General features: G+C 44.1%; 1 protein-coding gene across 1 annotated transcript; it reads left to right on the forward strand.

Moving 5' to 3' along the window:
• Positions 1-45621: 45621 nt before the first annotated feature.
• SPATA12 (spermatogenesis associated 12) lies at positions 45622-119954 on the forward strand. The gene is given in 6 exon segments (XM_063113406.1): positions 45622-45644; positions 47123-47286; positions 56649-56726; positions 119366-119511; positions 119513-119722; positions 119724-119954. Coding segments are annotated over 6 exon segments (852 nt in total).
• Positions 119955-131320: the final 11366 nt, after the last annotated feature.

Here is a 131320-nt window from a genome sequence, read left to right on the forward strand (position 1 = left end):
ATAACCAAACTGGTGACAACTTCTTTAAAGAGACTAGCACCAAAATGGAGACCTAGCTAAGATACCTCTAAACACTTTGGTCATCACTGGAACCAGAACCTCTGTGTTTCCTGTGTTGTTATTCTGCATACCTGAGGGCACTTTCTGTTGAGAAGTTCCAAGCAGTTTCCTCACCAAGATATTGTAAAGAACATATTCATCGGGGTTGTTAAAATTTTATGTGTGTAAGACAAAACGGTTAGATTTCAGTAAAACTTCTTCTTCATTGAAAGTTGGCAAGAAATGGTCGCTCTTTCCATTTGAATTTTATTCTGGTTCCTTAATCTCTTTCCTTAAATGTATAAGTAATCCTACAAACTGAATTGAAAAATAGGTAGTAAAACAACCTCATTAGAAATGAAATGGTAGCGGTGACCAAATTAAAGTGGTATATTGCACATTGATTTAACCGAGATTCCAACATCGGAAAAGTATTATTTTACAGATCTTAGATTTCTCAGGCTATTGTCAAATTAGGGTAAGACTAAGAAAAAAAAATATTATGTTATGGTTGAGAGAGGAGGCATGGCGGTATCTTTTGATGTTACTAGGTTGGCAGAGAGGCATGATGCACAGCATGTCAGGGAGAAATAAAAAGAATTTCAAAGCATTTAGAGTCTGGGAGTTTACTTGAGTCATACACTTTTATTGAACATCTTCATATCTACTCAACTGTGCTGGAAATGTGGTTAATCCAAGCAAAACTTGAACAACTACTCTGCCCACCTCACCATGAACTGTGGACAAAGGCGGGGGCCAAGGGGTTGATGTCCAGACACCATTCCGGGCCAGGGCCAATTGGACGCAAGGTGGTTTAACTCAGGAGACTTCAACCCTTTCAAAATGTTGACGCTCTGGTAGAGCCCTGCTTAATATCCCAGCTCAACAAGATTATGAAATGACGAGAAGAATGTGGAAGCAGACCTGGCTGCCCAAGGTCAAGAATGAATAAATAGAAAAGTCTTCATCTATAGTTTCAACACAAGAACTAAAAATAAATGCTTGAACATGGACTTCTCAACAGATTGCTAATCACGGCTAATCTTGAGTGCTTATCTTGCTGATTTTGTTACAAGCAAACGATTAAGCACTGTATTTTTTTTCTCTAAACAAATCTGAACTTTTATAACCAAATTCCTTGCATTATTTTGGCAACTGATACATAGACAGCTATTTTAAAAAGTGAACGCAAAAAAGGAAAGCCTTTTTCTGATGTGAGCTGAGAAGCAGCCACCGGCCTGGTCTCTGGGGGTTGGTCTCCTTTACTAACACAAGCAGGGGCAGCCTGAAGAATTTCCGCACAGAGCAGACAGAGACCACTTGCAAATAAGCTCATTCGATTGATTTCTTAGAAACATGAACACCCTGCATACAGCTTTTTTAAGGAACTGTCAAGTTCCCTTTATTACACTGTCAGTTATAAGTAAAATTCCTGAGGGTTGCTGACCTCTGCCCAATTCTTAGGAAGAAAAAAGGTTTAAAAACTGACTAGCTGATATTTATCAGCCAAAACAGCTTCCTTACTTGGAAATGAGACTTACTATTTGGCATTATACTGTCAAATTTGGTTAGGAGTGGAAAATCTGAATATGGGGGCGGGGGTGTTATTTCTGACACAAATGAATACTCAGGAGGATTTAAAGAATAATTTGCTTATATCAAAAACAACTCCTATTACACTGAATTTCTAGTTAAAAATATGTAACAAAAGCAAAAATCATTTTTACTGAAAAGTTTCTCACCATTATTTTGACTCTAGATACCTCCTTTGCATAATTTCCGGGAACAACTAACTGGCTGGAATAATGAACAGTAAATTAATATACGGGCTCTGTAATTTTTACCTCTGCCATTTACCAGTTGAATGACCTGGTAAGTCACTTAATTCCCTTGACCCTTAGTTTCCTCACCTGTAAAACAGGAATAATGATTCCTTTATCCCTCACAAGGTTGTAGGGAGGACTAAAAGATACTAACTGACATATGTATTGAAAAGCAGAACAAAGGATGACAGGGATATTGGGGGTCTTTCTATCTTTGTACAGATTCAATTTTTCCCACAATAAAATGTAAAAAAAACCCAAAAAGACAAAGCACCGCAATACTTATTTGCTTTTTTTTTTCAAACACAAGAGGAAGTTTTTTGGTGTAATTATGGACATTGGTTCAAATTTTCCTCTTAACAAGTTGAAAAGGTGGTACCAAATCTGAAATAGATAGTTGGATTTTTAACCTGATTTGAATGAGAGCTGTCAAATGGACATCTAATAAGAAAAAGGCCATGGAAATTTGTAATTTCCCATTTCCCCTCTTCCTTCCAATAGGGGGAAAAATGAGAGAGTGGTTAAAACTTCAATCATATTTATTTTTTAAATGTTATAATGTTAACTTTCCTGAAATCATGGTGTCTACCTAAAAAGTTCAAGACTTCTTTGAAAATATCCCAAGAAAATACAAGAGATAGAAAAGCATGTGTGCTCCCATGACGCAGAGCATGCACTCTGCCTATTCAACAGTGAAAGTGGTTTTTGTTTTGTTTTGTCTTGTGTGTCGATGTGTACTTGAAGAATAAACATTACTACTTTCCCCCCTTAAGTCAGAAGCAAAAAGGAATCACCAAAATACTGGAAAACAGCAAACCAAATGGGATACTTGGAAAGGGCTTCCTGCTCTTCCTGCCCAAGGTTAGTGGTCCTGGTTGGGAGCGCAACACCTCCTCCCAGTCAGGACTCTGTCATAGAGGCTGCCACTTTAAGTCGGGCTTCCTGGTAAGGCTGAGTGATTTCCGAATGGAGCTTCCTGGAGACCGTATAAGACAAACAAACTTTGCGGCAAAAGCATGGACAATAAGCCCCACATGGCTGTAACAAGAAGCAATTATAAGCTCTGACAATGGCTAGGGCATTTCCAACAGGAATGCAATCTGCCATAAACATGGGAGAAACATGCTACCCAACACACCTGCACAAACTGAACTGATTTTTAAAAAATAGTTCCTATCCTCTCATCACACTGAAAAATAGTTGCTTCCAAATTCGGCACCATTTTTTAAAAATCATTGTCTAAGAGGAAAGCAGTCAGGCCTTTGAGATGAATGCTTCCAAGGCCAAGTGACTCCATGAGTCACTTACTCTGTGTGTCACCCTTTGAATACCCTGCAGCTGAACTCCCTTCCTAGATTTGGGGAAGCCCCCAGCTCAGGAAGTAGAGCCCACATTCTATAAAAGGAGATGAGAGTCCTACACACTTGCTTCCCACTTTGCTTGCAGCCAGTGCGCAAGACCATGAGCTGGGCTCAGCCCACCAGACACTCCCATCCCAGACTTGTCATCAGGAGCTAGGATGCAAAGTGGCAGGGACACTGCAGACCCCATTCTGCTAGCGTAGTGGCAGCTTGCAGAGGCAGCAATGATGGCAGATTGGGTAGCCACATTCTGTAACCAGCAATGGTGGTGCAAACCATGGTGTTTATGCCTGCCTAGCAGTGGCAGCGTTGGTGTCTTTATAACTGTTTGGTGGTATAATTTGGAGTTTTTCCTGGTTCCCTGATCCTTCCAAAATTCTCTGAGCTACCCTAGATCCTTTAATAAATTCACTTTTTGCTTAACTCGTCAGAACTGGGTTTTATTGCTAGGGGTTAGTTCATGTACATACAGAAGACAAGATGGACTAGAGCAGTCCAGAAGCAAAATGTACAGAATGATTCTGAGCATAAGGACTGAATGGCTTCTTCCACACTTAGAATTCAACCCCAACACTGTTTCTTGGTCTAAGGCCCATCATCATCAATGGCCCCATCTCCATCCTCCACATTATCTCATTCTACTCTGCTCCCTCCTCCCAAGCTGCAGTCACACTCTGTGTTCCTCACCAGGTTCTTTCTTGCCCCAGGGCCTTTGCACTTTCTGTTTCCTCTCTCTAGGAGACTCTCCTAGAACTCTTCACATAGCAGTAGCACCTTTCTCATCGTTCAGTCTCAGCTTACAGGAGGCCTTCCCTGACCAGGACCATGCCCCACATCCCACCATCTTATTTTCTATCATGACCCAATGTTGATTTCTTTTTCAGCACTTATCACATCCCATAATTAATTTATTTCAGTACTAATAACAATCACAACCACCACTGATTGCTATTGTTAGACGCTTAGATGCTAGGCTAAGCTCACATAAGCCTGTGACCACCCTATGAGATAGGTGCTTTTATGATCCCTAGTTTATAGATGAGGAAACAAGCCCAGAAGGTTAAAGAAGTTGTCCAGTGTGTCAGGCTTGTCAGTGATGGACTAAGGACTTGAACCTAGGCCTGCAGTATGGACTCCTTACCACCGCGCTCATTCAGGTAGGGACTGAATGAACACTGACCACAGTGCAGGCATTAGGGCCACAGGACAGGCCCAGTTCTCATCTGGAACCTATAGCCTTGTGTTCCAGATCTCTCACCTATATTCTGTCTACCAACCACAGACCATCCTCAACAAAGAAATGCAGCCTGACATGTGTAAAGATGGGGCCAACTTCTTTCCTTCAACAGCAATGTGCCCAGCCCTGTGCTCAAAGTGTCAGGTATACAAAAATACCTTGGAGGGGTTTATAGGCCAGATGGGACTGAGACCTGCAAACAATGCTCACTGTTCAACCTGCTGAGAGCCCCACAGCCTTGGAGCACTGGGAACACAGAGAAAGAAACCAGGGACAATTGTCAGGGTCTCAGATTGGTAGGGATGTGCAGGAGTTACCAGGCTGCGGGGAGGAGAGTCAGAGCAAAGGAAAGATGTGGGGAATAGCACCACTCATTCGGGAAGCAGGGAGACGGTCAAAGGGCCTGTGGAAGGGATGGAGCTGGAAGGCTGGGAGACAACATGTTGGAGCCATGGTAGAATTCCAACTCTATCCTATAGGAAATGTGGAACCAGAGCAAGTTTTACAGCAAGAACAGCTGCATGGCCAGATATAAATTCTTTTTGTCAAAACAGTGGCCATGGCTATAAAATACTGGTGAGAGGCTTTGGTAGTTTATTTCCTACATATTTTAAAGTACACATACATAAATCTATCAGCTAAAGTCAACAACAACGAAGTTCCATTTCTGGACTTCCCAACTCCCTCTCCTTGCAGAATAAGAGGTGAGGTAAGTTTGCCCTTCCAACAGAAGGAGTTAAGCACAGACATTCCCTGCTGTAATGTGAAATTACGCAGAGCTCTCACATTGGATTATTTATGGAGAAAACAAGGAATTCTCCTGCTACTTGACTTTATACCTCCAATCACCTCTGCCCAGATTCCCCCAGTGTAATAACAAGAACCTCACTTCTGGGTTGTGTCATCATCAAAATGAAAGGCTGATTTTTATTTTTGAGAGAATGTATGTGGTTGAGGCATAAAGGGCCTCCTGTGTTGAATGAGCATCTGGGGGCTGCAGGAGGAGTCCCTAGAATCATCCTCTGAGGCTGAGAACCATCCACAGCAACAGGCCCTAGAAAATATGCTGAGTGTGCAGCCAAGGAGGTGTGGGAACACTGAGGCCAGCCAGGTGGCAAGGGCAGAGCATCCAAATGCAGACTGGAAATAAACAAAGGCAGTTTAGTACAGGGGCTAGGGATACAAATTCTGACCCAGACAATCTGGATTCAAATCCCAGTGCTGTCACTTACTGTGTGACCTCTGGCAATTTACTTAGCTTCTCTGTGCCTCCGTTCCCTCATCTGTCAAATGGGGATAATAAGAGTACCCACCACGAAAGGTTGTTGTGAGGATCAAATAAGTCAATATATATAAAGCACTGAGAACAGTGCCTGGCACATAGTTAAGTACCAATAGCAGTTTGCTAATGGCTGTAGTAGATTAACAGTTGATTTTGCAGCAAAATCATGGACAATAAGCCCCCATGTGGCACAACAAAAAGCAATTATACATGCTGACAATGGTTAGGACATTTCCGATAGGAATGCAAATTTGTGCAAACAGCTGTTGCTGATATTACTGTATTAAAAGAATACATTATTATACAATACAATATATTGTAATAATTATAATAAAATAGTATAATATAATTATTATATAAATGTATGTAACATTAAATACCATATTAATAGTGATGTTGTTATAATCTGCTTTAACCCAATTTAAGAAAGAATTTGTCAAGAAAAAATGAGGAGACTGCACAAAGGAGCCCCAAGAACAGGCCTTTGGGGAGTGCTGGTGCAGTGATTTCCAACCACCTGTAGGTACAATGTCGGGCCTTCCTAACATGGACTGTAGAGCCAATTTGTTGGGCCAGAGTCCGGGCTCCACCGCATATGAGCTGCAGACTTGGGAAAGTCACTCAACCAGTAAAACCTTGATTTCCTCATCTCTGCAAAGAGGATGACAATAGTACCCCCCTTCATAGTTTGTGCCAAGCACTAATGCTCAATTTTACATGCATTTTCACATAAATCGTCCCAACAACCCCGTGAGCCACGTACAATTATGATGTCCATTTTACAAATGAGAAAGCCTAAAGCTCCAAGATTAAATAATTGCCAAGGGTACACAGCGAGATCAACACAAAGGAAATCTGACCCTGAGCCAGCACTCAATTCTGCAGACACCTGGAGAAGGATGTGCAGCAGCCCCTCTGCAGGATGAGAGAGTGCTAATGTGAACACAGGAATTGCCCTTTCAGAAGGATGTATGTTTTCCCATTGCAGACCCCTGCACTATAGCACCTTTAGGCAGTGAAAGAAAACTCCCCTTTCTTGAGTACCTGCTATATGCCAGGCACCACTTTGAGTGTCTCACCACATCACCACCATCTCATCACCATGGCAACCCTCTGAGGCAAGGACTGGAGGATATTGAGGCTCAGAGAGGTTGTGTTCCTGGCCCACAGTCACAGAGCTCATCAGTGGCAGAATAGGACACATCTAAGTCTGTCAAAGTCCCACTCAAGCTTGAAGACGGGCTCTGAAAACACCTTTTAATGTCCCTCAAGTACCCCTCTCCCCTTCATTACCTCCCACTTTGACAGCACAAAGCTGCTTATTCTGCACTAGGATAATGACCATGGGGGCTGAGCAGGGCCATGGTGCAAACTATAATTACTGCAGACAATAATTTGCATTCCAAATAGGAAATGTGCTCAGGGCTCCACTTGAGCTCTGTAATCAGCTTAGCCTCTGCCCAAATCACATCTGAAATGAAGACGTATTAGATGAACTGAGACACAGTGGGGTTTGGAAAATGTGCCTCTGGCCCCAGAAAACTGCCACCTGAGGAAAAACCATGCCAAGAAATAGCCAGGGTTGAGTGCAATTTGAAACCTAGCGAGGTTGGATTCCTCTGCTGCAGAACAAAGAAAACAGCAGCCAGGACAGTGGATGGGCAGGGCCACACCAGTAAATAATCAAAGGCAGGAAATCCATTACATAACTGGTGGGCCTCATTGAGGAGGTGGGATGGCCACCCTTCTCTCCTTTATCACAAGTTTTGCTGTCTTGCCTACTAGTCCCATGTCAGGGTGTGGTGGCCTTGCTGCCCAGGACAACACAGGACAGCCACAAGGTCAGTAAAAGGCCTACTATGTGCACTATGAGAAAAGGTGTGACCTCTGCACTAGAAAGAGTTCCAGGAAGACCTATCCATGGACAAAGAATGCTATGATTTGGGTACTCTGGGATGGGAAAGGAGGATATAGCCAGGGGAGTGGGGGTAGGGGAGTACAGAATTTTTAATACTGCCTATGAGCTCTTTTACTATGTCTGAATCACTGAGGGAGATCACTAACAATTTCGGTCACAAGTGGCTAGAATTATGGCTACCAGTTAACTGAGATTCATCATAGCCCTACTTTCTTTTCCTAGAGCACAAACCACATGTCAATTTCCACCACCCCAAATCCTGAAAGAAGAGCTTCACTTGAAACCTCTATTGAGTCAACAGTATCTGAAAGCTCAAGCTAGACTGCTGTAAATATTAGAATGCTTCTCAAACTTCAATGTGATCACAAATCACCTGGAGATCTTGAAAAAATGCAGATACAGATTCAGGTCTGGGGTGGGGCCTGAGATTCTGCATTTTTACCAAGCTGCCAAAGGCTGTTGCTGCTAATACCCTTGGAACACACTTTGAGAGCCTTACTAGCAGAAATGCAATGGCTTAAGTAGAACAACAACAAAAAATCATATTTCCTATGTTTCTACAGTCAGGATAACAAGTGGTGACTTCATTCTAAGAGCAAAGAAGTAAACTCAAGTACTATGTATCTTTAAAGTTTCCAGACTCATGTCAAAACCTCAGCACTTCCAAGTTATCACATTAGTAGTTAAGAGGGTGACTGTTCTTAAAGGAAAACTTTGTTTAAATGCTATTAATTGAGGAAAATCCAGCAGATTTTCCCTTGGCTGAAGTTTCTGGAATAGCCATGGATCCTCTGAGGTACAAAGAACCTAAAGCCTCAAAGGACAGCATAGCTGTGCATCATGCCTTTGCCCGCATTCTCACTCGTGAAGGCTCCTCTCCCTATTGCAGGGTGGTCAGGCCACTGTAGATGCTGCCATATCCCTGAGGCTGAGACACCTGCTGGCCCAGCCCACCAGCTCTGGCTGGGGTCCTCTTTGGGACTTGAGCACTGCCTCCTCGGTCATAGGTTGCACCTTCCCAACCTGACAGGCACCTTAATAAAGTCATTCAATTAATCCGAAGTATTTTGGCTTTTTTTAACGGCTGGAGTTGGCTGCCCTATCCCATTATGAAAACAGTACACAATGAATTGCTGATAGCATCTCATCGTCATTGCCAATATAAACCCTGCCGGGCCAGCAAAAAGGAGCCCAGGACTGTAAACAACAATAGTTGCATGCGTTTGTTTAAATGAACACAACTAACAACAGGTAAAAACGTTTTTTAACTCCTCCTATTGTTAATCCAGAGACTTTGAGATTGGGTTCTTCTAGGAAAAAAACAAACAGTGTCACGTGTAAGGAACAGAAGGCAGCTGAGGGGGAGACACCCAGAAAGCTAACTTTGTGTTTCTTTGGATAACACATATGTAGGCATAGATTTGGGGATAGATTTTTGACTAGAACTACTAAAAACAAATTAATCAAGATACTTGAACTGTTTTTTCCTGCGTTATAGTAAGAATTTTCATCCCAATTTTTGTCCACTGCACTTTTTTGACATTTGCCCTTTGAGTTTGGAGGTGGAAATATTTCTTAATATATTAAAGAAGTTTGGTACCACTAAATAACATAAAATTACATATAAGAGATTTAAGCAACTTAAGTTTTTAAACCAAAACTCTAAAATAGGAAAATGCAAAAGATAGAAAAAAATGCAAGTGGATAAGTAAAGGGAAATGGGCATTTATTGAAGTAAAGAGGTGATGCTCAAGTGCTGAGCTCAGTGGAGGGAATCTGGTGAAGCACATCAGAATGACTAATGAAAGGAGATGGAGAAGTCACTTCTTGAGCAACAGATGTTGGAGAAAAGAAATTGCGAATCAAGGGCAAGTATTTTAGTGGCACATATGCTGGGTCTCTTAGTCTCTCTGGATAATGAGATGAGTATATTTTAAAAAGAAGAAAAAAGACACAACATCAAGACTGGAAGAATAGGCAGCAGGAGATTTTACTATGGTTCAAGAACAGCATATCCGGTCCATTTGTATCAATTCCATAGACTTGAAAAGACTATTCCAGTCTAAACCTTAAGTCTTTTTTCTCTTTGAGAAGCTCTAGAAATTGGGAAATGAACTTATTAATTCATGGCCAACGTTCTTCTCAAGAAAAACATGTTAGATTTTGATTACACAGTTCCGTGATGAGAAACGTACGATGAGGCAGAAGGTATTTTTGAAAAGCCAAGTATCTTTTTGACCCCAAAATTCCTGAAACCCGTTTGCAGTCTGTAGTCCTCTGAGTTTCAATAATGAATTAAACCCAAGAGGAGCAATACACAGGCTGCCTTATCAGGTATTTTTCTCTAATGTTCCCACAGTGATATTCTATAGTATTGTCCCAAGTTATCATCCACAACCCGTAAAAATAACATGCCCCAGCACAGTAAGACACAACTGAGTTACCTCCTAATTCTTTGGAATATTAATCTTTTGGTCCAAGATGATTATTTTAGACCCATACGTTCTCTTTTGTCTGAGTACATAGTATCCATTCTTATTAAGGTACTTTCCTCCCCTCTCAAATATCCAAGTAAAATTTATGCATTTTTGTTGTTGTTGTTGTTGTTAGAAAAGGAAGACAAAATTCCTCCAAATTCACCTTTACCAAGTGCTTGCATTTGAAACTCCTCTGCAAACAGATGCCATATTTTTAAATTCCATCTTAAGTAACCATGGGATTTAGGCCAATTCATTGTGTTTCTAACTTAGCTTTGTTCCTGCTGCCTGTTGGGGATGATTTTTATTCTTAAACCTTAAAACCTAAGAATCCACTTTAAAACTGCAGCTCAAATATTTATCTTCTCACTTCAGTTTTTCTTCCCCTCAAACATAAAAATTATATATGCATCCTGTAGAAACTTAAAGTCATAACAAAACAAAGAAAAAAATGTCATTTAGAACCTAACTTACTGAGAGGAAACCATTATTAATATTTTGGCGTATTTTCTTTCAATCCTTTCAAATGCATTTTTTCCATAGCCAGGATCATCACTGTATATACAATTTTGTTTCCTGCTTTTTAAAACATAACAATAAACATTTTCCCTGAATTAACGCTCCTCCTCAACATCTCCTTATGGCTTATAATAGTCACTCCTATGGACAAACCACAATTTACACCAACTGTCTCACATTATCGGACATTTAGACTTTTTCAATTTTTTCTATCATTATAACTGCTGCTGCATTAAATATTTCTTTATTTTAATTTTTTTCATTGTACATCTTTATAGGGTACAGTTTGTTGTTTCAATATAGGCATATGTTGCTAAACATTTTTGTGCATAAATCATAATCCACATCTCTGGTGACTTCCATGGAAAAGACTCCTAGAAGTGGAATTATTGGGCCAATAGCCATAAATATGTTTATGGTTCCTGACACAAATAGCCAAACTGCTTTACAGAAAGATGACCAAGTAACACTGCCACTGGAGGCCTGTAAGAGCCTCCTTCCAACTGTACCCTCACCAGCACTTCCAGTTGTAACTTTTTAAAATGCTGATTAATTCTGTAGGCAAAAAATGACACTTTAAAAAATTCCCAATCCTTAGACTGACCTGCTGAGGTCAATGATTTCAGATGTTACCTTAACATCAAAATAAACTTCTTTTATCCTTCAAAACAAGATGTTAATTTTTCCCACATCAAAACCACAAACATGAGAAGAATGTAGTCATTTGTTGGATGTTTTCATTGGGCAACGAAGGTGCCGTGGTTAAGAAGCCAAGAACAGTCAGTTCGGTACCACTCTGCGACAGTGCAGAGAGATGAGAGAGAGAAAATTCAGAACTGAATCCACTGCAAAACTTCACATGACACATAAGATTTGAATGACCATAAGTTAACACCCATCAGAAGAAATGCATAGAATGTTCAAGAATATATCCAGATTATATTTTAAATTCATTAATGGCTTTTTACACAAGAAATTTTCTTTCCTCCCTCTAAATTGGTATATATTGTAATATGAATCAGGTATGTCTTTTTTATTTAATGGTACATACATGCAAAGAGCAAATTGTCTAGACTCAGTCTCCCACAACACAGAGTCTGAATTTATCACTCTACAAAAGGGGAAAATATTAGAAAAAAAGGATAGTTTTTTCTAGTGTACTAGAAATGTTTTGGGATATCTTCCCCACATTCCCTTCCCAGGAAATTTGCCCCCCTTTCCTAATGTTGTCCACAGATCCTGCTGAGAGGGTATGAGGTAATAGTAGTAGTAGTGGGGAGAGGGGAAGTATTTACTGGGCACTTACTATGTCACAGACCCAGTGCTAAATACTTGATATGAATGGATTAATTTCATTCTCAGAAGAGTCCTATGAGCTAGATACATTTTCAGGTGGGGAATCTGAATTCCAGTTAAGATGATTATGTGCCCAAGCTGGTGAATGGGAGATCTCTTGATCTTGGCCAGAAATAACTAGGCCAAGTATAGGGAAGTGCAAGAAAGACGAGTTGACACAATCAGAATTTTCCTAGGGATTCTGGGATGGACTAACTGAGACTATCCTGTAAGCAATGATGGGAGGGAGATTCTGAAAGATCATGCCAAATTGGTTCAAAGTTGGCATTACGACAAGCCCAAATGCCACACACAAGGAGAAGACACTGGGAGCAGAGAGCCTGTAAGTCAGTAGAAAGTGAAAGGCAGAGAGAGAAAGGAAATAAAATCAACCCCCAGAGAGAAGTCCTAGTTTCCTGCAACTGTATATTCTCTTATTAAACAGTCATTTTCTTGAGGCAATGGAGCAAGTGCCCATTCTTTGCTAAGAGCTTTATCTAAAATATCCACCAAGGAGTCTTTAGTGGAGTCATTCCCCATTTAGAGATTGGGCTCCCATCAGCATCTACCCTACCTAGCAAGTCAGCATTGTTAATAATAAACAACCCAATGCTGTATGCATTTTAATATGATGCAAGTAGCTGGCATCCCTTAGGACATTTTTCTGCCCCGAAGTATTTAACCTGAAACAAACCAAATCCTAGACCTAAATGACCTGTTTATGAGAAATATAAAAGACAGAGGAACAAGTTAAATGACATCATAGGGAAGCAGTCAGATAAATACAAATGTGAGACACATTCCATAGGGAACTTTTTTCTTTTCAAAAAAGGGAGAGGTGCAGGGAGTATTCCAGAATAAAAAGACTTAAACATAATAACAAAATGAAATCATGGTTCTCAATTGGATAAAAATAGACAAACAAAAAATCCAGCCAGATGCAATGCATGATCCTTAAATGATTTGGGGAAAAAGAACAGACATAAAAGACCAGGGGAGACATATGAACATGGGCTAAATATCAGAAAATGTTGGAGAATTATTGGTAACTTTCTTAGATTTTATAATGATGCTATAGTAACGTAGGAAAATGTCCTTAATCTTAGGACATATATACTGAAGTATTTAGAAGTGAATGGTGATGATATCTGCAATTGTGTTACTTTTAAACCAATTAAATAAAATAGAGCCAAACTGTATAAACAGCCAGAGACAAATATATGGGTAAAGCACATGTTAGCAAGTGTCGATTCTAGATGGTGGGTGTTCTTTGACCTTATCTTTCACTTTCCCATATGTTTGAAATTTTTCATAACAAAAAGTTGAAAAAATAGCACACATAGTAAAAATAATAATCATAGAAACCCCTTAGGAAAACAGCAGGTGAAGCCTGGCATCCCTTCTCTCACTAAACCACACTCAATAATTCCTCCTCCAGGGCTGGCTAGTTGTTCAGTTGGTTGGAGCGCAGCCTTGTAATACCAAGGTCATGGGTTCAGATCCCCAAACTGGCCAGCCACCAAAAATAAAATAAAATAAAAATAATTCCTCCTCCACTGCTAGAACAAATATTGTATACATGTCTTCAGTTTAGCTCCAGATGAAGCTGTTGCTTATTTTTAGGGGACACACTGCACAAAAAGCCCATGTCAAGGTCTAGAATCACAGGGGAAACAGCAGATTTACCTATCCCATCTAACACTCGTGCTAAGTCACAGGTTTTCTCCTCATCTCCTTTTTACTTATTTTTAATTACATAACAATTGTACATATTTATGGGATACAATGTGACATTTGGGTACATGTGTACAATGTGTAATGATCAAATCAGTGTAATTAACATATCCCTCACCTCAAACATTTGTCATTTCTTTGTGTTGGAAACACTCAAAATCATCTCTTCTAGCTATTTAAAATACAATAAATTGTTGTTAACCATAGTCACTTTACAGTGCCGTAGAACACTAGAACTTCTTCTACCAACCTGCTGTAATTGTTACCATCCTGAACAAACCTGAAATCATCCCATCTCCTTTTTAATAAGCCAGTTTAGTTGAACCTGCATAGATTAAGTGCATGTCTGATACGATTTCCTCAAATCAAAGCTATGCTTTTAAACAAATCCTCATCTGTCCATAAAAAAGTAATCAGCCTCATTCCGTCTTTTTTCTAAATGGGATGTTAGATCAAATCAGCCTAGAGGATACAAAAACACAATGGGCATTAGCAGTATTCTTTCTTCTGTTTCATCCTCCCTGAAGTCAGGCACCAACGGTCCATGTTGCTGCTGCAGCATCTAATTCAGCTGATTTTATTACCAGAACCCCATGGAAGTCAGCAGTAATAGTCATGCATAAAAAGGCTGGTCCAGGAGGTGGGTTATTTAAGATTTCCAGGGTTAGATGGCAGAAGAAGAGAGCCTAGGTGGAGGATGACAAGTGTGGGAGACCCGAAAATCAAGGACAGAAGAATTTTCATCATCATGCTTATATAGGGCAGCCCATTTAAAAATGGGCTCTACGCAATCAAGTTGTAATGAGCATTTGCTTTTAGAGAATATTCATTTCAATTACTGAAGAGGAATAAGTTTGTAAGGCTTATTCACCCTCGATAAAGAAAATATTTTAAGCTACATTAAGTATAAATAAGTGGTTAGTAAGTCAAACGTGTGTGCTAAACACAGACAGGAAAGAATGGAAGGAGCAAAAGATACCTAATGTTCATGAGGCACCTAGTTATTAAATGTCATTCATTAAATGTGCATGAGACTTATGAGGTATTAAATATACAGAGGCACTAAATATATATGAGCATTTAATATACATGAGGCCTTCATTCGACTACCCATTGAAGAAACCCATTCTAGCTTCATGTGTCTTCTGCCCAAGAAACACAGATGCAATAGAATTAGCCAGCTGTTGTTCAGCTAACTGGCAAACTGCAGCTGTTGACCAGATGTACTTCAATGAAGTAAGTGTGTGTCATCAGCCCAAGGCTCCTTCCTTCTGTGGGCCTCTTGCTCGACCTTCAGCTCTGGTCCGTGTAACCACTTCATGAGTGGGGAAGGCTGATATGTTAGAGAAAGAGACAGGACAGAGGGACATTGTGAAGCCCAGTGTTCAGGTGTATGGTCCTTCCATCCTGCCTGCATCCTCTCTGAACTGTGTTAACTTATCCCTTATCCCCTTTGCTTCTTGCTGTGTATGTCAGTTGATTTAATGGACAGTGTGATTCCAGCATTTAAAAGGGTGGAGGAGCTATTGAGAGTCACAGTGAGCCAAACCCAGTCTAGTCCATTACATGGGCCACCTTGACTGTGAAGAGGAAGAACTTGATGAGAGAGAAGAAAAGTCAGTGACAGGACCTTTACCAACCCCCATGCAAGAGGCACCAATTCCTACTCCCAGCTTCTGACACAGGCAGAAAACAGAGAAAATAAACCTAACATGGAGGAGAGAAGGAAAACTGAGATGGAAGTTTGAACTTCAGAAAAGGAATTTTTCAAATAGGTGTATCCTCTCAGTTCTCAGCATCACCACCACCTCCCATGCTTTCAAATACCATAAGGGTCTTTTGGAGGTAGCAAGACCACTGCCATGATATTGTTTGTGTACTACAGGCTAAATTTGATTAAAGTGAAAAATAAAAAGTTCTACAAAAAGTCTTTAAGTGTGACACAAAGCAACACTGAGATTGATTCTTGGGCCACCTTCTATTTATAACCCCTGACTAAACTCCAATACTTCCCAGTAGTCTAGAAATGGCCTTAAGCCGTTTCTGAATACAATTTTCCAGGCTCTGCTATTATTTTGATTCATCCAGAGGACTATTATATTTTACATCTATTCTTGCTGAACAGGCTATTCTTGCTCTCAGATCACATTGTCAGGGTTAAAAAAAAAATCAATAACTAAATGGACTTCTAACCAAAGATGAAAGAAGAGGAGTTGGGAGTTTTGTCCACATGAAGTCAGACCCTGGGGATCAGCATGATTACCCTTTATTACAGGAGAGATGAGGAAGACTTTCGTAGATAAAAATTGTATCTGTCTGTGTCTCCCTCCTTTGCCCACAAACTGCCCCTTCTCCCCCATGTTACTATGGTTACCACAGGAGCTAACATGATGGCACAGCATGACCCCACCCCACCCCTGGCCACTGCTGATTGGTCCAGGAGTATTCACCTGACCCAAGCTGGACAAATCAGAATCCCTCTATAGTAATTTTGGCTCTGAAGAGAGACTGTCATTTCCACTGTAAGGAGAGATGGAAGAAGTCATTCCACAGAGCACATGTGGCAACAGCAGAGAGGAATTGGGAATTCTCATGGGCTTCTAGTGCCTGGTTTCAGGGGCTTCTGAGGTGCCTCTGCTTTCCATGAAATACTTCTCATACCTCTGTATGTTTAAAATCTTTCTTTGCTTAAGCTAATTTGAGTTGAGTTCCTGTCACTTAAAACTAAGATTTCCTAATTAACCCAGAAAACCAAAGTAAGAGCATCTTTTACCCCGAATAACTCTGGAACTAAAAAGGAACTAATTGGAGAGATAACTACATAAAATAAATAAAGACATCTAGGGCCGGCCCGTGGCTCACTCGGGAGAGTGCCGTGCTGATAACACCAAGGCCACAGGTTCACATCCCGTACAGGCATGGCTGGTTAGCTCACTGGGGGAGCGTGGTGCTGACAACACCAAGTCAAGGGTTAAGATCCCCTTACCAGTCATCTTTTAAAAAATAATAAATAAATAAATAAATAAAGACATCTATAAATTCTGCCCTCAAAAGTGCAGAATCTGCACAACTAGCATACAGGCCCACTTTAACCCTGACAGACCTTGTGTATGACCAGAAAAAGAAATTGCTTTGAATCTAAAAATGAGCTTCAATGTACTTAGCATACTTTTGGTGTCAGCAGGCTGACGATGACATGAGCTTTTCCTCACAGATGTTATAGGCCACCTTTCTACCTCCTGAAGGGAAATGAAACAAGCAGTACTAAGCGGAAACCTGGGCACAGTCAGTTTTTCCTTTTTGAGGGGGCATCTCACATGAAAAAGGAATGTTAAATACACATCTTTAGAAAACAGCCATTTCAGGGATAAGGGGATCCTAGTAATAAGAAGCTAATATTTTCTGCACACTTACCTATATGAGAGGCATTAGTCAGGTCACTCTATACACATCATTACTAAGTCCCCATGTTTTGTGAAGATGACATTACACACATCTATGTCTCCATTTTGCACATAAGAGACCTGATGCTCTGAAATGAGTCTGGTCTGAAGTCCCCAATCTGGCATCCTGACCCAAAAGCACATGCCTTTTCACCACTTGAGCTTTTGTTATAACTGCCAAGGATTGTCCACCAGACTCAAGAGTCTGCAAAGTCCAGGAGCAGTGGACAGTAAAACTCCTAACCCCGAGAGAACACAGAAGTAGCCTCTAGACCAACCATCGGGGACAGGGAGGGTGGCAAGACAGGATGGGGGCAAATGTCTTGCAGCACATTTATTTTGTTATTGGTTTAAATCTATAAATATATGTCTTACATTATATGCTTCTGCATCATTTGCACTTATTACAATCACGATGTTGAGAGCACAAGCTCTGAAGGCAGACTGCCTGGATTCCAAAGCCGGATCCACTACTTAATTGCTGTGGGACCCTGGGAATGATTCTGACCTCAGTTTCCCCATCTGGAAACTGGGGATAATAGTTTCTACAAAATAGAATTGATGGAGGATATGATAACTTGGAAAGTACTAGGAACAGTAGCTAGCACATCAGGAGAGCTAAATGAATAAAATACACTATTATTGCTATTTTTTAAAATTACTTTTATCATTTAAAAATATTTTTAAATTATTAGTCAGAATGAACAATCTGACTTTGTTTTACTGGTCAAATGTATTTTCTCTCCTGTGCTGCCTTTTCTGGTCCATTAACTCTTTTCCTATTGGGTTTTCAAACGTGTTATTGCTTTGCAAGAGTCCTTTGTATATGAGGGAGGTTAGTATGAGATGAATATTGCAAAATATATTCCTGACTGGCAAATAATTTCATACTTTAGAGAAGTTACAAAAAGGTGCTGGTCAAGAACATAGGCTTTGGAATAATGTGAGGTCAGGTTTGAATTCCAGCTCCACCACTTATCCAGTGTGTGACCCTGGGCAAGCTATTCTCGTCTCTAAACCTCTGTGGGGAAGGCAGAATTCTAAGATGGTCCCCAAATCCCCACCCCCTAGTATACACTCCTGGTTTTATACACTCCCCTTTAGTGTAGGCAGAACCCGTACATGTCATGGGATATCACCCTCGTGATTAGGTTACAAAGCATTGACTTTTAGATAATCAAAAGGGAGGTTATCTGGGATAGCCTAATCTAATCCGATGAGTCCTTAAAAAAGGCTCTTCCTGAAGTCAGAGATCTGAAGCATGAGAGGATATGATGTGAGGGAGATTCTCCACTGCTGGCTTCAAAGATGGAGCGGACCACATAGCAAGGACCTGAGAGGGGCGTGAGAGAGATAAGACCCAGCTGATAGCAAGGAAATGGGGACCTCCTGACATCCACAAGGAACTGAATTCTTCCAACAGCCTAAACGAGGTTGGAAGAAGACGCTGAGCTTCACATGAGACTCTAGTCCCATCTGACACCTTGATTCAGTCTTGTGGGACCCCGAGCAGAGAACCCAGCTGCGCAATGCCCTAACTTCTGTTCTACGGAACTGAGCTCATGAATGGGTGCTGTTTAAAATGCTACATTTGTGGTAAATTGTTACTCAGCAATAGAAAACTAACATATTCTATTTCCAGCTATAAAATGAGGATGAGTCACAAACCACACCCACCTCTTGGGATTGGTCTGGGAAGAAATATGTGCATAAAGCATTCAACACAGTGCCTGGTCTAACATTAAGTGAATGCTAGAGGTTAGTTACCTGGGATTAATAGGGTTATTACTATTTTTTTCATAATTACCATTACAAAATGATAACAAATCTTTTTTTTTTTTTTTTTTTTGGTAAATATAGTAGGGAAGATCAAATCTTTTAAAACAAAATAGAAGGTAATTAAAATTCTAGGTGATAAAAATTTGAAGATTAAATATTCCCTTGTTTCTAGTACTTTAAAAAAGATCTTCATGTCTAACCTCCTTTGAGGATAAGGTATGTGTCATTGGCCTTGTTTTAAAGTCCAATGGCCTGGGGGAAGGAAGTCCTGGGTTCAAATGCACTCACTATGGCTGTACTCTAGGCAAGTTAGCAGATGAGGGGTTCAGTTTCCTCATCTTCAAAGTGGGAATAAATACTATGAACCATGCAAGACTGCCACAGCCTGGCCTAGCAGCAATGTTCAACAAATAGAAGGAAATGTGCAAACTGAGGCTGGGAGAAAAGAGAAAAGCTTGCTGGCTTCTTTTGCAGCATAGAGATGGTAACCACAATAAATACTGACCTGGCCTGGTGTGTTTAGAGTATTAGAGACTGTCAGTCTACTGAGTTGTGAATTTCAGAGCATCTCAGTCTGACCTTCAAGAATCATTTGGCTACATTAAGAGTTTACCAACTTCCTTCTAAACATGGGGCATGGGATGTGTGGAAAAGGCACGGAACCTACTGTCAGAAGACAAGGTTCTAGTCCTGATCTCCACTTTGAGTGACCCTCAGAAGTGGTCACCATTACTTTCTGTCTGACCAGGAACCAGACTTCCTTTTGGTACTAGCACCAAACTCTTCCTTTGAGCAACTGCCTCTTCCCTATCTCAAATGGCTAGAGTGGAGGTACTAATGGCAAAACCCTGTCCAGCTGGCTCGCTGGCCACAGAGGAACGGACATGACCAAGGTCTTCCCATTCACAGTACATCATCCTCTTGATCACAGTGACCCAAGCCAGGACAATCAAAATCCTACACTACACTGGGATTTCATAGGTGGACCCTGGAAGCAAGAAATTCTCCCTTTCCTCTGGAAATGTGTAGCTGTTTATGGTCATCCCATCCTTCCAAAAAAGACCAAGTACAAAAGGAGAAGATGAGACAAACCCAGAGAGTTGCAAAGCTGAGAAATGGGAGTATCCCTGGATACAGCTGTGCCTGAAGCCTACCACCTCAGTTACATGAGCAGTCAATTCCCTTTACCACTTGAGCTAGACTTGAGTTTCTATCACTTGTAGCCAAGAGTCCTGACACTAGGCCTCATTTTCCTCACCTAAAAATTAAAAGGTTGGGGCTACAATGTCCAAAATTCCTTATAAGCCCCAGAGTTTAGGAATTTCTTCCCAAATGGCCCAGGCAAATGAAAAGACAAGCACTAGAGAAGGAGACAAGACAAGAAAGGCTCTGAAATTTGGTTGATATTTAATTGAAATCTCAGTCTTGGCAACTAAAACAATGCCTTGCCCACAGTAAGTCCTTGCTAAGCATTTCCTAGTGATGGAGTTTGGATGTGTTGTCCCCTCCAAAACTCATGTGGAAATTTGATCTCCAGTGTGGCAGTGTTGGAAACTGATTGAGTCATGGGGGCGGATCTCTCATGAATGGATTAATGCTCTCCCTGGGGCGGGGGGGAGGCAGGGAGTAATGAGTGAGTTCTCGCTCTATTAGTTCCCGTGAGAGCTCGTTTCTTAAAAAGACCCTGGCATCTTGCTTCCTCTCGCCATGTGATCTGCTTGTACCTGCCAGCTGTCTGCCACTTTTCGCCATGAGTAGAAGCAGCCTGAGGCCCGTGCCAGATGTGGCTGTTCCAGAATCGTAAGCCAAATAAACCTCTTTTCCTTATAAATTACCCAGTCTCAGGTATTTCTATTATAGCAACACAAACGTACTAAAGCACCTAGTAAATTTGTGGGCAATGGCAGGAGCTGTACTCTTGAGACTCTTACAGTTCTAGGGTGAGTTTCCTCCTCGAATCAGTCTCAACCTCTCTCTCTCTCTCTCTCTCTCTCTCTCTCTCTCTCTCTCTCTCTCTCTCTCTCGGCTAACAGGAGGAGCAATAGCAAGCATTTTCACAAGGAGGGGTAGAAATTCTGAGCTCGGTACTGCACCAACTGGATGGGACCATGTGTGCAGGGAGACAAAGGAGATGACTTGGATCAAGACACACCCCAGGGTCCCACCTCCCTCAGCCTTCTCATCCCTCCCATTTTGTTCTGGTTTTCTCTTAATGTTCCCACCATAACCACCCCAACCCAAACAATCTTCTCAGCTTCTCTCAAGTGTATCTGCAGCACCCATGTGAGGAGAGAAATGGGCACAGCAGCACCCCTTGCCCTGGAGGGGGGAAAATCCCAGAGAGTTGGTAACACCCAGGACCGGTGTGTCCTTAGACATGCACAGAGACCAAGAGCCGAATGCATCCTGCAGTTCATAACTACAACCCACCTGGGAAGGGGCTGAACCATTTGCTATGCAGAAAGGATGTGTAACCCGAGCGTCACCGGCCATTTCTGAGCCTCTCTACAGTCAAGCACTCGAGCCAAAAAAAAGGCAAACCACAAAAGCAACTCCTAATGCCTCGAGAAGTAAAGCAGGTCTGCAGTCTCCAGTGAAGACGAGGAGAGGGCTACAGTATAATTCACAGCAAGACTTTCTTTCATAGTATTTTGAAATCTTCCTCTCTTTTCCCAAAATGTCTACTCCATAGCCTCCCAAATCTCGCCCACATGTGTCTCCCTCTTGACTTCTCATCTAGAGCAATGTGGTTCCTTCTCCTCTCGTCTTTTCCAAACCATTCCTCACCATCACCTCCCCCAGCCCTGTCGCTCCAGATCCACACCTACCCAGGGCCTGGTGAACAAATACAGGATCCTTTTTCTTTACAAGCAAAAGAGGAATGAAATTGCAGGTGCTTATAATATAATGGTTTTCTCTGCCACATTTAGAAATGTGGAAAATTTGCTAGCACAGAGATTCTAAAACCTTCCTTTCTAAATAAAGAAGAAAACCAAGTGTTCACAAAAAGTATCTCCTGCCCTAGAACGGCAGGCACAGCTCAGTGTACAGACTTGGGAGTCACATGACATTACAGAAAATGTAGCAGCTAGATAATGCTGCCACCGTCTCCATCCTGGCATTCTAGTTCTTCAATTTCAATTACCATAATGACGATTATGAAGCATGTCTTGGCTGGGAGTGAGGGCATTTCCACTTGGTTGGGTTCCTTTCCATCCTTACCATGTCACTTGGATTATACTCCAAAGTAGAGAGGGATCAATTTGGCCACAGAGCAATCTGGCAATTGGCCAGGCCCCAGTCTCCCTCTGGTATATCTTGATGTCAGTTTGTCTAACTTTACCAATAAGCCCCAGGGCCTCCAAGAAATCAAAGCAAGGACAAGAGACCCACATAAACACCACATCTGACCTGACCACCTAGTGGACTCTGCTCACTTGAATAATTTGAACTATTTGGGAAAATCTTGTGACCTGGCTGACAGGAGCCTGACATTAACACTGCATTAGATTCTGACACCTACTTGGTTGCAACTAGCCAGGGGTAGGTTTTTTTTGTTTGGTTGGTTGGTTTTTTCCTCCAATAAATTACTAATTTTAAATGTTACCATTGTCTTAGAGAGATTTGGCAAGGATGAGGCAATCGGAGGATCAGTATACCATGTACGTTTCCAACAGGTTCTGTTGAGCTGCTAGTCCCATAAACCAGAGTTGTGTTAAAAAATTCACAAAACATTTTTCAAGGGGAAACAGTTGAAGATATCTCACAGCCATAGGTCAGGTAATCAACTGTCCCAGTTTGCCTGGGACCAGGGAATACCCTGAGATATGGGACTTTCAGTGCTAACACCAGGACAGACCCTGGGCAAATTGGCATGGTTGGTCACCCTACATGTACCCACAACCCTTGGCTATTGACCACTGTGGAATCAAAAGGGGAGCAACACGGAGGGGAGGATGGAGAGGAAGAGAACTGAAAACAAAGTCCTTCAAAAAGCCTAACTTATTCATATCAGATACAATTTCTCTGGAGTTCAAAATTGATTATAAATGTCAACTATTCCAAAGTGTGTACAAACTACTTGGTCAACAAAAAGTTTCATGATCAATGACTTGGGAAATGCTACAAATTCCATCGACTCTCATTATGGAGTCTCCATGCCCACGGACATATCAAAGGCTCTTGGGAGTCCTGCAGCAGTAAGCATATTTAATTTGGTGCACTCAAAATATCCCAAATTTATCTGACCACACAAGACATTTTTCATTTACTAATATAATTGTCCAACTGACTACACTTTGAGAAATGGGGATCTTATCCATGAAACCATAGATGACTTAGGAGGTATATGACTTGTATTCAGTAAGACATGCACATCTATTTCAGAGCTCAACACACTCCTCTTTATACTCAATGAAAAGCATATTATAACCTGAGCTAAAATACTGCTATCATCTATATTTGTTTTTAATAAGACACCTGGGGAGGATGACTGGGATTAATACCGGATTTTAAAGTATGAATAGAACCAGTAAGAACAGTACTGAAAAGGTTAAAGACTTGAACTTGAAACCCAATCTAAAGACAACATGAGAATTTTGTGTCAGGTGGATGTGAGAGATTCATTCATTCATTCATTCAACAAGCAGGTACCATATCCCAGGTACTGTGCTAGGCCCAGTAATACAGTAGTAAACAAGAGAGATGACAAGGCCTCTATACACCTCATGCTTGTGGCTTCCAATCTTAAATTTCAGTAAGTGCTAATTAAGCACAATGATACATAAGAGGGGCCTCAAGCTCAAATTTAGGGGAATGGTCATGATGGCTTCCCAGAGAAAGTGATGTCAAGGCTTAGGCCAGTGGATGCAGTGGGTGGGCCAGGAGCAGTGTGTGTAGGAGTGCAGTGCTGGGCGAGAGAGACAGTGCTCTGGGCAGAAGGAAGAACATGTGCAAAGGCCTGGAGGTAAAACAGAGCTCAGAGCATTCTTAAAGATGCAAGGGGTTTTTTTGCCAAGGTCAGCTCTAGAACTCATGTTAGCACCCAGTAGGACCTCCGTACACTGTGTCTATCATCATTATCATCACTATTATGTCAAGAAAGACAATCTTGTTTCAGGAGGAGGTTCGATCTGACCCTTCCTACACCTCTAAGAGTCTATTGCTTTGTGCTTGGGAGAATTTTATGATTCCCTACAAAATCTATTTAAAGCTAGAAACAAAGCTCCACATGAAGGCACGGATCTACATATTAACAGACTGTGCATTTCTGATTTATTTTTTCCTTCATTATACACTAGTTCCCTCCAGTTTCCAAACAGCCCCAATGCCTGCCTCATCGACCTGGACACCTCTTGGCTTCTTCATGAGATGGTTCCTGTAGCCCAAGACCTTCAGGGCAGGCTAATGTCAGCAGAAGCTTATTGGGCTGCTTGGATTTTTTACTTAAGCCATATCCACCAATGCAAATGTGACTTCCTCAAGTAGTAAAGCCCAGATGCTTTCTTGGTGGAAACTGATTAGTAAAGCCAATCCTGACAGCTCGCTGGAAGACAGACCATGAATCCAGAATAGGACATTTAAGAGCAGGCATTGCCCAGTGTAAACACTTACCCCTCGGAAATTCCAGGCTTTGGGAGAGGGAAACATGGGAAAGTTGTTTTGCCGCTGCCGCTTAGGCCTAGAAGAGGAGAAAACACAATGTGTTCATTACTCAGTGGTTGCACGTTTAGAGGAAATCACTGGATTCAAATGAGGGTTTATCAAAAAGAGAGATGCCTGGAGAAATGGCTCAGGCAAACAAGGTGGCTGGAGTTTTCTACAGCTCTGCCATCTCCAGCAGCCAAATTCATCCAAACTCCTCCCAATCCCCCAGGAGGAAAGCCCCAGAGTCCCACGAAATAATGAATACTTCACCCATAAAAAATAAAATAAAACCTAAAATGCAACCTGGATGCAATCAAAAAGTCAGACCAAACTCACAATCTTAGTCTTTGTTTCTCAGACACAAACAATTCCCAAAAAGATGCGTTCAGGTGAAGTTTACAGCTTCGGCTCAGCCTGGAACTCTCCCTATTGCACACAGACACCAGGGAGTCCCAACATCTCCACCAAGGCTACACCTGAGCTTCAGGTTTTTAAAAGGATGATCAACAAGACATTTAGCCACTGTCTAACAAGTCAAAACTGGTTTCCTCACCTATTAACTTCTCAACGTGAATTGATCTCCTTAGAAGTGATGGAGGCAGCTTCCAGTCAGGTCAGCACAAAGAGGCTCCAGGCACACCAGAAGCACCTTGTTTCTGTCTTATAAATTGAGTCAAATTTTGTAGCTGCCAACATACCTGTAGGGTCATTTTTCAATGTTTTTATGGAGTGATAAATTCTCCCCTCAAAAATGTGTTGTCCCCCAATATGGATATTCAGATTTCATGTTTGCTGAAAATCATCCCTAAAGAAGGGTCCACCTTGGACTTTTCCTGAGGTTTTAGTCATTGATATACCAAAAAGCTGTTGTTGGTTATATGACGGTCACCTTAACCTTCACCTCTCTGCTGTAATCAACAATAATGCAAGGCAGAAAGCATGTAGTGACCAGTGTACAGGATTTGCGGTATGTCAGACCTGAGTAAAAATCTTGGTTGGCTCTACCATACAAAAGAGAGAAACAGAATGCAAAGTAATTATAATAACAGCAGCATCTAACACGTATTGAGTACTTAAAACAGCATATGCTGATGTTTTGTATAGTTAATCTCTCATTGACTCACCCTGTGAGGGTTTATTATTGTACCCATTTAATAAGTGAGAAAACTGAGACCAGGAGATATTAAGTGATTTGATTGTGATCACACAGGTGAAATCAGGATTATGATCTCAGTTGTCTGAACTCAAATCTCATGATGTTTTCCTAGCTATGTGGCCCTGAACATGAGGCTGAATTTCTTAAGCTTTGCTTTTCCTATGTGCAAAACAGGGGAAATAATACCTAGTATGTTGAGTCAAGATGAGATGAGGACCCTAACTCCAGTTCTGTCTTTGCTAAAAATTCTCACCAGATGTCAGTATGGTGCCCCCCCCCCCCCATTTTCTCCCAAAGCCTGGCTCCAAGAACAGCATTCTACCACAGGTGCAGGATTGACACGAAGAGCTGGGGCAACCCGCCAAGATGTACGGGAACTCCCGTCTGACGTGCTCCCTCCTTCTGCCTCACCCTCCTCCTCCTCACACACACGTACAGCAGTGAAGACTCAGGCTAACAACATCTCAAGACAAACAGAGAACACACGGGTGGTTGTTTACATTTAGTACTCTTCTCTATTAAGTAACATGTTGGTCTAAGCTCTAAAAAGAAATTTCTGCCTTAAAAAAATATGGATTTCAACAATACTTCTCCCTTTATTCCACTCCCTCCCCTCCTGGGTTAAAACTGGGCTTTGCTTTTCAAATTATTAGATGAGCTTCACTGCTTCCAAAGCAACAACATATACCAGAACATTTTGAGTAAATGTGCCCTTGTTTTATATGTTGCAATCACAGAAGATCACACATAATGCGAATTATCACCGTAATTAACAGTGATTCAGTTAAGTTACAGATGTGCTGGGACTAAGCACTCTACTTTCATATAATCTAAGTCTCACAATAACTTTATAAGATAGGTTATCATATTATGTTATATTATAATGTTAATACATGACATACAGACAATATTATAATGGTGTTATGTACTATAATATATATGATATATCATAATGGCATGACATACTTTTAAGTAAATAATATATTATTACTTTATATCATAATATAATTCTATATATTATATAATATTATGATATAATGGAAATATTATCATTACCCCATTTTACAGACGAGATAAACTGAGGCTCAGAGAGGATAACCACATTCCAGAAGTCGCACAGTTGGTAGGTGGCCAAGCTGGGATTCAAACACAGATATGTCTTACTCCAGATCTAGAGGGTATGGCCCCTCTGGAATAGAATGAAGCCCCAGCAAACAGAACAGAGCACGCTTTTCAAAGAATGCAGCCTGGGGGGTTCCTTGTGTGTGGGCACAAGTTTAGCAGGGCCTCACACTGTCAGGCCTCATAGCCAAAGAAAAGGCATCAGAGAAAATCTGTCAATCTGGAACAGTCTTGGGCAACTTGGGTGCACCCTTCTCAGCTGGGGAAATTGCCAGGAGACCTACTGAGAAAAGGGCTGTCACTAGTTTTTAGCTCCCACTCCTTTGCATCCCCCTACCACCCAGGCTTCCAGACCATTTACGTTAGCTGGAGTCCCTTTTAACAACTCTAATCTGACGTAAGAGTCTCCTGATAGTTTCCTCCTCCTTCCCAAACACCACCACCCAGGGAGCCTCAATGGACAGCTTCAGGGAATGAAAACCACCCTGATGAGAAGGCTCCTTTATGAAGCTGGTAAGGGACGCTGGCAGCATAAAGTACACCATCTTGGAAGCCATCAAGGCCAGATTCTCAACAAGTGAGGAGCCAATCAACCCTGGGTATGTTTCTTCTGTTTCAGAAGCAAATTCTTTGCACAGTCAGCCAAAGTCCAAGTGAGAAAATGGCACTTAGTTCTACAGGTTTCCCAGACACAAACATATCCAGTAGGCTCTGAATATCCAGTAGGGCTTGCAGGAGTTATATGTAGTCTGTGTCCAGCCTGCAGGCCCCTGACATGAGCCAGCCTGTGCAGAGTGTACACACATGGTGACAAAGCACAACCCTCTGTCCAGGCAGCATTTTCCATATCTCGCATGAGGATGATGCTGACCAATAGTCACCACCTCCACAGAGGGACTGATGAGAAAGCCAGGGAGGGGTGAGCAAGGGAGAAACTGCAAAGACAGGAGGGGAGCTGCCATCTGGAAGGAGGTGACAGCCCTACAAAAGCCTAGAGAGAAAAATGATAAGCTCACCACTCTTGGGAGAGCCTATAGCAGAAACGGGGAAATACCCACAGTAGGAGTGAACAGTCAGGTCCAAGGTGTATTTAGGGAATGATCTCAAATTCAAGTGTGTCAAACAGAATAAGGTCAGTAGGAACAGGGTAGGCCTCAAAGTTAGCACCGACTGTATTTCCCACCACATGAAATCAAATGTGACTCTTTCTCATCTTCTTGAGTAGAGGACTAGTAACCATTCCAGAATAGCTCCTCAGAGTGTTGGTTTCAGAAGCAAACATTTAGACTGCTTCTTCTGCCCAGCGCATAGGGCTAAGAGCATGGTGTTCAGAGTAGAACCAACTTGGGGTCCTATAGTGGCTCCCTCCCTTGCTTACTGGGGGACTTCAAGTAAATTATCTATTCTTTATACCCTCTGAATCTCCACTTTCTCACCTGTAAAGTGGGGATAATAATCTCTTCACAAAATTGAAGGATTAAATTAAGGCATGTATTAGTCTGTTTCTGTTGCTTGTAACAAAATACTTGATTGAAACTGGGTGATTTATGAAGAAAACGAAATTTATTGCTTACAGTTTCTGAGGCTGGGAAGTCCAAAGTCCATCTGGTGGTGGCAACAGTGACCCAGGGTTCTCACGTTGCAAGATGGTGGAAGCAGAGAGCAGAGAGAGACGGACTCCTCATGCTCCCCTTTTAAAGCTCTCAGAACCACACCCCTGACCACCATCATTAATCCATTCACTACTGCACGGTCCTACATTCCAATCACCTCTTCCAGGCTCCACCTTTCAATTACCATAATAGGATTTCCTACCCTCTTAACAGTCACAGTGGGGGCCAAGTTTCTAATACATAAAACTTGGGGGGCACAATTCAAGCTTCAATGAGTTTTGTCGGGACATAATCCAATCCACTACAATGTACTATATAAAATGTTTAGCAGAGAGTCTGGCACTTACTAGACACTCCAGTTATCTATTATTATCGGGAGAAGACTCCTTCTTTAACTCCATAAAGGTGAATATTACCATTACCATTGGTCAGGCTCATGTTGGAGGGCCAATAAAATGTACATCCAATTCTTACAGATGGGATACAATGTAAGTAAAATGAAACAAAGGCTTCAATGTGCCATGAACGTTTGTGTTAGGTAACAACAACATGGCCACAAACCTGAACATGATGTAACATGTAAGAGACTCCTCCTTCCGACTCTAATTTCCTGTATCCCCTTTTCCCTTCCTAAAGGCTACCACGTTTGCCAGCATGTTGTATATGCTTTAAATATTTCAGTGTCTGAATTTTCAACCCAGAGCATCTTGCTAACAAAACTCTCCTTTTATTTCTTTTCTTTTGTTTTACTCCTCTCTATTCATGAGGACAATTGCAGCATCACTGGGAAAATCATAAGGCTGCATTTAATAACAGAAATTTGTGCTGAACGTGGTACCACCTGTGCCAGGTATTTTTATTCTGGTTGGACCACTTAAGAAGCTGACAACTGCTTTCAGTTACATTTTTTTTAGTGTATTTATTTATTTGTTTGTTTGTTTGTTTGTTTGTTTATTTTTGACGGCTGGCTGGTAAAGGGATCTGAACCCTTGACTTTGGTGTTACCAACACTGCACTCTGACTGGGCTAACCGGCCAGCCTCTATTTTTAGCACATAATCGAAGACAGATTGGCAGGTGGTTAGCCAGGGAAGACCCAGTTCTTTGTGCAGAAGCTCACTGTGAAGAGGTAGTTTACAGAATAGAAGCTCAATACCTCAGCTTCTCTTGCTCTTCAACAAAAGCACAAGGGCACCAGACAGTGCAGCCCATCAAGCCACACTCAGCTTCATCCTACTTATGCCATGGCTGCAACTCCAACTCTTTATATCCTGATAAAATACGGGGGAAAAGAATTGCAGAGCCTCAGAAATGGTCAGCTGGTACAATCACTAGGTCACTAACTGAATCCTCTTTGCAGCAGTCTTACTGAGAATGGACCCTGAAGGACAGCCCTCACCTTTGGAGAATGGGTCTGTACTCTCTTCACAGGGGTACACACCCATTAATTTATCCACCAATATATATTGAACACACATACTATGTATCAGGCATGGTGCCAGACATTAGAGATACATGGGTGAACAAGAGAGATCCAGTCACTGCTTTCATACCTTCACAGTAGGACAAATCAGACCCCCTTTCCCCTCCAAAACATTCCTACACGATAAGCTTTTTTTTAAGGGTAGTGAGGAATGCCAAAGGGGCTCAACCGAAGTTTGGGGAGCCAGACTGGCCTTCCAGAGGAAATGAAGCCTCCCTGAAATGTGAAGAAGGACTCAACCAGGTGATGAGAAAAGGGAAAAGTAGGCCAGGCTAAAGGAAAAGCACATTAAGAAGGCAGAAGGTAGAAAGATGAACAAAATAGACAAACCTGGTCAGGTTAAAAAACAGGTGGGGAGGACACTAATAAACATTGCAATGGATAGGGTCACATAACTACAGATAGAACAACAATTAAAATTAAAAACTGAAATTAGAATTCTATCAACAATTTTATGCCATTACATTTGAAAACTTAAAGTTAATAAATACATGGGAAAATGTAACTTATTAAAACTGTCTCAAGGAGAAATAGAAAGCTTGAATAGTCCTATAACTAATAAAGAAATGAAATAAAATGCCGGGCCCAGACAGTTTTACCAATAATTCTATCAGACTTTCCAAAAAACCAAAAACCAAAAACCAGATTATTCCAATCCTATACAAACTGTTGCAGAGTAGAGTCAAGAGTGAAGAAGTAGAGTATGGCACATACGAAGAACAGAAAGAAGTTTGACAACTTAAATGTTTGTCAATAAGGAAATAGCTTAAATGAAGCTATATTCATTTTTAACAATGGAAGATCATGTATTAATGAAAATCTCAAAAAAAAAAAAAAAGGAGCAGAAGAAAATATGAAAATCCAGGTTGCAGGAGATACAAGGATACCTCAAAATGTTCATTGAAGGATTCACATTATCTTTTAATTCCATTTTTCTGTGAACTTTTTGAAATACCCTTGTATGTATGATATGATATGATACTATTTAAGAATACATGAAATAATGCTCTACTGTTGACAGCCACATACATATGGAGCAAAAATGTAAGACTACAGATGAAAAGGTTACATCAACCACAGAAGAGCAGTTACCATTGGGGACGGAGGGTACCGGGGGGCACAAAGAAGGCTTCACCTATGCCTGCAATGTTTCATTTGTTCACACACACAAAATCTGAAGCAAACAGGGCTACATGTTGATGTTTAAATCTATAAGGTAGGTACAATGATGGGAGTTATACAGACATACAGAATCAGCTATGTGTAAGCAAGGTGAGGGCCCTGGACAGTGTCAGGGCCCAACTGTTGACAGTGATTGATTATGCAGCTGGGGTGGGGGTAGGCAGCATAAATGTGGACATTATCTTTTATATCAGATTTTTTTTAGTTTTAACTATGCAAATATATTGTACATGTAATGAAAATTATAATAACACTTATAAAAAGGCATAGCAGGTGGGGAAGGAGGCAGAGAGGCATGAGATAAGGCTGAATAGTTGGGCAGGGCAGGACAGGGCAGCAGAGTCAGGGATGTGGTCCTAGGTGACAGGGATCTTCTGAAGAGCTCTAAAGCAGGGAATGACATGATGAGATTTGCCTTTGAGAAAAATCTCTCTGGCTAGAGAGAGGGAAGAGAGAGCACAGGGTCCAGAGACCAGTTGGGAAGCTATTGCAGGTATCCAGAACCCATGTAGCCTGTCTCATGGGGCTCTTTCAAGACTCTGAAGGCAGGGAAGTCGTAAGTGTCCATTTGGACTTCTGTCGCCCATTCTCCACCCTCTGCCAGCTTTTTTTAGACCAGCACTGCACGCTGGAAGTATCATGTGAGCCACATATGTAATTCTAAATTTTCTATAAGTCACATTTTCAAAAGTAAAAAGAATCCGACTGGCCGGTTAGCTCAGTTAGTTAGAGTTTAGTGTCAATAACACCAACATCAAGGGTTTGGATTCCCATACCAGCCAGCTGCCAAAAAAAAGTCAGATAAGTGTAGTTTTAATAATATGAGGGTACTTCAAAAAAGTTCATGGAAAGATCTGTTTCCCTTTTTAATTCTATTTTTCCATAAGCTTTTTTTTTTTTTTTTTTTTTTTTTGTTTGTTTTGTTTTGTTTTTGTTTTTGTTTTTGTTTTTTTTTAAATTTTATTTTGTCAATATACATTGTAGCTGATTATTGCTTCCCATCACCAAAACCTCCCTCCCTTCTCCCTCCCCCCCTCCCCCCCGACAATGTCCTTTCTGTTTGCTTGTTGTATCAACTTCAAATAATTGTGGTTGTTATATCTTCTTCCCCCCCCCCCGGTTTGTGTGTGTGTGTGTATGTGTGTGTGTGAATTTATATATTAATTTTTAGCTCCCTCCAATAAGTGAGAACATGTGGTATTTCTCTTTCTGTGCCTGACTTGTTTCACTTAATATAATTCTCTCAAGGTCCATCCATGTTGTTGCAAATGGCAGTATTTCATTCGTTTTTATAGCTGAGTAGTATTCCATTGTGTAGATGTACCACATTTTCCGTATCCACTCATCTGATGATGGGCATTTGGGCTGGTTCCAACTCTTGGCTATTGTAAAGAGTGCTGCGATGAACATTGGGGAACAGGTATACCTTCGACTTGATGATTTCCATTCCTCTGGGTATATTCCCAACAGTGGGATGGCTGGGTCGTATGGTAGATCTATTTGCAATTGTTTAAGGAACCTCCATACCATTTTCCATAGAGGCTGCACCATTTTGCAGTCCCACCAACAATGTATGAGAGTTCCTTTTTCTCCGCAGCCTCGCCAGCATTTATCGTTCATAGTCTTTTGGATTTTAGCCATCCTAACTGGGGTTAGATGGTATCTCAATGTGGTTTTGATTTGCATTTCCCGGATGCTGAGTGATGTGGAGCATTTTTTCATATGTCTGTTGGCCATTTGTATATCTTCCTTAGAGAAATGCCTACTTAGCTCTTTTGCCCATTTTTTAATTGGGTTGCTTGTTTTCTTCTTGTAAAGTTGTTTGAGTTCCTTATATATTCTGGATATTAATCCTTTGTCAGATGTATATTTTGCAAATATTTTCTCCCACTCTGTTGGTTGTCTTTTAACTCTTTTAATTGTTTCTTTTGCTGTGCAGAAGCTTTTTAGTTTGATATAATCCCATTTGTTTATTTTTCCTTTGGTTGCCCGTGCTTTTGGGGTCGTATTCATGAAGTCTGTGCCCAGTCCTATTTCCTGAAGTGTTTCTCCTATGTTTTCTTTAAGAAGTTTTATTGTCTCAGGGTGTATATTTAAATCCTTAATCCATTTTGAGTTGATTTTAGTATACGGTGAGAGGTATGGATCTAGTTTCATTCTCCTGCATATCGATATCCAGTTATCCCAGCACCACTTGCTGAAGAGGCAGTCCCTTCGCCAGTGAATAGGCTTGGTGCCTTTGTCAAAGATCAGATGGCAGTAAGTGTGTGGGTTGATTTCTGGATTCTCTATTCTATTCCATTGGTCAGTGTGTCTGTTTTTATGCCAGTACCATACTGTTTTGGTTATTATAGCTTTGTAGTATAGCTTAAAGTCAGGTAGTGTTATGCCTCCAGCTTTATTTTTTTTGCTGAGCATTGCTTTGGCTATTCGTGGTCTTTTATTGTTCCATATAAATGTCTGAATAGTTTTTTCCATTTCTGAGAAAAATGTCTTTGGAATTTTGATGGGGATTGCATTGAATTTGTATATCACTTTGGGTAGTATGGACATTTTCACTATGTTGATTCTTCCAATCCAAGAGCATGGAATATCTTTCCATCTTCTTGTATCCTCTCTAATTTCTCTCAGCAGTGGTTTGTAGTTCTCATTATAGAGATTTTTCACCTCCTTGGTTAACTCAATTCCTAAGTATTTTATTTTTTTGGTGGCTATTGTAAATGGGCAGGCTTTCTTGATTTCTCTTTCTGCATGTTCACTATTGGAGAAAAGAAATGCTACTGATTTTTGTGTGTTGATTTTGTATCCTGCTACTGTGCTGAAATCATTTATCAATTCCAACAGTTTTTTTGTAGAGGTTTTAGGCTGTCCGATATATAGGATCATGTCATCTGCAAACAGGGACAGTTTGACTTCATCTTTTCCAATCTGGATGCCCTTTATTTCCTTCTCTTCTCTGATTGCTCTGGCTAGTACTTCCAACACTATGTTGAATAGAAGTGGTGAGAGTGGGCATCCTTGTCTAGTGCCTGTTCTTAAAGGAAAAGCTTTCAGCTTTTCCCCATTCAGGATGATATTGGCAGTGGGTTTGGCATATATGGCTTTAATTATGTTGAGATACTTTCCCTCTATACCTAACTTATAGAGGGTCTTTGTCATGAATGAGTGCTGAACTTTATCAAATGCTTTTTCAGCATCTATAGAGATGATCATATGGTCCTTGTGTTTGAGTTTATTAATATGGTGTATCACATTTATTGATTTGCGTATGTTGAACCAACCTTGCATCCCTGGGATGAATCCCACTTGATCGTGATGAATAATTTTTCGTATGTGTTGCTGTATTCTGTTTGCTAGTATTTTAGTGAGGATTTTTGCATCTATATTCATCAAGGATATCGGCCTGTAGTTTTCTTTTTTGGTTATATCTTTACCTGGTTTTGGTATCAGGATGATGTTTGCTTCATAGAATGAGTTTGGGAGATTTGTGTCCATTTCAATCTTTTGGAATAGTTTGTAAAGAATCGGTGTCAATTCCTCTTTGAATGTTTGGTAAAATTCTGCTGTGAATCCATCGGGTCCTGGGCTTTTCTTTGTTGGGAGCCTTCTGATAACAGCTTCAATCTCCTTTATTGTTATTGGTCTGTTCAAATTTTCTACGTCTTCACGGTTCAGTTTTGGGAGCTTGTGTGTGTCCAGAAATTTATCCATTTCCTCCAGATTTTCAAATTTGTTGGCGTATAGTTGTTTATAGTAGTCTCGAATGATTCCTTGTATTTCAGATGAATCAGTTGTAATATCGCCTTTTTCATTTCTAATTTTTGTTATTTGAGTCTTCTCTCTTCTTTTTTTTGTTAGCCATGCTAATGGTTTGTCAATTTTATTTATCTTTTCAAAAAACCAACTTTTTGATTCGTTGATCTTTTGAATTGTTTTTTGGTTTTCAATTTCATTCAGTTCTGCTCTGATCTTAATGATTTCTTTCCGTCTGCTAACTTTAGGATTGGATTGTTCTTGTTTTTCTAGTTCTTTAAGGTGAAGTGTTAGGTTGTTCACTTGCCATCTTTCCATTCTTCTGAAGTGAGCATTTAATGCAATAAATTTTCCCCTCAATACTGCTTTTGCAGTATCCCACAGGTTTTGGTATGATGTATCATTGTTTTCATTAGTTTCAATAAACTTTTTGATTTCCTGCTTGATTTCTTCTTGGACCCATATGTCATTAAGTAGAATGCTGTTTAATTTCCATGTGTTTGTATAGTTTCCAAAGTTTTGTTTGTTATTAATTTCTAGTTTTAATCCATTGTGGTCTGAGAAGATACATGGGATAATTCCAATTTTTTTGAATTTATTGAGACTTGATTTGTGACCTAATATGTGATCTATCCTGGAGAATGATCCATGTGCTGATGAGAAGAATGAATATTCTGAGGTTGTTGGGTGGAATGTTCTGTAGATATCTGCCAATTCCAATTGGTCTAGAGTCTTGTTTAGATCTTGTGTTTCTCTACTGATTCTTTGCCTAGATGATCTGTCTAATATTGACAGTGGAGTGTTCAGGTCCCCTGCTATTATGGTATTAGTGTCTATTTCCTTCTTTAGGTCTAATAGAGTTTGTTTTATAAATCTGGCTGCTCCAACATTGGGTGCGTACATATTTATGATTGTTATGTCTTCTTGATGGATCAGTCCTTTTATCATTAAGTAGTGTCCCTCATTGTCTCTTTTTATGGTTTTTAGTTTAAAGTCTATTTTGTCAGATATAAGAATAGCCACTCCAGCTCGTTTTTCTTTTCTGTTTGCATGGTAAATCTTTTTCCATCCTTTCACTCTTAGTCTGTGTGAATCTTTATGGGTGAGGTGGGTCTCTTGTAGGCAGCATATAGTTGGGTCCTGCTTTTTGATCCAGTCAGCCAGTCTGTGTCTTTTAATTGGGGAATTTAAGCCTTTAACATTAAGAGTTGTTATTGAAAGGTGTTGATTTATTCCTAGCATTTTATTGGTTGTTTGGTTGTCTTAGGTGTATTTTGTTCCTTGCTTTCTGATTTACTGTTTGGTTTCTTTGTTTGTTGGTTCCTTAGGTTGTAGATAGTGTTTTTGTTAGCTTGTTTTCTCTTCATGAATGCCATTTTTATTGTACTAGCGGGTTTAGATTTTTCTTAGGTTTTTATGGCAGTGGTAGTTATTTTTCAGGAACCAAACCCAGTACTCCCTTGAGGATTTCTTGTAAGGGTGGTCTTGTGGTAGTGAACTCCCGCAGTTTTTGTTTGTCTGAGAAATATACTATTTGCCCCTCATTTCGGAAGGATAGCCTTGCAGGGTAGAGTATTCTTGGCTGGCAATCTTTGTCTTTTAGTATTTTGAAAATATCATCCCATTCCTTTCTAGCTTTTAGGGTCTGTGATGAAAAGTCTGATGTTAACCTGATTGGGGCTCCCTTATAGGTGATTTGACGCTTCTCTCTTGCAGCTTTTAAGATTCTCTCTTTGTCTCTGAGTTTTGCCAATTTGACTATGACATGTCTTGGAGAAGGCCTTTTTGGGTTGAATACATTTGGAGATCGTTGAGCTTCCTGGATCTGAAGATCTGTGATTTTTCCTATACCTGGGAAGTTTTCTGCCACTATTTTGTTGAATATGTTTTCAATGGAATCTCCATTTTCCTCCCCTTCTGGAATACCCATGACTCGGATATTTGAGCGCTTGAGGTTGTCTGATATCTCTCTCAGATTTTCTTCCATGTCCTTGATTCTTTTTTCTTTCTTTTTGTCTGCTTGTGTTATTTCAAACAGCCCATCTTCAAGTTCAGAGGTTCTCTCTTCAACTTCGACAAGCCTGCTGGTTAAACTCTCCGTTGTGTTTTTTATTTCGCTGAATAACTTCTTCAGTTCAGCAAGTTCTGCTACATTTTTTTTCAGGACATTGATTTCCTTGTATATTTCCTCTTTCAGATCCTGTATACTTTTCCTCATTTCATCATGATGTCTAGCTGAGTTTTCTTGTATCTCATTCAGTTTCCTTAGAATTATCACTCGAAATTCCTTGTCAGTTATTTCAAGGGCTTCTTGTTCTATAGGATCTAGAGTATGAGATTTATTAACTTTTGTTGGTGTACTTTCTTGATTTTTTGTATTTCTGGTGTCTTTTTTTTTGGTGTTTATTCATTGTGGCAGGGGGTTTCACAGTCCACCAGTTTGAGACTAATGACTAACTAGGATGTTGCTGTGGTTGCCAATTTGGTATGGCTCCCGCCGTGACTGCTCAGTTGGCCTCTAGTGTCTTGTGTGTGTGGTTGCCTCGGGTCTTGGGCTTCTCCGGGGATCCACCTTTCTGGTCAGCTTGTACTCTGCTGGGCTGGTGGATCACGCACCACAGGGTGTGTGATCTCTGTTGAGCTTTCACTTTCTGTACAGGACTTCTCCCCGTTCCGTGTGCTCTGGCCCAGGCTGTTAGATCGTGCAGTGGCGACCCCACCGGGTGTGTGGTTTCTGTCGAGTCTCCGCCTCCCTGGCCGCACGTCTCCCCCCTCTGTGCACACTGTGCTGGGCTGGGGTGTGTCTTCTGCACCCCTCGTCTATCAGCTGGGCCTTCAAGACCCTGCTCAGCACCGCCTCGCCCAGGAAGTCTACCAGGTTTCTGCTAGGCACAGACGACCGGTCTCTCTGGGTGCCTTTGTAGCACTGTGTAGATCTTTCTCGGGTCTTGTTCACCTTTGTATCCCCCCGGTATAAACCGAGTCTAGTGCCCGCCTGCAGCCTGCTCTCCGGCAGGTTCTAGCGGACCTGGGAACTCTCCTACCACACTATTCCCAACCAGAAATTCGTTAGGCTTTTTTCCAAACTGGTGGTCGCAGAGATGGTATCTGCCTCCCAGTAACAGGAAGTTTACCGGGCCGGAGTCCAGGGTGTGGTGGAGTGACAGTCGGCCCGCCCGTATTTCCTAGCCCTCCCAACACTGGTCGGGTCGCCCCACACCCCCAGCCCCGCCAGAGAACCGCGGAGGGAGTGGGAGAGGAGGCCGGCCCGCAGGGTCCGGAAAGCCCCGCGCCAGGCCAAGCAAATGGGCTCAGTGATGGCCGATCAGGGCGGAGCTGCCCGCACCTGGGAAAATGGAGGCAGCACTGGGGCAGTGAGTGGCCTGGTGGTGCAGGCGGGAGCCGGGTGGGCAACCACCCCCCCGAACAGAGCTGTGCCAGGGATCACTCACAGTGCTGTGCCAGGTCGGGCGCTCGCTCTGTCTCTGGTTTGTTGCCTTCCGTGTTCTCGGCGCTGCCGCCTCGGGCTGTTCAGTCGCGGCGCCGCTCGGGCGCTCCCAGGAATCTTCTTTAATGCCGGCCTGAAACCTCGAATCCTGAATAGGGCAGCTGGCCGCCTTCAGTGCGGCCCCAGCCTCCGGGATCCTGGCTGCATCCACAGCAGCCCTGGCGCCGTGTTCCCTGTTTCAAGACTCGCTTTTGCAGCTAAGAATCAGTTCTTTTCCTGCTCCACACTTCAAAGCTGTTGCCGGTAAATGAGGCAGCCTCTCCTGCCGGGGGCAAAGTGGCGTTGAGCCCCCACGACCGGCCAGCAGCAGCGGTCCTCCCTTAAGAGATGGCCAGAGGAAGGTCCACAAGTTTCCCGGCTGCCTGAGGCCCAGTGGCCACCTTTTCCACCTCAGCTACTCCGCGCCAGCCGCCGCAGCCGCCGCCATCTTGAAACTTCCATAAGCTTTTTGAAATACCCTCGTATAGTTTGTTTAACCCAATATATCCAGATATTATCAGTTACACACGTAATCAACATAAAAAATATTAGAGATATTTTACATTTTTTCATACTAAGCCTTCAAAATCCAATGTTTATTTCAAACTTATAACACATTTTAATCAGCACTAGCCATGTTTCAAGTGCTCAACAGCCACATGTGGCACGTGGCTACTACGTTGGACAGAGCAGTTATAGAAAATAGCGCATGCAGTTTCAAAGAACCTCTGACTGTGAAAATACACTGCTCCATGTCTCAGCAGTTGGTGACCAACCAAAATGTATAAAATAAGATCCATGTGAAAAATGAGGCTCTCTCCAAAATGATTTTAGTACCATCAGAATTCAGAAGCATTCAAAAGAGCAAAATATTTCACAAAGACTTTAAAGAGAGGTGGTATGTGGAAAAACCAAGTGAAATTAACTTCAGGTCACAAATATATAAATAACCTACTTCAATGGAGCAAGAAATGAAACTCTTCTCCAGATGGGGAATATCCTAAACAAATGTCTGTGAGCCGTCCCTAAATAATATAGGACTACTCTTCAAACTAATTCCAGAATTAAGTAAAAAGAAGAGATTGAAATGATTTTTAAATCCATGAAATTATTATATGTGTATTTCCTCTTTTATAAATGCCTATGCAGATCATTTGCTCATTTATATTAAATGGTGGAGTTTTTTTTTCTTATAGAGATATAAGAACTCTACTTATTCAGGATATAGCATGTAGTAAAGTATCTAGCCATAGCTGGTACTATAGTAACTATACTTAAAGGTGTACATTAAATGTCCATCAGCTGATGCATGGATAAACCAAACATGGTATATCCATACAACAGAATATTATTCAACCATTTAAAAAATGAACTACTAATACGTGCTACAACATGGAAGAACTTTTAAAACATTATGCAACATGAAAGAAGCCAGACACAAAGGGTCACATTTTATATGATTCCATTTATGTAAAACGTCTAGAAGAGACAAATCCATAGATTCATAGAGTAGATTAGTGGTTGCCAGAGGCTGGGGGAAGAGAGGGAACAGGGAGTGACTGCTTAATGGGTACCCAGTTTCCTTTGGGGATGATAAAAAGTTCCTGGAATTAGATAATGTTGATGGATGCAATACTGTGAATGTACTTAATGCCACTGAATTATTATATACTTTAAAGTGGTTAAAATGGTAAATATAATAATGGTTAAAATGGTAACATTTTATGTGTATCTTACCACAAGTTTTGAAAAGCAAGGGTGAAGAAAAGATATTTTCAGGCAAAATAAAAGATACATATTTAATGGAAAAAATCCTCATGGAATAATAATGTGACATAAAATCCTATTAACTACTCCAGAAGAGGGAATTCTGTAAATAAAGGCCCAGACAGCAAGCATTTTGTGCAGCCTGGGAATTGATGGAAGTGGCTTGGCCATGAAATTTTATCAGCACTTGTGAGAAATCAGCCCTACAGATCTGTCTCTGGGACACATATTTACTTGAATCATTCAACAATGATAAAAATTCCCACACCTTCTGGCTTTCTCCACTTCCTCCCCCACAACCCCCTTCTCTGTGCTCAGAGATTCAATGGCAACTCCTGTTCCATCTTCTGTTCTCACTTCATGAGCCATTTTGCTGTTTCCCTTTTGGACTTTAGCTTCCTGCAAAGCTTATATCTTTAAAACAACTTTTCATGACTGCAGTCTTCCAGAAGGAGAACTGTCAATGGTAACTTTCAATGCTTCCTGAGTGGTGCCATAAAGGGCAGTTTAGTCCAGTGGGTAAGAGCACAGATGCTGGAGCCAGCTCTGCCATTCACTAGCTGTGTGACATTGGATGAATGACTTAACCTCTCTGATCCCTAGTTCCTCCATCTGTAAAATGGAGGTAAAAACAGAACTCCCTCTTAGGATTGTTGTGAATATTAGATGAGTTAATATATGTAAAGCTCTTAGTGCCTGGCACATAGAAGATACACTTTAAGAGTTAGGCCCCTTCTGGGGGATGAGCTCTGGAAGGCCAGGGACTATGTGGTTTAGACTCACTGCAGTCTCTGCACTCCTTGCACTTAGTAGGAGCTTAACAGATTGCAAGAGAATGAATGCATGGAGCTTGCCCTCAGAAAGTCTGTGGTCAACAGTATCACATTAGAATAGCCTTATATGGACATTGAAAGAAAATGAATACTACCATATGCCCTTTAGAGAGAACAATTTCCATAGCTGAAGCCATCTCATGGGGCCTTCTGAGCACTGGGCAGGGACCCTGGCCAAGCCTACCATGGGGCTGTGGATCAGTACTCATTCCAACCATTTCTTTTTCCCCAGGCCTCTCTCAGGCCAAGCTGGATCCTAGATAGACAATTTCTGAACAAAAGGGTCCTCAAATGCCAGCCAGCTCCTTGTTCTGGAGCTGTCCAATGAACAATACTGGAAGGAACACCAGCCGTGAGGGATTTAGCAAGAAATGGCAGACCGGGCTCCAACATGGTGCCTTCCCAGGGGCTTTTAAGAGTGCTTTGGATTATATATGGTTTTCACCTTACTAAACTGAGTGTGGTTCCCATCTCCTCATCCAGGAGAAAGCACCTGCAAAATGCCATAACTGCCCACAGCAAATGAAAGCCCCAAACACTCCTTAGAGACTATCCCATCATGACAAATATATCACAGCTCCTGCCATTTCTGTATGTCAAATCTGTGGATGGGCCATAGACTGCTCATTGCCATTTCCATGTGTTGAGCAGCCACCTTAAACCTTTATGGAACCAAGTCAGGCCACCAAAGAGAGCAGTAACACGAAGTGGTCAGAGCACAGGTTCTGCCATCTCCAGGACCAGGGTTCAAACCCAAGTCTACCAAGTGACCTTGGGAAAATTACATAACTTCCCCAATCTTTAGTTTCCAACTTGAAAATGGATATGATGAAACTTAGACTTCATAGAGTTGCTTTGAGGAGTAAATAAATAATTCCTATAAAGTGCTCTGCCTACTACCTGGCTCACACTGAGTGCATAATAAATGTTAGCTCTAAGTATTTTCTGAGTGTCTACTATGTGCCAGGCATTGTTTCTGGCATAGGGATGCAGCAGAGAGCAAAACATAGTCCCTGTTCTCTCAGAGCTAACATTAGGAGGTGTTGAGTTCTATGGAGAAAAACAAAGCCGAGTAGGGGAAGAGGGCTTGGTGTGAATTGCTGCTACTTTATATGGAGTGCTCAGAGCTGGCTTCTCCAAGAAAGTTATGTTTGACTAGAGACAGAAAGAAGGGGAGAAAGTCTTAGGTGGAAGGGACAGCATATGCAAAGTTCCTGGGGCAGGGAACGCTTGGCACAGCTGAGGGACAGCAGGCCAGTGTGGCTGGAGGTGGGGAAGGAGTGAGCAAAGAGCAGCAAGAGTCATAGAAGGAGAAGGAACCAGATGGTAAGAGTCTTACAGACTCCTGCAAGGTCTTTGGATTTTAAGCTGAATCAGATGGGAGGCCACTGGAGGATCTTGAGCAGAAAAGAAACTTGACCTAAGTTTTAGAAAAATTGATCTCAATGCTGTTAAGAGAGCTACTCTAGGGGGCAAGACAGACACAGGGAGGAGGTGAGGACTTTAGTGGAGATAGGAAACAAGAACTGAGAGATACCCGTCCAAAGATTACTGAGAAGCACTATTGACATAAAATATAAGTGACAGAGATCTTAGGTATTGGTCAGTCCACTGAAGTCATTAAAATATGACTTCATCTGTCTTTTAATGCTTTATTCCCACCCTCTAGAAACTTGGAATATGGTAGATGCTCAATAAATATTTTTAAGACTTTTTTTGAACTCTCTTGACATCAGCAGCCAAACAGTAGAGGCTAACGGGAACTTCCCACTCCTAGCCGTAGATTATGGAAGACAGTGAGAAATATCATACACAAATTAGCCTAAGATGGAATTTTTCGTTGCCCCCCTTAACTGAAAAAACTAGAATTAATACAACTTTGCACTTATTCAGCACACGTGCACGCACGCACACATACACACACACACATACACACGCACCCATCCACAATCCGTGTTTCCCAGTTACTCCCTCATTGGCATTCTGATCTCATCATCAGTGAATAGATGGCAGCACCGAACTTCAAACATTTCAGCTAATTGTAAGCTGGTCTCATTAGCAGAGATCACAGAACATTTTTGAAGGGACGTTTTGTAACAGATGTCTTTTGGAAATCTAATTTAAGAAAAGTATTGTTTCATATTCAAAGTGCTGACCTGCAAATGATGTTTCTGAAGTGTTTAGGAGTCGCTTTGAAAAGCAAGGGAATCATGCCCCTCCCCTGCGCCCCCCTCCCCACATCCATCTGAATCATCACACATTTTCAATGGGAAACTAAGGAAATCCACATCCTGCACCTCCAGGTCACAGCCGGGCAGAAAGCAGCCTCACGTCGCTCCGTCCCTCCGGAAAGGATAATTAGTTTTCTCCCCTTTAATCAAGGAGCAGCAGATTGTTGTTTTTTTAGTTTTGCCTGGGGAGAGCTTGTTCTTTCCTGAGTGTGTATTTTTCTAACCAGGACTCCCTGTTCGTACTCTACCTTCCCATGAGCCAACACTGAGACCTGCCCCGTTGTCCGAAAAAGGAAACCGAAGCTACCCACTGATGAGCGGATGTGGGATCAGGTCATGGACACCCCAACTCACCAGCACCACTGATGTTTGGCTTACGGACTGAAGGAATCCTCAGTCTCTCTGTCATAGAGATTAAGTTTTTAAATAAAAAAAAACAAAAACAAAAAAAACAATGGTTACGGAGTGCTCACTGTGTGCCAGTGAGCACATTTATTATGAACTCCGTAAGTTCATAATAAATATGAACTCATATAGTTCTCAAAACAATTTTACGAGTAGGTACTCTTACTATTCCCACTTTACAGATGAAGAAACTGAGACTCAGAGAGGTTAAGTGACTTGTCCAAAATCACACAGCTAATAGGTGTCAGAACCAGTATTCAAACCTAGGCAGTCTGGCTCCAGAGTGAATGAACAGAGAAACAGGTGTTAAAACTATTGCAGAAGCAGCAACAACAAAGGAAAGAAGGTGGAAACTCAAATGCTTACCATGTACCAGGCCCAGAGCCAATGTTACTGGGTTAGCTGCTCTTTACATGAAATGCAACTAGACATTAATATTTTTAAAGTAATAATGATAAATATCAGAGACAGTCTTATTTACTGTTTTTTCTACATCAGCAAATAAAAATCCATGCGGATTAACAGGTACACTTTTCTGTGTCATAACTATACTTCAATAAAAGTATAATTTTAAATTTTAATGGCTGAGTTTTATTAATGTTTTAAAGGGATTTGGATCACATAAACAGGCCTTAGAAGGTATTTTTTTCATATCACTATGAACTATCTTTCCAATCTTCGTCTAAAGAAATAAAAGGAGAAAGACATGGAAATGTTCTATTAAACTGAGCCAAATCAGAAACAAAAAGGAAAGAGACAATTTATGTGTTTCAGATCCTAAAGCTCTAACTCAAAAATTAGATCTACAGACACCATACTTTCCTGGTTCCTATCTAAGAAGTGCTCTATGAGAGATTTTTGCCTAGAAAGGAGCAGAAAAAAGTCCTTATATTCTATTCAATAGTATATTGGCCAGAAGTTAATAAATCAGCGCATGGTGGCCCAACACATCCAAGGTGAAAATCGCAATCCTAAAAATGGGTCCTCAAAAATAAAAAAAATTATTTTCTAGTAAACATTCTGCTGATTCTAACAGTTAAAAAGATCAAAAATTCTTAAATTAGCCAGGATCGCTTAAAGCAGTTTATTGACTCTGATATGGGACCCACCACAGTCTCCAAGGTAATTAGAAGCTCCATAAATGCTGTTTTTGGCAGTGACTAGGGCCACACACAAAAACAGGTTTATTACCAACTGTCAGTGAAATACGGGACTGCGTCAGACTTGTTAGAGCATATGTAAAGGAAGAGGAACGGTAAGGCCAAAGACACCACTCAAGCTGAGATGATTTCAGCACTGTGACACACAGCAAGCCACCCCCAAATCCTGGCTGACTTCAGAGAAAGCTGAAAAAATGAGAGTGCGGAGTATGAGATCCTTCTGAGTAAGAGAGCATACTATTATTACTTTTTTCATAATAATAATAATACTGTGCTTATATTCGTGCTGTGCTTTTTATGCAGATTAACTCAGTCCCCTGTGGAATTAGGGCTGTGGCACTGAGGGCAAAGTCTTGGAAAGACCTTGCAGATACGAAGGGATAGGGCTAGGCAGCCCGAGTACAGGATTCCTGCTCGTAGTCCCTGAGCTCCACCAAGTTGCATAAGGACTTTTCTGGCCACCTAATCCACAGGAGCCATAAGCTGGGGAGAGAGAAATGGACTGTGTTATGTTGATCAGTTATGTGCCACTTACCAACCATTTCTATCAAACATGGTCCATCTAAAGCACAGGGCAGAACAAGCCTCACTCTCCTGGGCCCCTCGCAGACTCCAGCTCACCAGCTGGGCTCCAGCGGGAAAAGGGCCAGTGCTTGCATCAGCATGCCATAGCTGCTGCCATGGCAACCACCCCCTGTCACCCAGGCAAAGATGCTCTTCCATGTGGGATCCCCATTCAGGGTTGCAGCCCTCGCAGAAACTCATCCTTTTACCTGCCACCAACTTGTTCAAGTCTTTACAAAACTGGGAACTGACTGGGGGTTCCCAGTTCCCTGGATGCATTTGGAACAGGCCAATAGGTATGAAGGGCAACAGGGAGGTGAGGCTCATGGAGAGCCATGCAGAGATGCAGATCTGCAGAGCAGGTGGCTAACACCTCAAGGGGCCTCAATGCCTGACAGGGCTGGGGTGGAGTTCCAGCTCTGGAACTTGCTAGCTGGTGACCTTAAGCAAATGGCCTGGCCTTTAAGAATCCATGTCTTAGAATATGAAAAATTGGGATAATATTAGGTTTTCCACTTTATAGAGTTGTTGTGAGGTTTAAGTAGCCCAGGGATGTAAAGGACACACAGAGTAAATGCTGACTATTCTCTGTTATTATCACCATGGCAATGGTGCTGCTGCTGACAAGAAGGGCAGGAGCCCCTTGTCCCCTTGCCACTGCCCTTCCAGCTCAGAGAACTGACATTAAAAACAGAAAGGATTCCTGTAAATAGCACAGAGCTGGACAAGGCCAACAGATCACACAATCCACACAGCTGAGCACAGCTGAGCACAGGGAGATGCGATAGCAATGTGGACCCCAAATTCAGTCCCTGCCCACTAGGCCACATGACTTCTCTGAAAAGATGGATTTATTGAAATAAACCTACTATTTTTCTTTGACAAAAATACCACTAAGTAAAACACCTTTTAAGATACTAAAGCAATGAATGAACCTTCAGAAGCCTTTAAGGCCAAATGAACAGCATTCAAAAATTTCCAGAAGATTCTGGAAAATAATTTCCATCCTGTCAGCCATGACTTCTCAGGTTAGGATTGATCCAGGGCACCTGCACTTGTCATGTTACACATTCCTGCACTGTCTGAAACTTCATGACATGCATACATTAGTTTTGTAATCAGAAAATGCTAGTTTTTTTAAAAAAGAAAGCTGAAATGTTCTGCCATAACAGTTCACAAAAGAAGAAACCCAAACAACCAATAAACAAATGAAAAATACTCACTCTCCCTCATAACTAGCAAAATGGAAATTTAAATAAGATAGTGCATTTACCTTTCAAATTAGTAATTTTTATATGGTAATACTGAATGTGGGCAAGAATGTAGAGAAACAGGAACTTTGCTTCACAATGTGTAAATTAAAATGATATTTCGGGCAGCATTTTCCAAGAGCATTAAAATGACCCAGAATTTCACCCTTACAATAATTTTCGCCCTTACTAATTTTACAAATTAACCAAGAACACGGACTTTGTGTCAAGGATACCACTTCCGGTGTAGTTGTGGAGGGAGAATCACCAACAACAGGGATCTGCTACTGAGAAAGCCCCTTTCAAAGTTCTACGTGTTCGTAAGTACAGCAGTGGCAAGAAGAATTGGTTATTCCACATTGTGAAAATATGGAATTATCTGGATTTGGTGCTTTTAATCACATGCTTTCACCTCACACTCGCCCCGTTTTGCAGCTGAGTAAACTGAGACCCAGACCTATTAAACAGTTTGCCCCCAAGTGGCTGGGATGGGTTCACAGTACATTTGTCTTCTTGGGTGTCAGAACTGCCACCATCAAGGCCAGATACAGCATCCGTGGTGGGGCCAAGCTGGGCCCTGATGGCCTTAAGCTGAGGGCAAGGCATCTCCCCAAAGACCTCTTCCCCCAAGAAGCCACACCTTCCCAAGAGTTCTCAGCCCTGTTCCAGCTGCCAGAAGTGACTAGAGGTAAGGCACAGATCCAGGAACAAAGCCTCTCACTAATAATAAAATAGCACCCTTCCAGAGGTCTGCTCCACACAAGGACTGCACCTGTGTGTTATCTCAGGTCCCCTGTCACCCAGTGGCAACCCTGAGGCTCACAGAGGTCAGCTTCCCTGTCATAAACCACCTAGCCAATGAGGATGTGAGCTCCTTTCACGTTCTCAGCCCTTTCTAGGTGCCTCAGTTTCTTCATCTGTAAAATGGGGAGAGTAATAGTACCCACCTCAGAGGGTTTGGTTGTTGTGAGGGTTAAATGACTCAATGTATAGTAAATGCTTAGAACATTTCCTGACCAATAGGAAGCTCTCTGTGTAGTTCTCACTATTTTAGCAAGACCATATAGAGTAGTGGTTAAGAACAAGGACTCTAGAGCCAGCTACCTGGTTTTCAATCCTGTATCCACCACTCACCAGCTGTGCGGTTTTGGGCAGGTTACTTAACTCTTCACCTGGGTTAATAGAATGATCTATTATCTACCTGAGTTAATGTACTTGAAGGAGTTAAGAACAGCATCTGTCACATAAAAACTATGAGCCTGTCACGACAACGTGTATGTTAGCTGTTACGAATATTATACCCTTCTGTCTCCTAGTCATCCACGGCTGCATTGGACCAACACCACTACTGACAAGAGTAGTCATTGTTCTGGCTGACAAGAACCTGATACGTGTTTTTCTACTTAATCGTGACAACACCCTATGAGCAGGTGCTATTACTGTTCAGATTTACAGATGAGGAAACTGAGGTGCAGAGAGCTCAAGTAACTTGTCCCAGGTTGCACAGCCAGGAAGCAGCAATGCTGCCAGACTTCTAGTCACATCAGGTAGGCTCCAGGGCTCTGCCCACTGCACTGCACTGCCCACCCAATACTCACATAGCCCATGGCTGTTTGCTTGTGAAACTGTATGCCTGCCAGTACTTCCTGCAGAGGGTCATGTATGGTTTTCTAGCTTTGAGCTGACTCACTCCCGAGCCTTCCCTCACATGGCATGAATGCTGGCCCCTGCAGACATCTGACTAACAGAACGGGTGGGTAAGTCACATCAGCATGGTCACCAAGGAGCAATCCCCGCCATCCCTATCTTCCCTGGGAAATACATTCATGTGTGTTTAACTGTCAAAATGAGACATGACCATTAAAACAAAATTCTGGCCTGATAATCGCTGTCTTGGAAGCACATGCTGACGTCCACGTGGCTGGTTTTCCCTACAACTGTTGATAGTCATGTGCTGTTTAAACTACAGCCTGCTCACAAGTTCATGCTGGGAGATGAAGCTAGGGCAAATCTTCCTTAATGTGCCATTCTGGTCTTTGGAGCATGAAATCTGTGGCAGTGAAATTCACTCCCCATTACCAGAGTGAAAAGTTTGCAAAGCTTCAGTGCACCATATGGGCAGAACTGCAGATGGGTGCTGCCAGGAAACTGCCACATAGCCTGAGCAGAGGCAGGACTCTGCCTCTCACAGCTTTCTCAGCAATTCACCAAAAGAGCTAGTCGTTGAAGAAGAAGAAAAAAAAAAACAACAAAAAAAAACCTACTACCCATGTGTTTCACCAGGATTCATAATCCTGTATTGTTTCAAACCTGGTAATTTAATTAAATCATGTCTGTTTTCAGATAATGTGTCTAAAACACAAACTGGAAGGATCCTCAAAGAACCAGCTAGCCTACCACCCTCATTTAGAGAATGGAAATTTCAGAGCTGGTCAAAGTCACATGGTCTGCTGGTAACAGGTTGTGACATTGAAGGTCTCTGTTTGCAGGCTCTTTTCAGCCTTTCCTGCATTCTTGTTGCAAGCGTTGCTGGGGTGGACATCTGCTGATTCTCACTGCCCAACATTTAGTACTCTATCTTCTGCCAACAGCACCTGATTTTCTGTTGGAGGATGCCCCTTCTTCTGCTGTCAGACCCTGTGGTTCAGGAAGGGCCAACCCTAGGCTCCAGAAATGGGCATGTGAACGGGCCTGGCCAATGAGAGTGATACTCAACTTTTGTTGGAATTAAAGAAATGATATGTAGTCCTTCTGGTACAGTAGTCAAACCACTGGGGTGCAAACTTGGAGCTGTGTAGGGCATCTTGTGCAGAAAGCCTACCTGAAGAGAAAGCTAATCTGGGAAAAGTAGAGCAAGAGACCTAGAAAGAGACAGATTCCTGGTGACATGCATTAGCTACTTGGATCCAGCCACTCCTGAAAGCAGAACTATCACTAGATTTGCCAGTGATAAAAAGTGAAGTGCTTAAAAAAAAAAAAATTAAGCAAGTGTGCATTCTATTTCTGTCACATGCAACCAAAAGAATTGTTTGTTTCTTTGTGAAGATTTGTTAAAGCAAGCAAGCAACAAAATGAGAATGTTCCCAGGAGACTGTCCACAGTGCCTAGCACAGTGCCTGACACACAGTAAGCACTTACTACATGTGTAACAGCGTGAGACCCCTCCTTCAAGTCTCTTCTCAGTGCGATTCTCCCAGAACACACTGTTGGAAACTGCAGCCCTCCACAGCCTCCCTATCCACTGCCCCTATCTGTTTTCCATGGTGTTTATCAACATCAGAGCTACCTAACTCTTACTTATTGTTTCCTGTTGGATTCCCCCAACCTGAACCCCATAAGGGTGGAGATTTTTGTCTACTTTGTTCACTGCTGTATCCCTGTGGCCCAGATCTGTTCTCAGCACCTGTAGGTGTTCGGTATACACATGATGAATGAGTGAATGAGGGAGGGGATGATGGAATGAGTGAGTGCACAGAGTGCTCCCAGGTCCCCACCTGCCACTGCCTCACCTGGGACCTGGCCTGCAGAACCCTCTGACTGTCCTTTTCCTGTTTCTGATATGAGTCCTCTTCTGACTTCCTGGAGCTAATGCTCTAACGGCTGTCCCCACAGTTGAGACAACCTGGTTAGCCCCCACCTGTCCAGGCAGCATCAGCAAGAATTAAAAGGCAAGTAGGGTTATAAAGATTCTTCCTGCTTTTTCTCCTGGTTGTAGATAAATAATGTCTCCTCATTACAAAAGCAATCAAAATGAAAATGTAACAAGTAAGCAATGAAAAATCATAATAATTTAACCTATAAGTTAAATTTTGAGTACAAGTCAGAATGGGAAGACTGCTGATATATTTTATATGACCTACAAGGTGTGTGTATGTATGTATGTATTTTTGAGGTAGCTTCCAGCATTTAAAAAGCTGGATTTCATTTAGGAACCAGTTACCTAGCTTCAGTTAAATGTTTGGAAAATCTAGTCGCCAGGGACCTACATTCTTACATGAGATCAGCTGGAGTTGAGTAACAGCTGCCCCCTTTCAGGTGGGGTGTGGGCTCTTGGGGTCTCTGCCCCACCGACCACTTCACCCTCCTCGTGGCCCCTGCACTGCCCTGGCCACTCATTTTAGGTACCTTCCTGGTCCCTGTCACATTTGGAGTTGGTGATCCATGGGGCACCTTTCTGTAGGGAAATTCCAAACCTAGCATTTAAATCCAGTCTCCCGACGTAAGTAGGCTTCATAGACACACAACAGCACAAGAGACTCAACCACCACTGTACTGGCCACCTGAGCTTGGAGGTCAAACCCACACAGTGGCTGCAGCGCCACGCCCATCACCCAGAAAACTCCCAGCCTGCTACTTTCCTCTGTGTGTGTCCCCACTCTTGGGCCACTATACAATAGGAACTCCCTGAGGGCAGGAACCCTGCCTGTCTCGTTGATAGCTGTTTTCCTAGAACCCAGCCCAGGTCCTCACAGAAGAGGCCTTCAGCCCATGAGAGATGGCTGTTCAGTGAGTGGACAGACAACGGGTGAGTGCATATGTTACAGGGCAGGGAGGGAGGGGGTGAGCCCCTTAAACTTGACTCCTAATTTGCTAATGTTGTGAGGAAAAAATTACATTAAAATATTGAGTTAAAAAGTAGGATATAAACTTACATAGTGAATAAATTAACAGCTTAAAATAAAAGATAAGAAAAACACTATGGTATTGAATGTGGTAGAACTGTTTTTAATCTCTATGCATTTTCCAAATGGACTACAAGTCTGTTTTATGAAGTTCATTTTTAACTGCCAGCATGAAACTATAATCAAGTGAATATTCTCCCCCTAGACTTTTATAGATTCTGAAACACCAAGTGCCCTCAGAGGAAAGGATAATATTTCGGGTTAGTTTGGCTGTTGGAGTGGACTTGAGAGGGAGGAAAACAGGGAGCCTGGCCTTGGACAGTGGAAAGTGATCCTCCCACACTCCTCAGTGGCCCCATAATGACCAATACCCCTGCTACCTGTTATCAACAGAAGCAATATCAGTTCACCTTCCAGGTCCAGAAATCCAAAATGTTATGGGACGTTATATTTCTTTTGGAGCAAAGGATGATAGTTTTTTCAGCCCTGGACTATGAATGCTTCCAAAGAAACAAAAGGAAATCTTCTAATACGAATACATGATTTTAAGTGAAGATAGACAGGCACTTTGAAAAGCACTACTTCTCGGTTCTTGTCCTGGCACACGGGGCAATCACAGGAGCAGTGCCACAGGGTGTGGCCCTCTGGTGCCCAGGCCAATAACGGGTCTCTGTCTCCTTGGCTGGTCTCCAGGCATGCACCACAGACGTACAGGTGGGCAGCAGAGCTGGGAAGAGTTTGCGGCCCTCCCCTGTCCCCTCCTGCACTTCACATACGTTGACCAAGCACCTCCCAGGGACCAGGCCCCACAGGAGAGTGAACCCTACACGTACCTGGGTCTTACAAACCGGGGAGGGGAGGGCGCAGACCCCAGAACATAATCAAGTAAATGAACAAGATCACCACAGATGGTGACAAGGTGTGCAAGGGGACTTAACGGCAGATGTGGCATGATGCTGCTGGCCAGGAGCTCACTGGGAACACTCAGGCCAGAGGTGCCACTACATCGTGCTGCGGCTGCTGGGCTCCCAGAGAAGGCCCAACTCAAAGACTCAGAACAGGACTGGTCACAGAATGTTATTTCTGTTTTCCCAAAATGGGCTCAGGAGAGCATCAGCTGCTAAGTACTGTGCAGTTACAAATGCCCCTGGGCTCCGCCAGACACAACTGAACAGATGGTATTGGGGCGCTAGAGTGTAGGAGGGTGCATGAGTCACCAACAGAGGGGATTAAATGTGAAAGACACACACACACACACACACACACACACACACACACACACACACACACACACACACACACACACACACACACACACACACACACACACACACGCATCTCCAGCACCCTAAAGGCCCCAGCAGCGAGTCAGGAAGTGTGGTGCAGAGACCAAGCCTGGCCTTTGGAGATGGACAGATCTGGGGTTTGCCCTGCTTCCACCTGCAAAGGGTTCCCAGTGCCCTCAGACTGAATTCTCAATTGCTTAAAAATGCCTGTTGCCCCCAACCCCCAACTCCCCCCCGCCCAACTGCAGCTCACCCCTCACCAGCTCCTTCTCCCCACAACCCCATCACAGGGGCCTCACACACGTGGGGCACCCCTCAGCTCCCACACATCCTCAGGCCTCAGCTCAACCACCACCTTGAGGAAGCTCTTTCCCAACCCTGCTGCAGCCCCACAGCTGCCTGACCCCTTCCTCACTCTCTTGGACTTCCCGTGTCTGCCCCTGTCCTCCTTCTGGAGTGAGAGCTCTGTGAGAGCAGGAGCCAATCCACCCTCTCCAGAACTCTATCCTCAGCTTCTAGCCCCACACCCAGGGCCTGGAGGACCCGACGGGGAGAGAGGGAAGGGAAGAGAAGGAAATCTGCTCTCCACCATTGCCCAGGTTCCTGAGCCTCAGTTTCCACATCTGTAAAACTGGATATGAGACTAGCCGGCTGGTGGGTGATGACAGCATGTTCTTTCTCCCTTCCTGGCAGCCTGTGTTGTATTTTATTTCATTAATCCGCTTTTACATACACTTCATTAATACACTTTTACGTAAGATAAATTTCGCTCTTTGGGTTTACGGATCTGAGTTTGGACTAACACTTACAGGTGTATAACTACCACCACAATCGGGACACAGAACTGCTCCATCCAGGAGGTCCCTCACGCTGCCCTTTGTAGACAAACCTCTTCCCTACCCAGTTCCTGGCAACTATTGATCTGTTTTCTGTTCCTATAATTTTGCCTCTTCCAGACTGTCATGCGAATGGAAGGATACAGTACGTAGTCTTTTACATCTGACTTCTCTCACTCAGTATGATGCACTGAGGTTCATCTGTGTTGTTGTGTGGACCGGTGGTTTATTCCTTTCTACTGTCTTCCCCTTGAAGGAATCTCATCACTCAGGGTCAAGGTCACAGAAAATAACAGTAGACCAATTGCCTTCTACATGCCCTGATAAAGTAGTCACCAACTTTCTAGAACCCATTTCTAGCTTGAGAAGGAAAAATGAACCAGGAGTCAAATGACCCCCTTCCTGGCTGTGTCTTGAAGTGAGAACGCTGAGAACGCTGAGACCGATACAAGCTCCTCCACTCAGCCTCCCTCTGAAGTTGCTCATTTGCAAAATGGCCAACAAAGTTCCTCAAAGAAGATGCTGGCTCCAGGTTGTTGGCTCAGAAAATGGAGTGCCATTCGGGAATCAGAAGGTAAGACTGGCTTTGGGCAAGCATCTGGGGTTTGGTTTAACACATACCAAGTCTGGGGGTCCCTGGGAGGTGCAGACAGAAAGGTCCTGCAAACGGTAGAGAACTGGGATTTGCAGCTGAGGTCAAAGCGAATGTCCTGGCATGGCTAGGCTGGCCAAAGGCAAGGACCCACAGTGATGGAAGAGGCCAGGAGCCACAGCCTTGGGATGGGTACAACTCAGGGCAGAGAGGGAGAAAAGGCCAGCAAATGGGCAGAAATTGAGTGCCCAGTAGGGGTGGGGCTAGGGCCCAAAACTGTGAAAGAGGAGCCCACGATGAAGACTGCACAAAGTCCTCCCTGATGGCCTTTTCTATCAGGAGATGGCGGACAACCTGGGGAGGCAGTAGTGGCGGTAGCAGTTGGCTGGGGAGGAGCGAGTGGGTGGGGAAGAAGGGGAGGCCGAAGAGAGGATGACCTCTCGTGAGAATTCTGAAAGAGAATGAAAGAGAAAAACAGAATGCTGGTGGTAGTCAGAATCTTAATAATAACTAACACTAATGGCCCATGGACAGTGAATCCTTTCTGCAAGCCAGGAGACATTTAAAATGGTTTGGGTGAGCCATCGCCTCACATAACCCACACAACAACTTTATGCAGATTCTGTGAACGTCCCCATCTCACAGATGAGGAATCTGGGGCACAAAGAGAATAAATAACGTGCAAGGAAGGGGGAGGGCCGAGCTTGGACTCTGGGGCCCCCCCTTCATCTCCCCACCATACAGGTGTTGAGCTGAGCTGCTGGCAACAGAAAGGTTTAGCAGGAGCTGGGGAAGGAGGCGCTTGGTGCAAGAGGCACTTGGCCAAATCTGCAGGCAGCAGAGAAGGAGCTACTGGAAAGAGAGAGGGAAGATGAGAGGGACTCTGGGACATGGGGTGTATAACGCTCCTGGGCATGCCCTCCTGTCAAACCCAATCCTACACAAAAGACATAAGCCTGGTAGAAGCAGTTACTATAGGTGAAGGGAAGGAAGGGAAGGGGCCAGACCCACTCACCTCCCCACAGCCCTACACCTCCATCCTGGGGGCCACTGAGTGAGAGACCTTCCCGGGAATGTGGGACTGCTTAGAGCTCCCACTTCAATATATGCTCTCTGAGGGCTCCCTCCCTTCTTTCTTTCCTTCCTTCCTTTTTCCCTCCCTTCCTTCCTTTTAATTTTCAAGTATTTGAACAACAACACATTCAAAACTAGGACTAGCCAGAGGCGCACAGTCTTGTGTCTGCATCACCGTTCACTGCACAGTATCCAGCGCATAATCAGGACTCAGCAAATGGGTGATGGACAGGTAGGGCAGCACCTCAGCACAGTCAAATCTGGATCCTTCCTCACCAGCTAAGTGACCCTTAGCAAGTGTCTGACCCTCACAAAACCTCAGAAGTTCCAGCAGTTCCCACCTCTTAGGATTTGAAGAGGGTTAAATAAGCTGACGTTCATAAAAAGCACTTAGCACAGTGCCCAGCACGTGGTAAGAGCACAATAAATGTTGCCTATCATTGTTATTAATAGAATCAATAGGATTAAAAGTATGTTGGGTGGTGGGGGGAAGAATCCTCTGGAAGGAATTAAAATGTCCCCATAGGAAGTGCGGTGCCCTGCAGGTCCCAATGTTGTTCCCTCCTAGGACTGGTCAGTGAATGCTCTGGTTTCTGCAGTAGTCTCTTTCTTTCATTTATGTAACAAGGGGAGGCAGGGCCTGGACCATGGATGTGTGAAGCTTATGAGTCTGACAGGCCAAGCTCATCTGGAGCTCAGTACTAATTAATTGGTGTTTATGCAACAGTATGTGCCCATCTGGCCTCATTTCTGTCTGAACTTTGTGCTCTAAGAACCTTGGAGAATGCATCTCCCTTATGACTTTTCTAGGGCTTTCATGCTCAGACAACAGCAGATGCAGATGTTGAAATAATAGCACAGACATTGCAACTCTCAAAGGGGAAGTTCCCCTCCTTGAGGACTCAAGTTAAATTAGAAAGAGCTGGGAGTGAATCTCTTCCAGGGCTGGGAGCAGGAGAGAGAAGGGTTCCTGCAGCCACAGAGAACGGGTCCAAGGAGAGATGACACCAAACATGAGTGACGAGTGCCCTCTGCTGGCTGACATTAGAAAACGTCAGCGGATGACTTTGGCCCCTCTCCAGGAGGGCTCCAGTTCTGCTTGAAAACTGAGCCTTGAAGAAAATTCAAATACCCTCTTTAGCTCTTTTATTTTCTTTTTTTTTCTCTTAACTAATCTGAACTGAAAATAAAAAAGGCTTCCGTTCCTAAAAAGAGAAGAGCTGAAAGAAAGAACAAGGTCAAAGAGCATTTCATTCCACTGCTCCCTTATGCTCTTCTTGCTGGTGCACTTGAAAGTCACTTAAAAGTGGCTCTGTGGGTGCTGTAGCATGAGCTCCGCCTCAGAGAATCTGAGCAACTTGGGGAACTTGGCCAAGTGTCCACAGGTGGCCCACAGCAGTGTCCTATTTCTGTTTTAAGAGGCTGTCCTCTTGCCCAGACTCTAAACTTCACAGACAAACCCACTCTGAGCCAAAGCTGCTGCTTCTTTCCAGAAAACCCCAGTGGGTCTGTGCCCAGGTGCCAGAAGACGGGTTGGTTCTGGATCAAACCCAGCCGACCCTGGATGGCCTGCTCTGGAATCCCCCACCTCAGGACCAGAGCACAGCTTGTTTGGCTTCCCGCAAGACTGCTCCCCACAGCTGGGCCCTCCAGGACCTCGGTCTCCAGCCCCAGCGCCATTCCCACCCCACTGCCCAGGAACAACGCTGACCTCATCGGTGAGTTCCACACTTCCTGGCTTCGTGCTCAGTCTAACTTTATGCACAGGAGCCAACCCAGCTGAGGTGCAAACCCCACTCATCACTTCCCAGCTGCATGAAGGTCCCCATCATGAACTTGAGCCTCCTTCTCTGGAACAACAGTGGGAGCTGCCATTTACTGAAGGTCCACCAACTGCTGGAACCTTCAAAGGAATCCTCATGACCAAGTTATGAGACTATGCAGGAGCCAATCTTCCCCCTGAATCAAGGGCAGGAGTTATTTAAAATATGAGCCTACCCAACTTCTGGTCCACTGGCTAAGGGAGGACTTTGCCCCCATCACCATCTTCTTCCTTCCATTATGCAGTCAGTTCATCAATCTCCATTCTGCAAGCTGAGTTAATTAGAGGAGAGAGCAACAGGGATAGAGAGAGAAAAGAGAATACAGGGGTGGGGGAGAAAAGTCCTCTGGGGCAGAGTGAATGGAAGGAGAATTTCAGTGGAGTCCAGGGGAGGGAGGAAAGGGAGGGTGCGTTGGAGACTGAAAAAGGAACAGGGAGGAGAGAGCAGTTCCTCAGAAGGGTTGCTCCTGGGTATAAAATGGACCCCCTTGACTATTTGAGAGACACAAATAAGAAGCAGACCTACTTTTATTGTTGGCTGATGAAGTTCAAATCTCTGAATGCAACAAAACACTAAGTCTGGAATATTTGCGGGCTTTGGTATTTGCTTAGATAACGTTCTAATTTTATAGATAAGGAAACTGAGGCTGAGACAGGGTGGGTAACACAGGTCCTGAGTAGCAGAGCTTAAATTCAGTCCCAAGGGCGTCTGGCTCCACAGCCCATGCTCTTTCTGTGAAACTCTCCGCCTCTGTAGGAGGCAACATAACACTACCTAACGGGTCAGGTGAGGGTAAGCGTGCAATGGGTGGTGTGGACTAAGCTTTGCACAATTGCACACTGGGGGTGACGCCAAGAATAACAGTTCCTTTCCTTCCCTTCCCTGTGTCCTAATCACAGAGTTCTCCCTTGTTCCTAAGACTCAGTTCCTGCTTGATAACCTAATTCTCACTGCTGGATTCCTGACATGTCTTTTATTGCCCCAAACCCTGTTTGGTAACTGCCCTACTATCCTAGTCCCTCTCAGACTGCACACAGCTGGCCTTCTGACCCCAAAATCCTCCAGCATGCTGGTGAGGCTCAGCTTCCTAATGGAAAGCTTTCCCTGTATTAACACACTGGCTACTCGCAAGCCTGAGGATCCAACCTTCTCCCTGTTTGTTCATTCATTCAAGAATAGTCACTAGTTCCTCCTTTGTGCCACGCACTGTGCTAGCCACTCAGGACATAATACAGTTTTTAAAAACTACCCAAAACTAGGAAATAAAGCATCACTTTTCAAAGTCTGCTAATAGGGAAGGTAATTTTGTTTAATTTACTATTTCCTTTTGATTAGGGCCCAGACGTTGTGAAGTTAGGATGATAACTTGTAACAGACTGATAAGTTGCAAAAAATTTCTGTCAGGTATGATCTCAAAGGCTGAAGTGTTATTTTTCTATAGAACATTGACTAGTTTTATGTCTAAGTTTGCAATCTTATTTCAGCATTCTTTTCTCCATAATATTTTCCGATAACTATATATATATATACACACACATAAATGTAAAGATCACATTTATGTGTGTATTTGTGTGTGTGTGTATGTGTATGTGCTCCTTAGAACCAGCTATGTCATCTTCATTCTGCCAGTTCTCTCACTAATAAGTTAAATAAATATTTTATCCAGGCTAACCATATATTTGTATAAGAGTCAGAGAAAAAGAAAACTTTGTATGAGATCTGTGAAGTCTGAAGAATGATTTGGGGGGAAGGCATTCCAGGGAGGGGTGACAGCACATGCAAACGTCCTGTGGTAAGGAGTATGGCACACTGGAGAACCAGAAAGAAGGTCATGAGACCTCCAGTATTTGTGATTGAGGCCTTTCTACCGGTACCTGATGTACCAACATCATGACATTATTGTCAAGCCAAGTCCCTCCTGTCTGACCCAGCCACATACAATGGATGTGTCCTAAGAATTTAGAACTGGCTTCACAGGGTGGGAGAAGAAATATGTTCCCCAGATCATGTGGCTGTAACTCCTTGTCACCCTTCTCTAGTCTCTGGTGGAGGGGCCAGATAAAAGACAGTTGGCAAAGTCCTAATTCCGGAGAGAAGGACACCTCTGCACTGGACAAGACATCTCTTCACCGGACTACACTCCCAGGTGCCAGCCTCAGCATGTAGCACGGAGGAGAATTACAATCCTTGGGCATCAACATGTTGCTCAGTGTCAGCCCCAGTGCAGTCTGTGGCTTGGTGCAGCTTCACAGTCTGTTTGTGCACCGAGTCAACATGGCATAAACACCTGCTCAAGGAAGCTTTTTAAACCATACAATGGGATGGTAATTTCCACTCAAAACATCGCTCTACACTGAAGTCTTACATCAGCCTCCTGATTCTCTCGGCCTAACTCAACTCCTGCTTCCAGATTTGAACAGGGGTTTTTGCTCTCTCTCATGGCATAAAGAACACTAGCCATGGGGGCAGAAAGAAGACCCCAGCCAGAGGCCAACACTCAACTATGTGACTTTGGACAAGTTGCTTAACCTTCCTGAGGCTCAGTTTCCTCACCCAGAATGGGAAATATTCAGCTCATTAAAAGGCTCAGTGATCATGGAGAAAAGCACACTATAGATTATAAAACAAAATAAACGTGTTATTTTCTTAGGTGTTATGATTATCAGATATATTTTTTAAAATCTCACAAAGCTTTGTCAAGTAAACAATACAACCCCATGTGAAACTTGAGTAAAATTTCCATATAAAAATGTAAAGCCAAAACCAACAAATGAGCAAAAGCATGGCAAGAAGGCAAGGTGGGACTACAGAAGCTCTAGTGACAGAAGCCAGCAGGAGCTCTTTCTGGAGTGCTATGTAAGTCAGGGACTGTGCTGGGCACTGACAGAACCATCCCAAGCATTAAAATAATACCTTACAGAGAACTTACATCCATTTTTTGAGCCTGTTTGGTTTTTTCAAAAGAGGCTACTTTGTGGAGAATATGAACATTTTTCTAAAATTATTTTCCAGAAAAGGAAAAGAGCTTCAGCAGCCCAGCTCATTCCATCACCCCCTCACTGAAGAGTTCATATTTTGCCACTATCACATGCCTTAATTGTCTCAAAACACTAGTACTAATGTGGACAGGTAATCTTTTGATATTTTCCTCATTAGACCTGCAGCAACGCACAGTACACTTTAAATACTTTCCACACTCCCCTGAATCCAGAATGATAGAAGAAAATAAGAGACGTAGCAGGAATGACGGCTGGTGCGCACGGCATCAATTCTAATCCCGGAGTTTGTAATACCTCAGGATATTCACTATGTCAAAGAGTAACATGAAATGCTAACAAATAAAAATAAAATCTTCCAGACAAAATTCATTTTAACTTACATAATATGCCTTGATGATCCTTCAGGAACTGACTGAATGACCATCATAAGCAGTGAGGATCTTTGTGGCACCTTGCTCATAGGAGACATGCAATAATTATTTTTTGACTCAATGAATCCCAAAGTGCTAGAACCCTATTCAACTCTGTACCCCACAGATAAGTGCTATCAACTATGTTTCAATAAAAACAAAACAAAAAAACAGTGGGATTCAAGGACGTGTTCAAGAGTCCACCACTAGGGGGCAAACGAGAGTAAAATTTCTCAGCCGAGATTTTTTTTTTTTTTAAACCTGGTCTTATGTTGAGACCCCAACAGAGAGAAACCTAAAAATATACAAGTTGAATCTAAAATTGAACATTTAAAGGTTTTATGGTAAAATTCTGATGAAAGTCAGGGCTGAGGACTCCTTTAGTCCAGGTACTGAGGACCTCTGTTTAAAATGGAAATAGGTTACTAGGACCAGAAAACATTAATTCCCATCAACCAGGAACTCCCACACGTGAGGAGTAATTCATTAGCTGAGTTAGCAAAGCACAAGGCCCTGGGGCACTGGAGCACAAGGCTGGGTGATTTCAACGGAGAGGAGAGGGAAAGGAGTGCAGGTGACGGGTCACCCTCCATGAGCAGGCTGAGAGGTCTCCTCCAGTCCTCATCACTGTCCCTAATCTCCACTTTGTGATCCAGAAACTGGGGCTTGCCAATTAAGGAAGAGAGTCTCAATGAATGGCCTCACCATCTGTCCCTACCCCACTCTGGAACCCAGGGGGGGTCTGCAGAGACCATCCTCACTTATTTCCACATGCCCTTTGCTTCAAACCCTCTCCTCCCCAACCCGATCCCTAATGTAGCTTACCCTGCACACTGCAACCAATCAGAAGCTTTAAAATCTCAGGTATAATCACTCCTTCCTCATCCCCACATCCCATTTCCAATCTTGGAAAGTGCTATGTTCTGAATGTTTGTGTCCCACCAAAATTCACATGTTGAAACCTAATCCCCAAAGTGATGGCATTAGGAGGTGGGGCCTTCGGGAGGTGATTAGGCTAAGGGAATCAGTGCACTTATAAAGGAGGCTCCAGAAAGCTGCCTTCCTTTCCATGATGTGAGGACATGGTGAGAAGGTGCCATCTATGAACCAGGAAACAGGTCCTCATCAGATGCCAAATGTGCTGGCACCTTGATCTTGGACTTCCCAGCCTCCAGAACTGTGAGAAATAAATTTCTGTTGTTTATAAGCTACCCAGTTTGTAGCATTTTGCGACAGCAGCCTGAATGGGCTATGACAGCAAGGTTCCATATCTCTTAAAGAATAAAATCCAAGATAACAAGCACAGCTAGGGAGATGCTCTAGCCACTACACCCCACCTCCCCATCAACCCATTTACTGGGATCCCCACACCTACATCCCCACATGGGGCCTCCAGCCCTGCAGAAGGACCCTGCCACCAAACAGCCCCCTGGCCTACAATGGTTCCCTCTGAGCAGGTCACCCTCTGAAAAGCCTCCCTCTCTGACTTTCTGGCCCCAACAACCTGCTTCAGAATGGACCATGGCCACAATAGCCCTCCAACTCTCAGTTCAGACTTTAGCCTGTCCACCCACACACTGCATGGGGAGCTCCTACGGGGACAGGCCCATGTTTGGTCACTTCTGCCCAGTCCATGGCCCAGAAGACAGCTGGCTCAGAGATCAGGCTAAGGGCTCTGAGTTCTTGAAAGGGGCTGCTGTCAAGAGGAGGACAGCTAAAGGTGGGCAGGAAGAGACATCCAAAACAAACTCTGCCCTATGACAGCTTAGCGACGGGCTTGTCTGAGCAAGAGGGCCTGGGCAAGAGTATAGTCTGGCAGCCTCTCATAAACAGGGCTGACTCCACAGAGAGCTACCCCGGGCAGGTTGTCACAGGAATTCAGAGGAGCTGTTTGCGGGGTCTTTTTCCACCTCCACATCTGTGTATGCCTTTGCCCTGATCAACAGAGAGAGACAGCCTGGGAGTAAAATGAGGCCCCCAGCAGGAGAAGATGAAGGGTAAGTGCTCTAAACTTCACTCTGCAGCCCTTACCCAACTTTCTGTCTGTCATTCACCTGCAATTATGAGGAAAACTGAAGGGTTTTATATATTCACTCCTCCAGGGTCTCCACATTCCAACTCTAGAATTCCTGGGGGATGCTTCAGCAGGGACTTGTAAAACTTTCACAATTCAAAAAAGCATGATCCTTATGAACGTGTCTACAGTTGTAAGCAACATCACATGCAGGCTCTTCTGGCCCCTGTTTCCTCATTTTCAGAATGAGGCAGACGATACTTAACTTCGCTGTCCTCAATCTACAAGGTATGGTGTATAGTTCAGGTTTTAAGGCTCTCAAGTTATTTGTGCCAAATCAGTAACATTACAAACTGCTATTCACTTTCCAGTGTCAGGTTTTTACAGCCACCAGGGCTTCCTGCATAGAGATAACTGAAAAGCAACCACCTCTTTATTCAGCCCATAGAACCACACAAAAGAAAAGGTTCCAAACACTCTCTGCACACACAAAAGAAACCAAACCGGTGAAATCAAACATAAAGAGGCCCTCCACTCAATCATTTGGCAAGGCTATTCCTTGGTATCAGATACGGTTCAATATTTACAAATATTAATGCTCATTAAATACAACCAGGAATGTGGCTTGGCTCTTTCTCTTCCCGGTCATCCTGCTTTTTTTCTTTCCCTCCCAGCAGCCAAGAGCAACACTGGCTCAACCTTAGTTCACTTCTGTGCTTTCCTTGCTGTGGGGCTTCCAGGAGCAACGGGCAAGTCTGGGGGCTCTGATGGTGCCTTGAGCTCCTTCATGGCCTCAGCAGTCTGGATGAGGGGTGCCACAGCCAAGCCCTTAGGGACCTTGCAGACCATTCCTCAAATTGCCTTCTCCAAACACCAACAGAAAGCCAGGCAACCTTTCAGGTTTTCTTTGTTTGGCTCTTAACTCAAGCTCTTTCAAGGAACGGCCAGTTCAGACACGGCTCACCTTCATCCCTTCCCCACACTGTGGAAGTGGTTGATTCACGATCCAGAGGAAGTTATGTCCACATGTTTATGGCCACAGGCACACAGACAGTTCTAACCTCAGCAGATACCATGAAACAGATCCAATGGCCACCTGTAAGCACCTTGTTCTGGGCCCTCACAATGCTTTCTGTGCACGCCGTACAGGGAGAACCTCATCAAGCTTTCTTACCAAGAAGTCACAGGACGGAATTCTTGATTATTTATGACTGGAGCTTTGCATGAGCTCAGCCAACAAATTAAGCAAAAAGGGTTTGAAAAGCTTTTTTTAAAAAAATCAAAGACTTATCAAAGACATTTAACTTATCACAAATGGCTCTTGCCTACTTATCAAATAAATTACCATGAAAAAAGTAGTGCTAAAGAACACATTGTCTAATTCCACATATAACCTCCATGTGATGGGAAGAAATAAAACTATATTTTAAAATATTTTCCAGTTGTATTGCCCTTTCTCAATTAATTAAAAATAACAAGTCTTTATTGAAGAGAACATAACAGGAATGTAATCATGACAGTGAAGAGATCACTGCACATGGAATGCTTAATTAAGTAAATAAGTCCTGCTTTGCTCCATGGGCTTGAACCCTGACTCTGCACTAGCTGTGTGGCCTTGGGCAAATGACTTAACCCCTCTGAGCCTCTGCTTCCTCGGCCATAAAATGAGGCAAATAAGCAGCATCTGTATCATAAGCTGGATGTGAGGAGTCAATTAAAAAAAACTGCCAAATGCTTACCCCAGTGCCTGGCATATAGTAAGGTTCAAAAAAATGTTACCTGTTGTGACTGAGACTGTTTTTTATCATTTATCTACAAAGAGCATCCCACATATCTTCAGATATAACTTCATGATACATCACATGTACTCTTACAATGACCAGTTAGAGGCAGATTTACTGTAAAGTCTTTTTTCTTAAAGAGGATCCCCCCCCCCACAAGTCATATGCATCAAGCCCCAAAAATCTTCTGGATCCTTCCTTGATTATAAATGACAAGTGAGGCTCACTGTACATCCCTCCCTGGTCACATTCCTTCCCACATCCTCCCTTTTGATATGGTGTCCATCACTCTCATTTGTATTTTTATACTTTTACTACCTTATTTTGTAATTATAAGCAATAGAAAGTGTTTCTGTGTGTCAACTTTATAGAAATGGAACCATATTATATTACACTTAACCTTCTGCAATTTTATATTTGAAATGTTATATTTTTTAGATTTGTCCACATTGATACATGCAGGCCATAACTGCTCTATAGTACTTGATTGTATGGATATAATAGCAATTTATTTGTGCATTCTCCCCCTGATGAACATTTAGGTGTTTACAGTTTTTTGCCATTACAAACAAGGCTGCACAAAGCCATTCTTTTTCTAGGGAATCACGGCAGACACCCATTGCATCCCTTTGTCCTTGCTAGTAGAACTCAACATGTTCCTGGGTTACAATTAAACATTCTCACCTTTCTATACCCCCCATAGCTACAGGACACATTCTTCAATTCTGGCCAATTATGTAAGCAAAAACCTGTTGGGGATTCTTGAAGGCCTTTATATTCCTGATATAGCGCTAGACCTTCCTTCTCCTTCCTCCTCTTTCCTGCTGGAACATGGACATGAGGGCAGGAGATGAGCAGTCATGGTGCCAACACAAGGACAAAACCTCACCAAGAGGATGGCAGAGTGAAAAAAAGAATTGAATTATTCAGGTGCTAAATTAGCCTCTTCCTAGCTTTCAGCACCATTTATGTATCATTCTACAAAGGAATAGAAAATATTTCCCCCAAAAGATGAGTTAGTCTTGTGGTCATCTTAAATCCTAAAACCCAAAGTAAGAATCTTTTCCAAAAAAGCTATGATGACAAAGGTTTTCTTTCCTAAGTGTCAACAGTCAGAAAAACCAAACAGGATGGAATATGCATCCAAACACTAAGTGCTTAGTAAGGATTAAATAATGACTATGATAACAGATATCACTCAAAATGTGCTTACTATCTGCCAGGCACTATTCTAGGCACTTCACATATATTATTTCAATTAAGCCTCAGAAGGGGAAGTTCCATTTATTATCACCACAGTAGATGAGGTGACTCCTTAAGGAGAAGTTAAATATTTTGGCAACATCACAAAGCCTATGAGTGGCAGAGCCAGAATCCAAACCCAGGCAGCCCAGTGCCCAGGGCTGTGAGTTTAGTATTGCAGGGAATGTGTCAGTATGGTAGGCTGGATGATGGCCCACAAAAGATGTCCACATTCTAGTTCCAAGAACCTGTGACTATGTTACCTTACATGGCAAAAAGTACTTACTTAACAGATGTAATTAAGTTAAGGATCTTAAGATGAGAAGATTACCCTGGATTGTCTGGGTGGGCCCAACGTAATCAAAAGGGACCTGCTAAAAGAGAGGCGGGAGGGTCCAAGCAGCAGCAAGAGATGTGGTCATGGAAGCAGAGGGTGGACTGATGCAAGGAAGGGGCCATGAGCAAAAGAGTGCAGGCAGCCTTTAGAAGCTAGAAAAGGGGAGGAAACAGATTCTCCCGGAAAGCCTCCAGGATGCAGGCCTGCCAACATCTGAACTTTAGCTCTGGGAGACTGATTTTAGACTTCTGACCTCCAGAACTATAAAAAAAGTAATAAACATGTGTTGCTTGAAACCACTTAGTTTGTGGAAATTTGCTACAGCTGGCATAGGAAACTAATACAGCTAATGCCTCTGACCCCAGTCCTTGTCCTCAAAGAGCTCATTCATCCAGAGAGGAAGACAGACACGCCACCACCTGTTCCTGCTGACTCGATGCAATAAAGGCCACAGAGGCACCCCGATGAAGTGTCATGAGGACCTGGAGAGAGGGGTTCAGTCCACACACATGGGACCCTGACCATCCTAGCAGAATGTCCTTGTCAACCACAACTGGTTAAAAAGCCCAGGGAGCCACTTACTAACGGATTTTTCAGTGGATTCATTTTCTAATGGATCAGCCCTGATAACATTTCCACATTTGTAAGAGACAAAAACTTGGCAAGAGAAAAGGCAACACCCTCAGAACTTCCTTCCTGGAATCCTTCAGTGGCTTGTCTGGATTTACCAGCCTGGTTTCCCTTCCATTCCCTCCAGTTGGGCCCCCTGTGCCTTCAGACAGCTGATGCCTGACATTTCCTTTTTGTCTGGCCAAGGTCAGGCACATAAACAGATTATTCTAATGTAAGAGGGGCAGCAGCCTCTTCAATCTACAGACACCCTTTCAAGCAAACTGGCTCTGCATGCACCAATCCCCAACAACATGCTGCCAAGTCTTACCCCAGCCCATCCAAGCAAACTGAGATTTCACTACACACCTAGCTAATAGCACAGTCCATGAAATCCCTGAGATAAATGGTGGTACAGAAAATGAATGGGTCCACTCTTCATAAGATTTTTTCTTAAAATTCATAAGGGAGCACCACCCTTCCTAAAATGTAGACTGTAAGGCCAAAATTTTAATCTACAATGTTAGGCAAAAGAGACCTCACTTCTGCTAGGCACCTCATATGTGAAACACATATGGCTTCAGAATTTGGGACATGGAACATCCAGGAATAACTAAAGAGAAATGATGGTAAGCATTTACTGGGTACTTAACCCTGATTATCATAACCACCTGTGTTAAAGGGACTAATATTAACCCCATTTGAAGATGAGGACATTGAGGCACAGAGTGCCAAGCAGCTCGCCCACAACCATAGACAGTAAGTAGCAGAGCAGAATGAGGGCCCAGGGAGGCAACTTCAACAAAGGAAGTGTCTGTGTTGACCGATCTGCCACCTCAGTACCACCTGTCCCCACCCCCACACAGTCAAATGGGTCGACAAGAGCAAAAGGACCTTTCTTCATGAGAATCATATTTATTGTGCAACAGGGAAGTCCTCTAATCAAATCCAGGGTTCCAACTGCTGGGACAACCTGCCCCTCCTGACACTGTTAGCTGTGTCCACAGACCAGACTCGTCTATGTCTGGCAGCTGAGAGTGAACGAATGGAGCTGCAAACGGGGCCCGTGAAGGAGCGAGAGCATCACCTCCATGAGGCTCCACTCTCTAATATGTAGAAAGCAGAAAATAATGTTTGCAAGGCACCAGCACAAGACTACTAGTAATACTTTAACTTGGCACACAAACAGAAGGTTGTAGGCCCTGGAACAAAAATACCCCTCATATTTGCCAAACACTTTCTGTATAAAGTTTTTTCACACATGATCTCATTTGAGATAAACCAATATTATTTCTCGTTAGGATATGATAAGCACAACATACAACACACAGTCTTCAAACCAGTAATTAACTTACCTGTAACACTGCACATACATAAAGGCCGATTACCCCGAGAACCATAAATAAAGCCATCCCTAGCACCTGGTGCATAGTCGGTGCTTAATAAATGTTGAATGAATGCTGAATAAACAGGAACCAATTTTAATAGAAGCTGCTGCTTTCCCTGCTCCCTTGAGCCATACAAAGTGCAAGTATATATAGAAGCCACCCCAACCACACATTAAAGTAACGTGAGAGCACATCATTGAGAAGCCAAGTTATGCCCACACCTGCCAGGGGACTCCCAGCTGTTGATGTCAGGGACCAGCATGAGGTGTCTGTGGAGCCTCTGCACTGACAAGACAGATTTCAGTTGTTTTTAAACAAACCATCAAAGTGGCTAATGGCTTCCCTCAAAGAAACCCCACACCTTCAGCCAAGAGACAAGGAGCTCATTAGGCAGAGCTGCGTCCTCCAGTCTCCATTGTCAACAGGCATCGTCCACACCATCAGAGAAAGAGCTCCCGGGAGCCCACATGCTGACAGGCGGCATCCGGGGATGATCAGATTTCTATCAGTAATGACACATGGTATTTCTCACTGGCTCCAATTCAAACCCCCCCCCCCCCCAACAGGCAGCCTCAGCTTTTAATACTTCCTGAACAATCAGGCCTTTAAGTAAACGCTCATGTATCGGTGACACACACAGCACCAACACAATCACTAGCTCAGTTTACTGTCTGCCCTTGACAGTCCCCCAAACATGGCCACACTTTCTTAAGCCCACCTACTCTCAGAGGGGAGCCCCCAAATCCATCCCCACCTCCCTCAGACTGTGAATGCCACATGAATCTTCCTCCTGACATTCGGAGAACAACCCTCCCTGGTTGGGTTTTTCCTCAGCTTTATGGCATGACCCTGCTTAGGACTCTTTAAGCTCAAAACCACTGACCCAACATCCTGGTGATTCCATTTATACGATGTTAGACATCAAGAGAGAGGCTACCCCCATGGAGGGGCCACAGGCGATGCTCCCGGGGCACGGCTGCGCTGTGCATTTCCCACTCTGGGTGCTGATTGCAAAGGTGTGTTTGGTGCATGAGGCCCAGCAAACTGTAGTTATTTGTCCACTTTTCTGCGTGTATATCATTCATCTATAAAAAGTTAATAAAGTGCTGATTCACATGAACTCTCAGTTTGTTCTGGAACTTTAGGGGTTGGAGGTAGGGGATCAATAATGCCATACTTCAGCCATATAAATAATAGACTGTCTTTCTCAACAGCTTGAAAAACCAGTTGTTCCTGCCATCGATTGCACTGCTTTCAGAAACAATTCCAACAGCCCTGAAGGAAAGGCACCCACAAAAGAGCTGCCACTGCACGTGTCTCTTGCTGAGGCTGAGCTAGAACCGATTTTGTTTATTCCAAGATCAGGCTTAGAAACTGACGGCTTGGTCTTCCAGATGAAAGCAGACAGCCAGCATGATTTTCTTTGGAAATTACTATTTTTAAAATTGCCTGGTTGCTCATAGGGGATGGATGCTTTGACTGTAACACACAATATTTTTCAAAAACAGAGGCCGTGCCTGCAGCGCCTCACCCCTCCTTCCACGTTTACCTCCTTGCTTAGCCTCTTCCTCGCTGGCCAGGCACGGCTGAGTTCCAGGAACTTGCTGCTCATGAGTCACCCTCCCAGGGCCTGACAGCTGCTCCTGGATCTTGATCAGTTTCCTTCAAGAGATTGGCCTTGGTGTTTGAGGTTCACGCTGCAATAACTTGCAAAAATAAAACTTCTCTCCTTTTTACTAGCAGACTGAGCAAGCACATGAGAACATGAGGCTCAAATCCTGCCCCTCCCCACTGTATAACAGAAAAGCTCATTTCTGAGCCCCTAGGTCAGGCAGCCATTTAGCCAGACCAACCACTTAGCAAAAGCAAATTTCTCATCACCTTCTCCCTGCAGCGCTGCTTTGCTGGACAGCTGGGGTTTGATTCCATGGTCTAGGGCAGTCTGATCTTTCCTGGCCCAAGGACAAAGCTGAGTTAGCCTGACACCATGAGCATTTTTCTGGCCTGTTTTGTGCTTTGTTAAGATCTCTGAAATATTTAAAACTGTATAAATTCTTGGGCAGAAAAGTCTCTGTTAAGCCATACTGGATGAACTTTCCTAGAACAGATCAAACTTCAGCAAAATTAAATCCGTGCACTTTTCAGTATGATTAATCCAAGGAGGTGGCCCTGCCAAGAACAGCCTCTTCTGGGAACGTGTGAATTTCCCCGAGTCAACCAAGAATGGAGACCACGCTCTCGCTTCCAGGGGCTCCTTTCTCCACAGAGGAGTTTGGATGACCCCAACACCTGCAATAAAACTCCACTTAACGGCTCTCTTGGGAGCCGAACAGAAACAGAATGTCTGGATGGAATTGGAAGAAAAAGACCTACGACGGGAGCCCTGGAAATATGGATAAGTAATTTCTCTCTGGGCCTCAGTTTCCAGATCTGTAAACCCCAAGGGCACAAGCACAGTATCTCTCAAGTCCCTTGCAAGCTGATGGCTTTTCAATTCCAGCCCAAAGACATGTTTAAAGGAATTTTTTTCAATTAGTTGCCAACATTTCAACATCTAGATGCTTCTCATGAGAATTTAGAGATTTTACATTAAGATCTCCATTTCCTACTTTTCTTGGGAAATCGGCAGATCTGGCCTCGGTGGGCCAGCATTCCCTATAGGAGGCAGGAGCTGGGAAAGGGAATGAACAGCCCAAGTTGTTGCTCTCATTTTTATCACTGGGCTGGCCCCGTGAGCATTTACGTTTGAGACTCCTATTCGTGAATCTGGCTTTCTTCCCCCTTTTAACATATTGCTTACTTAACTTTTTCACTTTTCACTTCGGCTGGAACACTTATGAACAAACTTTGATGTCAAAATATTTCACAAAAAACAGTACCAAAAAAAATACCCCCATTAAGTGGGGATCCACTAAGCAGGGGCCTGTACAGCAATTCCAACACCAACTGTCCCAGGGACCCGGAGTTGGTTTAAAAGTTCCCTGGACCCTCTTATACAACCTCTTACCCCTCATCCCGGTCCCTCAGCCCCTTAGCTAAGAACACATTTGGGAGCCAGGACAATGAGGTCAGAGGTGGGCGGGTTTCTGAGGAAGAGGGAGCCACGTCTGCGTTTTGTCAGCCTGCTGGGCAGGCCAGGGTGTGCAGGGAGGCTGTGGGCCTGCCAAGTCGCTGGAGGAGATTAACAACGAGAGAGCCACACTGCAGCTGCGAGAAGCAAGTGAGAGAGTCATGGAGAAGACCTCCAACAAACTCACTGTGTCAGTGTGCTGGGATGCTGGGGTAGAAAGCTGGGGCTTTGCTCCACACCTCTTTAAGGGGAACAAACAAGCCAAGAAGCACAGGATGGAATCTCAGTTCTCAAACCAGCCCCATCTCATTGGTAGTGATAATAATAGCGATAATGACAGTGACAGTATTAACAGCAGCAGCATGACAGCTAACACTCAGTGAGCTCCTACTCTGTGCCAGGCAAAGGTATTTATTATCATCATCCCCATGTTAAAGATAATAAAACTCAGGCACCGCAAGGCGGTGAACTTGAACAAGGTCACAGGAACTGCATCACAGGAACTGGGCCCCAGGCAGCTGCCTCCTGAGCCCAGGCATCTGACCACAGGGCTCTCTACTGCCTCATTCCCACATGCAGGCGCCACAGCACATGTGCCTTTCATGTTCAGAATTCAGGGACGCACACTCTCCTCCATACTCTTACATTATTAAAAATCACAGAGGAATTTATTTGCATGTGCACTCCTTGCTGTGTTATTACTATGTACGTTGACATCTAAATACCCAGGTTATTGTATGGGTTGTACACACAAAACCACACATGCTATTATTTATGTGTGGTTTGGAGGATTTTCAAGATTAATTTTGACCATTTGGAATCCATACCTCACTTGCCAGCTCTAGGTGTGTAGAGCTGCCTGACTTGTCTTCGGCTCTATTCACAGTCAAGTGTCTGCCTCCTCAGAGCCCTGACTCCCAAGGACCCCAACCATCAAGAACAAAGGACTCCAGTATTTGTGAAAAGGCCTGAATAATGGGGAGAGTTCTCTTGAAGAAGAGATACGGGCTGTTTTACAAAATATACTTTACTCCAAGGAAAGAGAAGGAGACCAAAAAAAAAAAAAAGTCAAAGCAGACTCAAAGCAGAAATTAGTATCAGGGGAAATGTCCCATCCCCCTCCCCCCCTCCATAGTTAGGGGGTACATCCCTGAGTATATTGTGCAGGTGCACAATGAACACACAATGGGCACCCGGAAAATTGGAGGGAAGGTGAAACTGGGATCGGTATGCCATATTTAATAAAACAGGGAGGCATGCAGCCTAATGAAGAAATACAAGTCAATAAAAACAAAAAAGTTTTCTGCATAAGGAGGTAAAGTTAAATCACCTAGAACTTGCATGAACATGATGATTTTCCACACATGATCTAGAACAAAAATCACACTTTTTTCTGCCCTAATGGTGAACTCTCTAAAGATTTCCCATTTGGACACACTGATGACAGCAATCTAAGCTTGATACAGTGTGCTTTTCAACCCCACATATCTGCATGCAAACATATGCCTCCTCTTTGCCCCCCAGGTGACATGCAGCAATGTCTGGAGACATTTTTGTTTGTTACTGTTGGGGTGGAAAGGTGCTACTGGCATCTAGTGAGTGGAGGCCAGGGACGCTGCTAACATCCTACAGTGCACAGCTCAGCCCCCACAGCAAAGAATTCTCATACCCAAAGTATCGACAGTGTCGAGGTTGAGAAATCCTGATTAAAGCAAAGCAAAGGCACCAGGTATGGATTTGATATCAGAAAGAAAGTTGTCCTGTCCTGACACTACCATTTATTTACCTGCCGCGTGACCTTGGACTTTTGTCTCCTCACCTGTACAAGAGGATAATCACTCCCAACTCCTTATGGCTATGATGGAGATTAGTAAGACTTTGGTTTTTTCTTTTAATTTATTTTTTAATTGAAACATATTGGTTGTACATATTTATGGGGTACAGAGTTATATTTTAATACATGTATACAATGTGTGGTGATCAAATCAGGGTAGTTAGCAAATTCATCATCACAAAAAACATATCGTTTCTTTGTGATGAGAACATTTGAGCTCCTCTCTTCTAGCCATTTGAGAACACACAATATATTACTGTTATAGATGCCTAGCTTGACTGTACAGCACTAAAACCTATTTTTCCATCCAGCTGTGATTTTTGTGTCCATTAAACAACCTCTCACTATGCCCTCATGCCCCCTCCCTGAGACCCAGTTTTTGCAAGTGCTTTGTCAGTGCCGGTCTTACTCCGTCTTCATTGCTCTCCAAGCACTTGCAAACCCTCTGACTTGCACTGAGGGTGAAGGAGACAGAGGTGGTAAGAAGAAGCAGCGGGGGCTGGTTAGGTGGAGGGGCAATGCTTCAGAGTAGGCACATGGTTTGGTCCTGGGTTCCAGGTGGTACCCACTGAGGATGCAGACTCCCTCGTAGGGTGCCCGAGGGGGATGCATGCATTCTGAGGGGACTTGATGGTCCTGGTACATAGCTGCCTCACATCAAACCACGCTAGGATGGGTGTGGTCGAGTATGGGGTGGGGTCCACAGGGCAGGGCATCAGCTCCATGACCTGCCTCAAACCTAAGAACCACTACAAAACAACGCAACCACAAGAACAATAGTAATAACAACCAACATCCATTGAACACTTACATCTGTGCCTGGCCATGAACTAATAAGCTCTCTTCATAGGTTATCTCATTTAATCCTCACAACCACCATAGAAGGTGAGTAGGACAATTATCACAGTAAAGTGCCTTGCCCAAGGCCTCACAGCTCAGAAAGAACTGGGCTTCACACCCAGGACTCCTATGCCACAGTCCACAGCCTTAACTATGACGGCACTCTCTTCCCAAGCCACACCACTTCCATCACCACCCTTTTCATTATAACTTGGACTCCCATATTCCAGAAGAAAGCAGGAAACCAAGCTTCATATATAGTATAATTTCAATTAGAATAATTAATGTGCATATGCATACCAATGCAGGAAGGAAATTTCCTGCAATATTCACTGATTAACAGTGTTTATTGATGAGTAGTAGAATTACAAAAGATTTTATTTCCTCTTTATATTTTTCTAAACTTCTCAAAGTTTTTTTTTTTAACAGTAAACACAATTTAATAGTTAATGACGTAATAAAAATTAAACTGGGCTAGCCAGTTAGCTCCGTTGGTTAGAGCATAGTGCTGATAACACCAAAGTCCAAGGTTTGATCCCTATACCAGGGCCAAAAGAAAAAAAAGTAAATTTATAAAAGTAAAAATTTATAAAATTTGTTTTCAATTTTTTAAATGTACTACTTTTTAGCAAAAGTCTACTAAATAACCTGAAATTATTAATTGTCTAGACCAGAGGCTGGCAAACTATGGTCTGAGGTCCAAGTTCAGTCCAGTTCCCATTTATATAAATAATGCTTTATTGAAACACAGCCATGCCCATTCATTTACACAAATGACTATGACTGCTTTTTGCTCCAACTGCAGAGTTGAGTGGTTACATGTAGACACATGGTAACACCATACCTCCTTTCTAAAGTGGCCTAGAGATGGACCCCTTACCTGCCCACCTTTAAATTTTCCTCACAGTGTGTCTCCACTCGTTTTGCTACAGCCCCAAATGGATATAACAGGAAGCTGAAGAAGCTGAAGCTTCAGGGACCCTCACTTCACAGGCCCCTTCTTAGAAAGGTGTCCATACGGTTTTTGTTTTAGTCAAATTTGGGAAAGGATATTTTAAAATTATTTTTCTTGAAGAGGACCCCTTCCCTCAAATTATGTTAAGTTTCAGACCCCTCAAAATGGACACACCCCTATCTAAAGTCCCAGATGTTTCAACCACCCTTGTTCCATTTTCAAGACCACAGTGTGTTCAGCGATGAAAAAGGTCTTGTCCCACCAATTCCCAAGCAGCTCTAGCCATGATGAACTCTTTGATTTCCAATCCCCAGATGGACAACTCTCGCAGACCAAGGTCGCTGCCCTTAACAACGCACCTCCTGAGACCACAGGGCAGGTGACCCATCCAGGTCGGTCCTCAGGGTCCACCAGGAAGTTCACAGAGCAGGACTCCTGTTGGCACTCACATTCACACAGGAAAGAGGAAACACACACCTCACGTACACTGTCCTTCCGCCCTTTGCTACCTCCACTGAAATCACCGTCTGATCTGCTTTACGTGTTTTATGATACAGATCCTCTGAAATTCCAGCACTTCCAAACAATAAGAAGCAAGCCAATGGCCTAGAACTGTTTTCTGATGAGTAATGGTGCTCGCGAGAACAACAAAAAAGGGGATCAAATCACATAACGCATGTTTTATTGTCTATTTAAAAGACCTCTCCAGGGTTCGGATCCCCCAGCCATCACACACAAAAAAAGACCTCTCCAATGTGTAACACTATCTTTATGGTGAAGCATTCACATCAGTCAAGAGTGTGCTGAGCCCGGTTGTCAAATCAAATACCTACCCACGCCTTAAAGTTGGGTGGACCGTGTCCTTCACTCTCTTGTTCTTGGTCCCTCCCTGGTCTATTCTTATCTCCCTTTTCTCTGGCGTGGGGGAGGGAGGCATCTCTGTGGAGCGCAGCTGGCGGTTTTGATAAGCAGGTGTCAGGAGTTTGAAAATGACCTTGCCCATCAGCTGGTGGGAACCAAGCGGACAAGGAAGTCACTGTATCAGTGTCTGCTGGGTCCCAGCCCCTGAAACAAGGCACAGTGAGGCCTGCAGGAGGGCAGGCCAGCAGCTTTCACATACACACACACACACACACACACACAGAGGGAAGTCACCAGACAAAAGGAAATCCGCATGATTTCACCCAGCAAAATAATAAAACCTTACAGTGACGATGTGTTGAAGTGTTTCCCAAACAACAGAGGTAAACAAAGATAAACAAATAAGATCGATCCTTAAAAAAAATCAAAGGGAAAGTCCACACTCCAGGAAAGCTGGCAAATTCTGTCAGGAGAGAGTTGGCGGAGATGGGGAAGGGGAAGGATGTAAAAGCAGACTCCAGCGCCCAGAGAGCCAGAGCTGTGTAAATGGCCGTTACTGTCCCAGCCCCTGGAAGAGGTCCAACACCCAGGACATGCTCTGGGAAGAAAGAAAATATCCACTAACCCAGTTTTTAATTAAATGTGGGTTAACTGGCACTGCTCCCTGTAGCTCAAGGGGCCAATTTAGAGCTGAAAGGAGCGTTTTTCAAAATAAAAAGGCCAAGCCCGCCAAGCTAGTGCCTTTTATTTTCTCACATCCTTTCAGTTGCTCAACTTGACCCACTGCTAGTTGAGTTGACTGACCAGTCTTCAGAGATACAGCCCTTCCCCACCCCCACCAGCTCCCATCAGCAACGACAGAGACACCCTCTTGGCACACATCAGATTGAACTCCATTCCTCTTTTCCCATGCTGTAGTCACTGTTACCCAAGGATGAGTCACCCGTGAAAGCCACACATTGTCCCAATGGACAAAAGGCTGGACCCAGGAGAGTGGCCCATTCACGCTTCTCCAAGAGCCAACTGACGTCTTTCGGCACCTTCCAGAGAGTGCTGCCTGATGCTGGGGGAGCAGTCAGTCTTCTCTTCCCAGCTCTCATGACTAACATGAACAGGAGGAGAAACAGGCTTGGGAAAAAGTGAAGCACAAAGAGAGTACACACAGCAGCTGCAAATGTGAAAACCACAGCAAAACTTCATTCAAGCTGTTTAAAGGCCAGAGAGAAATACAGATCAATTTGTTGATAATAGTAATGTCATTTATTGCACATCAGCTAAGGCACTGGGCTAAGAAAGTGTAATATATGCATTATTTCATTCCACTCTCAGAACTACCTTGTAAGGGAGATCCTATTATTAGTCTCATTTACATGCAAGGAAAGCACAGCATGGAAAGGTTGGGTAACTTACCCAAGGTCACACAACAGGTTAGTGGTCCAGTCAGGAGTTGAACCAAAGCCGTATGGCTCCAGAGCCTGTGTTCGTAAATATCATTCTGTCACTAGTTAATAAACTAATTTAGAATTATAAAATTAAAGTAATGTTAAAGTGTTTACATTTGGGGGGAGGTTGTAATATTGTCAGCTTACTTTTACGTCATGTCTCACTTCCCCCCAGCAGAAATGCTATAACCTGGCTTTTCAAATATACAGATAGCATCTGCCAGGCAGTGTGCTGAGCATGTGACACATACCAAGCTCATTTAATCCTCATGACCACCATATGAGGTCGGTACTAATATGAACCTGTTTATAGATTAAGACACTGTGCTTCAGGGAGGTTAACGTCCTTGCCCAAGGTCATAAAACAAAACAGAAACTTGAACCCCAAAATATTAGATTCCAGAATCTACATTCTTTCTACTATATGAGGGTACTTCAAAAAGTTCGTGGAAAAATGGAATTAAAAGATAATACAAATCTTTCCACAAATTTTTTGAAGTATCCTCATATATGCCATCTCTCACAGAATTTCAAGATTTTCCAGAAAAAATAAATCAAGAGTATCATGAAATGAGGGGTGAGACCAAGTCCAATGATCAAGCCACCCGGATTCACTAGGTGGCAGGGACCACAGTAAGTGGCTGGCCTATAGCCAAGGACGATCTGCACAGCCTCAAGCCTACATCAGCAAATGACCTTCGGCAAATCCCTTCTCTCTCTGTACAGTTTCCTTGATCATAAAAGAGGAACAAGAGAGCAAGGGGAACTTCATGCACCCCGGTTAGACCATGGGCACTCCTGGCCGTCTGAAGCAAGGAGTGCTCTGTATGCGGCTATTTCTCTGTAGATGGTAGCTTTGCTCCTCCCTTCCCAACACCAGCCTTTAGGAGCAGGTTTCTAATTCTGCCCCTGGATTCACATCTGTGCACCCAGGAGAGAGTTCTTAGGAGCAGCCAGAGGCCAGGCTACGACAAGGAAGTCACAGTCCTTTGTAGCCTGGGTATGTTCCTGGGGAGGAGATGTGGGGTGAAGGGAAAGGAGGGGGCTTGAAAAGAAGCTGGACTGGGGACAGTCAGTGTATTGAACAAGTGCTACACCTTGATCTGGAGGTATAAACATATGTAGAAACTCACTGAGCTTTGCCTTTAAGTTGGTACAGCCGCCATATATATTTACACCTCAATAAAGGCTAAAAGAAAAATATATTTGAAAAAATGACAAATCAGACCAGGCAAGATTCTGTCAAGTTAAAACTGTGCAACTATAAATGCTCTACATAAAATATTTAACATCCCATCAAAGACACACTTTTATTTTATTTTATTTTATTTTATTTATTTATTTTTTTAGAACCACAGCTTTATATGGGTTTCATAAAATTCCACTAAGATTCCAACTTCATCCAGAATGACAGCCTTGAACGGGGTTGCCCTAACTTATGTTAAAGTACATCATACACTTAAACATGAAGTATATATGTATAAAGTATATCATAAACTTCAGTAACAAAAATAATGTGCAAAGACACACTTTTAAAAGTGTCTGTCTTCCAGGTTCAGTATGAAAAAGGAACAACATAAAATCACAAGGATCAATTATTATGTTTGGCTAGGAGGTCAGGGGTAAGGGTGAGCCCAGGGAAATCCTTTATCCAACAACCAAACCTCAAGGTGCCCGGCTAATGCTTTAACTCTCCATTCCTGTTTCTATGCTTAATTCAGTGGAGCAAGTAAAGTCTAGAACTTCAGGTAAAGATTTAAAATCCTGATTCTGCCACTGACTTGCTGGGCCCCTGGGGTCAGGTCAGGAATCAGAGCCCCTTGCAGCCTCCCCTCTCACTTGCAAAAACGGACAGTGAAGACCGAAAAAGAAAAGAAGCTGGCCCAGATGGCATGCACATCTGGTGTTTCTGCCACCCAGCATCTGGTTCCCTGTCTATAGGTAACAACACCTGGCCTTCCCATCGGTCTCAGTCCATGGATCCAGATGAGGCTGACCTTCATCCTCCACCCCTGAGTTTCAGAGTTTCAGAAGAGAGCATGAGGCCCCAGCTGAACAAATCTGTGTGCACTCGGGAAGTTCTGTTGGAACAAGTGGGAACGATAAGCTTTCATTCTACCACTGTAGGAGAAAGTCAGCCTGCAGCTTTTTGGTGGTATCATATGGAGGAAGCCTTGCTGGGAATGAAGCCAACACAGAAGAAAGTGGAGACAAGAGAAGGGCAGAGTGAGACCAAGATCTAGTAACATTGAACCCCTGGGTCCAGCCACGCCTGAAGTTATCTGCTCTTGGACCTTCCATTTATATGAGCCATTACATTCCCTGTGCTCCTTAATGCTGACTGAATTGTGTTTCTGTCACTTGCAACAACAACAAATCCTAATTAATGGAACCCTTATTGGTCTGTTTCTGTTGCTTATAACAAAATACCTAGAACTGGGTAATTTGTAAGAAAAAATTTATTGCTTATAATTTCCGAGGCTGGGAAGGAAGTCTAAAGTCCAGGGAAAACATCTGGTGAAAGTCTTCCTTGGTGGTGGCTTCAGCAACACAGGGTATCTATCACATTGTGAAATGGCAGACACAGAGAGAGAGAGACTCTCACATGCTCTCCTTTTAAGGCCCTCAGAACCACTCCCACGACCAATGTTATTAATCCATTCCTTTGGGCATGGTCCTCAGAATCTAATCACCTCTTTCAGGCCCCACCTTTCAGTTACCATAATAGGATTTCCCACCCTCAACTGTTACAATGGGGATTAAGCTTTAATACGTAAAATTTGGGGGACACAATTCAAGCCATATCATAACCATCGCATAGAATCACAAGAGCTCCAAGTTAGAAGGGGCACTGGAGGTCATCCACCCAGCAATGTTTTGCATATACGAAGCATTCAATAAATACATGTTGGCCTAATGAATGAAGGATCTGTTCATCCCTCTAGCTTCAACTTCACAAACTGAAATAAAGCTATCCTGTCAACATTACTAAGCCATGGATAAACCAACTGAGCCTTCATGGAGCATTCATTTAAATGATGGCTTAAAATACTTTTTTATTTAAGAAAATACAGATCACAAGCAAATGTGGTTCACCCCAGGAATGAAAGTATGGGTCAATACTAGAAAATCTATCAATATAATTCATCTCATTAACAGGGTTAAAAGAAAAAACAAAAACAGATGTCTCCTTAGATGCCAATTTTGTTATATTCTAACATTTATTCCTGACTTTTCAAAAATCTCTTAGCAAAATAGGAACAGAGGGAAACTTCCTTAAGAGATACATAGCTCGAACTGAAAGCCAGCATCACATTTCATGGGGAAACAATAGAGCTTCCACTGAAGTCTGTACAAGGTAAGAATGACCCTAGATACCCCACTAGTTATTATTATTCAGGAAGCATTTGCCAATCCAATTAGACAAAAGAAAAAAGAAGTTTTACCAATTAGAAAGGAAGAGGAAGCAAAAATTTCATTAATTTGCAGATGATATGATTATATACCTGGAAAAATCCATCCCCAATCAAAAAATAATAAAATAAGAACTAAAAATCTATTAGAACAAGTAGGATAATTTTATTATATTAATCAATATTAATAAAAGAAGTTATTAATCAATAGCTTTTCTATATACAAATAAAAGAAACAAATATACGATGGTGATCTGGATAATGTAAAAGATTATTCTGAAAATACATTCCCTCTCCTCTGCCCCTGTGAATTTTGGTTGAATGCTTGGAACACACAACTCTAACCAAACATTGACACTATCACCGAGATGCTTTGCTTGATTTGGCTCAACCATCTCTGGTGACTGGGAACCCATCTCCTGAGAATGCCCATTGCCCAGGCACCTGGGAAAGCCCAGCAAGTTCCTCTCTTTGCCCGCACAAGAAAAGGAGACTCATCTTTCAAGACATGACCCTCAGAAAGAGGTCTGACCAGACTGATGTACACATACGATGGTCTAATCATCACGTATCTATACTGGCCTGCATGCTGTTCCTCACACAGGCAAAGCCCCTTCTTGCCCCTGGGGCTTTGCATGTACTCCCTTCTTCCTGCCAGGATTTTCCTCACGAAGACTGCAGGGCTTGCTCTCTCAACATTCAGATCTGCTCAAATGTTATTCTCTCAAAAAAGCTCTCCCTGTCTCCCTATGTAAAATTCCACTCCTTTACTCTCCAACCCTTCACCCTACTGTATTTTTCCTCAGGTCACGTATCACCAGCTAACACCGCTTCATACATTTGCCTGTTTATAGTCTCTCTCTCCCACCAGGAAGCTCCATCATGGTAGGAACCACTAGGTCTCTTTCATTAACTGCTATTTCTCCCACCCCAACCACAGTCCCAGACACACAGGAGGGGCTTAATAAATGTCAGTTTTATAGATGGATGGATGGGTTCCTTCAGTCCCCAAATCCAACCACCTGAATATTTTCTATTTATTTCTACTTCTCTCCATTGATATCCAAGCTATCTACCCACTCATTCTCAACAGGTATTTATTACCTCAATTATCTTTCAATCCTGGATGGCTACAATAGCCCTGAATGGTCTCTCAACCCTGAGTTTGGCCTCCCTGCAAATCTTTTTCCCACTCCAGCCAGAGATCTTTTCTCCAAATGCATTTTCAGTCATGACACACCTCTACTTAAAATGCTTCAGTGGCCTCCTCTGATCCTTAAGATAGAGTCTAAGCTCCTTACTACCAAGGCTCAGAGGGCCCAGCCCTCCCAGCCCAGAGACCTCCCAGTCCCCTGTCATATTCCATGATCCAGCCACACTGAGCTACTTTCTCTTCTTCCAGCACATCACATCTCTCTGGCCTCAGGGCCTCTGCACACACTGTTCCTTCCACATGGCTCATTCTTTATCTGGCTACCCCTCACATTTGCCTCTGCTTTCTCTCTTTTATCTTCCCTGGGAAATGTTAGGGCCACCCAAAAGTCCCCACAGCTCCTCATACTTCCCTGCCATACACTCACCACCCTGGAAAGGCTTGTTTAGGTTTGTGCCCTCCTACACCGTAAGGTTCACAAGAGCCAGATTGTGCCTTTCACAGCATCCAGCATAATGCCTGGCATCGAGCAGGCACACAAGACAGACTTCTTTGACTTTAAATCATACCTTCTCCAAATTGGCACAGGGTTCATTTCTTCCTATCATGTCTGATGCTGCTTTTGGCACCTTGACTCACCATTCATACTCCCCCAAGACAACACATACCTACGTGCTCACACTTGTGTGCACACATAATGCTTGGGAATCTGTCACTCTCCAAGGCTCCCCTTCCACCACAACATTCTAACCTTGAGGAGATCTTGTTTTCTACATAAGTGTTAAAAACAGTATTGAAGCCTCCTACATTAAGAATACTACTCAAATTCAACCTGGGTCTGTCAAAAAAGAGGGTGAGATGTTAGAAAAAAGTGGAGGGTTTCTCTGAAATGTCTCCCTTGGCCACCATCCTGTAAGGCTGATATCAAACAGATTCAATCTTACTTGAAATTCTTAAAAGAACAAAGAAAAGTCAGAGCTGTACTTGCAAGTGACTTGTTTCTGTAATTAAAAAAAAAAAAAAATCTGCCCTGTGTTTAGGGTGAAAAAGCAGTTTTAATTACAAATGCTTTTCCTTCCTAATAATTGTTAGAATTATGGTCAGTATAATATCTCTATTAGATCTAATGCAGGCTGATGCCTTAACCAGGGTGTCAGCTCAGCATCACCAGCATGGGTCATCCTGACCCTGGAGGAAGTAACTTCACCAACGAGGCCCTCTCACTGCAAATGCAGCCTCTAAGCGTCACTTGAAGTTCTGTTTCTGCCCACTCATTCTCATACAGGGCCTGGCACACAGGAGCTACTCCATAAACATTTGTCAAATAAATGAGATGGTATGCAGCCCTTTAAAAATAAAGCTTACGAAGACAATGTAACAAAAACATGAATGACACAGTAAGAAAAAGTATAACAAAACAACTATGATTACCATATAAAACTAAAACTGTGCTCTCCCCCTCCAAAAAACACCAAAATTAAAACGGTAGGCATATAGGAGGCAGGGGGTGAGGAAATGAGTTGCCATGGAAAAATCCTGAGTATGGTAGGTACCACAGGTATGTGGACTACAGTGCTTTGGAAACAAGGGGACAGTAATAAAGCAAGGAGGGAAGTAAAGGAAATAATGAAAACTTTCTTACTTGGTGATAATTGCAAGTGGGGAAAAAACCCTCAGTCCTGAACATAAGGACAACCTGGCCAAAAGACAACTGAGTGTTGAACTCCACCTAATTAACTGCCATCATTCAAGGCCACAGGACACCCAGGTTCTAACTCCATCCACTTCTGCTACTGAGCCACTATGGAACTTCAAGGCACAGCCGCTGCTTGGGCTGTTTCCTCACCGGTAAGATGAACAGGTGGGTCTGAGGGAGGCATAAGATCACATCCAATGAGTCTATTCAATGGACACAAAGAAATCTCTATTTCTTCCATCAGTTGCTTGCAATTTCTTAGGTTTATACAACTAATTTGTAATTCCTTTTTGAAGTAAGGAAAAGATTTAGATTTTCTTAAAGCAGTAAAAATTTTAAAATGAAAAAAGGTTTTTAAACAGATCAGAACATCATATCTCGCTCTTGACCCTGGATCCTGAGTAGAAGGGTTAGGAGACAGTGTTAGTCATAAAACTTCAGAGCTGGAAGAGATCTTCACCATCTTTACATTGATACAATGCTCCACAGTTTACCGAAGAATTTCACATTATCTAGTCCCACCCACCCACTTCAGAGATGAGGAAACTGCACTCAGGGAAGTGGCTGGATCCTAACCCTAATGCAGTGGTGTGCTGAAGCCAGCTCAGACTGGGAAGGGTGACATCTCCGTCAATTTTAAAATAGTAATAATAAAAAATAAAAATAAAAATAATAAAATGATACTTACACAAGAAGAAGAAGAAATAGGCTACAATTCTGAGCTTTTTTCCTCCCTGAAAGCCAGTTTACTCTAACCCTTACCTTAACTCTAGCCCCAAACCAAGACTTGAACCCAGCCCTCCCTCCAACACATTCAGGGCCCTGTCCATCACTCTTGTTTCTGCTTCCTCTTGAGTGCTCTGTACCCGGAAAACCTAAGCTGGACTGCAAAGTCCTCCAGGGCAAGGACCCTTCAGATTGTAATCAGGGCCCCTGCCTGTGCTAGTCACAGATGCATCCATGAGCCCAGCACAGTGCTGGCATACTGCAGGCCTTTGATAAATACTCATCTCTAAGGAAGACAATTCCTCCTACTCAGACTCTGCACAGCACATTCAGCACTCTGCACATAGGTGGAACAAAAACCACATTCAACTCAAGTCTCAACAGCGTTCCTGGGGAGAGCCTTGACTCAATTTCCCATGCTCAAAATTTTTAAGACTCTCCCCATCCACACCCCAGGCAAAACCAACATTTAATAAATGCATCTCAATAATACTGTACCTCATGTGTGCCTCACAACTGGGGGTTCAGATGCCTCCCACACCAGCTTTGTGTAGTTTTCTAAGCCCAATAATTGGCCTTTGGAGTTGAAAAAGTTCATTTACCTTCAGAGAAAGTGTTATGCTCTTGCCTGGTAGGAATTTCCTATCAGATTCCCCAGGAAGGAGATTTACATGACACACACAGTCTGTACCCAGCAAGAGCAAGGCATGAGGACAGGTGCTGTTTTTCATGCCACTGTCCACTCCACCTAGGAGGGGACTGGGTGATCTTCCTTTTTGCCAGATGAGGTGAGCCAGAGACAGACACCCCTCAAAGACATTCTTTTTCTACTTGTGCTACATGCACTGTATTTCTTGGTGCCACCTCAGAGTGCTTTGCCCATTACAGTCTCCTCCAGTTTGTGTGTCTTTAAGCACCTCCCAAGTACACACTGTGTGCCAGACAGTCACTGCTGAGCCCTTCCTTAAGCCCTTCTCATCTCCTATTACACATATTCATCTCCCCTCCTAGATTGTAAGCTGCTTGAAGGCAAAGTGCACCTCTGACTGTAGCCCCCAGGGTGCCTGATAAAGTGCTTAGCACATGGTAAATACTCAAACTACTGTGAATGGTTTTTTAGAATGATCACCCTGTGTTAGGGATTGTCCCAGAAAAGCAGAGACCATGCATTCTGAGAACTCCTCCTCAGTTCTGTGGTTGGTGGAAGAACAATTTACAGACTGATAACAGAGTAATGCCATGTGCTGGACATTGGTCAGGTGCCCAGAGATGGAGCTCGGCACTTCTTGCCACACTGAGCCCTCGCATCAGCTTTATGAACTAAGCACCACTGTGAGCCACCTTTCACAGATAGGAAAACTGAGACTTGGAAAACTCCAGCAATTGGGCTGGGTCTTCACTGCTCCCCTAACATCCTCCTGGCAGTTCTCCTTGTCACTGGGCCACCCTATGAGGAGGTGACTGCCTGGAATCAGGAACGTGCTAATGGGCTCCCAAGGAGATTAGAATGCCCACCCTTCTGCACCTCAATGGATTATGTGAGCGGAAGCCCAGTCCCACTCTTGGGGCAGCCACAGAAGCTCCTCTCCATTCTGCAGAGGGCTCTGAGCTCCTGTCTGCAGGGAGAGAATAAAATGAGGGCCCACTCCGATGAGAATCAGGCGAGAAGGACTCCTGAGAGTGTCAGAGACACAGGTTTAAGTCTAAGCCCTAGAATTACCAGTGGACATTGGGGCAGGCACTTAGAATTCTGTTTCCTTATCTGTAAAACGGAGGTGAACGATATGTATTTTACTGGGTTGCTATGATGTTTGGAGCCGACATACATAAAAATCCTCTTGGGAGGTGTCCCAAATTAGCAGATGTTATAATTTGTTGTGTAAAGGATTAGCCAGGCTCACTGGAAGACTAAATGGCTTCACAGCAGATCTTCCAAGAGGCTGTTTCAATTCATGCCTTTGGCCAGTACAAGGACAGATAAAGACTTTTGGTTTGGTTAAAATAAAACGAGACTTGAGATTCAGGAGACCAGGCCTGGGTCTTGGCTCTTCCATTCCTTGGCTACAGGACCATGGCCCAGCCCTTTGCCTCGATAAGCCTCAGTTCCTCATCTATAAAATGACATTGCCTCCCTCAGGCCCTGATCACATCACTGAAGGACTGGGCGGAGGTTTAATGACTTCCTGATCCAGCACGTCCCAGCGGTGATCAGTGCAGCAGTAGATGTGGGGGCTGCCCTCTTTTGAGAGACCCCTCCATGCACACTGACATTTTAGAGGCTCTGACAGGGCCTGCAAGAAAGGCCCCATTTAACAGAGCTTAAGCCAGCACTGGCCAAACAAGTTTGGTGAAAGACCCCATTTTTTCCTGTAATGCCTATTAATGTAAGGAGGAAACCACATAAGGAATGCTGATGGGATCTCACGAAGACAACTTGGGGAGGTGAAATGACTTGCCCAAGGTGACAGGACTGGTGAACCTGAGAGTAAAGGCCAAAGCTCCAGGTCAGGGGGGCTTGCAAGCCCCCAGCTCTCCCTCTCCCTCTTCTGGGTTTCCAGTTTCTCAAGGTCAGCAGCTAAACCTCTGGACGGTGGGGGCAGTGGAGCAGGTCCTGCACAGCCCTTTGGGCAATGAACAAAGAGCTAATAAAAATCAGTGACTAAAACAGCCCTGCCTAACATGGAGATGGAAGCTGATAAGTAGATCAAGGAGAAAAAAGCAACTAACAGCCTGAAGGGTAGGGCTCTGGAGCACTATACAAACCAGCCCACCTCTGGCTACAGAAAACTGCGTGAGATGCTGGGGCAAGTCTTGATTCTCGGTCAAGGCCTTCATGTTGTCGTCTACAAATTACGCACTCTGTCTTCTAGTCAATTCAGTCCCCCAAAGCAGCACATGAGCCAAGGGCCTCCTCGGTACTAGGGCCTGTGGACAAGGCCCTTCTTTCCAGGAGAGTGAAGTCAAGCAGGGCCATACACAGGAAGTGCTCAAAACATGCTAGAGTAGGTGAACAAGCCAGAAAGGATTTGTATTTTGGAAAAAGAAACACACATTTATAAATCTTTGAGTGGAAAGCCCTGCAAGGAAAGCCTAATCCCTTATTCGAGCATTTTCCTAAAGTGCTGAGGGCTGCTGAAAAATGGAATGTTGACTGACTGGCCAAATGAATGAATGAATGAATGAACTCAAATCTTTCCATTTCTCCATCATGGTCAAAGCCCTAACTATCCAACCATTTCACCATAGGTCTATTCATAGGAAGGATTTCCAAGAAGGGCAAGGACTTCTCCCCTCAAAACTCTCTTCTTTGCACCCGAGGGAACATCAGAAATTCTGCTTGCCTAACTCCATTGCTGCGCCACTGAGGCATAGAGAAGTGACAATATCCACCCACAATTACTGTCAGTAGCAGAAAACCTCACTCCCCAAAGCCTTTGTCTTCTAACAGATCCTGTGTTCTTGAGCCCTAAAGTGTGAGTTACACTCCAGAAGTGGAAGTAACAAGAAATGATTGCTCAGTCAAAAAATGCTGTCGGAATAGGTCTCCTCACAATAAAGTCACTTGGTTAAAAGATAAAATGCCCATAAATCACAGGAGCAAAACCACATCCTGCAGAGGGAGGCATGGTCTGTGGGCAGGGCTTCCAGGGAGTCCCTGTCCTCAGAGAAGAGGGGTTGGCCCCAGGCCAATCTGTGGTCATGCGAGCTGGGTGGCTTTGTCCCAGCACGTTACCTCAAGTATCCAGTGCCCACCCCTTCTCGTTTCTCCACCCCCCTTCGCTTTTTGTTCTAGAAATATTAGTGAGCACCTACTACATGCCAAGCACTTGGTAGAACAAAAGAGGTAAGACCTGGCCTCATGAAGTTCACAGTCCAGACTGACTACCATTTCTGAAACATAAGTCTAGCTCTATCAATCTCCTCCTAGAAAAATCCTCCCAGGTTCTTCATTCTATATAGGACTAATAATAAACAAACAAAAATAAAAACTGCTGCCCTTACTGAATGCTGACTATATGCCAGGTGCTTTACAATGATTAGCTCAGAACATCCCCCCAATGACACACTGTAGGAGATACTACTGTCCCACTAACCAATGGAGATTTGAGGTTTGCACTTAACCTCTGCTCACAGTGTGTGCAAATGCCTCCCCCCACCAGATTCTGAATTCCTCAAGAGTTCATATCTTCCCCATCTTTTTGTCACTAGTACACACAGTAGTATTAAGTAAGTGCCCACTGAAAGAATAATCAACTAATCAATCAATGTGCTAGTTTCTCTCAAGCTATTACCTGCTAATAAGTTCTAGTTTTGGAACAAGAGAAGATCAATCTCCTGATAATTGCACAAGAGGTAACTGCAATATTGTGGAAAAAGCCAGAGCCAGACCCTGGAGACCTGGAACCAAGGCTTGTTTCTGCGGCATGAACTTTGACAATCATTTTATCACTCTAGGCCTGTCTGCTTAAAACTAAAATGAGAAGTTAAGTACAGTGAGCCCAAGATCTCTTCCAGCTCTAAATTTTTATGTCTCCAAAATACATAGTAAGGAGAAGAGGGCTTAGGAAAGCATCTGAAATGGCACTCTGCCTGCAATTGCTTGATCTTAGTATGAAATCTAAAGTTAAACATCTCAGGGTAGGGTGGCTGGTCAGGTCAATCAAAGACAAGGGTACTTCCTTTCCCTCCACAGCTCAGAGGGCATATTTATCCTAATAAAGTAATTTACTCCCCATGACATATGCTCAACCTGGAAAACTCTTTCCAGAGACACATTTCAGATGAGCCTGGGTGAGGGTGCCTACCCTAACTGAACACAAGAACAGAGGCTGGTGGTAATAAACAAACGGCGTTCACCAACTGGACGGGGACAAAGCCACCACCTTCAGCTCCTGCACTCTCCTCTGGGATACCACAGATGCTCAATAACAACCTACTGCGGTCATGACAACCACAAACACAGGTGTGGTGGCTCCAAAAAAGAATTCCCCACTCAGCAAAGGTGCATCCATTTGTTACCCGAAGTGAGAGCACTGGGTAGGAACTGGAGCTTCATGGTGAGATAAAGTTTTTGTTGTTTTTATTTTTGCTGCATGGGTTGGTTTTGAATGAATTTTTTTCCTGTCATGTAAGGCCACAAAATGGGGCTAACAGCACAACTCCCTACCTTATACGGCCACTGAGAGAATTAAATGAGATAAGTAAGCCAAAGTGATCCACACTGAGGCTGACACACAGTAAGGACTCAGATTGTTTCCAGTGATGATGGTGGTGGCGGCTGTGGTGGATAAATCCACCTGAAGCAGGGCAATCCAGCCGCAGGCTCTTCAAAACCCCTCAGGAGGTCCCATGAGAAGCAGATAATCCTGTGATGAACTCTCCTGTAAGAGTACACTTGGATAGTTTCCAGAAGAGAAGACGATGCCACAGCCACTCCTGGGACGGGCCAGGGCCGCCCAGATGCCCTGGGGCCCTGGGTCTCTGGATAGGTAGCAGGGTCCCTATGAGCACAGAGGCTTACCAGCACCATCGGGAGATGAAACCAGGCAACAGAGTCCTGAGAAGATGAACTTCCCCAGAGTAAAGAGAAGGGCGGCAGGGTATTACAACCATGGAGAGGTACCATCGTTCACCCAAGAGACTGGCAAGATTAAAAAGCAGAAGATCAGAGGTGCAGCAGGAGGGTGGGGAAATAGGAAGACTAGGACCCAGTCGACCAGCAAAGCCCTTTAGAGAACAACTTGGTAATGTTTATTAAAATCTTCAGTGCGTACACAGGACAGCTCAGAAACTCTACTCCTCAGTAACCACCTTAGAGAAATATTTGCCCGAGAGATCAGGAGGAATATACCAGAAAGCACATCACAGCATTGTTACAAGGGCAAAAAACAAAACCAACCTAACCATCACCATTAGGGAAACAGCTCAATAAATGGTGTGATTATCACACTATGAATGCACAATTCACTTTGCTGTAATATAAAAACAAGGTAGATTCACACGTACTATGTTGAAAACATTTTAAGACACATTATTGAATTTATAATAGGGTTATAAAATGGGCCAACAAGCATACTATGATAGCATGTATTTTAAAAACAGAAAGGAAAAAATAGAAAGAAAGGAAAGAATGACTTTTTTTCTGTGTATTTAGACTCCTAGAAAAGGTTCTAGAAGGAAATGTACAAAAGTATATTACAGTGGTTACTTCTGGGAAGGGCAGGAGTGGGGTAGGGACTGGGAATGACAATGGAGGTTAGTGGAGACATCACTCTTATTTTTAACAAAGAAAATTTATACATGCAGGGCCGAGCCCGTGGCACACTTGGTAGAGTGCTGCGCTGGCAGCGTGGCGACGCTCCCCCCCGCGGGTTCGGATCCTATATAGGACTGACCGGTGCACTCACTGGCTGAGTGCCGGTCACGAAAAAAAAAAAAAAAATTTATACATGCATTTCTTGGGTATTAAAACTAAATTTAAAAATTTATTTTTAAGGGAAAAAAGGAAACAGAAGGAAGAGGAAGAAATGGCGACTCCAAGAGAAAATGTAGCTACCAAGAGCTCAGGGTCTGCCTTTGCTTCCTCTTGGAGACTGGCCGCCCACAACAGATCTGAACATGTGTCATGGTTTTTTGGAATGAATGTCCATAGTTTTGGAATAAAATATTTAATTCTATACCACATCGGTTCTATTTACACCTGCTTTTCCATCTAAGTCTTAGAAAAATCCCCTCACACTTAACAATGACATCCGACCTCTGGTGTCAGAAATTAGAGATGTGAAGGAGATACACCCATTTTGCTATCTCCAAACTCTCAGTGGCTTCTACTGACTTATACAAGCCTAAAGGAAGTCCTGCCTTGCATTTAATTGTTGCATGCATGAATTTTTAAAATTTAAATTTTGAAAGATGTCTTTACCTTTCCTTGTTTTCTTCCATCCCTCTACAGACACACTGATTCATTACTGTGGAACTGTATGTAGATTCAGCATGGTGGGCCCAGATCTTCTTTCTTAAAAAGCAAAACAACCAATATTTAAAATCTGGTTGCATTTATGTTATAAACACACATAAATGTGCGTTTACAAAGAGCTGCATTAAATACAAGGGGAATATGTCAAAGGCCACCCAGTGTCCACCAAAATCCATTCTCCCATTCTTTCATGATTATTCAAGTTTTATCAGGGACTACATTTCCCAGGCATCTTTGCACATAAGTGCAGCCAGATGTCTGACTTCCCAATGGAATGTGAAAGGAAGTGACATGTGCCACCTCTCAATCCAGGTCTTAGGACATGAGCATGCCTTGTCTACCCTTCTACTGGCTGGAACCCAGCTCTGACCACGCAGATGAAGACAATGCACTTGGAAATGACAGCATCAAGACAGAAGGCACCTGAGCCCATGACTGACTGCATGGAGTATGGCCACCCTTCTCCCCTTGGAACCACTATCTTAGCAATTTCTTTTTTTTTTTTTTTTTTATGGTTGCTGGCCAGTACTGGGATCTGAACCTTTGACCTCGGTGTTACAACACCATACTCTAACCAACTGAACTAACCAGCCAGCCTATATTTCTCTGTTCTTTAAGTCACTGTTTTATTGGGCCCTGTTTTTGTGGCTTGTTAACCCTTATCCCAATTGGGACTATGATTAAGTATTCTCAGTGGGGCCCTTCTGAGGGTGGGTTTGGTTATTTGGAGCTTGGGACATGCTACATCTATAGAGACAGGTGAGGCCAAACTATTTTTGGTCACGTATCAGTAAAACTACATGGAATTTCATGAGGGCCTGGTGCATAGTAAGTACTAAACCAGGACCAAATGAATGAGGATATGTCAATAACCATGTAATATCTTCCAGTGCAAAGACTCCCAAGAGCAGGGCACCTGAAACAGAATGAGGAACACAGTGGCATCTACAAGCATAACCTGTGAGTTTCACATCACAAAGTAAATACTTGGAATGACAAAACACCATCCAAATGCACATGATACCAACATTTTAGGATTCAAGCTCAGGAGTAACAGAGGCTAAGAGACAGAGAGGTAGACACAGAGAGGCAGAGTTAGAGAGAGAATATTCCAGTGGAATGGAGAACTGCACCCACAGTTTCACTGCCTAAGCCCTAACCCTGACTTTCCCTCCAGTCTCAGGTACTGCATTCCTCACCACTCTGGTTGTGATTCTAGCATCAAAAGATAGATTCTCTATGTACAACATGGTCCCAAACTCAAACCAGCTGCTTCATTTGGTGTCCACCAAAGACACATCCATCAACTCTAGAAGAACTGGCTGTGCGTTTCACATTGAGGGGTAGTGTGTTGGTCTCCAACCCGGCACCTCCTGAGCATGGGGGTTCAGGGTAATTTTGACCATCCATGATCTTCCAAGCGAGTGCTGTCTATGGCCCAGTACTGCTGCCTCAGCTATTTTGACTGCTAAGCATCACAGGGCTGCGTGGCCGCATCTCTGGCCTATCCTCCTCCTTCTGCCCCTCCATGGGTCTGGCCTTCTCCCAGATTAAAGCACTATTTGGATGAACTCTCAGATCCAGGTGAGTAGGACCAGATACCTGGGACCCCTGCATCTCAAGGTGCTGGACAGAGTCAGTGTTCAGCTCCCCAGTTCCTGCCTCCAGTGCTGCTTTAACTTGCAAAGAGCACACCATGAGATATTTTTAGCATCTGGATCCCTGTCTGGGGCCACTGCTCTGGCTTCCATCAGAGCTAACTTCATCAGCTGAAACATGTGCATTATGGAGGGGCCCAGAACAAGGTGAGATTGAAGAGATGGAACTGGGAGCAGGAGAGACAGAAGGGGAGCGGGACTTAAGTGCAGAGTCCCAGAGTTGTCACTGCATCACCGCTGCAAAGGATAAGGGGAGAAAACAAGTAACCCATACCTGGGTCACTTCTGAGGCTACAAACACCTCAACCCACCTCATTTCGTCCTGTAAGCCTAGTTTGCTCAGTGTCCCAAACTCTTCAGCAGCATGGTTACTGCTGCAAGGGGATTTCACATCTGCCAAAAACAGGACTCTCCTCAAAGCCACATTTCTTGAGGAGCTGTGAGAGGTCAGAGACTGCCCTTGAGGGGCTGTTGGTTAGTTCTAGGTCAGGACTTGAGGATTTCCCTCCCATTATTGGAGAAGGTATTCTGTAGACAGCCATCACCCTTCAACCTGTGGCTAAGGGCAGGGATTGGAGGCACCTGTCTCTGTACCCCAGCACTGAGAGATGCCCGAGGGCCAGGCACTGACATAGATTATCTCATCAAATTCTCACACCAGCCCTAGGAGGTGCATACTGTTACCACCAGAATCAGAAAACTGAGCACAAAGAAGGGAAGGCTTCACAAAGGACACACAGGCAGCAAATATTAAAGCTGAAACTTGAACCAGACATTTGACCTAGCAGTCTGCATTTCTAACCACTACATTATAGTGTGCATAATAAATCTCAGTAATGACTGAATGAATGAACAAATGAATGAATGAGCAAATAATTTCAAAAGCACTTCCAAGAACAGAGCAGGAGTGGGGATAAGGGGGAGACAGGGTCTCTATAAGGTCCTAGAGGGGTTGACCACGAGCCTGACCTTACCCATCGCGTATGCCAACCAGGAAGATGATAGTCTCAGACCCCTCTCAAGGCAACCACTCAGCCCTCTGAACACTCTGAACCTGGGGCTGCCAACTTCTGTAAAAGGACTGCATGTGCTTAATACCGTTTTTGGTAACAACCACAGCCACTGCTGACTCAGCACCTCCTATTAACAGGCAACAAACTCGTGGCTCACACAGAGGCTCCTCTCATCCACCCACAGCCCTGCAGGGAAGCCAGGATTGCACCCATTTTACAGATGGCAAAACTGGAGCTCCAAGAGCTTGTGACTTGCTTATGTTCGGAACACTTAACTGAGAGCAGTTTTCAAACTCTGAGCAGCTGACTGAACAGCATGGGCTTTCTCCCCCCTGCCACTTGGTTAATCAGAAAGTTACAAAGATGAGATAAGTGCTGTTCTAATGCTTCAGCTGGAAAGTTCTGTACTAATCTAAAATTCATCAGTACCTCCCATTCCCGTCACTTCCATGGAAGAGGAATTCCAACGCTCCCAGCCAGCATCACTGCCCCCTCATTCCTCAGCTGGCTGGATCAGCACCGACCAGCATTTGTTGAGCATCAACCTCCTGCAAGGCACAGCTGTAACCACAGCTGTAACCACTGGTGAAGTCCTGTGAGTTCTTCACTTAAATATCTCTTCTCAGGAGGTACCAAGTGTTGGTGAGGATGTGAAGCTACCAGAACCCTCATTTACTGCTGCTGCTGGGAGCATCAGTTGATCCAACTACCTTGGAAGACTGTGGCAATATCTAGTCAACTTGAATTTGCTCCTCGGTACATATGTGCACTCAGAGACATTCTAGAATGTTCTCAGTAGCACTATGCATAACAGAACTGTATTTGTTTCCTACTGCTGTTGTAATGAATTACCATGAACTTAGTGACTTAAAACAACACAAATTTATCCTCTCACAGTTCTGGAGGTCAGAAATGGGTCAAAAATGGGTTGGCAGGGCTGCATTCCTTCTGGAGGCTCCAGAGGTTAATCCATTCCCTTGTCTTTTCCAGCTTCTAGAGGCCACTATGCTTCCGTCGGCTTGTGGCTCCTTCCTCCACCTTCAGAGCCAGCAATGTAGCATCATCAAATCTCTCTCTTCTCTCACCTTTGCTTTAATCATCACACGCATTCTCTAAACCTGACCCTCCTGCTTCCCTTTCATACGGATCCTTGTGACTACATTGGTCCCTTCAAGATAATCCAAGATAATTTCCCCATGTTAAGATCCTTAACCCAAGCACATCTGCAAAGTCTCTTTTGCCATGTAAGGTAACATAGGCCCAGGAATTACCAGTGAATGGCACCCATGACCAGGGATTAGGTCATGGACATCTTTTGGGGACCCATTGTGCAGCCTATCACAATCCCAAACTGGAAGCTACTCAAATGCTCATCAACAGTAGAATGAATGAAATCAATGGTGGTAATTCACAGCGCTGACAGTGGATAACCTACAACTACATGCAACAGCAGGGATGGCTCTCACAAGACAAGTTTTGGCCAAAGACGCCAAACCCAAGAGTGGGTGCTGTACGAGTCCATCTGCAGAAAGAACAAAAACAGGTGAAACTGCCCCAAGCTGTTAGCAGTCAAGATGGCCATTAGAGTGGGAGAGAGTAGTCGCTGGAAGAGGGCTTGAGGGGGTTCTTGGGGTGCTGGCAAGGTTCTGTCTCTTACACAGGTGCATTCAGTTTGTGAAAATCTGCCAGGCTGTACAGTTATGATCTGGGCCCTCCTCTGCGGCTATGCTGTGCTTCATTGAAAAGCTTTAAGAAATGGCTCTGCCTCTCTCAGCCTCTTTCCACTCCATGGGCCTGTGTCATTTCACCTCAGGATGAAGCAGACCCCAGCCGACCTCCCCAACACCTCCCAACTGCCAACCGCTGCCCACCAGACTCATCTGGAATGTTCCCCTGTCACCTGCTGCACAGTGCTTTCCTCTGTCTCCTCTCACCCACTGTAAGCCCCAGGAGCTCCCCCTCCCCACCAACTTCTGTAAGAATTGAAATACAAAACCACACCTTTTGGACTTAATTGTGACTGTCACATACGAGTATCAAAGGCCTTAGTCTCATCTCAGACTGCAAAAGTCTCACGAGCAGAATGGCTCAAAGTCTTGCACATTCCATTCTCCTCCTAGTTCTGACTGCATGTGAACTTCTAATGCTAACTACTAATAACTACTACTACTAACAACAGCCTTTGCTGAGCATCCAATTCAGTGCTCCTCATGCATTATCTCACTTCCTCTTCTCCCACCCTATGAAGTGGTTGCTATCACGTTCCCTCTTTTGAATAGGAGGAAACTGAGGCACAGAATGGAATTAACTTGCTCAAGGTCCCAAAGCCCATCATGGGAAGGGTGGGATTTGAACCCACACAATCCAATTCCAGAGCCCATGCTCTTAAGCCAGACCCCACTCTGCTTCCATAACAACTCCACCCTAATGAGGGGGTTAGGCATATATTTGGTGTTTAATAAACACTCTGACATGCTTGATCACCAAAAAATAAATGTACTAAAAAAACAAAAAACCAACCTCCTAAGTACACAAATAACAAATCAAGACTCCTCTTCAAATAAGATCTTTTCATGTCCAGACCTCAAATGAGGACACGCCCTCTGGAGAGATCTGCAAAAGCTCTGCATGCTCCTTGTTCTGCATCATGCTTGGCATTCAGGGGGCTTTGTAAACATTTATCAGCAAACAACAGTCAGAGTTTGTCTTCCAGGCTTTTATCAGAGACGGGAGAGAGTTGGATACATTTTTTCTCGCTGTCTGCCAACTTCAGAGCTAGAGTCAAAGTCAGAGCTAAAGGCTGATTGGACAACTCAGGCTGGGTCCACAAGGTCCCAAGCCACCTGCCCTAGATGACCTCACCTCATCAATGGCCAAGAAATATGACCCAGAGCTCTTGGCTAAAAACAAGGCCACTGCACCCAAGGGCTGCTGTGGTCGATAAACTGAACCAGAGATAACAACTCGAGCAGCCATGCCATCGTGAGGACATCACGTGGCAGCGCACAATGCTGGTGGCCAGCTCAAGCCCAAGTGTTCCCTTCCCTCAAGGCCTGCCCTGTGGTTGTCATGGATCCAGTAGAGCATCTGGGCCCACTTGGCACTGTTTCTAAGCACCCATTTATCACCCTTAATCCTCCCATGGATGGTCTCAAAACATCTACATGGATATGGCTGAAAAATGTCTGTGCCCCAGGAGCATACAGACTACTGAACAGATGTACCCTGGGAAAAACAACCAAAATGACTATCAACAGGGTACTAGGTAAACAGATGACTGCTTGGTGTAGAGCACTATGCCATAGTCAAAACAACAAAGCAGATCTAGATGCACTATCAAGGGAAACACAGCCCAACTTAATATTATAGGGGTAAAAAAGCAGGATCAGTATTATCCAAAGAAAACCCCCACATATTCCTAGACTATGCTATACATCGCAGTGCTGTACTGGCACACAGCAGCTTCAGAGAGCCGACAGTGAGCATCTCTTTCCACCTCTGTGTTCAGTCATGGCATGCTAGTGCCTTGAAACTGGTGGGAGTTTTACACCATGGAAATCAGAAAATGCTGCAAATCATGACTCCCCTCCCCCACCCATCCCCAAGAGCTAGCTGTTAAACATTTCCCAGCACAACACTATATGTATGTAAACATATTTTTTAAAAATTTAGAAGACACACCCCAAAGTTATTTTTAAATAGCTGCCTCTGACGTGGGACATGGGACTGGCTGGAGGTTAAGGCAGGCTTTGGTTACATCGGTACCACTAGCATTTTCACAAGAACAACAACAGTAATGTGTTTATGTATGTTGGGGTTACTAAAATTGTTTCAAAGTCTTTTTGAAAAACACTGACCATTACAGTACAGCGTGATAAAGCGGTAATGAAAGGATGCACAGGTACAGGGGAGGGGCATCACGTCAGCCTCAGGGACTCACGGGAGGCTGCTCAGAGGAGGTGACACCTGGGCTGAGTTTTGAAGGGCCAAGAAGAGCCTGCCAGAGCCAACAAGCTGGGGCTGCTCTGGAAAGAGGGCGCTACATAAGTATGGCAAGGAAGAGAGAGAGCTCAAGGGTAAAGAGGAGGGGAGAGACGGTACGGGGAGGGCTGGAGCAGCACGGGATCTCACCTCAGTGCATTGTGACCATGAGTCCCGGATTAATAGTCTGTGTCATGTGCTTAGCCAAGAAGAGGTACTCAATAGTTAGTGTTATCTATTTATCTGTATTTCTACTCTATCCTTTCTGGACACCAAACACTGTGGAGGTCATGAGGGGATGTTGGGACAAAAATTTGGAAATGAGGTCCCACAACCATCCTCTGAGAGACAGTTTGTAAACTCAACCCCTCACGTCCCCTTGGGCTTTCCCAGAGTGCCTTGAAGATGGGCTTTGATGCTTCCTGCCACAATCCTCCCTCACCCTAAACCCACCCATGTGTTCACATGTGTCTCCCCAACTGCACCCTAACTCTGAGCATGCTGGCAAGTGCAATACTTGTTGAACAAATGAACAAATTCAGCAAACTGTGCACTTCTCCCCTCTAATGAAAGATGCTAAAACTTGCTGCAGAAATGGGACACCATGGAGCTGTCACCACGGAGTAAAGAAATAAAGTGGCCCTCAGGGGAGGCTGGCCACTGCAGAATCACAGAAAAAGAAGGCTCCAAAAGGCAAAACAGCACAGCACCCACCCAAGCCCATGGGGACACAAGAACCTGAGGTACTATATTTCTAAACACAGTGTCAAGATGCCCAAGTGGTGAGATGGATGCAAAGGCTAATGCCATTATTGTACCTGCTCCAACAAGTATTTCCAACTCCACTCTGCCAGGCAGCCTTCGGGTTTAGCATTTGGCTCTCCTTGTGGCTTAATGACACGGAGAGGCTGGCAACAGTTCCAGTTCTGGCTGCAGATGTAAAAAGGCTGGCACTGGGTGAATGGCTTCCATCGTATGCTCATTTGGGGAGGGTTGGGGAGTGGTTTGGTGAGTCCTCAGGGCCTCACCACATGTCTCCAGTTTTCCCAGTGGAAGATCAGATCCCAGAACATGGGGCTTTGTGGGGATACCAGAAGTGGTCAACTCCTGCCTGGCTCCAGGCTGCCTGTCCTTAGGCCAAAAGGCATTCCAATTTCAACCCGGGCATCTCATCTCCTATATGATGCATATGCCGGGGTTCTTGGGTAAGTTCTCATACTATAAAATAGTTCCAATGCAACAAAAAAAGTTGGAAAAGGCTTGTTTTATATTAAACCACTACACCTGCCTGCCCCTCTCTAGGTCTCTCCAATAATGTCTTTAGTGGACACTCAGTACATTTATGTTGAAGGACAGAGCATGCTTATGGATTCAGGAGGACCCAAAGGTGGGAGGAAGTAAGACACAGTGGTCAGAGCAGGTCTGGGGTCTCCCATTCTATGCTGCCTGCTGTAACATGAACACAACCCAGCAGAGTCCACCAAGGGAGGGCATGCAGGCTGCCTGGGGGCCTGGGAGCCATTGTCATCACTGTCCTCATCATCATCACCACAGGGGACAACCATGTGGCAGTCACCCTGCTGAGGGTTTCAAATGCTCCATCCCACTTGACCCTCTCAGCAACACTGTGAGGCATGGACTCTCATCTCCCCACAGATGAGGAAACTGAGGCACAGAGAGCACAGACTTGCCCACAGAGCTAGTGAGTGGGAGAACTAGGGCATAAACATAAAAACCAATGACAATTGTTTTCCCAAACAGAGGTCTGAAAGGGAAATGGCAGACATGCAAAATGACCCTAGAAAAGGTCTCTTGCCAATTTTTCTCATTGGGGTTAAAACTGGATCCCTGGGGTAGGAAAAGGTCTTCTGACCTGACCCTTCACCAACCAGGGCATTTGTTTAAATGGGCTTCATAGAACCATCACGACGCATGCTCACTCAGCTCGAGGACGGCAGTCCAGTGTGCCCCGTCATTATTCATTACTTACAAGGACAAATACTTAAGTACAGCACACCTCACGCATAAAGAGTGCTTAAAGATCACACACACACACCCACAGAAAGGTGAGGTCTCTTAGAAGCCCAATTATAAATAATGTTTCATGAAATTGTATGTAGCCAGCCACTTGGAGACAATTGAAAATTCACTAAAATTTATGAGGCTCTAGTTAAGAGGAATGATCGAGACATATCAAGGATCTGCTCTCTACCTGCATCGATTCACATAAGATCCCCATAAGGTGCATATTATTTGTCCACATTTTACAGAGAAGGAAATGAATTCCAGCTTAAGCAGCTCAGCTAAGATCCAGCAGCTGGGACTGGACAATGGGGATTGAACAGCTGGGTCTGTCTGACTCCTGGGTCCAGGTCTCCCAAATTTCCAATATCTCATAGGCTCTGGCACCTGAGTAAATACACAGCCTGACTCTCCTACAAAATCAATCTTAGGTCCATCTCGGGACTCTGACCCCAAATGTCAGCTAAGACCCTGCAAAGATGAGGACCAATCTCAACCCTCTGACACCAGAGGGAAAATTCTAAAATTAGTGGGGAAATCCTGCAGGGTTTAAAATTCTCCTGGAAAACCCCTCAGATACGTGCATCTTAGAGAGAGCCTCACCCTCCCCTGAGGAGCCGAGCACATCCAGCTTCTCCCCCAGCGCTGGAGTAGGTGGTTGTATGTTCAGCTGTGCTGCAGGTAAAGTTGGTGGTCAAAACAAGGAAAACACAGCCCTGTAACCCCCAGGCTCACACACAGGGCTATTCCACACTAGCTGGAGCATTGGGGGTATGGGGCCAGCTTGAGGGAACCACAAATTCATCACCCCCAATCTCCCACCATCTCCATAACATACACTCATTAAGCAGAACAATGGAATTAAACAGTTGCTTTTCTTTTTTTCTAAGAGATTCTAGTTTAGTTTGCATAAATTAAACACAAGAGGGATGTGATTCCAACATAGTGTAATTCCACAATGACATGATTTTACATAAGCAACTCAAACATCTGTACTGTAAAAACATCTACAATATAGATGTGTTCCAAAATTAATTTGGCCCCCACCACATAGCAGCTGTGAGACCTCAGAAAGGACTTCTCTGTGCCTCGGTTTCCCCAACTGTAAAATGGGGGTCATAATGGTGTTTTACTTGTGGAGCTTTCATGGGGATCCAATGAAACAGTGCAAGCAAAGAGCCTAGTACAGTGCCTTGCAAAAGTCAGAGTCCCTCACCCATTTGCAAAAACAAACAAACAAAAAAATGATAGCAGATGGTCTCTTGGAAAGGTTAACCAGTTTGTTGGAGGTCCCTCAGTGAGTAAGTTCCTGAGTACATGCTGTATTCAGTGCTGTAGGTCTCAGGGAGCTGCATATAAGAGAGGAGATCTCAGCTGGAATGAAGCAAACCCAGGGCAGCTGGGTTAAAGGACCTGGGAGACAGAATCTGAAGGCTTTGGGAGCTGGGATGCTGAACAAACAGGAGGATGAGAAGCTAGGGGTGAGCACCTTCAGGGAATATTAAAATACTTGGTGAAGAACCATCACAGATTCACCCAAAAGGCAAGACAGGACAGGCACAGAGCTCTCAAAAGGCAGTAAACCAGCTGCCCCAGCCACAGTGAGAAAGTGACTTGAGTGACAGTAGCCCTAGGTGAGCCTTTGCACACTTCAGTCCCTTCCTGCTGACCCAGACATGCACAGGCCTGCAGCCCACTCAGGTCCCCCTCCCACTCTGCCCACCACCCCCTACTCCAGGCACCGAGACCTGGATCTGCTCTGCAAGATGCCCTCCAGGATTCCAGATCCCTACCCTTCTGTCCAAGAGACACACACCCACAATGCATACAAGAAATGACAATGAGGAATGAGCATTCTGGAGCTCAGCCAGCCAGGTCACATATCCAGCATCAGCCTCCCTTCTGCCAGCTGCAGATCCTTCCCCGACTGCTTGAGTGGAGGAGAGTTAACTGGTGAGGTACTTCTCTCACCACGATCGGACCCCTATCACTCTGCAGATTTGCACATGTCAGGAGTAAGACTACACCTTCTATAAAACCATCTGGAAATCTGCAGGAGGCAGGGAGATAGGGGTGAAGGCAGACCCTTCTGTTTGGTTATAATTATTTCTCTGTATCCAAGGAGGAGCAGACAGTGGAAATGGGCAGATGCTTCTGGAGGCAAAGCCTGGCACTTGAGCCCTGGGCTCTGCTGAGGTAGGAGCAGCTGCTCCTCACTGGCCACCTCCCAAGGGGCTGGCAGGGAGATTGAGACCACAAACCAAAGAAGATTTGGGGGCACAGGGCCCCCTAGTTGCTGACATATCAGCTGTGATAAAGATACTTGCCTTTGTGTAACTACAGGTGGCAGAAGAGAGACACTCAAATTCAGAACGACCCAGGCATTTTAATTCCTGCTGATTGCGGGATGGGAGCAGCCACTGCCACTACCCAGAAACCCCACATGGTGACCTGGCACCAAAAACCAACCTCACCCAGCATGGCAGGACATGCCAGGGCCTGTGGCTGAGGACAAGGGCCATGTGCTTCCATGACAGAGTCACAGGATGTCAGAGCCAGGAGGACCTACAGCATTCAGAGCCTATAGATGTCATGACATGGCTGAGCACAGAATCATCCAAGCACAGAATCGCACTCAGGCCTTCTTAATCAGACTTGCCACGGCTGGGCCTGGGAATCTCACTTCAAAGATCCCTCACGGTGACTTAGGCAGCCAGCCCAGCACTGATCCACCTTGGAAACGGGATCTGTTCAGGCTGCTGGGTTTATCTGTGGAAGATGGAAGGCAATACAAGAGTTGATGGTTCATTCATACCAGGATTGCACCTGTGTCTGGCTCTGAGAAGACAACTCCTGCCCTGCAGAGATGCAGAATGTTCTAAGCAGCTGGGTTCACACCAGGAACTTCTCAGAAATGAAGATGTCTAGGCTCCACCACCTGGGATTTGAGTTCTAAGGGGCTCAGAATCCAGTAAGAAAAACAAAAGCAAAGCCTCACAAGAAGAGAAATCAGAAACTTACGGCTCGGAAGGCAATTCGGAAGGAAAGCTAGTTCTGGGGGCGCTGAGGGTGGCTTCATGGCACATGGCAGGGAAAGATCTGCATTTACCCAGCACCAACTATGTGCACCCCTTTGACTGCTGTTAGCACTGTTCATACTCTCACCCTGCAAGGGCGCTATTCCCCAACTTATAGGTGAGAACAGTGAGGCTCAGGGGTCAGTGAAATTCCCTGCCCCAGGTACAGATGCCACAAGAGCTGGGGCTGGGACTTGAACCCTGGCAGCCAGAGCACTTGCTCTTTCCACTCCACTCCTTATATTCCTAGTGCCAGGCTTGGGGAAGGATGCCTCTATCCACAAAGATTTTGAATCCAGAGACCTGGGAGGTGTCCTTGACCCTTCTCACCTGTTAGGTCCCATCAGTGACTAAGGCCTGACCCCCCTCCCTTCTCTCCAACTCCGCTGCTAACACCTTCTCCACCACACCCATGGTACTAAAAATATAAGCCCAGTCAGCCAACCCGCTCCCTGGCTTAAACCTCTGCAAGGGCTTCCCACAGTTCTAAACATACAAATCTTCCTCGCACGCTTGCCTTGGGGCCTTCCACAGCTTGTCCCCTCCGCATGAGCGCTGTTCCCTCTTACTCTCTAACACCTCTCAACCAAGAGGCTGTTAGTGACCTAACAGGACCACTATAACTAAGTTGGGTCCCCTGCTCCCCCTGGAAAGCCACCAAGCAGGGGCAGTTCTGCCCTGCCCAGCCATGCATGTGTGTGTATGTTGGGGGGATGGAAGGAGAATGTTATGTGTTGACTAACCAAGAGACACTACAGCTGGGCTCAGGTCCAAGTTTGCTGAGGGGTTGGGGGGAGAAAGGCCAGGGGGTCAGAGGCTGGGCAGTCTGGCCAAGCTGGGAAGAGAAGGCTGTGAACACCACAGAAAGAAACAAGGACATAAGCCCATATACCACAGATGGCTGTGGACAACCATGGATCTCCGTGGAGGCTCTGGGAAGCAGAGTAGTAATATGATCTAATTCACATTCACATGCTACAGGGGGAACCGTCAATTTCACTCACCTCTTTGAAAGGCAATCTGCCAATAGCTACCAAAATTTTAAATCTGCATGCCCACTGACCCAGCAATTCCAAGTCTGTCAAGGTTACTCACTGCAGTATCCTTTCATATTAGTAAAGGAGAGAAATGGCCTAAGTGGTGACCTGGAGAATAAATTATGGCAGACAAGTCCACAATCCCCTTTCCCAACCCTTGTACCTGGACATGTTTCAGAATTCATAACCTATTTGCATTTTAAAAAGTAGTACGAAGTACGTGCAGTATATAAAACCCCAGCAGGGTCAGGCGCAGCACCCCATGATCAAATACATAAATATTGCTGCAGCCAAAAGTATGACTATTCCTGCTTTGTACTATGAATAACCTCCTATTAGGTCAGGTTTGGTCATCAAATGAGTTTGCACCACACTTTTTTTAAAAAAAAATATGCAGTTTTCTTGATTCCATAACTGTGGATAAGCGTCAGATGATGGAATAATAAAAATAATAACACCAGCAGACATTTACTGAGCCCCCACACACGCAGGTACTGCTCTAAATGCTTTGCACACCCTGACTCACTGGCCCACTGTGGGCCCTGATGCACTTTATAATTCTAACACATCTAAATGCCCTTCACCATTGCCACCACCAATAACATCTACTGAGCACTGACTGCGAGCCAGGCACTGTCTCAAGGGCTTTACGGTAATTACCTCACTAAATCCACACAACAACCCAAAGGGTGGGACTGCTACTATTCTCATGTTGTCCAGATTTATCCCTAATTTATCATCTATCATCCAATAGAGAAACTGCCTTGCCCAAGGCCACTAGCCGGTGTGCTGGTCCTTGTTCTCGTGCCTCTCCCCATCACACTCTGCGGGCATGGGCATTAGCTGCCGCTTGTCCCTGGCACAACATCGTGCCTGAAAACCCAGGTATTCCAGCTCCAGAGCCTACACTCTTAGCCCCTACACTTTCCTCATCTTCTCTTGATAAAGTGTCTATAAACTTTTACAGAACATGGCCAGCCACAAAGACATAAATAAATAAAAGCCACATCATGCTGCATTCAGATCCACAACCAGAGCACTTACACTGTTCCAGGCATCCAGCACACAGGCCTGGAAATTAACCATGTCCTTCTGTCAGAAAGACCAGCAAGAGCACTCCACCATGGGGCCAGAGACCGTATGGGGTGCAAACCACCCCCTAGGGCACCATGGTCCATCCAGCTTGGAGATCTGCCCCAGCAGACTGACAGGGCTGCCGCAGGCCATCTACATAACAGGCTTTAATCTGTTGCTGAGGATCAGCCCAGGGTGTGGGTGCAGGGTGATGTGCCCGGGCAAACAGAGGCAGGCTCACGCTCCTCGCTGGGTCCCCTCCACCCTACCCAGTAACACCAACCACCTCCACCATTTAATCCCCAGCTTCATGTAAAGCTGGGCACCAGGCAGGTTCCATCCCACTCCAGGTTGGACATTACAGGGAATCTGAGGAGAGAAAATTCTGGAAGCACCAGATAGAGGGACTCCTTTAAACAGCACCCAAATTAGGAAAGACTACCTCCCTCCCAAGTGCCTCTTCTCTTCAAGGTAATGATCATGCCAGGGCCCAGTGGCAGCTGGTGCTCATGCCATGCAGGATGTGAGGACGAGGTGAGCAAGGGTGGAAAGGACACACAGGAGCAATCGCCATCTGCATTAGGAGAAACACCAGCCTCTCCCCTCCCCAGGCCTCAGCCTGCCTGCCCTCTGGCTTTGCTTCATCTCCCCAGCCTTCCTCCAACAACTCGAAAAAGTGCTTCCCTGTATTTCTCCTATGTGTACCTCAATAAAGTAGTCTGTGACATCCATAAAGTACACAGATCTGAAGTGTAAAACTCAATAACATTTTAAGATGTTTGTACCCCCACGTAATCACCAATCAAATCAAAATATAAAACATTTCCAGCCCCCTGGAAAGAAGGCTTCCTGATGCCTCTTTCTAGTTAATGTCTTACCCAAAGGTAACCACTATCTTGACTTCTAACAGCATGCTAATTAGTTTTGCCTGTGTTTGAAATGTATATAAATGGAATCACACTGTGAGGACTCTGTCCCTGGCTTCTTTCACATGTCACTGTATCATGAGTTATGTGTCATGTTGTTGTGTTTAGCAGTAGTTCCTTCTTTCTCGTTGCTGAATGTATTCCATTGTATGGATATACCAAATTTGCTTATCCATATGGCTGTTGATGGGCATTTGAGTTGTTTCCATTTTCTCATAATTATGAATAAAGCTGCTATGAACATTTGTGTTCAAGTCTTCTGGTGCTCATGTGCATTTACTTCTCTTGGGTATATACCTAGGGTATTCATATATATTATGAAATTGCTGCAGCATAGGTAGGCATATGTTTTATTTTGGTAGATACTGTCAAAATGATTTTCCCAAGTGGTTGTACCAATTTCTGCTCTCACTAGCAGAGTGTGTGAGTTTCAGTTGCTCTGTATCATCACCAACACTTTGTCAGTCTTTTTAATTTTAGCCATTCTGGTGGGTAAACAGTGGTATCTCATTGTGATTAAATTTTTATTTCTCTGGTGACTACTCAGGTTGAATATCATTCCATATGTTTATTGGTCAGTCATTTGGATACTTGCTCAAACCTTTTGTCTTTTTTTTTTTTAATTGGATTGTCTATTTCTTATTGGTTTATAGAAGTTCTTCATATATTCTGGATATTAATCCTTTGTTGGACATATGAGGGGTATTCAAAAAGTCCATTGAGAGACCCATATTATTTTTAATTTCATTTTTCCATGAACTTTTTGAAGTACCCTTGTATGTATTTCAAATACCTTTTCCGAGACTGTAGCTTGCTTTTTCACTCTCTTAATGGTGTCTTTTGACAAAGAGTTCTTAATTTTAATGAATTCTCACCTATAATCTTTTCCCTTTATGGTGGTATGTTTTGTGTCTTGTTTAAGAAATCTGTGCTGTCAGATCTGCTAAGTACCCACTGGGTGCCTCTCTGGGATGAGAGTTAGGGAAGCCACAGAATATGAGCAGAGCCACCTGTCACTGTGCTCACTGCCTGGGGAAGAGACCAGTTAAAAATGGGAGAAGAGAAAGTAAGCAGGGACAAGTGCTCAGAGAAGGCCTCCCTTGTTACATTAGAACCAAAACCTAAATACAGGAAGAGCTGGCCCTGAGAAGACAAGGGGTGAGAACATTCTGGATAGAAAAAACAGCATACTCAGAGGATGAGAAAGGAAAGGGATTGGGTTGTTACTGGAACATCCATGAGACCAAAAAGTATGACAAGGAGTGGCAGGGCATGTTGGTGAACGTAAAAAGAAATTTAGATTTTTTTCTAAGCAGAATCAGAAACTATTGGAGGATTCTGCTAGAACTCAGTTATGCTCTTGAACATGCACCACAAAAATCCTCCATGAAGTTGACACACCACAGAAGCACTCTATGAGTCTGAAGGTCATTCAGGCAACTAGGTCACCTTGAAATCCTTCTATCACACCATTGTTTAAGCAGACAAAGAACCACAAAGACTCCTCTGAGCCTTGACCATGTAGACAGACAGACACACAGACACAGACACACACACACCCACCCCTGCCCCTTCTGTCTTGTTAGGCTTGAACGCAGACAGGCCTTCACTCCACTTGCCCCCTTGGTGCTATCTCAAAAGCTGAGGATTCTTATTCCCTCCTCCAAATCTGTGTAGATGAGATTTACACTGCCGGCTTTTGCATCTCTGCTTGTGATTTCTCAGCACAGATCCCAGCTGTAATTTCACTTCATTCATATGATTATTTGATTAATATCTCTTTACTGAATGACTCTGTTGACTCCAGAAGGGTAATCTCAGCCTGTCTTGGACACCAAGGTCTCCTCAACACCTAGCACAGGGCCTGGCCCAGGGTACATAATTTTTAAATATATGTATGTGATTAAATACATATATATATATATATATATAAAGCTTATATATATATATATATATATATAAACTTTTTAAAATGTAAAAGTTCAAACACATACAAAAGTAGAAAAAATACAATGTACCTTATGTGTCATACATCATACAACTTCAATGCTCAACTCATTCCTAATCTTATTTCTTCTACACCCCACCGAGTGAAGCAAACTCCAGCATCACATCACTCAATACATACTTATGGAATGAATGAATGAAAGTCTCCTACTGTGATGGACAAACAGTGAGTGCTGAATTCTTGCTCTCACTGATTTGCTCTTGATATTAGACAAGGGAAAAGTTGAGGAGGGCTACGTAAATGATTTAGTCAGTTTTGCCACCAAGTTAGCAACTCTGATAAAATTTCAGGAGATGAGATTGAAGCTGTTGGCTAAAATGAATTTCCTTTTCCCTTATTTACTGAGCTTTAACTCTTCCGCCCTGTCGTTATCATTGCCACATTCAACAAGAAGTGACTGTAAAGCAAGGAAAGACTACATATTCCCCACAATCTAAAAATCTTGAAAGAGCAAGTTTCTTTCCATATAACAAAACGTGGTCTTTCACACACAGATAAACAAAGAACACCTTGGAAATGAGTATTACTGCTTGCTCCCTCAAAGGACAGTCTACATTACCCCTATTTTATCTATTTTAACATTTATGGTACTTGTTCCAAATGAGCATGATCTTTTTGAAGCGCCATTACAATTTTACACACACTGGACAAAACCGTCATAGACTGTGGTGCTCTCAGCATCCAGCACAATGAGTGACACTCAGTACCCGATGGCTTTATTTAAATGTCATTGACTCCTCAAGATCCCAAAGTTACACATAAAAATAATGACCTGAATGCTAAAATGCAGTCCTATTTAATAATGTCTTTTTTCTTGTGAAATATATTTATTACCTGTATTTTCTAACTTTTTTCATAAGCATAAGGAAAAAAATGTTAAGTCTTCCCTTTAAGACTATGACCTAAGCAATAAGTCGCATTCTGGAGTCTATACTTCCACGTGTGTGTGCACGTGTGTGCGTGTGTGTTTGTGTGTAACAGCATGGTTACATGTCCAGGCTCCTGAATCCGCAACAGGTTCAAATCAGGCTCTGCCATCTGCCGCTGAGTGGCCTTAGGCAAGTTGCTTCATGGCTGTCAGCCCATTCCCTCTTCTGAAAAGTGGGACAGCTAAGACTACCTGATACTGTGAGAGTGAGGCTTCAAAGAGATGAACAGAGCCCAGGGCCTGTACACAGCAAGTGCTCAATCAATGTAGCTGTTGCTATTTACGTTTTCAAAGAGTAGCTGCAAAAGAACTCTTGACGAACTCTAGGTTCTGCTGGGGAGCCCTCCCAATGGCTACACAAGAAGTGGGTACACCTGCCACACACACACCCCCGCCAGAAGGAACCAGAATCAGGGAATGAGGGAAGGGAATGTCCTGGAGAAAGCTAACAGCAGTGGTGGCCTCTGAGTCACAGCCCAGCCCCTCCCTGCCATATCCCTTTGTTCACTGGGAGTTAGAGGAGTGACTCACACCGGCTCCAGTCCTGGGCTGGGCCCATCTGACCCAGGATCTGGACTGCCCTACCCAGAGTCACTAAGGAAACTGTTTGCACACTCTCCTTTGCCCTCATCTTTTACCTGCCGCCTGGTGTCCTGCTCCTGCAGCCCAGATCCCAGGCTGCTGTATCAGACCTTAGAGGGAACCTCTGGCATCTTGTGAGGAGTTTCCCACCAACACTACCACCACTTGTTTTTTGGTCTGTGCCTGTTTTTGGTTTTTACTGTGTGCTCCATTATGACTGAACTTAGATGTATCATGCCCATTCCCACTCTCTAACTCCTCTTACACATTTTGTGTGTGTGTGTGTGTGGTAAAATATACATGATATAAAATTTACTCTTTAACCATTTTTAAGTGTACAATTCAGTGGTATCAAGTACATTCACAATGTTGTACAAAAATCACCATTATCCATTTCTAGAACTTTTTCATCATCCCAGACAGAAACTGTCCCTGTTAAGCAATTACTCCTCATTCTCTCCTCCCCTCCCCAAGCCCCAGGTAACCTCTATTGCCCCTTCTGTCTCTAAACTTGCCTATTCTGGGTATCTCATACAAATGGAATGACATAGTATTTGCCCTTTTGTGGCTGGTTTATTTCACTAAGCATAATGCTTATGGTTCAGCCATGTTGTAACATGTGTCAGAAATTCCTTCCTTTTTAAGGCTGAATAATAGCCCATTGTATGTACAGACCACATTTTTGTTTATCCATTCATTTGTGGATGGATGCTGGGTTGTTTCTACCTTTTGGCTATTGCGAATACTGCTGCTGTCAATATGAATGTGCAAGTATCTGTTTGAATCCCTGCTTTCAATTATTTTGGGTAAATACCGAGAAATGGAAGAGCTGGATCACACGGTGCTTCTGTTTAACTACTGCTATACTTTTGGGATTCTGGCATCACAACCACAGCAGCCAGTCTCCACAGCTAACACTCAATGAGCACTCTCTCACTCTGTTTTATGTACTGCTCTAAGGACTTTTGTTTATCAACCCATCTAGTCTTCAAAACAACTCCCTGAGATGGGGTATGATTATTTCCATCCCCATTTTATAGAAAGAGAAAGTGAGGTTAGAAAGATTACCCCTCTCACATGGTGGTGCCAACATGGCATGATGACAGTTTTTTGTGGTTTCTCCAATTGAGACAAAGAAATGCTGCTGCCCTGCCTACATGCATTTTCCATCCTCAACAATGCTTCAGTAAGACTTCAGTAACACCTTTCCTTGTTCTGGACTAAGGGACAACTTATAAAAGAGAGTGGAGGAGGAATGCTCCACTGGTTTGGATTAGTCTAGAACTCACTCATTGCAGTGAGAAATCCAATGCCAACTAGATCAGTGAGAAAGGGGTTTTGTTGGAAGGTCATTGGAGCAGCTCGGTCACAAGACTAGATCCAAAGAAAATGTGCCCAAACCTCCCCTCATGCTGTCCCCACTTCACACTCTGGGCTTGTCCTTATTGCCCTGGACCCAGGTGCCTCTGAGCATCTTCTCAGCCACATCTGAGTGAGTTGGGATGACCCTGGAAGCCCTTGGCTTGGGGCCTGGCTAGGCCCATATCTGGTCCTGAACTGGTCACCACAGCCAGGGGGGTGGGGAACCATGATAGGACCAGCCTGGGTCACAGCCCTCACTTGGGCTCGGGAGAATGGGGATTCCTTCCAGAGGGGTGGGAAAGAGGAAGGGCCAGTGCCCAGCAGAGACACTTGCTACTGGGTAACCTACAACAGCAAGAAACTGGAAGTTGCTGAGTAGTTCTGAACAAAACAACAAGGTTAAATAAAGTTGCTACATCCACTCAGCAAAACATTATGTAGCTGTCTAACAAGCAATAACCATGAAGACTGTGAAAAAAAGAGTTTTATGCAGGATTATCTGACAGGAAAGACAGGACATTAACACACACTCTCTACCTATCCACACACATACAAATACATATATGTAATAATTTACAAGTAAAAAATGTGCAAGCAAGAATTGTATCACAATGTCAAAATCATAGATGGCTTTTAATCTCTATTCTCCATAGTTTCCTTTATAAATTCATCAAACATTTATTGTCTGTGTCAGACAAGTTGTTGGGGACATGGCAGGGAACAAAAAAGAAGAAAAATCTCTTTCCTCACGGAATGTACATTCTAGTCGGGGAGGCAGACAAGCAAAATACACTTTACCTTGGATAATAATAGTACTAAGGGGGAAAAATAAAGCAGAGAAGGCCGAGGGGAGTGTTGGATGTAGTGATGACAATTTAGATACAATGACCAGGTAAGGCAGAAGGAAGGGAGGGACCGAGCTATGCAGATGCAGAGAAGGGCATCTCAGGCAGGAGCAAGAGCAAGTGCAAAGGCCCTGAGGTGCTCAATTAGAGGAGCAGCATGAGGCAATGTGGCTGGAGTGGGGTTCTGAGGGGAAGAGCAAACTAAGGGAGGAGTCAGAGAGGAAACACGGCCAGACCTTCTGAGGCCTTGTAGCCACTGTAAGAGCTTTGGCTTCTGTAGTAAAAATGAGAGCTATTCAAAGGTTTTGAGCAGATGAATGGTAGGTAATCTCCCCAACCCTTTAGTAGGATCCCTCTGGCTCCGAATTGAGAACAAGCTGAAAGGAGGTAAGGACAGAGGCTGGGAGACTAGTATGAGACCACCACAGTCATTGTGAGGGAAGAATGGCTTTGACAAGGGTTGTAGGAGCAAGGTGGTGAGCAGTGGCCACATTCCAGGTATATTTTGAAAGAATATACAGTGGGATCTTCTGATAAGCGTGGGGATGAGAGATACCAGAGTCAAAGATGATACCCAGGCTTCGGTGAGCAACCAGAAGGATGCAGTTCTCATTAACTGAGATGTGGGATGAGGATCAGGAGAGTGAGGTGTCCTGAAGCAGGAGAAGAAAGGGCTTTGAGGAAGAGAAAGTGACTGCATGCACCAAACACTGCTGGCAGCCAGGTAGGATGGCACCGAGAATGGGCCCTTGGGATGAACAACGTGGTAGCCACTGGAGAGCTTGGCAAGAAATGTTTGGGAAAGGGGAGTAGAAGCCAAGCCTGATTGAAATGATGGGCTCAAAAGAGAATGGAATAGCAGCATTATTCACAGGAGCCAAAAGGTGCAAGCAACCCAAGTGTCCATCAACAGATGACTGAATAAACAAAATGTGGCATATACATACAATGGAATATTATTCAGCCTTAAAAAGGAAGGAAATTCTGACACATGCCACAACATAGATGAACACTGAAAATATTATGCTGAGTGAAGTAAACCAGTCACAAAAGACAAATACTATATGATTCCACTTAATATGAGGTATCTAGAGCAGTCAAATTTAAAGAAGGAAAGTAGGATGGTGGTTACCAGGGGCTGAGGGGACAAAGAAATGTGGAGTCAGAAGCTAGTGGATACAAAGTTTCAGCTTCACAAGATGAAAAAGTTCTGGAGATCAGTTGCAAAACAATGTGGATGTACTTAACCCTACTAAACTGTACACTTAAAATAGTAGAGACTGTAAATTTTATGTTACGTGTATTTTATCCGAATTTTTTTTAAGAAAGTGAGAGACAATGGGAGGCAAAAAATTGGAGTCAGCAAGTCCAGACGATTCTTTCAAGAAGTTTTGCTCTAAAGAGAAATGGGGGCATACGGGGTAAAAAAAAAGGTTTTTGTTGTTTTTGTTTTTGTTTTTGTTTTTAAGATGGGAGAAATAACAGTATGTTTGTTTGCTGGTGGGACTGACCCAGTGTATTAGTCCGTGTAGGTTGCTTACAACAAAATACTTAGAACTGGGTAATTTATAAAGAAAAACAAAATTTATTGCTTACAGTTTCTGAGGCTGGGAAGTCCAAAGTCCATCTGGCGGTGGTGACAGTGTCTCAAGGGTCTCACATTGCACGAATGGTGGAAGCAGAGAGCAGAGCGAGACAGACAGACTCCTCTTCTTTTAAAGCCCTCAGAACCACACCCCTGACCACCATTTTTAATCCAGTCACTACTGCAGTCCTACAATCCAATCACCTCTTCAAGGCTCCACCTTCCAATTTCCATAATAGGATTTCCCACACTCTTAACAGTCACAGTCGGGGCCAAGTTTCTAATACATAACACTTGGGGGACACAATTCAAGCTTCAGTGAGTTGGGGGGGGACATAATTCAATCCACTATACCCAGTAAACAATGTTCTTGAATGTTTAAATTACTTTCTAAATAAAAACTATTTTGGGGTAATGAAAATGTTCTGGAATTAGTGGTGATGGCTGCACAACTTTGTGACTGTGTTAAAAACTACTTTAAAAGGGTCAATTTCATGATTATGTGAATTATACCTCAATACAAATAAAATAAAAACTATAATAAATGTCAATGTTTTCTGAATACCCTGTTCTCATACAGGCTGAGTTCCCACCAAGACAGCCCCAGATACCAATAGCTCCTATGGCCAGAGACCCACCAGTCACCACTGCTGTGTGGTAGCTTGCGGCAGAAGAGAGGCAAGGTTATCTCTGTTTTGGCTGAGACATAAATGCTGCATTAGCACATGCAGTCCGTACAGCTAAAGCCGCTGAACATGCACACATTAGCTGCAGATAAATGGCTCCTTTCCTTAGCACCATGAACTGTCAGGTCTCTGGTCTTAAAGTGAAACACAAGAAAAAATCCTTTCAAATCAGAGCAAGAAAATCAGCCAGTCTCCCCCCCACCCCCTGTCCCAAACCCAATCTGCCAACCGATTCTGTCCAGGAAGGGGTTTATTTTGCAATCAATCATGGGAGAGGGGGTTCTTTCTGAAACGTCTTCCTATCTATAACATCACACTCCTGTTTCCAACCACTGCCTTTTTCCTTTCTTTTGAATAACTTCAAACAGTATCTTACCCCCTTGATGGTTAATTTTGTGTGTCCACTTGGCTAGACCACAGTGACCAGATATTTGGCCAAATATTATCCTAGATGTTTCTGTGAAGGTATTTTTTAGATGAGATTAACATTTAAATAAGTAGACTTAGAGTAAAGCAGATTATTCTCCAGATTGTAGGTAAGCTTCATCCAATCACTTAAAAGCCTTAACAGAAAAAGAATGACCTCTCCTAGAAAGAAGGAATTCTGCCAGCAGGCTACCTATAGACTCTGATTGCAATTCCTTCCTGGGTCTCCAGCCTGCCGGCCTACCCTGCAGATTTTGGACTCCCAGGCCCCTACGATCACATCAGCCAATTCCTTAAAATAAATCGATAGATAGATAGATAGATAGATAGATAGACAGACCGACAGACAGACAGACAGACAGACAGACATAGATAGACACCTTGTTGGTTCTGTTTCTCTCCAAACCCTGACAAATACACATCCCAAACAAGTGGTTTTCCATCAGAAATTGTCTCTAAGGACCTATACTTGCATGAAATTTCAAGTTATCAGATGAATAAAAAGATAAACAAAAACAAAAAAACCCACAAAATACAGCAACTCAGGAAGAATAATATCTATCTATATACCGATCAAAGCAGTCACAGTGGATACATTTGTTTTCAAATGCAAGTTTAGGTCAAACAAGTGGTATTAATTTAGTATCCACTTTATGGTAGTTTTTTCAATATATAACAACTCATTAGGATATTAAATTATACCTTATTACTTAATTGCTACAGGAAATATGTATGTGAACTGGATTCACACCATGCTCTCTTAACAGGACTCTTAACAGCCTTTCTGGGTTCAAATCCCAGCTCCACTATTCACTGGCAGTGTGACCCTGGGCAAGTTACCGCTCTGTGCCTCAGTTTCTCCAACCGTAAAATGCAGATAATAATATCCACTTCATGAGGTTGTTGTAAGCATTAAGTAAAATGATACACATAAAGCACATAGTGAATTGTCTAGTCCAGTGTTTTTCAAACAGTAGGTTTTGACCCATTAGTGAAATAAATTCAGTGGATTGCACAACTATCATTAAAAAAAAAAAAAAAGGCATGGCTGTTATCAAAAAGACAGAGAATAACACATGTGGAGAAAGGGGAACCCTGCTACAGTCCTGTTGGTGGGACTGTAAATTGGTACAGCCGTTATGGAAAACAGTATGGAGGTTCTTCAAACAACTACAGAGAGAACTGCCACATGATCCAGCAGCCCCACTCTTGGGTATATACCAAAAGTAATGGAAATCATCATGTCGAAAGGAATACCTGCACTCCCATGTTTATCGCAGCTCTACTTACAATAACCGAGATATGGAACCAACCTAAATGTCCATCGATGGATGACTGGATAAGGAAATTGTGATATATATACACAATAGAATACTACTCAGCCATAGGAAAGAATGAAATTCTCCCATTTGAAGCAACGTGAATGAGCTTGGAGAAATTTATGTTAAGTGAAATAAGTCAGGCATGGAAAGAGAAATACCGCATGTCCTCATACGTAAGTGGGAGCTAAACAAACAAACAAATAAATAAGTAAGAAAGAAAGAAGGAAAGAAAGAAACAAACAAACAATAATCACAATAATCCACTAAACTTTCAAAAGGAGAGAACAGAACTGTGGTTACTAGAGGTAGGAAAGGGGCGAGGGATCAGCAAAAAAACTGCTTAAGGATCACAAATAGTGATTGTGTTTTGTAATGATGAATATAATAATTATTCTGATTTGATTATCACATATTATACACAGGTATTGATATTCATCTCTGTAACCCACAAATATATATAATCAATTATGTTTCAATAAAAAAAAATTAAAAGTAAAGTGAAAATAAAAAACAAAAAAGCTGAAACAGACTAATGAAGAAATATCAGAGGACATTATTATTGTTTCACCCAATTTTTGTTTCAGATATGCACACACATACACATACAGACACATACACCAGGTTATAGTCTAGATTTATTTTTTAAGATGGGTCACAGTGAAAAACATGTGTGAGAAGCCACCAGATTCTGCCACATAATAAATGCTCAATAAAATTTGGTAGCATCATCATTATTATCTCACTCTACAGGATAATATGTTAACTTTCTTTATTAGCATTTATTATCACAATAAGACAGAGCTGCTAACATTTGTATCAATTTTGCCATTCATTTGCTGCAGTGCTACTTGAGTTGCTGTACCTCCTTAAATTAACTTGCCAACTCTCTCTCCTAAAAAGGACTCAGGCAGTCATTTAAATATTTTCTGACTCACAATGCTGGCCAACGATTAATGAAGCCCTGCCCAGCCCAGAACATAAGAAATGTGAGTGATTTGCTAAGAAAACCACTTGAGTTTGCAAGACTGCACAGGGCTTTTGTAAATTTAAAGCCATGCTGGAGAGAAACAGTCCTCCCCACCCCCTTGGGAGATGTGTCATACAGAAAGGTTACAGAAGGTCAGCTAAGCTGCACCTTCTGAGACTGGGCAAGCACTGAAGTGCCAAACCTCAGCTTGATAACACACTTCCTTGTTTTGGGGTTGGGTTATATCATTGTGTTTTTCCCCTAACTTTCCATGCGCACACACATGTGTACACACCCCTCACTAAAGGCTGGAAATAAAATCCCTATGAACTGCTTGTTCTAACAGCCTAAGGGAATATGCTAAGCCAAAGGATCTTAGATTTTGAAGATTTCAAAACAATTTCTATTGCATATAACTTTTTTCTCTCCAGAAACAAACTAAAAACTCAGCCCAATTTAATGCTTTTTAAAATTGTTGTTTTTTTTTTTTTTTGAAACAACATTGATAAATAACTCCAGTCACACACATACACACACAATTTTTTTTTTTTAATGGGAGCTCCTCACCCCAGCTGAGAGTACAATGAGGTATGAGTGGGTCTAAAGTTTCAAATGTAGTTTCCCAGGTTGTTCCTTAAGTTTGGAAAAGAAGATTCCTAGTGATACAAATGTAGGCACTTTGGTTTTTATTTCTTCTTCCTTGAGAAAAAAATCACATATTTGTGCCAAAACATTACATCTGGAACACATAAGTGCATGTAGGGGTGTAAACTAAACTTGTAATATGTGATATTATTCCTTTCTTATTTTTATTCCATTCTTCAAATGATGATGCCAGTGAATTGGGGGGAAGAGGGGAGCAAAAATTGCTTTAGTAGCAGAATCTTTAGCTCAAATGAAATCCTACCTTTTCACCCAATGGATAAAATAAGTTAAAATGGGGCCTAACTCCAAAACTCCCACCACTACCTGGTGCCCCCAGGGAACTATGGAGGTCCCCAGTTCCCACCACACTTGTCAAGGCATGGAGGTGACAGTTATGGGAGTACTCATCTCGGGGATCTCCATCTCGCCCTCAGCATGAAGGAAAACCAGGTCTGCCATATGTGTGGTCAGTGCCAGAGGCATCCCATTTCACAAATTCAGGAGTTAAGTGTTTTATCCAATGTCTCCAGCCTTAAATTAGACACTAGACTACACTGTGTCACTTTCTTCAACAAGGAAAAGAAACACTTTCACCCCTGGATTTTGGTCTGTGCAGCTTGAAGTATGAGACCCTGAGTGTCTACTTGGCAGACTTAGCAACTAGGGGAGCTGAGACAGTGATGTGTCCAGTAGAAAGTATTCCAGGTTCCCGACAATATTATTAAGATGGTGAAACTCCCCAAGTGAGCTACAGAGTCAACACAACCCCTATCAAAATCTCAGCTGCCTTTTTGCAGAAATTGACAAGCTGATCCTAAAATTCATATGGGGACCCAGGATAGCCAAAATAATCTTGAAAAAGACAAAGTGGGAGGATTAATACTTGCTGATTTCAAAACTTACTATGAAGCTATAGTAGACAAGACAGTGCAGATGGCAATATTGGCATGAGAATAGACATATAGATGAATGAAATAGAATTGAGTGTGCAGAAATAAACACTTGCATTTATGGTCAGTTGTTTTTGACAAGGGTGTCAAGACAACTCAATGGAGAAGAACAGTCTTTTCAACAAATGGTGCTGAGCAACAGGACAGCCACATGCAAAAGGATGAAGTTGAACCCCTGCCTCAAACCACACACAAAAATCAACTCAAAATGGATCAAAGACCTAAATCTAAGAGATAAATCTACAAAATTCTTCAAAGAAAACATAGACATAAATCTTCATGACCCTGGATTGTGCAAAGGTTCCTTAAGTATGACACGAAAAGCACAAGCAACACAAGAAAAATAGAAAAACTGGACTTCACCAAAATTAAAACCTTGTGTTTTAAGGGACACCATCAAGAAAGTAAAAAGACAACCTTCAAAATGGGAAAAAATATTTGAAAATCATATATTTGATAAGGGACTGAAGCCAGAATATATAAAGAATCTGTACAATTCAATAATAAAAAGACATATAACCCAATTTAAAAATGGAAAAAAGGCCCAAATATACATTTCTCCAAAGAAGCTATACAAATGGCCAATAAGCACATGAAAAGATGCTCAACATCATTAGCAATCAGGGAAATGCAAATCAAAACCACAGTGAGATACTACTTCACACCTACTAGGATGGCAATAATAAAAAAGACGAATAATAATGAGTATTGGTGAGGAGGTGGAGAAACTGGAATCTTCATACACTACTGGGGAGGTGGTAAAATGGTGCAGCTGCTTTGGAAAATAACTTGACAGCTCCTCAAATTTTTAAATACAGGCTGGCCAGTTAGTTCAGTTGGTTAGAGCACAGCCTTATAACACCAAGGTCACAGGTTTGGATCCTCTTACCAGCCAGCCACCGAAAAAAAAAAAAAAAAAAATTAAATATGGAGTTACCATATGACTCAGTAATTCCACTGCTAGGTATATATTGAAGAGAGATAAAACCATAAGTCCACACAAAGTTGTACACTCTTCCCTGGGGAGGGGGAGATTCGGGGCAGCGAAAAAAGAAGAGAGTTGTGTACGGATGGAGAAAGTGCTCTTGGGGATAGCTTAATAGTTGGCAAGCAACGCGTATAAAATGAGCCCATTATGTTGATTTTTAAAGATACTCACAGCTATGCCCACCTGTACATAAAAACAAGAGAAATATGTGCCCAGCTGTTCATAAACATGCTCTCTGGAAGCAAGCCTGAAATGGGGGAGGTAGAATTTCACTTTTCACTCTACTTCTGATTATTTTGCATTTGTGTATAGTAAGAATATAGTCTGAATTTCTTGTGAAAAAGAGCACTTGTTTTTCTAGCCAAAAGGGAAAAAAAGAGAGAGGAAGCCACTGGAGTTGGGCAGTGTGGGAAGTTCTGAAAATGGACAAGAGCAAAAGAGCCTGCCAAGTAGTGGGAACAGCAGGAGCAAAGATGTGCAACCAGAAGAGCTTCTGTGGGACTGTCGGATCAGCTCTATCAGAGTGTTTGGTGGGTGACTGCAAGGGGTGGGGGAGGTGGCCGAAGATGCATCAGAACAGTGCATTGAAGCAGCCACGTTGCAAGGGTGTTGCATGCCCCTCAGGGACTGTGGGCCTCCTTGTCTTTCTCCAACTCTGGCTAAGTGCCCCATACTCTCTGTCTGGAGCATTCTGGTTTTGACTTAGGCCCCACATCCAATTCTGCCCAGACTTGTAGGTCCACCTTAGAAAAGTCAGGAGACACCTGGGAAATCAAGGCAATGACCTCTTCCAGCCTTGTTGTCCCATGGCCACCCAGAGGCCCTGGGGCAGCCACTCAACATCCCAATAAACCCTCACTGTGTACCAGCATTATGCCAGGGTCCAGGTATTTAGCCAGAAGCAGCCTCTGCCCTCCCTGAGTTGACATTTCGTGGGGATGTGCACCAAAGCGAGGCCTGTTGGAGATGTTTAGAAACAGTCATCTCTCTTGACATCACTGCTTCCCATATAAATCTTCTAGGAAGATCTTCCTCACCTCCAACTCTCCTGATACAGCTGTCAGAGTCCTCAGCAAATTATTCATGACTCCACACATCAACTTCCTGGTCTGGAAGATGGGGATAATAAGAGAACCCATGCCCCAGGATGGCTATAGAGACTACATGAGCATGTAGGTGCAGAGCCCAGTAGCACAAGGTACAGCCATTCAAATCAACTGGCATTTATCAAGGGCTGCTCTGCCAGTTCCCTCTCTACAGTATACTCCAACACATCTACACATGCACTGCTATAATCAATAAGAATCTTGCATCATCTGAGAGCCTGGTAACACTGTTTGGGCCTTTGCACATGCTGCTCTCTGCCTTGCATCCCCACCCCTGCCCCCAGTAGGAGTGACCCATAGCCATCCTGTTCTGTATCTTCTTAGATGTCACTTTTTCCAAGAAGCCTCCCAATCACACCTCTTCCCCAATATTACAGACGAGAAACCCAGACTCAGAAAGGTTACATTACTGGCACAAGGTCAGACAACTCAGATCTCATGTTCTTAATCCCCGGGAAACTTACACAGAATTAAATAACACCAATTGAACAATCAATCAGTCAATAGAGAGTGGGAAGTATGCACCTCCCGGTCACTGATCCTATACATTTTCATCTCATTTTTTCCATCAAAGTCCTGCTCACTACTTTCCCTCTAGGTGATTCCCCTTAGGTGATAAGGTGGATACAATCTAATGACACAAAAGAGGAAGGAGTCCATGGCCAGGGCAGGGGGGGTGAGGTAAGTCTTACTATGTGTAGGGTATAACTCCAGCAGTGCCCCCTAGGCTCATGCTCTTTCCCAGGTGGCAGTTTCAGAACACATCAGTGCTCAGGTCCCACACTCTGTAAAGGAAGGCACGAGACTTCATGTCGACCATCAGGGCACACAATGCCAAGATCTTACTCCAGCCACGTGCTAGGACCTGGGGTGAGGCAAGAGTTCTGCCCACACTGCAGCATTTCCCCTGCCCCTTCCCCAGTAAGACAGAACATTTCCAGGGCTCAAAAGCAGACTGGCCACACTGAGAGTTCCCCCAAAACCTTGGGCTCCATATGCATGGAATAGTCTTCCCCCAGATATCCACATGGCTGTTCCCTCATTCATCTGGGTTTCTACTCGAATGCCACCTCCTCAGAGACATCTTCCCTAACCGAAGCCAGCTCTGCCTCCATCCCACCATCCTGGATCCTCTTACCAGGTTCATCTTCGTTACACTGATCTCTCTCCCCTCTGACACCATATTATAGATCTAGTGTTCTATAGTAGATCTCTGCCACTAGGATATAAACTCCACAAGGGAGGAATGCTGTCAGTTTTCTTGACTGATGTGGGTCAGCATCAGGGTAGTGCCTGGCACAGAGCTGCCCTCCCTCCATAGATGTTTCTTGAATAAATGAAGTAATGAGTTGAGCTAAGTGGCTAAGGCACATGTGTAGATATGACCTCAGTTAAGAACAGTCTTCCCAGTCCTCTTTTTTTGTTAAGTGTGTGCCCGTTTTCATAACGGAATGAACAATTTTCAAAGTGAAGAAAGGAGATCTTGTCCCCAAATCTCTCCACAGCAGACCCCTCTCCACCCACCAAGCAGGTGATCTCCAGTGAAGAAACTTGAACTGACTCAATAAATTAGAATCATATATTAAAAACATTTCATTTTCAACCAAGTTTTAACCTGTACATGTGAGCTGATATGAATCAGGGAATATTTGTACAAACCATTAACAAAATGAGTCCAAGGATTACTTTTTTAAAAATATAACTATGGTCACAATTAATAAATTGATTAAGGAATGATTCAGAAAAATCCAGGAAAGAACAAAAGAGTGAAACAAACACCCCACCCAATACAGTTCTGTATTCTCAATAAATGTTCCTAAGTGACAGAATGAAGAAGCACCCATTGAGTGAAGTGAGGTGTGGTGAACCTGAACAATACAGGGGCCTGAACAATACAGAACTTGGCCTTGAAGGTTTCTAAGCTACGGCAATGGCCTTTTCACTTGATGCCTCTTTGACACAAGCCCCCTCTGGAGACACATGACTCAGTAGCACATTGGTCAGGGGCTCAGGGACCTTAGTGATGGCACAGAAGTAGAGACAGCTCTCTGGGATGGATATTGATGGATGGATGAAGGATGGTCAGGATACAAAGCAGACGGGAGCTGTAGCATGCAGAAGCCTGGAGGCCACATCTTGTCCTCATCAGAGGGGGTCCAGATACTAAGTCTAGTTCTCTGCCCCCAACGTCTCTCCTTCAACGGAATAGGCTGTCTTCTGGGCAATGAATTCCCTGCTACTAGAGGATTCAAGCTTGGGTTAAGCAATAACTAGGAAGAGATATTGATTTAATCTACAGGTGCAACTATGTGACCTTAAGGGTCATTTTCAACCCTGAGCTCTGAACTGCCAGTTCCTTTGCATTTCACTACTCTTAAAAGCTCTCCAGCTCACCTCACGTCACTCAATGGGCGCTTCTTCATTCTGTCACTTAGGAACATTTATTGAAAATCTACTGAGTGCCAGGGGCCAGGGTTCAGTGGTGGGCAAGGCAACATTCCTACATTCTCCTTGGTGGACGCAGACAATAAACCCATAAATAAATACATGAATAAGATCATTTCAGGTAAGCTCCATAAACCAAATACAATGGGAGAATGTGACAGAAACTGATCGGGAAGGGGGCTTCTTTGGACTGAGTGGTTAGGGAAACCATCTCTACAGAGGAGACATCTGAGCTGAAGGGCAAGAAAGTGCTGGACATCTGAAGAAGTGATGGAAGAGGGTGCTGGATAAAGGGAACAGCAAGTGCAGAAGTCCTGAGAAGTCTCCTGACAACTGGAACTCAAATTTTCATGAATTGCATCCTATCCTAAAGGCCCCACCTTTAGGGGCAGTCCCTAGCCCCACAGCCTGCCTTCTTTCCCCAATTGACCTCTTTATCAGATTTTCTCAAATCAAGGCAGACCTGAATTTTCCACTGGCAGGTGTGCTCTGAGAGATGGCACAAAGGAACATGTGCACACTAACATCTGAACTCCCTAAAAATTTTGGCCTGCCCTGGACAGGGTATGAGAACCTGCATCTCCCCACCAGCAGTTCAGAGTCCACTTTTGCTGGGCGCAGGCCTCCTGGAGAATATCGTGAAAAGGGAACCCTCTGGAAAAATATATACCTGTGCTCCAAGTGTTTTATGTACCTTTCAGGAGGTTTCCTGGGCCCCAAGTTCAAAACTCCTGTCTGTGGAGTTCAAGAAGAAAGAAACTAAACTGGTGCAGCCTAGGGAGACTACACTCATGGAAGGGACAGTCTACTGGAGATGAATGAGTGAGGGAGAAAGGGACAAGATCAGGCCCCTGGACCCTTAAAATAGACTCCCACACTCACAGAAAGTAAGCCTCTCAGGAGGCCCAAGGCCTGAAGGAATTCAAGTGAAACCTCATCCACTCACCCTCCTCACCAGCCCCAAGAAGCAAACATCCTGTCACACCCCAGAGCTTCCAGAGAAGGTCCAAGATCCCATTTCCCAGCAGTGTCCTTGACAAAGGTCATCTCTAATCCCACATTCTGAGATATACTTTGCACAAGGCTGGATAACCATGGGAGGTGTTACTGCAAAACCCGTTTTCCATTGTTGAAGGGGGTAAGTCTACTACTATGTAAATAACACCAGATCCCTAGCAGAAGGGAAAGGAGCAAGAGCCTGCACATCCACCTCATCGGGAAGCTAGAGATGGAGATGCACTGTTAGTCAGATGTCAGCCACACAAGAGCAACTAACACACGCATAGAAATTATCTTGAACCAGTCACTATTTTACTAACCTTATACAATCCTTTAAGGTTTGTATTATTATCATTCCCACTTTACAGACAAGGAAACTGAGGCATAGATAGGTGGAGTGATTTGCCCAAGACTACATAGTTAAGACAAAGGGAAGAAAGTGGTTACACCTGGGTAGTGCATGAAATGCTTAAAAATAAGTTTCTGCCAGTGCATTAAGGACAACTACTGTTTGGCAGTTCTCACATCCTTGCCCAGTGCTGGAAGCAAGCCTGGTCCAGGCAATAGATCGAGCAAACCTAGTCCTCTAGGAACAAGCTGGTGTTTCCACAAAATTCAAGCCCATGAGGAGGCTGCTGATAGTGCGAGAGCAGCCCTCCACTATGGCAAAGCCCAAGGGAACCCATTTCCACCCGGCTCAATTAACTTCGACCCTCAAAAAAGCGCTCACCGGTCTCTGGCTACGAGGAACCAGCTTCACCTTGACCCCTCGCGGTCCGCCACTCTCACCTCCTATCCCAGGATCGTCAGGTCGCTCAATTTAAAAGATGCAGCCGCCAGCACAAGGGCCCGGGCGGGCCAGGGGCGGCGCCCGCCGCCCCAAGTGCTCAGAGCCCGGCTCCCCGCCGAGAAGTGACCGGAGGCCCTGCGAGCCACCACTAGCAGCGTCCGACGCGACGCTGACCTGCGGGCGACCGGCGTGGCTGGAGAAGAAAGTCAGGGAAAGGGGCGCGCCCCAGGACAAGTGGCGCCTCCCTCCCCGGAAGTGGCTCCAGGAACTTTCGCCAAAGTGCTACCTTGGACTACCGAAGTCGGGGTCTCCGGCGAGAGCGGCGGCTGGTCGGGGCTGGCGGCGACACTGCCCACCTGCGCCCAGTGCGCCCCCGTGCGCTCCGTGTGCCCCAGGCAAGGGTGACTGGGGAGGTGGGGATGGGGGTGGGAGTGGGGGTCCAGCTCAGGGTGAGTGGGTTAAGGCAAGGGAGAATCCAGCCGAGAGTGTCCCGCGGAGCGGGGTCTAGCGAGTGTCTAGCCCGGGAGGGTCTGGGCGCGGGGCACTCACCTCGGCGCCCCGCGCTGACTCGGCCCCGCCGGGCTGGAGAGCTCCCCGCGGTACCGGCCGTGCTGGCGGGGGCTGCGGGGGAGGCGGGGGCGGCTCCCCGGGGCGGGGCGGGGCCAGGCCGGGGGCGGGGAGACCCGGCCAGCAACGTGGGCGGGAGGCGGGCTGGGGACCCCCGGGGACGCCCGAGCCGGGTGGCGCAGGACCTGGTTGCCGACACGCCCGGCCACCGCTCGGCACCCCCGCTCCCCACGCTCCGCCCGGGTCTCCCGGAAGGTAAGGAAGGGAGGGGGAGGGCAGTGGGGCCCCGGGGGTACCCCCCGCCACCTAACCCCGACTGGGGTGGAGAGAATTTATCAGGTCGGAAAAGGGAAGCGCAGCCCGCTCCTGGCTCCTGCTCTCCTGGCCCAGAACGCGCAGCGGAAACCCCGGGACCGCTCGAGTGACAGGGATCCGAGCGAGAGGGGACAGTGGAGACTCTAGTACCAGGGTGGCAGGGTCTGCCCTAGTGGGCGAGGGCCAGAGCCTGCGCGGGGAGCCCCCGGGAGCCCCCACCCCCGCCGCTAGCCTGATCTTGGGCGAGTCAGGTCTCGCCCAAGCTTCACTTTCCTGTGAAGGTGAGAGGTGGAGGTGAGAATGAGGACGGGCCGCGCGGACCCCCGGGCACCCGCAGGTTCTCAGCACTCGCCGGTGTGTAGGGGACGCTGAGCCTGAAGGAGCATGGCCAGCAGTGGCCCGGGTCATCCGTGCACAAATAAACATGGGAATCTAAATAAAACTATTTTCTGCATTCATTCATTCATTCAACAAATAAACGCCTGCTGTCCTCAGGACCTCATAAAACTAGGGATAAAGAATGCCCTAAATGGTAGTTCTGGGCTTTTATGAAAGTGTAAAGCCTGACGCTAAAAATAAAAAATTCATCAGTTTCTTCCGAGTGCCAGCCATGCATTTCAGGTACTTGATGGAATTTAACATTCACACAGCTTTAAGAGGAGTAGGGCCTGCTCCAGCCCACTTCTCAGATGAAGAAACTGAAGCTCAGAGAGGTGAAGCCAGCCCTGGGTCAGAGGAGAGACCCCGGAGGTTACAGTCTGGCCCCTGTTTAGAGGAAAGAGCATCAACCCAAGGTGCTAAGGCTCTTGCCCAGGCGCTCTGTAAGTGGCAGGACCAGGGATTTGAGTGGACACCATGGGATGAGTTCTAACTGCCACCCACATTCCATCTCACAGGAGGGGGTGGGGGCTGAGAGTTCCCTGGGAGGCCATCTGTCCTACAGCAGCCACTGGGATGTACATCTTCCAGTCCAGGTGCCCATGACCACAACAAGTGTTTAGAACTCACTTGGACCCAGCTGGGACTCTCTTCTCTAAACTCCTGCCTTCTGTCACAAGTGCTCACTCAGTCTCGCAGTGCTGGATGGCCTCTTCCTGGCCTGCAGCCCACCTTTTGGGCCAGAAATTGAGCATCTTAAGCAAACCAATTTTCATTCCAACAGCTGCAACTTCATTCCACCACAGCTTCAAGGGGACTCCTTGACCCCAGACCCGGGACCTCATGACCTGTCGGTTTCCTGTTCAGGGAACATGCACTGTCCCCTATACTACATTTCCAAGAGCAAACCCTGTGTCCAGACCCCTAGTCCTCCACCTTTCCACCAAGAACTTCTTACATTATTCTCCCTCCTCCAATCTCCCTCCTCCCTCCTCCATAGGAAGATCCCTACTACAGCCAGCTGTGTTTATTAAGTAATTAAGTTTATTAAGTATTAAGCAAAGGGCTTCCACTCCCTCATGAACCCAAAGCTCAGCAGGCACTTCAGACCCATAAGTCGACCCTTGATGTTCTACCCAAGCAGCCTTGTCAAAGAGGAAAGTTTTCTTTCCATTAGATTCAATTTAACAATTATTTCAGTATCTACTACATGTCACACATTATTCCAGGCTCTGAAGAACAGTGGTGACTGTCACCAAGACAGATACAGTCCCTGACCTCAGGGAGCTCATGAGCTGATGAGAGAGAAAGGCAGACCCCTCTCTGGGCAGGTAGGGAGCAGGATGAAGTGAGAGTACTAAAAGCAGCACTGGCCCAGGCAGATGGAGGCATCCTGTGGGAAAGTGGGGACCCAGGCAGGGGAAGGATGAGAGGACAGGAGGGGTGGAAGCCCAGATGCAGAGACCACAGGCCACACTGCCAGAAATCCATGGAAAGGTAGGGGTAAGGGGGTGGGACGGGGAGAAGGAAGCTAGAGGGGTCTCAATGGCCAAGGAAGACATCAGACCATGCTGAAAGTTCAGGCAGAGATGTGACAGGATGGGAGCTGTGGTTTGGAAACATCAAACCACATGGCTGCTGAGTGAGAAACAGATGCAGTGGTTGAGTCTCCTGTACACAGCCAAAGGCAATGTGCCTTTTTATTATTACTAATGGCAAATTCCTTGACTTCCTCTGTTTTATAATTCAAGGTTTCTAGGAAGCAGAACACATTTGCAAGTAGGATATGCAGACTAGCAACAACACATCGATTTAATCTGGCAAGGGTTTATATACGCAGCTGCCTACCTCCTCCCACCCATCCATGCCATGCTTGGCCCTGCAGCTGGCTTGGTGGAGGGGAGCAGGACTTGGTTGCTGGACTCAGGTTAGGAGTCTACTGGGGGAAGAGATGATACACCCAAGACTGTGCTTTGGTGAGGGAGGGGACGGGCAGAAAATGCGGGTGACTATCCACAGAATTTGGAAACTAGTGAAGAGGCCGAGGAACCTTTTCTCCTTGAAATAGTCAGTTCATTAGGGCCCATTCCTGAATTCAGCTCCATCTCCCCTAACTCTGGAAGACGGGATGGGATGGGACCGGGGCAGTTACTTCACTAAATCATCAGTTGGGAGAGCCGGGGTATCTGCAGGAGATCCCCCGTGGAGGGGCAGATGATGAGCTATGACTGCCACCAAGTAGGGAGCAATGGCAAGGGCAGGGGCAAGGGGCTGGGCAGTGCAGTTGGGAAAAGCAACTGACACAAGAAGGCACGACCAAGGGCGAGAGCAAGACACTGTGACCACCAGCCCCGACCACATAGTGCCCACTGTATGCCTTGAACACTTCCTGAGCATCTGCTGTGTGTCACTGTAAACCCCAATTATGTAATACCACTCAACGTAAAACAAGGTAGAAAATACCAAGAAGGATAGAGATAAAATCCACCCGGAACTACAACACCCAGAGATAACCACTGTTATTTGTGTGCTTTATTTTTCGTTTAACATACTGTGAACCTTATCCTTTATCATGAAATATTCTTCTACAACCTGATTGTCAAAGGCCACTTGTCTGTGGTATGAATGTGCCCTCTTCTTATAATTAATCCTGACTGGTACTTGGTTTGCTCCTCATTTCTCAGTATTAAGATAATGCTTCGTGATTAAAAAGTCTTTTGCACAATAAACTTTGACACAAGTTCTGGTATTTCCTAAAGATAAAACGCTAGAGGGCCGAGCCCGTGGCGCAGTTGGTAGAGTGCTGCGCTGGCAGCGCGGCAACGCTCCCGCCGCGGGTTTGGATCCTATATAGGACTGACCGGTGCACTCACTGGCTGAGTGCCGGTCACGAAAAAACGACAAAAAAAAAAAAAAAAGATAAAACGCTAGAAATGGAATTACTGGAAGAGACAACTCAATTCTTCTGCCTGTAGTAATGCACTGTAGGGATGCGCCAACCCCCCCTCACCCAACACACACACACACCTTTTTTGGCATTTGAAAAGTGTGGAGCATCCAGATGATGGAGCACTAACTTGGTGCAGTCCTCACCTAGGGGATGGAGGCCCCTGGGGAAGGATTAAGGTGTTGGTCTTATCGTTCAGGCCTAAGCAACGCTCTGCAAGAAGCTAATAAAAGGCTTCTTTGGAAGCAAGTCTTTTCTGCTCTCATAATCTGGGTTAGAGGAAAACCTGAGAAGCAAGGCTGAGCCATGGAGTGAAAAGACAGAGACTGGTGTGGGAACTACCTGGGTTTGAATCCAACCTAAGCCACATCCTGGAGGTGGAACGTTACCTAAACTCTGAAGCCCCATTGGGAGGGTAAGGTGAACTCAAGCAACGGCATGGGGCTGGTACAGTAGCCAGCATCCAACACACAGGAGTGATTCTAACATAGCCTATGTCACTAACCAACCCCATGTCTATAGGAATCTAATATCTGGTCTGGAGACAGGACCCACAGGGAGTAAACCCTTGAGAGCCATTCAGGGAGAAATATGTGGGACAGCCCAGTGGTTCTCAACTCTGGGGATCATGGTAAATGGATAGGAGCTGCAGTGATTGAATGGCCCCCAAAGTCATTAAAACTTAATCCCCATTGTAACTGTTGAGGGTAGGAAATCTTATTATGGTAATGGAAAGGTGGGGCCTTGAAGAAGTGATTAGGTTCTGATGACCATGCCCTAATGAATAGATTAATAATGGTTTGGCCAGATGGTCAGGGGCGAGGATCTGAGGGCTTTAAAAGGAAAGCACGAGAGTCTCTCTCTCTGCTCCACCATTTTCTCCCATGTGAGACCCCTGCATTGCTGTAAAGCCACCATCAAGAAGACCCTCACCAGATGTTCCCTGGACTTTGGACTTCCCAGACTCTGAAACTGTAAGCAATAAATTTCGTTTTCTTTATAAAATACCCAGTTCCGGGTATTTTGTTATAAACAACTGAAATGGACTAATACAGGAGCCTTATCCCAATTTGCAAAATAAGGAATAGATTCAATTTTCTACTCCAGAAAACCTTTTTAAATTTACTAGTAACTATTATTGTCTCTCTTGATGTCAGCTGAAACAAATACTGTTTTTGAGCACCTGCCACATGCCAGGCACCAAGCTAACCCCTCTGCCTGTTTTATCCTCACAACGACCCCATAAGGTAGGTACACTTTTTACCCCCATCTGACAGATGAGAAAACTAAGAACCAGGGAAATGAGGTGACTTGACCCAGTGACTGCTCAGTGGTAGGGCTGGGGTCCCAAGCTGGTTAAAGCAGTAAAATCCGAGTCAAGCCCAGATGCAAGTCCTGTGCAAGGGATGCAGCCTGCCCTCAAGGAGCAGCCATTCTTGTAGGCAAGAGGGTCCATCACATAATCACACAAGCCGAGATAACTGCTCCTGAAGACACACTTCAGGACCTAGACTGGAGGTGGACAATGGTCAGGGAAACTTTCACCACAAAGGGGGGATGGAGGCAGAAGAAACAGAATGTTTAAAGGCCCTGGGGCAGGAATTTCTTACAAGAAATTACAAGAGTAAGAAATCTCAAAAAAAGTCTAGTATAGTCAGAGAGAAGAAAGGCACACAGAGAGGAGAGGTTGGAAGGGACCATGTAAGAACTTTGGTGTTCACCTCCAGGGCCACTGGTGGTTTCACATAGGGAGTAACATCTGATCAAGTATCCATCTCCTCTGAAGGCCATTCCCAGTGGCCCTGCTGAACTGAGACCTCTAGGAGACAGGAATTCCACTTTGGTTAGCTACCCAGCTACCAAGTGGGGTCATCAGCTACCCAGGCCAGAGCTGAGGGAGACATACAGGTGGAATCCCACTTTATAACTGTACACCCCTTAACCTCCCCCTGGTGACCACATCATTTCCACAGGCACTCGGACTGTGTGCCAGGCTCTGTGCCCAGAACTTCACCTGGCCTCACATTCAAGCCTCACAACAGCCCAGTAGATACTGAACTATTACTCATTTTCCAGATGGGGAAACTAAGTCCTAAACAGGGCAAGCCATCTGCCCAGGGTCACACAGAAAGTGGCAGACTGATATCTAAGTTCAGGATTCCAGAGACTAAAGCCCCCGTTTTAATCACAATGCTAATAATGCCAATATAATAATAATAATAACAATCTCATCAATAACACATAATTATACACATATGTGCAGAATACTGAAGTACATTTACCTTCAGTGATATAAAACCAAAGGAAGGATCTGACTGTATTTGTATTTGGATGCCAGACATGCTCCCGCCTTTCTTTGCTACAAGTTCCCTCTGGCCTGGCCTTGCACAGCCTGGTGGGAAACATCTACAGTTTGTCTTGAAGCTGATGCCCGCCCACTCCCTGGAATGTTTCTGACCAGCAAGAGTGGAAAAGACCAGGCACAGCCATGTCATCCTGTAGGACTATTATTTGATCTCCAACCCCCCACCAACTTCTAAAACTCAGAAAATTCCCCTGACCTTGCACTGATAGTCGGTTTGAGAAACAACCCCTGCCTTTGTTCATATCCAGAGTGGGATGTGGTCATTTGCCTGGCACAGGGATATTGCAGCAAGTTCAGAAAAATGTGTCTCTATCAGGACTAAAAGGAGACCAGGAAAAAAGGAGTCTGGTGAATAGAACATTAGCAGATCTCAGGTGCATGGTCAACTGTCACAGTCTATGTGTGGTCAACTGTTAAGAACCCCGGAGTTAATGTCAATTTAATTTTGCTAAGAGCACTTCTGTCTCTTCAACTCCTACCTCTTCCTGCCTGGACCACCACCAAAACAGCCAGGCGTGGACCCAACCTCTTCTCTTAGGGAACAGAGATAATTTAACTTGGCACCTAACAAAGTCCCTGGGCTAACACTCTTTGCGAGCATTGAGCTGTCTCCCACCCATCTCCCCATGGCCCCCAAAGAGCCTAAGACCTGCTTGTCCACAGAACAGTTATAGCTACTATTTACCAAGGGCCCAGCACTTACCAAGCACAGCCCTGGTTGCTTTATGTCCTCCACCTTACTCAGTCCT

This window comes from Cynocephalus volans, chromosome 11 (assembly GCF_027409185.1).
Source record: "Cynocephalus volans isolate mCynVol1 chromosome 11, mCynVol1.pri, whole genome shotgun sequence".
NCBI lineage: Eukaryota > Metazoa > Chordata > Mammalia > Dermoptera > Cynocephalidae > Cynocephalus > Cynocephalus volans.